Source organism: Ambystoma mexicanum, chromosome 10 (assembly GCF_040938575.1).
Source record: "Ambystoma mexicanum isolate Mex_15411 chromosome 10, UKY_AmexF1_1, whole genome shotgun sequence".
NCBI classification, from domain to species: domain Eukaryota; kingdom Metazoa; phylum Chordata; class Amphibia; order Caudata; family Ambystomatidae; genus Ambystoma; species Ambystoma mexicanum.
In genome coordinates, this window is record NC_090932.1 from 1,223,936,493 (window position 1) to 1,224,080,671 (window position 144,179).

General features: G+C 46.0%; 1 protein-coding gene across 2 annotated transcripts; it reads left to right on the forward strand.

Moving 5' to 3' along the window:
• The first annotated feature begins 12,061 nt into the window (after positions 1-12,061).
• LOC138492178 (stonustoxin subunit beta-like) lies at positions 12,062-86,976 on the forward strand. 2 transcript variants are annotated; one of them, XM_069619198.1, is made up of 5 exons: positions 12,499-12,571; positions 17,593-17,708; positions 20,823-20,934; positions 51,515-53,542; positions 86,525-86,976. In XM_069619198.1, exons 2-5 carry the CDS (start codon positions 17,679-17,681, stop codon positions 86,626-86,628), a joined length of 2,274 nt encoding a protein of 757 aa, XP_069475299.1. In that variant the 5' UTR covers positions 12,499-12,571; positions 17,593-17,678; the 3' UTR covers positions 86,629-86,976. The 2 variants fall into 2 exon arrangements, with proteins under 2 accessions (XP_069475300.1, XP_069475299.1); XM_069619199.1 differs by lacking the exon at positions 20,823-20,934 and having other exon boundaries at positions 12,062-12,571.
• The last annotated feature ends 57,203 nt before the right edge of the window (positions 86,977-144,179 follow it).

Sequence of the window (144,179 nt, forward strand, 5' to 3'; positions counted from 1 at the left end):
TGAGAGCAAACAAAGGAATCCCAAACACCTGACACAAGTGTCACAAAGTACAGTGTCCCTAATGGAAACTGGCCACACACAATATGCTCCTAGTAATGTTGAACTATCAACACACATGACCAAATACTTACCAACTAAACAATGCATCTAGACAAGTTCAAACATTTCTAAAACATGACAGTACTAAGTCAAAGTAGTCATAGTCATACGACCTGAATATGCCACCACATCGCCCCCTTCAAACTGTAGTCTTGCAGCCTTCAAAACTGGTCTGTGTACTGCATACAACATGAACTCCATCTCCAAAGTAGACGGCCTTGTGAAGACATGAGGAATGAACCTGCAAATTCAGAGGGAGACATGGAAGCAAAATCATACATTAATACACCATGCAGTTTACAATACAACAACAATATACATAAGGAATGTCTACACAGTATTGACTACAGACTGCCCACACAGCTCATGGGAGCCGAACGTCACTGTGTACATCACTGTCACTTCGTCACACCCTTTGCAAGCCCATGGAAATGGGAAGCCGGGGGGGTGTGTGTCTCATGAACCCAAGCATCTAACCCAAACTCAGGACAAGCCTGCATATGCCCAGCCGGAATACAGTGGATGCCCACGGGAGCCACACAAGGCAACACACTGTCAAACATTTTTTTAAAAATCAAAATTCAAAAATCAAAAATGGCCATGTGGGGGCTGGGGGGGGCCACCCAGGAGGTCCGAGGACAGGGTGCACACCAACAGCCACCTGTGTGGATGTTGGGAAAAAAAACACCTCCATGGGCTCATGGCCTGCACGGCTATGCTAATGTGGGAGAACTGCTGCCGTCGCTCTCATGACCCTCTGCTGCTGCATCAGGAGGTGGTGGTGCTATGGGAGGCAGCCCACGCAAAGCCCTGGTATGGTCCTCCATGGCAGCAAGCATGCGGGTGTGGAAGGTCTCGTTCTGGAGGATTATAGTGCGGAGATCTCCATGCAACACCTGACGTGATTCCTGGATCTCCTCCCGAGTTGCCCGCATCTCAGCTGAGAGCGTATTTGTGAGGTGCTCCAGCTGCTGTTCTGCCCTAAAATTAGCAGAAGTCTCAAGCTCAAGAAGAGTCTGCCTGAGGTTATGGAGTTCTTCACTCAGGGCTTCCCTTTCGACCTGGGAATCTATTGAGATGGATTGGCGCAGAGTCTCCAGTGCCGCCCGTCAGTCCCTGTTGGACGTCAATATGTCTTCCCTGTGTGATTGGCAAATGGAGTCTGTTGCCTGCTGTAGTTGCTCCATCTGCCTTTCAGGGGGGATAATGGAAGTGGCCACCCTCTCCATTGCCTGAGCCATCATTTCAACTGATGCTGCCTGTTGGGTTGCCATAGCATACATGGAGTTCTCCCATACGCTATTGCCTGGTGGCGTACGGCCACCGCGTCGATGGGCACCACACCTGTTTGGGGCAAGGCGATGTGCACCTTGCTGTGCTGGCACCGCCTGAGGCTGCAGGACTGCATTCCCCCTCTGATCTGCTGGCCCAGGAACAGGATCAGATGCTGTGGAGTGTGACCCTGCATCCTTAACCACCAAAGGCGCCTCTACCAACACTGACATCCCCATAGAGGGATCTACCCCTGGTGCAGGTGGGTTGGACAGAACAGAATCCCTGCCAGAAACACTTACCTGTGGCGGCACATAGGTCTCATCATCCGAATCAGCACCTGAATAGAGGTCTGGGGAGGTGCACCGAGAGACACCCCTGGAAAGTATGGTCTGCAGGAGGACTGGGTTCTCACCCACCACCACATCACGTCCCCCGCTGGTGCCCGTCGTGCCTGGGATTCCTCCTGGGTCTGCACCATCTCCTCAACCTCAACAGCATCAAGTGCGTCATCCCCTGCAAAAACATGAAAGAGAACAAATGGAAACAGGCATTAGCACCATAGCACACAAATAGGCCTGTCAAGCTACAGAACCAGTACGTGATTCACACATGTCCCACATGACTATAACCCTCCCATGCCTGCACTGTCACTGAGTAGTAAGGGGAGGCAAAAGGCAGACACTGATGACACCAATATGGGAGAGCAACACATTTGCTGCATGCTGGGTAGCACTGCCATCACACATTGGCCTGTGAGTGGCATGTCCAATACACATACATGACACATGGCAGCACACAGATGGCATTTAGCATAGCCATGGTACATTTGACAAGTACAGCCATATGTCAGTGATTGAGTACTGTCACCCATCCATGTGATATGGACATTATGACATGAAAATTGCTGCATACTGTGACTAGGTACACATTGCCACTCACTGCAACACATGCAAGGTACAAGAATACAGTAATAGTTGGCTGATCTATTTTTCGTCACATTGACATCACAGGAAACATCTGTCATTTTCCACATGCAAAGAGGCACTCATCTAAACATTTGTGCTGGCCAATACTCCATCAGCCTGAATGGTCTCATTGTGTACATAACCAGGTAAAGCATTGCCCCAGTGTGGCCAGTAAACAATGAACGAAGCATATCACATATGTCACAATATGGTTGATAAATGTCTAGCAAAAAAGGGGAGAGTGGAAAATATTATCCTGAAGGCACACTTACAAATTCTGACCAATGTAGTTTCAAGATGGCAGTACAAGGTCAACTGCACAATTGTGGACCTAATAGGATACTGTGGGCAGAAGGGATGCAGTCATAGCCAAATACAAGGCACGTGATCCCATGTGAGGATGGAAATGGGTGACCCATAACACTCTGGAGTACACACCCTCACCTGGCACTCAATCAGAACCCGTCACCCAAACAACATACACATGCACTACACACACACGCATGGGCACTCACCGGACAATGGGCCTCATTACACGGAAGGCGGTAATGGTTAACGGCCCCCGTTAATGGTAATGGTGACCGTTAACCATTACCGCCTTACTACGAGGTCCCTTAGCGGGTTGGTGCTTTAACGTCTGCTTTTTGCAGGCGTTAAAAACCAACCCGCTAAGGGACCTCGGAGCTAATTACGGCACCGCAAAATTGCGGTGCCGTAATTAGCGCCTTCCCCATTCCCATAGAGCCCTATGGGGCAGAAATGGGAATGGGGAAGGGCAATGGCGGAAGGGGGATTTACCGCCCCACCAACCTTGGAATGTGGCGGTAATTCCCCTTTCCGCCAAGGCGGTGCCGGTATTTTACCGGCATGAGCCATGGCGCTAATAGCGCCATGGCTCACCGCTTTCCGTGTAATGAGGCCCAATGTGTCATAATCAGGTAGTTCTCCCACACCTCAGATCTGTTCCTCTGTGACGAAGGTCCCAGCTTCAGACTCATGTTCAGTGAGTTTGTTGTCCTCTTGTGGAGACCCACCGCCAGTCACCAGAGTAGTGGCATGATTTGAGGCCAGCTTGTCCCTTGCTCTGCGTTTCAGGTCGTTCCACCGCTTGTAGCAATCATCAGCTGAGCGCCTCACAAATCCAAGGGCACTAATGTGGTTGGCGATGGTCTGCCAGTGTGCCTTACGTTGACCAGGTGTGGTCTTGGACCCTGCAGTCACCACCATTTCGTGGCTATGTTGCGACACATAGCTCACAAGTGCATTAAGCTCCGCGTCATTAAAGCAAGGCTTCCTTGATGAGCCGGAGTGTGTAGCCGTGCCTGGGGTCTCAGCCTGTCGTGCCAGAGCACCCTTCTTCCTCTTTTTAGAAGGTGGAGCGGAGCCAGAGTGGCTAACGCCGCTCTGGTCAGTAGGGGCAGAATCACCGATGGACTGGGTTGTTGGAGTGTGCAAATGCACATTGACCATAGGACTTGGTGCAGGCATTGTCTGAAGTGTGATGTTGGCAGGGGGAACATCAGTATGATGGACCCGGGCCGACACTGTCCTGGCTGGGAGAGTCAGAGCTGGGGCGGATGGAGCTGCAGCTGCCCCTGCAGCCTCACCACCCTGCATACTTGGGGCAGCAGATGACATAGCTGCCCAAGATCCACGTGCCTTGGTGACAACTTGCACTGCCACACGTGGCCTAGACTTGCTGACCTGGAAGTCAGCCAGGGAGTCATCCTGTGCCAGGTCAGGTGCCACAATGGGCTGGTCCAACAGGGCTGAGCTGGGATGGTCTCAGCCACGTTTCCCTGAACCATGGGGCGGAGCATGGGTGTCCCTGATTGGTCCTCCACACATGGGGGTCTAGAGGCACCCTGCAAATCCTGGCCATGTGCCCTACTGCGCCCACCATGTCCACCTTTTGAAGGTCGGCCACCTTTGCCTCCCTTACCGCTTGGTTGCCTCCCAACCATGTCACTGATGTTGTTGTGCGTATGGGCGGAGCAGTAAACTATTGTCCTGGGCAATTGGGGGTCAAAGGGGTAGGGTACTAGATGGAAATCGTACCCTAGTGCTCTAACAAGGCTGTCTGTGACCCCTGGGGGAAGATGACGGGTCACGCAACGCACAGGCAGCCCAAAAACAAAAACAAACGTGCATGCAACCCCTCGTAGACCACATGCGTGGAAAAATGAACCCGCACTACGCTGTGGCACCCATAAACACAAAAATAAGCGTACGCGTAATACACACAGCCTACAATGACCTCTGAAGGGGAGTGCGACACACGGGGCAAGCACAGTTGCTAAGTATGTGCAGAACTCACTGTCTGCCTGGAATAAGAACATGAAAAATACGCGCGTGTGCGTGTTGGCAACACCCCAGCCAAAAGAAGAATTGTACGCTGTCTGAGGAGACAGGACAAAAGGAGAAGGCCCAAAAAAAGTAGAAAAATTAAAGCTGTCAGAGGTAACAGGGAGTACGAACTTGAAACGCTGCAAAGTAATCGCGTGTGAGCCGACAAGAAGTACAGAATTCACCCATTCGCTCTCCACGAACAGCACATACAAGAAAATGGCGTTCTACACGTACCTTTTAAACTGGCACACACGTACACGTCACTTACGCGAGTACGCGTCCTTTCCTCCAATTACACGCTCTGACACTCGGACGTGCAGATTTTCCACGTGTGCTCTGTCATCACGTACTATGAGGGAAACACCCGCGCGTGTCACGTCACAGACACGCTTACGTGCTAAGGGCCTTTGGTCCAATGAAATCACGTACGTGCGCTGACGCGCTTACGTGCTAAGGGCCTTTCCTCGAATTACACGCTGACGTGCAAGATTTTCACGTGCCAAATCACTCCGTATCAAGCTGGCCACGCGTTCACACACGGAAGACCACGCTCCTGCCCAGAAGGCTGAATTACTGCCCCCCAGAGCCCCGAGCACGCTCCCACCTGCCATCTGCTGCTGCCTGATTGCCTGCTGCCCACGTGCCCTGCTATTTGCTGCCTGCACGTCAGACAGGGGTGCTGCCAGGGGTGCTGTTGCTGTGACCACCCCTGCTGGAACCGAAGACTGCTATTCCATTGCTCCACAGCCCAGCCCCAGGACCCAGTTGCCCACCCATACCTGCCTCTGGGGTTGCCATGTCGGGCACTACACCATCTGGCACCACTGGCAACCCCCAGCCAGAGAGGCAGAGGGACACCAGCTTCACTGCCACCGAAGTTGGTGTCCCGGTGGAGCAAGTCCTGGGGCAGTATGATGCCCTCTTCGGAAGTTTGCGCGCCAACAAGGAAGGACAGACTCGGATCTGGACGGACATCGTGACTGCCATCAACGCGGAAGGGGTGGCAGTCCGCGACTTCCAACATGTCAAGAAGCGCTGGGAGGACTTCAGGGCCAGGACCCTCAACAAGGCCCGGCGCCTCTTGAAGGCAGCGGATGCTAAGGGGTGCCGGGGCCACCTGTCGGAACATCAGATGAAGGTCCTGGAACACATATGCCCAGCGCTCGACGTCCTGGTCCTTGAGAGGCAGACCCGTCTGGAGTCGAGCAGTAAGTGTACATGCATACTGATTGGAAGCTGTGCGTGTGGTGGTGTGCCAGTAGTGTGCAGGTCGTACATGTGGTTTTGTAGGGCCATGTATGGATGTGTCTGTACTGGGCTGTGAGGCTGACACATGCAAGTCCTTTCATGTGTGAGACACATGGATGGTGTATGTGTGGGTAAGCATGCAGGCCAAATGCAGATGTGTGAGCACACATGTTTGGATTGCTGTGTATGTAAGTTGGCATGGTTGTGGTGTCACACATGGATGTTGGTTCCAGCTGCATGTATCTGCACCGTGTACATGTGCATGTGTGTGTATTTGACAAGGGTGCAACAGTGATGCAACATGGATGCATGTGAGACTGATATGTAGAAGACTGATTGCCAGATGTGACATGGATGCCAATCTCATCACTGCGACAGTTGGCGGAGGTGTACACATGCATGTAAGTGTGGTGGCGTGTGTGCATGTCTAGTGCATTCCCTGTGTTTCATGTGATGTCTGGCTCACCTTTTGCTGCTCATGCTGTTGTATGTGTATGGATGGTGCTGGCTGTTGCAATATGGCTGTGGAATAGCTCGTGTGTGTGAGTTGCAATGGCATGTGTGTTGGGGATTGTGATGCCATGTCTGAAGTTTGACAATGCCTCTCATGTACAACTGTCATGTGTGTATGAGTCCATTGTACAGTGCCCTGATGCCTGTCTCCTATCTCTCCCTGTCTGCAGCGTCAACTGATGAAGAGGGCGGAGAAGGTGCTGTGGAGCAGAGCGGCAGGGATCGCACCGCCATCCGGAGATGAAAGGCTATACCTCCCAGGTTGTCATCTCGTCAGGGAGTGAGGAGTCCAGTGCCGCGTCCCAGGTCGCAGCTGCTGAGGGGAGGTCCAAGAGGCGGAGGTTGGAGTTGGACTCCTCGGCAGCGGAAGGGGCACCTGAGACCCCACAGGGCCCGACGGAGGAAGATGGCACGGAGTCATCCAGGTTGGTGGGGGGTTTGGTGGAGGAGGAGACCGTGCAAGGGACAGAGACGGGGTCTGGAGGTGGGGATTCCACTGGTGCTAGTGGTGCAGTGCAGGGGCAGGGACAGGAGGCAGCACAGGCCGCCACAGAGGTGCCTGTGTGTAATCCTGTCCCCGATCCTGTGACTGCATCATCTTGCACCAGCAGGGATACCTACTGTGCCAGGTCAGGTGCCACAATGGGCTGGTCCAACAGGGGCTGAGCTGGGCTATCCGATGTGGCTATCCGGCACCGGGTTGAGCCTGTCCTGAGTGGGGTGCCGTTGCGTCAACGTGCCATGCGAGCTGACCTGCAGTCTTTTCATGAGGAGACTGCACGTCTTCTCGCATGGCTCGTTGACCGCATTGACCCACTGGGACAGCTCACCAGGGCCGGATTCCTCCGTTTTCTGGACCTTGTTCCGACCCCCTCCTCAACTGAACCCCCTATGCGCCAGTCATCCTCCGTGCCATCTTCTCACCAATGTGTCACCTGGGTGCCCTGTGGAGCTGCCTCTGACCCTGCGGCCAGGCTCGTGGAGGACACATCCCTGCCACAGTTGGGAGTCAGACGTCCAGCAGGGGTGGCCACCTCAACAACTGCACCCCAGCTGGAGGAGGATGTGCAGGCAGCAGGAGCCAGGGCACAGGCAGCGGCACAGCAGCAGCAGCAACAAGGTGGGAGCCATGATGGCTCGGGGCCTTCATCATCGGAGGGACAGGCATCGGCCGAAGGGCAGGAGGACCCTGGACGGGAGGTGTCTTCCGTGTGGCAGCGGTTGGGCCATGCGATAGACGCGGAGCGGCAGTGGGCGGAAGGGGCACGGCTCACGATGGCCAGGGCGGAGAACTCCATGCGTAGGGCCCTGAGGCGGGCCGAGTGCCTCGAGGCCATTCGCAGGGACCTGGAGATCCAGATGTCATCGTCCCTGCGAACCCTCGGGGCCATGGAAGAGGACCGCCTCCGGGACATCGAGCAGGAGTTCGATGATGCCCTGGCCCGGGACATCAACAAGTGAGCCGTTGGACCTGCCCGCTGCCCTTGTAAATATTTAGTTAGTTAGTATTAGGTTTCCTTTCGTTTTTTCTTTATTTTGGACCGCTTGGACAATGGACCACATTTTTGTATATTTTTTTTTATTAGGTAGTATTTTTTGGTAAGTTTAATTTCTTAAGTTGGGCTCATTGACCCTGGATTCTTCAATTGTACATAGTTCTACATTGGATTCATCTTTTTAATATTTTTTTTGTGTTCACCCTGGAGGAATGGTTTTTACTTTTTATTTTCCCTTGGATTTGATTTTTTTAACTGTGACTTTGGACAACATTTCTTTTTGGATTTCTTTTGCTTATGTTTTCTTGATTTTCATAATTTATCGGACATGGACCATTTCTTTTGTTATTCCCATTGTTGTGTGTTTAATTTGATTAACGTTCATGTTATCTTTAATATATATTTTTTTATACTTCCATTTGTGGTATTATTTCATTGGTTTCATGCATGTCATGATATGGGTTTTGACATTCACTTGCACCCATTGTGTGTGTGTGACGGATATGTGTTCATTTACATACTTGCCATTGGGGTTGTATCATGTAATTGACATTTCTATGTGGGTGGATGCAATACTTGGGTGGGTCTTTGGCATGTGGAGCCTGGCCAAAAGGGCCAGGGATCTAGATTGTGATGACGTGTTGGCTGGGGGACATGTGCCTGCTGGCAGGTGCCCTGCACTGTTGGGAGGTGGGGGTGCAGGGGACATGTGTGAGGGCCTGCTGGCAGGTGCCCCGCACTGCTGGGGGGTGGGGGTGCAGGGGACATGTGTGGGAGCCTGCTGGCAGGTGCCCTGCACTTCTGGGGGGTGGGGGTGCAAGGGGACATGAGTGGGGGCCTGCAAGCAGGTGCCCTGCACAGCTGGGGGGTGGGGGTGCTGGGGGACATGAGTGGGGGCCTGCTGGCAGGTGCCCTGCACTGCTTGGGGGGTGGGTGTGCAAGGGGACATGAGTGGGGGCCTGCTGGAAGGTGCTCTGCACTGCTGGGGGGTGGGGGTGCAAGGGGACATGAGTGGGGGCCTGCTGGCAGGTGCCCCTGACTGCTGGGGGGTGGGGGTGCTGGGGGACATGAGTGGGGGCCTGCAGGCAGATGCCCTGCACTGCTGGGGGGTGGGGGTGCTGGGGGACATGAGTGGGGGCCAGCTGGCAGGTGCCCTGCACTGCTTGGGGTGTGGGGGTGCTGAGGGACATGAGTGGGTGCCTGCTGGCAGGTGCCCTGCACTGCTTGGGGGGTGGGGGTGCAAGGGGACATGAGTGGGGGCCTGCTGGCAGGTGCCCTGCACTATTTGGGGGGTGGGGGTGCTGGGGGACATGAGTGGGGACCTGCCAGCAGGTGCCCTGCACTGCTGGGGGGTGGGGTTGCAAGGGGGTAATGCGTTGGTGATCACTAGTGCAAGGTGACATGTGGCTTGGCTGGGGGAGGCATGCCCATGGTGGATGGGCTGCCTGCGGGACATGACCAGGGGTGCAGGGTAGTCCCCTGTGGTGTGGTCTGCCTGCAGGGGCTGTGGAGGGTATAGAGGGAACACCTGGGAGGACCCACACTGCCAATTCATGTGTAGGACGCCCCTGCACCCCCGAAATACACATACCCCACTCACACAGGGCCTATCGCGTGTGAAACTTCCCACGCACCCCAGTAATACACGTACCCTGCTGAAATTGCGTGTTAAACTTCCCCGCACCGCAGAAATACATGTACCCTGCTGAAATCGCGTGTGGAACTTCCCGCGCACCCCAGTAATACACGTACCCTGCTGAAATTGCGTGTTAAACTTCCCCGCACCCCAGAAATACACGTACCCTGTTGAAATCGCATGTGAAACTTCCCGCGTACCCCAGTAATACACGTACCTGCTGAAATCGCGTGTTAAACTTCCCCGCACCCCAGAAATACACGTACCCTGCTGAAATTGCGTGTGGAACTTCCCGCGCACCCCAGTAATACATGTACCCTGCTGAAATCGCGTGTTAAACTTCCCCGCACCCCAGACATACACGTACCTTGCTGAAATTGTGTGTGGAACTTCCCACGCACCCTGGTAATTCACGTACCCTGCTGAAATTGCGTGTTAAACTTCCCCGCACCCCAGAAATACACGTACCATGCTGAAATCGCGTGTGGAACTTCCCCGCACCCCAGACATACACGTACCCTGCTGAAATCGCATGTGAAACTTCCCGCGTACCCCAGTAATACACGTACCCTGCTGAAATTGCGTGTTAAACTTCCCCGCACCCCAGAAATACACGTACCCTGCTGAAATTGCGTGTGGAACTTCCCGCGCACCCCAGTAATACATGTACCCTGCTGAAATTGCGTGTTAAACTTCCCCGCACCCCAGACATACACGTACCCTGCTGAAATCGTGTGTGGAACTTCCCGCGCACCCCGGTAATTCACGTACCCTGCTGAAATCGCGTGTTAAACTTCCCCGCACCCCAGAAATACACGTACCCTGCTGAAATCGCGTGTGGAACTTCCCGCGCACCCCTGTAATACATGTACCCTGCTATAATCGCGTGTTAAACTTCCCCGCACCCCAGTAATACACGTACCCTGCTGAAATTGCGTGTGGCACTTCCTGCGCACCCCAGTAATACACGTTCCCCGCTCTGCGTTTGCTGTTTGGAAGCCCTGTATACTGGTCCAGGGTTAGCGCAGCCCTTTGCGCTGAATTGGGAATTTTGATGGCTTTTCCTTGCGCGAGGGCATACTTGGGGGCGTAACTGGCGCTGCTGCAGGGTCGCTGCGCCACTCTGCGCCACGACTGGTTTTGGAGGCTAAAATCCATGAATACTCTGTGCGCGGGTATCGATTTTAGCGCACGCGGCTGGCGCAGACATTCGCACGCGCACACTGTGCGCCAGTCGCGTGCGCCACTTTTGTGCGAAATTCTATGAATTACCCTGAAAATGTGTATTGAAGGACCAGTATTGTTTCATTGTGTCATCTTGTTTCTTTTTCTTCTGTTATATTACGCAATTCTCGCCCAGAAGGACCATTGGAGGTCCGAAATGCATTGGCCTTTTGATGTCTGCCTGGACCTATAATACATCATTTTTTCCACCACTACTATATCAACACCATATATGATTGTGTGTAAATACAGTATTTAGTTTTGAGCATTTTGCCTTACAGATTCTGGTGTCAATAAGTGTGCAGCCATCACGGTTGGTCTAAAGCCCACTGCTTTCGAATAGTGGAGGCATTTCTGCCCTGTGGCGTGTACGGAATGTTATTATATCGTTCCTTCAAGGCACTAACTATGATCTTATTATTGTATTTTATTTGTTGTGCTATCTGGGGTCGTAGCCAATCAGACTTCCAGAAATAGCAAGATTGTGTGTGCGTGCAGTAACACCTTGTAAGAGAAGTGTTACATCCCAAAACAAGCACTTGCAGGGCCGATAGGCAATGGGCCTAGATGTGCACTGGGAACGTTTTTTATTTTATTTTAAGGTAAACCATAGCTCTCAACCATTTGTGTTGCAAAGGCGGGTGAAATCACCCAATTTTGTTTTTGGTGGGTGAGATGCCCATTGGAATGAATGGGCGTGTAGGAGGCTTGGCGGGTGAGTCAGCCCTTCACCAGGCGGGTGACACCCACCACAAGCGTGCGAGTTGAGAGCAATGGGTAAACTCACGCTGGAAAAATTGTACTTTCTGCATTATATTGGCTTTGTTAATGCTTGTTCATACTTTTCCTTAGTTGCAGGCCATCATTGCCCCTTTTGGAAACGTTTAGTGGAACAGGCCGTGCAAATTGCTGAAACAAGTAAAGAAACCAGGAAATAAGCAGTTTCCCAATGGTGGGGTAAACGGCAATACCGCAGGCGCACTGCGCTTTTCTGTCTTCACGGACCACAGCTGGGGCCCTGCACCTATTGCTTAAGAACCCCCAGCACCACGGGGTCCGTGCAGCAACTGAACCCATGGCATGACATAAACACTGGCTAGTTAGTAGTTAATTCAGTCTTCTGTCGGACAGAAGAAAAGAAATTCCTCAATACCCGTGTGACTTGTGTTTACGAGAGCTTGGGTTTCAAAAGTGTGCTTGGGTGGGGGAGCAATTGGGAAGGGAGGGTGGGGGCGGAAGATAACATGTTTGAGAGGAGACTGGCTGTCGCGTTCATGCTGCAAAGACCCTTCGTTGAAGCCACGCCACCGTCCCTCAAAAAGGGCCTGTTTACCACAGAGTTTTCGGCCTGTAGATGAATGCATATTACATGGTGTGACCCTCCATAAAATGGTTTACAACAGCTGGGCAGTGCAGCGTCGCAAACTGTACCATAATTGTATCCAACATGTCACGACCTGACCTACCTTCGTATGAGAAAAAATAGCAAAATAAAATGATGACCGGCACTCAAGACTTGAGCTCCTGAGACACCTGACATGAGCGTCACCCAGCATCCGCCCCTCTCATAAGCCGGGGCCCGCCTGTGCGCGTGGTTTGGAATGTGTCCGCGTATTTCCGCCCTAAGGCAGCTTTCTCTGGGAGGCGCCCACCAGCCCTGCAAATAAAACTCCTGGGAGGCTTTTCAGCAAGTCCCATTCCAGCTTCTGATCTTCCCAGACGGACTCCAGCAGCTGCTTCCCCCGAGACCCGCTTTGCTGCCGCAGGTACGCAGATTTCTGCACCCCTTGAAAACGCGTCACTCGTACACGCGCAAATACAATTGGGAGCAGTGCCCTTGATCTTATCTAGTCAATACTAAAAAACATTTACTTTGATGGTAACTGCGCTCTCATTATGGTGCACACACACACATCATGAAATGTTGGCATGTTATTTGACAACATACCTGATGTGGGAAGGGCACGGAATGACGGCACTGCTAGAAGGATCGGAGCTATCGGTAAATAGTGTGCCGAGTAAAATGTAAATAATGTACAGCCATTCAAAGATTAAAGGCAGTCCATATATAGCACCTTCAAATAATCCTAAAGAATTGGCGGTCGAGTGATTCAAGGTGTTCTCCAGTGGAATTAGTCCATTTAAAAATGCGTGTTTAAATCGGGCCCTGCACCTCATGGTTATGTTGCAGGTCTGCGTACATTTCATGACGAGGAGTTGGCACTTACGCCCAATCAGGTCCGTTCTGTGCAATTTTTGCCGTATGCACTACCAAGTGGAAAATGAGGGAATAAAAAGCAGGCAAACTTACCTTCATGCCATCTGTGTTGATTGTTCCAAGTGATTATGTCACCTGGGAAAAAAGTTGCCGGGTGGGTGACTTGTTCACTTCGTAGCGCAGTTTGTGGAAATATATGGCCTGTCATGTATGGGGCATGCAGAGTTTGCAATGGATACCCATGGAGTCTGCCTGCTTTTAATTGGTGTAACAAGCAGGCCGATTCTGCTGGCGTAAATGCTTGCGGACTTTCATGGTGATACGGTGGGGATGGTGGACGAGATAATTGTGCTCCGTGCCCGTGATCCCCCATGAAAATGGAAATATGGAGCAAAGTAAAAAGCATGAGTACAAGTTTTACATGTGATTTTCCTCTACTCTGTAGGAGACATTCAATGTATTTGAAGCAGTGGCGTCGCCAGGAATCCAATTTAAGAGGGGCACAGAGGGGGCCAAAGACAAAAGTAGGGGGGGGCAGATAAAAGTGGGGGGCCGCCTCTGAAAGGTAATGTGTGACGTCACATGCAATCCTGCAGAGAGGCTTTTGGGCAGACCAACTACCCACAACCCCACTGCACCTCCCCTCCCATCAGAACGCAGGCGCAGGACCATTCAGTTACTAATGGCCCGTAGTTTGCAGTTTCCTGCACTGCATTCTAATGGGAGGGGCTGCAAGCTGCTCTGCACTCTATGGAGGTCGTCGCTGTGCAGCTGGACACCTGAGAAGTGTCTCGTGCTCATGTTCATACCGATGCCAGAATGCATACCAAGATCACTGCTAGCTTTCAGACAAAAGAAGAGTATTTTCCCGTGTGATATGCAGACATTTACCTTAGTGTCACAAATAACACCACGAACAGAGAACATGGTCACTGCTGGCCTTAGGTAGGGGGGGAGGGGGCACAGGATTCGCCCCCCTCACGAAGCCACTGATTTGAAGTATGGGGAGGGAGAATGACATGAATTTAGCGCCTCCATCTTCTAAAGGCCCCTGGATTCATGCTGGCATGACATTTTCATTCATGTATAAAACAAATGGATTTCTGTGCAAAGTGCACTTAGAAACGGTTGAAAGCCGTTAAATCCCGCAGTACTCTGTTGTAAATGTTGTTTTCAAAGCGTAATTTACATTTTTTATAAAACAGAGGCTAAACGGTAAGAATAAAGGTGATTTTGCCTATTTTCACTTTTTCACTTTAAACTCCGTTTTGTAAAAGAGAAAAATGGTGTGCAGGGTCCCAACAGCTTTTAAGTACAAGTTCTTATATTATTTTATTTATAATAAGTGGTAAGAACTTTCACTCGTCCCGGTAAATTTGAGGGATTTACTAGGCAGATTGTTAAGGCAGAGTGGACTTCTGACATTAGCAATCCACCTCTCAATGCAGCATTTCATTTTCATGCTTGCAGTAATTCAACAGATTCTATGAAGTCAGTCTGCATTTACCACCTGATAAAAGCAGACAGAGTCCATAGGCATCAATTCGCCGGAGCCATTTACACATTTTACACACTTTACAAAACAAAGTTGAAAATTTAAGCTTAATAGCAAATTCGGCGGTGTATTACCTCTTTGGGGCTTATATTTGCTCATGTTTGTGTTCCCTTATGTCACACCAAAGGTCCTGTTATATTTTCACTTTGGTGAAAACAGGTCCCCCCTGCATAATTTTCATCATTTGCACATCGAAGTGTAAAGTGGGGGCAAAAACGTCTTTAAGCATCCCTTTTCCGGTCCGTCATGCCATTTACACAAGATTCCAAAGGTAGCCGCAGCATTTACAGAGCATGAAAATGTTAGACTGGTGTACGTTCAAGAGTATTTGTATGGCAGAGGGGGAGTCGGAATCATACATTATGATCCGTGCCAGGTCTCCACCATACAGATGAATTGAAATAGGGCTTGGAGTAACACTGATGAATAGCATCTTTATGCATCCATTTTATGCATGAATTTTACTCCACCCATCATGAGTATGAGCCCCTTTACGTTTCCAATCATTTTTGGAAAAAAAATGCATTTAGGGGACCTTTTGAAGTGCAAACATTCATTGTCCCCTCAAGTGCCATTTCCGATTGCTGTAGAATGACAACCCTCCATGGAGTAATACTTAATGGGTCATTTTATAATACGTGTGAATACCATGCAGGGAAGTGAGATTGTTAACACTTAAGTCACGTTGGGTTCACTGTTCGCAATTTCCAAGTTTGCAAATCAGAGTGTACGAATAAAGATTGAAAATAGAGGAAATCACCCATTACGCATTGCTTTTGTATTCCGTTTTGCAAAAAATGCAAATGCCTCCCCCAAATTAAGTTTTGCAGACAGCACTTACAATGGAATCCCCTGCTTTCAGCAGAAGCCAAAAACAGGGAGGTTCCATAGGAATCCATTAATTTTTCCCGAGCTTGAAAATCTTGTGCTAGTTTAAAACAAAGTGGTTTTGCAAGCGGAGTGGGATTCAGGAGGTCGAAACATACGTCCCCTTTCGTCTCCCACTCCACCTGCAAAACAGCTGTAACATCTACCAAAGTGTGAGAGAAAGGCATAGACCACATACACTCTTGATTCAATGCCTTTAAGACGAGGTAACAGTAGCTGAGATGGATGGGGATGCAGATCTTACTCATGCATCAATAATCACACTGACACAGGAAGTTGGCAAACCTTATCTTTTTTAATAATATTTCTTTAAAACAGGGAGTCCAACGGACATCTACGGACACTGCACAGCTCGCTCAAAGAGTTCTTGAAAACATTTCATAAAAATCAAAACTTTATACAAAAAATGTGTCATAAGTGATGTCATACTATGTGACAAAATAAAAAACCTACTAGGGGATATGATAGGCTTAATAGGAACATCTACATATACTTTCTATGGGGTTGTGATTGGGTCTCTAAAGTCAGGTGGGCAACTAAGCCCACCCCAAGTGCAAGTCATCTTCCGTGTTAGATTATTACACAATGTTCTATTCGCTTCTCAAAGTATAGGGCTCCTTGCTACGTGGCCCTCTACAATTGGTTGGTATGCTTGTAACCTTCTGGAATATTCCACTGGCTAGCAGCACGCAAGCTGGTACCCCAGGTGATGGGGGGTTGGCCTGTCATGCCTCCCCACCCAATTAGCCCAACATCTATCATCACTACTTTGGTCTGCCATTCATTGAAATGTGTTTGAACTCAGCCTTGTGAAGGCTCACTGTGCCTGAGAATAAAAGTTAGTGAAGGCATGGCCTTATCTTCTGGTCTCGGTGTAGCTTGCCCCAAAGTCTATTTTCATCTGACCATGTGACTCAAAACCACATTTTGAGTGCTTTCGTTGCTTTTAATACTTTTAGATGAAGAGACCATGGCACTTCTAGTGTTTTTCTATTACACCTCAACCAAGAGCTCAGCTCACTTCTCACATTATTGTATCTTCTCGATTAGATAACCAGGCTCTCGGCAGTCTCGACTCTTGACACTGGGCTAGGCAAGCCTTCTCGAATCTTCCTTCTCCATCAGCTATTCTAATCTGCTGCGCCACACTTCCAGCCCTTTCATTCAAGGGGTCCAAGTGTTCTAAAATGCATTGCGGCTACATATGGGGTTTTCTTAATGGAAACCTTGTTTCAACGACTCTTCGCAGTATAGGTACCATTGCTGGCCTTATGAATGTCGCAATTTCGGGCTGACAACATGTAGGCAGAATGGGGGCGGGACTTTCGGTAGGGGTACTTGGCTTCTCTACACTCCCTTTTATGCTCTGATGGAATCAAACATGATCCCCATGTGCTGCTTCATGCAGTATCACATAGGGCAATAATACCACAAGTGGTAACTCCCTCCAATTATGAGTTTCCTACCACCATGACAAAAAGACAAAGAGCAGTATCTCAGACATAAAAACATACATAAAAACAATGTTTAAAACATCTAACCATTCCAACATTGGAGGACCCGGTAATTCATCCTTGAAGGAACTGATCCCCATTCCCATTTGAGACTCAATGGGAATGGGGATGGAGCTAATAACGGGCCCGTTAATAACGGGCCCGTTATTGGCTCCTTGGTCCCCTCGCGGGACCTGGAAAGGACGCCTGGTTTTACCAGACATCTGTTCCGGGTCCCGCAAGGGAACCTCGTAATTGTGCATCCCGTAATGAACAGTGCCGGTCCCGTACCGGCACCCTTCATTACGGGAGCGCAAGCCTCGTAATGAGGCCTGACTAGGCTTAATTGAGAGATTTCCAATAGGCCAGTTCTACTAAATGGTCTAATTGGGAGATTTCCAATAGACCAGTTCTACTAAATGGTCTGTGAATGGTGTGTAGTGGAGTCCATATGAAATATTTCTAAGATGTTACCAACTCAGGCTCACTCTGACCAGCATTTCAATGGCACTGAAATGCTGGTACATCTTCTGATTTGCCTATAGGTTAGTCTGTGTATGAAATGCCTTATTGCAGCTGGACAACATGAAGGAGTTGAAAAGTATGAATAAATGCATCGCTTTTTCATTGCAGTACTTGCCTTCTGAGTGAAAAAATGGCGTCCAACAAAACAATTGAAAGATTGACTTTGGGACGCCCTCTTGAGCTGGGAATGCTGTATGACATCCGCCGTGATGCCATTATTCCAGGTAAGAAAAAATCAACAATGGGCCAAACACTGCATATCACCTGCGACCACGTATATATATTTTTTCACAATCTGTTGTGAAATGTTGTCACAGCAGCTGTGATGTAGTAATTCAAGTAAACATATATATTTGTGTAAGGGAGCATAAGTAAGTGTTTCCCTCTCTGAATGCTGTATCCTCCTAGTATGACGTTGGGAAGAGGATTATGGAATTCATCATAAACTGCAATGACATCAAAGCAAGGGCGCATATGGCATGATCTCTGCCAGATGTCTGTTAACTTTTTTAGTTGGTATGGTGAGGGTACTTGGTATGTTGTATGCTTATATTGTCCCCTCATTCTTTCACGCCCTCTGAAATGCTCGTTCATAAGGGACAGTGTGTGGGTAGACAATAGACAAAGGGGCTATGCACAATGCACTATGTACAACATAAAATTATAGATTGGTAGCTTTCAACTACTGGGTATATTCCACTTCGAGTTCTGAGGGCCATTGTAAATAGCGGAAGCTTCACTCTCATTGTCCATCAGATGTCACTCAGATTCCTTTGTTGCAATGCATCCTCACAGTTCACTCGCTATAATTCTATATGTTGCATCACACCGTTTCATTTGCAGCACCATCAAATGTAGGGTGAATTATTTAATGATATGATCAGAGCAACTCATTTGTATATTTCCATTCACCACCATTGAATTGCATTCTTGTGCAGGACTAACCACTGCAGTCTCAATCACTATACTTCTCAAAGTCTCACTTCCCTAGATTCAGATGCAGCACCTCTTCCCTTCCCTTCCCTGGTTTCAGATGTCGTCCTGGTTTTGGATGAAGTGCAGTGTGTCTTGCTACACTCATAGCTGGAGATGCAGTGCAGCAGTCCTTACCATGCCACTGAGTTCAGATGCAGCATACATTGTTTTATCCCCGGTGGTTTCAGATGTTGTTACAGATAGATTGCTATTGTTGAGAGAGTTTATGTGGGTCAGCTATACCAAATTCCTTTCGGGTGGTGGTCGCTGAATGCTAGTGGTAGGGGTGTTGAGGTACGTCAGGTGTTTCAGTCTGGACGGCTATGTGTACACTAGGCCGGATGAGCTTAGCTTAGTATTCTATCATGCATGGATGCTTGCCCGTGCCTGCGGCCTGTGTCCACGCTAGTGGTGTGAGATGTACATATCGTAGAATCGAGGGTCCTGTATATTGCGTCGGACGCCTACACCTACCAGTGCAATTTAGGAACCAGCATGAGCGCAACTAGATCCGAGAGATTCTAGCTTTGTGAATTAGGCCCAGTGCAACGTGTTTGTTGGCAGTGCAAAGTCAATTTTCTCTGCGCTAAACGTTCCATGAATTAGGCCCAAAGTGCGTTACTGTTTATCACGTTTCAGGTGCTTGTGGCCCGCAGCAGGCTTGATGTGCACTGTCAGTGGTGGCCTGAATAGAGAAAGGCAGGCCAGGAAAACATTATCAACTAAACTAGTGCTTTTGTTTCTTTGAACTGAAAACATGCTTCCAGGGCTTTGCCCAGGCATGAACCTGACAAATGATAAACTATCTTGATGGATGAGATTGATGGATGAGATTGGCTTAGGGCAAAGTAAACCTTGACAGGCAGCAGCATTGCACGTGCTGCACAATGCTGCAGCCAATCATCTTAGTTTCTGGCTTCAGTAGTATTGACATGCTATACTATTCGTGACAAGGATCCGTGTGTGCTCTTCATCCGGCTTATACGTCTACTGACCGTCACTTGCTGCAGTGAGCCAGTGACACTTTCAGCTGCCCAGCTGTAACCGAAGCAGTGACCTGTCCAATCCATTCCCTGTCAGGAAACTGGTAAAACCTAGCTACAAAAACAAGTTCACGGTATCATTTTTTAAAAGATCTTGTTACTTGAAAAACAAAATTGCTTTCTGTGCACATCTGCACAGTACTCGTCTGTCCCCACCCCCTCCATGTACACAAGCGGCTGATCTCTCCTCTGTCTCCCCTTGGTCTCAGAGGAATCCTTTATAGCACTAGCCTCATGCTGCTTGCAGATTGTACCTTCCTTGATCATTCAAAGAGACGCCTTAATATGGCCTTGTGCGCCAGCCTATAGAATAATACATTCTGGGACGTGTAGTTTTAGTGTTAGTGTGAAAAATGTAGGCCTACACATGTCAGCATAGAAGGAGCTGTTGGCTAAAAGCTAGCAATGGCTGAACACAAGACATGAGCAATTTCTTAGCTGTGCAAATTACTTTTATAACCTAGAGGTGTCACACTGGAAAAAAGTTGATCTCCCTTCATCGGATTACCTGAAGTAGATATCTTATCCAGCACTCTTCTTGGAGACTCAAGGAGTTGTATGGAATGCCCTTGTGTGGAGAAAGTTCATTGTGCCAACGTTTTAAGTGATACTAGGAACTACCCCTGACTGAAATGTTATGATATGATATATTTTATTTGTATCGCGCTCGTACACAAGTGTTTCAGAGAGCGACTAGGCAAGGGAGGAACAGGGGAGAACACAACACAACAACAACAACGATCTTACTGGGCCCAGTGACATTGAAAACGTGCAAGTGCATGGGAAAGGGAAAAGGGAAAAAGTGCATGGAAGGGGGAAGAGTGGAAAGTGCGGAGCAGAGTAGAGCAGATGAATAATAATACATAGAAAATGGAGGCAATAAACAGTGGTAGTGCTGCCAGCAAGGGGCAAGTGCTGTGTTTAAGGAAGCAGACCGGGTAAGTCTGATAAGTGCAGAAAAAGAAGAACAATGGGGGGCACTTAACAAATGGTAAATTGCGTTGTGCTTGGATGGCAAACTGGCTACTAAATTCCTGACGGGTAGCTGACTTTGAATGCAAGTAGGGATAGGGCAAAATACGTGTTAGGGCAATTCTGACTTGTGGTGAACTAGACCTTTACGTCATTAAGGGTACTACACTAGGTCCACCCGAGTCTTTCAGGGAGTTCTGGGCTTTCCAAACTGGGATATGCACAAAATAACCACTTTCTGACTGCGGAAGAAATTGAAAGGATGCTGCTTCAAAGAATGTTGACCTCAAACTCCTGACCCCCAAACAAAAGGCCTTGTTATTTAATGTAGAACCTTTTCTCCAATAGGTACTAGCGCCATACATGGACTCCAATAACATAGAACTGTCACCTATTGAAGACAATTCAAGTTCGATTGCTTGCAATGATAACCACTATAAAGGGAGCACATTCTCAAAAGGTAATATGAAATGCAGAACACACTGTCAACAATTAAATCTCACATTTGGGCCAATGTGCTCTGATGTATTACAACGTGCAACACAAGAAAAAGACATGTCTTCTGGTAAGATAAAGGTCATTTGCTGTTGGATAATTTACTGTCTATCAAACATGGCTTACGTACACAAAGGCGTCATACTGTGAGGAATACTGTTCTAGCATTGCAATGTATTTACTTTGAAATCAATATTCATTGAGCAAACTATTAGTTGCCATTGTGTTTTATAGTATTCACGTTCACGCAGTGGAGTCACTTTACTGAAAATGTTGGGGGGGACATGACAACTGAATGAAAGGGGTAGGGTGAAGGGAGGGCGGATGGTGGCTCTGAGGGATCGTTTCGGCCAAATTGTTTAAAATAAATTTGGTCGAATGGCACCGCCATTAGTTCGTAGCTGAAGATACCGAACATGAAGAGCAGTGGTTACAGGGGTGCCCCCTCAGCCTATGTTCGGTATTTCTGGCTTTGGCGGTTGCAGGGGTCTCCCCCGCTTCCCCTGCGTCCTCAGTATTGATGGCAGGGTACCCAACAAAAAGGACCCAACAAAAACAAAATAATTAAAGGGACGCTGCAGCGTCAGATCGGACCCATGTTAAAGGGATGGATCTGACTCTGCAGGCTACAGGAGAGGCAGCGCATGGAGAAAAGGTAAGTGGGGGTTTTATGGGTGTACTGGCGGTTTGAGGGGACATGGTTTTGGGTTTTTGTACCGAGGTAAAAACTTATTTGCAGCGAAAATGACTACAGTTAATTTTGCCGTGATTTTGTACGTCGGTCAAACAACCTAAATCCCTGAGGGATAACACTTAACTACTACACCACAAAAGTCCACTGCTGACGCTCTGTTATAACTTTCATAAGACTGGTGGTGTATCTTTAAAATTCAATTGGGTCCCCACACATCTTCAGCCGGCCTGCCATGCACCCAGTGACACAACATAACATTGACAAACTTAATTCCACTAGAACATACAAACAATGCATTATTTATCATTCATTCAGACACAAAAGTAAACACACATATGCTTGCACACACTCCCACTCACACACAAATGCACCCAGCACCTCCACTGACATACACTGTGTGCACACAACATTTATATGTACATTTACAATAAAACATGGAAACAGTGGTGCAACGTCCATTGAGCAGACCAGACTTTATCACCCCCTGATAGCTGAAATTTCGGGCTACATTGACTTGAACTAGCTGAACTATAATGCCATTGCCGAAAGGACCAGATTCACTGTAATGTCAGCAATTTGCCTGATTTTTCCTTTCATTCAAAGGCAGAAACCATTGGTTAATGCAGTGCAGTGGGTGACCAAGTATAATTGGTATACATTTTTAAATACCATATATTGCTAAACTTGGGTTCTTCACAGTACCTTATATGTCTACGTGCTGATAAATTTATTCTATAAGATGCTGACTGATTAAAATGAAGGTATGTTTTCCTGTGTGCAAATGGCTCCAAGCAGTGGAGCACCAAGCGGGAGATTTGCAAGGCAGTGGTCAAGCTGCCCCCCCATAGATCTTTTAAGAGCCAGACCGGGACATTTGACATTGGGACACCTCTCCCATTCGGCACCTCAAAGAGGGTGCCCAACGGCAAACGTGTCCCGCTGGCAGGGCAATGTGTGCTGACCAATTCCTGCTCAGCAGGCTCATTGTCCTGGCAGCAGGACACCTTACTCGTTCTGAATGGTAGAGGTGTCCCACAGCCAGGACAATGTCACAAGGTGCTCTGAGCAGAAGAGGGTCCTCATGTTGCTCTGTATCAACAGAGTATTACAATGTGAGCCATTAGGCACTGACAGGAGGGATGGGGTTACTATTAGCAGGGAATTTCATTCCTTTAGAAATGTGAATGGTAGGGAGTGATCTGAAGTGAGAAGGGTGCATAATGTTGCATGCTTTATGAAATAATGACTATGGGCCTCATTAGGACCCTGGCGCTCCCGTAATGAATGGTGCCGGTACGGGAAAGGCACCCTTCATTACGGGATGCCCTATTACGAGGCCTGCTAGCGGGTCCCGCTGTTCACGTCTGGTCTGACCAGACGTGAAAAGCGGGACCCGCTAGCAGGCCAGGATGCTAACAATGGGCCCGTCATTAACGGGCCTGTTGTTAGCATCCTCCCCATTCCCATTGAGCCCTATGGGGCTCAAATGGAAATGGGGATTGATTTTTACCGGGTCCAAGAAAAGGGCAATTACCAGGTCCGCCAAGGTCGGCATAACCCGGTTATTGCCCTTTTCTTGGACCTGGTAAAAAATCATTACCGGCGGCAGCCGTGCCCTAAACAAGGGCACGGCTACCGCCAGGGTCGTAATGAGGCCCTATGGCTTTCAAAAACAAGGAGGATTTGTTAGGCTCACAATAATATGCATGATGCTATTGTGACTTTGCAGGCAGGATGGGGAGAATGGAACTAAAGCCATACTCCCATTGCTCAACATATTTCTATGACAATGTATATAGTGTATGGTTAGTTTATTATGAAAGGCTAGTTTATTTTGTAATGTGGTTTGCTTCCAATGCATTGCTATAAATAATTATATGTTATATGTATTATATAAATAATAAGCACATGAAATGTAAAGCAAAACCTTAATAGATATCTATATTAATTAAGCCTGGAAAGATGTGCACTGTCGCTTAAATTGTCCACATCCCAGTTTCATCATTTAACCAAGTGTGTGATCCTGAGCAAATTATTTAATCACATTGTGCCTAATCTGCAGCTCTCTTAGTGGTTCTGATTCACTTCAAAGCTTATGTTAATGTATTATGCTATTCTAATGAAAACGCCTAATGACTATAGAGTTGCTCCACATATAACAATAGTACAATTTAGGTATTTTGCACCACAAAGTTATTTGTCACTTGGCTTATTTATGGCAACTTATTCTAAAGTCACTTCCATGGTGCCTCCAAGTATCAAAGACTGATGATGCGACTTGCAATGTAATTTCCTGCGAAGTCACTTCTGTTGGTGCAATCCATATGCTAATTAGGAAGTTTGCATGTATTTTGCCTCATAGGGCATGGACAGAGCTACCCAACAAACATACACAAACATAAACACAATTAAACATGTCTTATTTTGTTTTTAAAGTTCCTCTGCTCTGCTTTCAAATGCCGCCCGGGCCACATCTCATGTTACATCGACTTACCATCTTCGCACTCACGCACCTCCAGACAGAAACCAGGAAGTTGAATGAGCTTCCTAGTTCCTGTCTGTGTGCCGCACAAACACAAAGCCGGAAAGTGATGCTTTTTGCCACTGGCCCCCGGAAGCGTGACAGCACAGGCGCCAGGCCCTGCAGCACCCAGTTCAGCACCCTGGCTGCCAACTTTGAGTCAGGCCAGCCAGGGTGAGGGACTGAGCTACGCAGGGCATCCAGCCTTGAATGTGTTGCAGCGCGGCTGCCAGGCATCTCTGCATTATGTAATGAGACAGCGTAAGTCTTCCTGAGCACCCCAGCCGGGCTCGCACTGTCCAATTACATAATTGATGATTGTGGCTCCCCTGCCCTCCCCCCAAAAGATGGGGGGAACAAAAAGGCATGCCACAGAAGTTGGGGGGGACAAAACCCTCTGTCCCCTTCTATAATTACGCCCATGCGTTCACGATCATTCAAAGCAGCCTTTGCCCTATGTTGAATTGCTAGATCGCCATATTAGCTGTATTGAAACAGGTCCCCTTATTGCTTCTTGGCTTAAGACGTCACCTTTCTCTCGACTTTGAACGTCTGTGCAGCAGTATCACTGAATATGACTTGGAGAATTGTGCCCTCGCCAACTTCTTTTCGGTTTTTATCAATATTTCCTGGGCAATAGTTTCAAATTAGGCAACATACCCAAATTGTAAAACTGTTAACATTGATGTCTTAGTATTGGGATGATTATCTTGTGAGATGTGTATTAATCAAATCTCTATGCTCATCTGCATGCACCAACATTCCTATGTACAATATAGAAAACAATTTTAATAGATCTTTTTTTTTAAATAAATAGCCTCATCCACAACAAGTGTGATGAGTATAACAACGTTTTAAAAAACAGACAAGCATACGGCGTCCTAAAATAATGGAGACCTCACAGCTAGTGTGTGCCACTAAAGTAAGGTCGGTATATGAAGGTCACAGATCCATAAGTAGTGATTTGAAGGCTGCACACACATTACACGTATAAACAAGGCCCTGCATCCTAAAATCAAATCCAAGTGGAAATAAGCCGAGTGACAACCGTGCCAAAACAATATAACTAGTTGCCAAACTATGCCTAGCTAATACTTATACACAAACCAAAAATGCTTGCTATTGCTTGTTTTTGACAGTACTTCACTACAAGGAACAGATGCAAGGACACATATATTGCTTATAAATCAAGTGGCTGAAAGCACACTTGGTTAAGACTTGTTTTATTGTAAGGACCTATTTACAGCTACAATTAACTCTCAGACTGCTGCTTATAAACAACACTGGCCGGTACAATAAAGCACAATAGAGCTAGCCAAAAGAAGCCGTAAAAGGGTGTGTTTGAGGTAGGAATGGGAGGGGTGGAAATAGTGATAGGGATGAGCCTGGCCAGTGGCAGTCAGCGACTGGGTGAAAAGCTGATGAATTACGTATACAATGAAATTAATCTTTGAAACTGAGCGCTATGGGGCACACTACACAGCCCAGTTAAAAAAGCATTGTGAAGTGACAAAAACCATTGTGAAGGACAATCTGTTTCGCTGTATGTCAATTGTTTTAGTGTCCTCTTATATTCATTTTTTTTAATTTACTTAAATTGTATACAGTAGTACAGATCAACCTCTAAAATATTGTAACAGACATAACATTACATTACACCTAGTCTAGTAAATGGAGATAAAAACGGAAACACAGTAGAAGCCTGTGTCAAATCAATCACAGAGTTCCTCAAGTATAGGAGCAATCTTTCTCCAAAACATAGACAAATGGTGAATGTAGGACTCCAGATTGCCACACATGAACAGTTGCCATACTTCTATGTCTAGCCGCTCCCATCGGGCTATCGCACCAGAGGACCCTTCCCTTAGGTGTACCAATGCTTCGCAAGACAATCAAATATGTTTAGCTGTCGCAACACAGTCCCCCCCTATACAAACGGCAGAGGTGGCGATGTCGAGGTATATTGCCCCATGCCCCAACTATTTAATGTGTTTTGATGGTATTAAAATGTACCTCTAGGTAATCCCATATGGAGGAGTTTCCAGGAAAGCTAGAGATGTAATTCGGCACCTTCACTCTATTTAGATAGTATGCAATAAATTCAGCTTCAAGGTACTTAGAAGCGAGATCCGTTGTTAGCTGCTGCTTACACTGAGTGAGGACAATTGCCTTCATACATTTTTTGTATTTCGGAAAAGGGGTAGTCCAATGCATCATTTGGTGCAAGAACAAGCCATCTCCTGGCTGCAAGCCAGATTTTGACCAGGCAACTGTTTGGCATAAAATTGAGTCTGGATTTTAACACTTCATACAGTATGCCCAGCATAGATTCCACCACAGCATTATGTATCTTCCAGACCAGGTACAGACTGCTCAGTTGTAGCTTCACGTATATGGGTGTCACATCCTAATAAGGCCTTTCTGTAGATGTTCGTGATGACAGTCTAAGTAATCTCTTGATTATCAAGGCTTCCAGTGCACTGGTTTCCCTAACAAGCCTCACAGGCCATATTTCTGCACCACATGATATAACGGAGGCAATCTTATCCTGGCAAAGGTGTAAAAATGCACCTATGGAATAGCCACCGCCTTTAGAGGCAACAGCACTCATGGCGCCCACCCTTGTCACAGACTTTAATTTGGTGTGCTTAAGGTGCTTGGATCCCCTTAGCCCTTTGACCAAATGGATTCCCATGTATTTGAAAACTGGGACAACTTCCACTGTGGTGCCGGCAAGCATCCATTTTAGGCCTATCCCCTTAGATGCCTTTGGACGACACACCATGATTTTGGTGATCTCTGCATTTATTAGCAGGGAGTTGGATTGAGCAAAGTCAGCTAGTTTATTCAAGGATGCCTGCCGGTCCACGGTAGTGTCCAGTAAAACTAGGTCTCAGCATAACCCAACCATGACGTGGCTCTGTCGCCTAGTCGGGGTGGGTTAGCAGAATGGCTAGGTAATGTTCTTCCCAGGTCAGCTAGCAGAGGAAAGGTCAAGGACGATGAGGACAGAAGGGATGCTGGAGTTGAGATTGGAGAACAAATCTTCACGGGTGTTCAGCAGAACGATTTCCGTGCTCTGGCTGCTCTGAAGCCAGACCTATGATCATGGAGACAACCAACAGTTTCATTGTGAAGAGTAAGTTGGGAGATGGCCAGTGTTTCTAGATATTTGCCCAGGAAAGGAGTGATAGAGATCGGGCGATAGTTAGACGGGGAGGTAGGATCCGCAGAAGGATTTTTTAGGAGGGGGTGTACAAGGGAGTGCTTGAGGAGACGGGAAAGTTCCAGTGGTGAAGGAGTGATTGCAGAAATCGGCCAAGGCTGGAGCAAGGGTGTCAATGTGGTCCTTGATGGTTCTAGAGGAGCAGGGTAGCACCTGTCTGGGTGACACTTTCATAGATCGGACTTGTCTTAAAACATCGTCGGGTGTTATCAGAGAAAAAGAGAAGAAAGGAGGAGAGGGCGAGGCAGCCAGAGGGTGGCCAAGAGAGGTAGATGGAGAGGAAGGGGAGAGCGAGGACAGGATTTCCTGAGTTTTAGTAGTGAAGTGAGAAACCATGGCCGTACAGAGGGCCAGTAAGGGAACAGGAGAGGTGGAGACTGCAGAAGGATTGGCCAGCTCCTTGCAGATTTTAGAGTTTGGCCGTGCTGTTAGAGGCTGCAGAGATGTGGGCTTGGATGTGGACTCTCTTCTTGGACAGGAAAGAGAGTCTGTATTACCTTTGGAGCTGGCGGTCGGCCAGTTTGTCAGAGGATGCACCTGAAGCCCTCCACTTCCTCTTAGCCACCCTGCACTTGTGTTTATGGGCAGCAAGGTCAGTGTTGCACTTGGAGGTAGGCTTCAGAAAGATTCTCAAGGCAGGGGCAAGTATGTCCAGAGTGTTGGAAATAGCAAGATGCAGGTTAGAAAGGGCTGTGTCAGGGTGAGAGTCAGCCGCAGAAGTAGGAGGAGCAGAGTAAATAGATGCAAAGGCATCCACACACATGCTTCATGAGCCGAAGGACTGAGAGGGTAGGCAGTGGTCTGGGGTGGACTTTGCCTGGGGGACTGAGGGTGTCAGGGCAGAGAAAAGAAGAAGGTGGTCAGTATAAGAGAGGGGGGTAGACTGTAGAGGTGGAGCCAAGTACCCCATCAAATGCTCCGCCCCCATGTTGCCTATATGTTGGGATCCAGAGATGGCTACATGAGCAGTGCCAGTGAGAAGGCCAGTACCGCAAAGAATCTTCGAGACAAGGTATCTATTGAGACAACCCTACATACATGCACAAAGAAATAGTGCTTTTCTGGCTGGGATTCCGGTAGAAGTATGCATTTGAATAAAAAGGAAGACTGGTGATGTCATACGAAGTAAGAACTGATGTGCCCAGAAGAAATGACAATGAAGAAAGAACATAGACATTCTATTGAAATTGGAGATGAGGTATAGAAGTCTAGCAGCATTTCAGGATTGAAATGAAGATGCTCGTGCAAAGAAGCACTGAAGAAAATGCAAAGTCATTTTACACCTGTACAGAGGCAGCAACGCAAGTAGGGAAAAGGTAATCATAAGGCTGGCTATGTAGTGAATTAGATGCAGCGATGGGCCAATGGATCCATATAGGAATGTACAAAACCTAGTTATTCCACGATGCACTTTAGCAAGGCTTGAAAACTCATACGTGGAGAAGATTTCTGTGTGGAGCAGTTGGTATTAAAACAGATGGCAAAGTAGAATTTTAAGACAGACTTCACTTGCAAGAAGACAAGGCCACAGTGAAGTTGGATCCCTGTCAAAAGGCTACAACGAATGTGAGAAAAGAACAAACTGTGTTTGAAGTAGTATGAAAAAACACTGAAGGTGTCAAGAGTTCATCATTTAATAGAATTCAATACAGCAAGAACCTCAAAAGAGTGGTCTCCAGTAACATGGTCGGGATCGAAAATAGCTTGGGCTGAGTTATACCAATACCAGGAGACAGAAGGATGCTATACTCCCTTTATTTGCCAGGCACAAGCAACTCCTGCAAGGTCAAGTTCAAAGACTTAATTGACTGGCAGACTGTAGGAGTGATGATAGATGTTGGGACAGTTGGCAAGGAGGCAAGATCACGCCGAATCTCCATGCACCTCGGATGCTAGCCTGCGTGCTGCTAGCATGTGGAATATTCTATAGGGTTACAAGTGTGCCAAATCAATTGTAGAGGGCCATGTAGTTAGGAGCCCTATAGTTTGTATAACCAATGGATCGTCATGTATTTAGTGACCATGTAGATGACCCTTCACTTGGGGTGGGCTTAGTTGCCCACCGGACTTAGACACCCAAACACTACCCTCGGCCATATAGAACGTATACTTAGATGTTCCCTGAAAGCCAACCACCGTTATTCATAGGTTTTTGTAGTTTGCACGTAATATGACATCAGTAATGATGATTTTTTGCTATAAAAGAGGTATTTTTTCAAAATCACGTTGAGGCTGTGCTTTGCGACGTCGGATGTCCGTTGTAACTCCCTGTTTTAGATAATTGATATTGAAACAGAACCAACTTTGCCAACTTCCTGAGTCATTTTGATTATTGATATTTGAGTAATTTCTACATCGCCGTCCACCTCTAAGTATTGCTGCCTCGTCTTAAAGGACTTAGGTCTCTGAATTGACGTGGTAGCAGCATTTGCTTTGTACTGCGAAAAAGGGCATGTCTGGAGCTGTGTTCCACGTCCGCCAAAGAGCCAAGCCTGTCTTGTCCAGACAGGGATCACATTGCCAAATCAACTCACCTGAAGAGTCCTACGAGTCACCCTTCATTTTGAGAGTTGCAGTGGTCTTCTTTCAAGGTTGTCTTTTATGTCCAGCTGGTGAAAACCTGAAACTGTGCTTGCTTCAGGAACTGAGAAGCGCTGTTAGCCAGACCTAAACCTGATGCCAAAATTAACATCTACAGCTGCAACCCCTGACCACATGGACACAGACCAAATAGGTGTGTAGTTGGTCCCAATGATTCCTACCTCCCTGGGGGAGGGGGATATTTGTATGATTCAGAGTTTTCAGAGTTTTCTGGGCTCAGTGCACTTATCCCTTTTGTTGCCCCTTCAGCCCATACTGATGAAGTGGCAGGGTTTGTATAGCAGTCAACCCAATTACCAGCAGAGAGACACTCGGGCCCATCAAAAACTCCCCACCGCAAGAACGGATGACTCAGCCATGGGGCAAAGTTTACTGTCTTTATTATCTAGCAAAACTACAGGGGTCACACAGGGAAAACATGAATTCTCCATGGTTCTTCTCTTCTGAGCATGTGTCACCCGGTTGTATCCAGGTGTGATGTCACAAAACCAAGCTCTGCCCCAGAAACCTATCAGGCATTCACATTGGTCAGTTTAGGCTAACTAAGTATATGTCCTTTAGAGCTTAATTCTACTACTGGATAGCCATATCTGGTGGTTTCTCCTGGGACCACCTCTACATGTTTCAATCTACAATGTTGCAGGGTTGCTCGAGGACCGTTGGCTGATGCAACATATTATATATCCATGTGAAAGGGAACTCTGGATTAGGCAGAATGTGTCCTCCTAGCCCTGGTACTCTGGACTGTTACCAGGCTGAGTTTACCTTCTCAAGGAAATGAGAATTAACATGAACCACTCCAAGAAAGAGTCTATATTCAAGCCTGCATCTCTGCAGCATCTAACAACACGGCTGAACTTTTCAAAGTTTGCAGGGAACTGGCCAATCCCAATGCAGTCAAATCCTCTACTGTACCCACCCAGGCTCTTTGCTCAGCCCTGGCCGCACATGTCACCACCAAAACACAGAGCATCCTATCCCCTTTCCCTTCTGCACCAACATCTCTTGGGCACCCCTCGGCCATTCCCACCCCACCAGCTTCTTCCTTCCTTCCACTCCCATGTCACACCTGATGAGGTCTCTAGACAAGTCCGGTCTACGAAAGCCTCTTCCAAACAAATGGACCCCTGTCCCTACAAAACCATCAAGGACAATATTGACACTCTTGCTCCAGCCTTGGCCGGCCTCTGCACCCTCTCTTTCACCACTGAACTTTTGCCCTCTCCTCTCAAGAACTCTCTTGTGCACCCTCTGCTCAAAAAACTTTCTGCCGATGCGTCTATTCCGGAAAACTATCACCCGATCTCCATCACCCCTTTCCTAGGAAACCTCCTGGAGAAGCTGGCTATCACTCAACTTACCTTCTACACTGAATCTGTTGGTTGTCTCCATGAACATCCGTCTGGCTTTAGAGCATCCAGTGATATGGAAACTGCTCTTCTGAACACCTGTGAAGACCTGCTCTCAGATCTTGACTCTAACTCTCCTTCTGTCCTCATTCATCTCAACCTCTCTTCTGCTTTCAATACAGTATACCACAACATCCTGATCTCCAGTCTCCGTGATACCCTGGGCATCACGGATCAGGTCCTGGCGTGGCTCACCTCCTTTCTCTCTGAACGGCTTTCACAGGTGGAACTTGGGTAATTTCTCTCCTCTATCACTCTCTCTGCTTGTGGTGTCCCCCAGGGATCTAACCTACCCCCCAGGTTGTTCAATATCTACATGCTCCCCTTGGCCCCCAGGATTTCTACCTTTACCTATATCTTTCAGTGCTATGTGGATGGCACGCAGCTCTCATTCAGGCTACTCTTGGCCTCCTCTTCATCTCTGAATGTTTGTCCGCAATTCAGTCTTGGTGTGCTGCTATCGATCTCTGCCTGAATGGCAGTAAGACAAAGATCATCCTCATTGGGACCCCTGCTCCCACTTTCCCACTTTCACACTGGTTGGCCACTCTTGGCCTTTTGCCCTCACCTACCAATGAGGCAAAAAAAACTAGGGGTCATCTTCGACTCCACTCTCTCCTTCTCTTCTCACATCTCGGACATATCTAAAATGTCCCACTACCAACTGCACCTCCTCAGAGGTATTCTACCTTTTCTCACTTTCCCCCAGAGGCTTAACCATCTCAAAAGCCCTGGCTCTCTCTATGCTAGACTACTGCAACAGCATCTTTCTCAATCTTCCTTCTTTTACTCTCCGTCCTCTACAACTCAACCAGAACAGAACTGCAAGACTTATCCTTGGCCTCAAGCCCAGGGACCGCATCTCTCCAGTGCTAAAATCCCTCCACTGGCTCCCATTGGCTGCAAGGATCAAGTTTAAAACCCACTGAATAATCCACAAGGCGTTCTGGGGCCGAGGCCCACACTGTCTACAACCCTCTCTTCCTAAATACTCTCCTTCTAGAGTCCTCCGCTCATCCTCCTCCAACTCCCTGCGGGTGAGACATTTTTCCAAACAGAGATTTGGGGGTAGATCTGTATCCTCTACAGGTGCTTCCCTCTGGAACAGCCTCCCTGCCTCTCTCCATCTTGAGCCAGATCACCTTAAGTTCTGGAAACTCCTCAAGACCGTACTCTTCTCTTGCTTATTTCCTCTCCCTCTTCCCTGCTTACCTCCGTTCTTTTTCTTTCCACCCTCCTTCCTTGTTCTGCTCCCTAATTCTGTTCAGTTTTTGCTGATAGGTTGCCTGGTTCACCTCAAGAGCCTTACAGGTCCCAGGCTTCCCCGCCAGTCTTTTGTACTTGCCTCTGGGCAGCGGCACTATGTTCAGCATTACTGCACTTTCAGCTCACACACCATGAGTGGCGCAACCTCTCTGCACTTAACCCAGGGCCCTCCTGGACTGGACACGCTTGTTGCCTTCTCCCCCTTCCTTGCACCTCCTTATGTATGCATTCATGACCTGAATGCACTAGGACTAGTAAGTTTGTTTGTCCTGTCCGCCCCGCCCCCCTTATGTCCCCCTTGCCTAGCTTGGTCGCGACTGTACCACTTCATGCACTTGCACCAGGAGAAATTCAGTCAGGCCTAGCATGCTAGTTTTTTCTGTTAGATCATTCCGAAACTTCAAGGTCTAAGAATGATTACTGTATTCCCTTGTTCCCTTACCGCCTTGAAGCACTTTGAACCAATCCACCTGTCCACCTGTGTATAAGCGCTGTATATATAAACAATTACAATGGAGGGGCTTTGTGATCCTTTATGTTGCCATCTCTGATCACCTAAACCTGGGAGAGTGCATTCAGCTGGCCGTTCGTGAGCAACACTTGTATTTTTCCACCTCTGATTTGGTGGGAACAGCTTCTCTCCATCCACCTTGATTGAATGGGCATTGTCTTGTTCTATTCAGTCATGTGTGTTGCAACCAGGAAATTGGGCTCTCTTGCCTGTAAATATGAGGAGTTTGGTCTGAATTTCTCTTAGGTAGTTTATAGTTTTTGTTAGGGAGAATTCTCTGTTTAGGCTGAATTTCCTAACCTAGTGAGTCCCCCAGCAGCTTTGCTGGATTTCTGGAGTTTGTTTTTGTCCATCCTGCCAAGAGTGAGACTATTTTCTCCCCCTCTTGGACATTAATGTGGTTGATTCCTGTGAATGTCAATGTGTTCTATGGGCTATGGGGTCTTTTACTCCATAGGGTCTCATGTGTTTTGCTATGTGTGTTACACCGCACCCTCCGTGTCGTAACACTGGGGCGTCCTAGAGGATCCCCACCATAGACTCCATACCCTGGGACTGACTACTGTCTCCCAGGGCATGTAAAGTCACCATTGGCTTTACTAGACCTAAAATGTACTAACAGAACTAGTACAAACCATCCTATTGTGGATGTACTAGTAGGGGTAATTTGATTACCCATGGGTCTGTTATTCGAGGGGGCACTGTCCCGTCCCCCCTCGTCGAGTTTTGGCTGGTGGCAGTGGAAACTCCTTGTTATATTCGACCCCGAATATAACTCCATGGGATTCTTCCCATTGTTGGAGGCTAATACTTTTTCCCGTTAGTCTCTAACATACCGCTGGTTTATTTGTCTTAAATAAATCTACCAGTTGGTATTTTCTTCCAGAACTCGGTTTTTAAAATGGCATCTGTGTTCGCCTCTGTAACTCCGAACCAAAGGTTGAGCCCTTTGTTCCACTTTTGGCGGGCTTCTGCACAGAAGCCCTCCAAAGTGGTGCCATTCTGTCTGGGTACCACAGGGGGCGTGGGAGGGGGTTTATGCACCCTGGACTGAGTTGCCTTGCCAACTCAAGTCACACTCTGGTGTGATTGGCCCAAGTGGTGAGCCACCCCGCTCACCACTTAGCGTGTTTTGATTGACAGCTAGGCTGAATGAATGGGGGTTTTCTGCATAAAAGCAGGGCTTTTGGGACTGGATCTTCAGAAGTCGCCACAGGACCTAAGAATCCAACGAGGGTAAAGCTGAGCCGACCTGCAACGACGACACCTCCGGTGGAGCCCTGCTGAACCGACTCACCACTTCCCAACGACAGAGGAGGTCTCCCGGCTGGAGAGTCTTCTTCCCCTGACTGGTGGGAACAACCAGTCCCTTTGCTTTTTCTTCGCTTCCAGGGAGTAGTGGTCGAATTGCCCGTGCTGAGCACCCCAGCAACCGGATAGCCACTAGCCCATACCGCAACCAAAAGGTGGTGACTTGTGATGGAGCCCTCTGCGGCTGGTCTCTTCCCTGGTGGTGCAACGATCTTCAACTTTCCTTCGATGACGAGATCATCTCATCTCTTGGCAAAGCCCCGACTTGCATCCACCACCAGGAACAACTGCCCCCGCCGGAGCTGTCTCTTCACTTACAAGGTACCGTGTCAGCCTGGCTTCCCTTGTGACGGTTAGCGTGAGGTGTCTTAAATCCTTACCTTTCCATTGGGTCGCATCCAGACCTTCCTAACTTTTTGTTCTAAACTGGTCCAACCTTTCTGTGACAATTTGCTACAAAGACTAAAAGTGCATTTCCACTGTGATACTTTTTGGGAAATATCGCCTTGCCTCTCTCCGAGTGGGCCTGGCCTCTGAACTTTGTGATCCACAGTAGACACTGTCTTACTTGCCTTGCATTTGCTTCGTAAAAGAGTTGGTACCGAGTTGGTTTCATACCCTGCCTTTTCTCTCCCGTTCTAACGAATATTAGAGTGCCATCTAGGTTAAAGCATTCACCTCTGTCTGCAAATAAGTGGTGCCGTTGAACCTAGACTTGTCGAAATATTGTTAGAGGAGTGAGATACTTATAGTAATTGTAATTGAAGTTGTTTGCCGTATTAGTGCCAGTGTGTTTTTCATAGATGTGTTTTTATAAATATATAACTATATATCTTTACACCCAAGCTCTGTTCCGTGTCTGCTTGTTCTACTGTGTAAATTGCCCTATTTTGTATACTCCATATACTGCCTAACTCTTCTTGAGGGAAGTCTGACTGCTCAGCCACAGCTACCAAGTGAATCTGTGTGGTACAGACTGCTACCAAGTGGGTTTACTGCCAAACACCTGTAGGCCTAAATCTTTTGTAGTGGTCCCAGAGGGAACTGCACAGGTTTCCGCTTAACAGTCTTGGCACCAGGAACTTTCTGTCTCCATTCGTCCTTGGCTGGGCGCATCGTTTCTTTTCGCCTCTGGCTGCAGCGATCGTGCAAGCCCTTACATTCATTTCGGTGGGTCTGTGGATTCCATATTTGTCCTTATGGCTGTTCCGTGTTAGTGACAGTTAAGCATATGCAAGCTTGGTATAAGTATACATTGGCATCTTGCGATTCAGCTTTAGCAAAGAATGGGACTATATATAGAGATATGTAAGCGTGTGTGTCATCTACCTGATTGAGTAATAAGCATATCTTTTGTGTCTATATGTAATAAACACATTTTTGTCTGTGTAACTTTGCAAATGGTTAGCTATGTACTTCATGTCTAATTGTGGCTATGTTGTGATGTCAGTGATGATGTCATTGATTTCTTGATGTGCGGTCAGTCGACTTGTTCGATTGGTGACATCTCCATCTCCTCCAGATCATTGACTGGGGATGGCTTGTATGGATGTCTGAGAGAGTAACGTTTCCCACAGCTGTAATACATCGATGTTGATGTGCATGGCCTAAGTGTGGTACATCAGTCGTGTCTCAATCTTTGGGCTGTGAGTCGTGTGAGGGTCATGGGGGCCATATTTGGACCTCCGTCTTCAATCCCCCCTCTGGTCAATGAGTCGCCCCCATTAACTACATGACTCTCTCTGTTCATGTGTAATTTCGGCAGCCAAACCTTTGTTATCCCTCCGAGATGTCCATGGTACTTCGCATGGTTGTACAATCTCCATGTCAGGTAACTGCAGTCTCCACCAGGGTTGCACCAAACCCATTTCCCCCAATAGTCACAGATGTTGAATGGGTACTTGAACACTGTTTCTGCCTGGAACAGAGGACACTGCGTCAGTTGTGATTTCAGCATATTCCATGTCTTTGTCTCTTCATCTTCTTCAGTCTCTAAGTCTACCAATACTTTCATCTCTATAGTCTTTTAAGTTGACTTTTTGCATTACGTGATAGCTATTCTGATGATACAAAAGGAGAATAATACTAGTACCAGGGCTACCACCAATACCTTCTTCTGTCTCCATTTTAGCATGCAGCTCTGATAACCGGGTAATGGCCTCTGTGAGGGTCCCATTGTCTTCATCATGGGCAGGAGGGAATGTACAGCAAGAAGACCCAATCCTGGCACAAACACCTCCCTCCATGGCTGTGAGAAGGTCATATCTGTTCTGGAGAGCCATTAACCTCACTGCTTGTAGCTCTTCTTTGATGGCATTGAACACTTTGATGATTGTATGTAGCCTCTGCATTAGCTCCCGACGCGTTATTTGGAGCCATTTTGCATGTATGCTAGTTTGGACTGCAAAGAACATTTCCATTCTGCTGCATAGTCTGTGCTCTGGTAGTATTGCATGCAGGGCCTCTTTCATTTTCGATGATGCATAGTTCCCCCTTTTCACTCTGGTCCAACCTACAGATCTCTTGTTTCTTTGGCTAGTATCCATTTTGGGGGAATTTATCTGCTTGTATGTCCTTCCGGAGATCTACCATTGCTGGTGTGTTGAACGGTACGAGTGAACATATTCCTCCCGGTTGGGTGGCAATTGCAGGTATGCCTTTAACCCACAGGGCCAGTAGTGGTCCATAAGCCCTGCGGTTCTGACCTCCATGTATGGTTCCTCCGAGATCTGCTTACACCCCTTATTCTCTTCAACCTTTACTGGACCATCATTTTGGAAACATAAAGAAGCATATTCAAGTGGTATGATGGCTTGTGCCCTGCTTCATTTTGTACCCATGTCAGCAGTTTCGCACTTGCTTCCTATTCCTTGAGGCAATTGTTGTTTTGCCTTTGCACTACTTCCACTGGAACTGTTAGGAGCGCATGTGCTTTGACCCCAACCACTCCTTCCTTCAACCCATTTGCTGTGTATACGTGTCCATACACTAGCCTTTGTGGTTGTTCCCAGCATTCTGGCATTCCTCCTATCTCCCTTGGTCCTATCTTGGGGTACTGTAAATCCTTTTGCATCACTACCTTTGTTTCTCCCTTTTGCAGATATTCAGTGACATATTCTGTTGTCTTGTCTGTACTCCAGTAATCCTCCATCATTTCTTAAGTCTTACTATCTTCATACAGGAATGTCCTTCTGGACATCCATCTTAGTGTGGCTCATATACACTTGGCATCATCCTCTTGTGGTGCAGAGTGATAAATGCGTGAGGCATTGGGCGCTGGCCTTTTGAATTGTAGTTGCTATAAAGGTCCTGGGTGCACCCATGGTATAGGGGATGAGAGAACAGATTTACCAGTTTGTTTCCCTATCCTGGCCGCCATATGTTTATATTGCATGTTCTTCGAAATATGGGCCAAATCAGTTAGATAGGAATTTATTCCACTGAAGTCTATGCCTGCACTGTGCCTAAGTCTCTTTACACCTCCTTAGCAGTGCTTATCGCCTGCCCAGATATGTCTTCCATGAAGGCATGGATAGGGGTTACGTTCATAAGTGTTAAAGCTTGTGCATGTGACAATAACTGTCTTCGTAGAACAAGGAGGGTAAATAGGTAGAGACAGAAGAAAGCGCAAAACATGATCATGACATTTTGAATTACATTTCCCATTTTGTTAATTCTGAACGTTGTCTTGCGTTGATCCAAACATCTGTAAAACTCACCTGAAAAGCCTAAAAAAAAGGGTAGTTATGAGGTAATTAGTTAAGCTCTATGTCTATAGTATTGGGTGAGTGCTGAATAGAACAATCACTCCCACACTATACGTATTCTCGAATCACTGAGTAAGCCAATGATGGATGAGTCCCCGTGTGGGTCAACTGTGGGTAGGTCTGAGCTACATAAAACAGAAAAGGATGGAAAAACTGTTGTGGAGGAATCATCTGCTCTGTTTCTGACAGTATCACAAATCTAATGAAATGCTCTTGAAAGGACATATGTCGATTGGGACCATATATCTCAGACAGTCTTTACTTTCTCGATGAACAGCTATTGTAAGGGAAAGATAATGTGCCTAATCTAGGTGTGCGTATTGTCCTTGAACCAGATTAGCCGCGGTTGTGGTTCTTCTTGTTTGTCTCGTTCTTCTTTTTGCATCAAATCGTCTTCGTTCAGGTGGAAGGAGGTCTAACCTCAGCAGGGCTTTACATCTCCAATGTAGTTCCAGACCTTCCTACAGCTCAGTTTAACTGCACGATCAGTGGTCTTCTCTTCGATGTACGGCCCTTTGAACCTGGGCTTATACCAAGGCCGGATGAAGTTTGTCAACAGAACAGTGTCCCCAGGGTAAATAAATTACAGCTTTAGTTGTACTTCATTCATTTCTGGGGTGGTATCTTCTTCACTGTTCTTTGATCTCTCCTGCCGTGCCTGCAGTTGGCAAGAAATAAAAGAGGCACTAGCCATCAAAGAAGCAACATATTTTTGCATTTAATTTCCAAATACGTCAGAGGTTGCATGGGTGTCTGTCTATGCCCTAGCGGGAGGAATCATGGGTAGTCACATGTGCCACCCAGTTACCACCTCATGGGGTGTTAAGTGGTGGTTGGATCTGGGCTGCTTACGCAGTGCAAACAAGACTAAGCGCATATTAAGGTGGCTTTTATTTTCGCAATCTTTTCTTTGATCAGGCCGTTGTGGCGCTCACAAATTCTGTTCACTTGTGGGTTATAGGGGCAGGAGAATTTGTGCTGCAACCCCAATATAGTTGTGATGTGCTCAAAAGTTTCATTTATGAAAAGAGGTCCATTATCAGACCGCAGGACCTCACAAACCCCCCATCTTGGGTACACTGCTCTAATGAGGAATTTTGCGGCTCTTATAGTGTCAGGGTGTGAGCAGGGGCTGGCTTCGATCCATTGTGAAAATGGACACACAACCACTATCATGTAGATGTAGCCCTGGTATAGCTGGATCATGTCCACGTAATTTATGTGGAGGTGTTGGAAGGACCCGATTGGGCGGGGTGTGGCTCCTCTCACTACGCATAAAACACTCTCCACTGTAAATATTTCACAGGTGACACAGTTTTCCATAAATGCAGCTTTTTGCTCCGCCATATTTGGGCAGAACCATTCGTCCCCAATGTATGCAACAAAGACATCCTTCCCCAGATGAGTAGGATAATGCAATTGCATGAGCGCAATATGCAATGGTGCTGTTGGAACCACTAGCTTCATTGTACTCTCCTGTCACCACAAAGTGTCGGTGGGGGATATTGAAAATGCCCTTCTCAACCATAATTCTTTTTCCGCTATCAGTGCCCTTCCCTGAAATTCTATTAACTGTGTGGCTGGCAAGGTATTATGGCCTTCCTTTAAAATCACATTGCGCACATGGATATGTGTGTTTGTTGGGGTATCAAATTATGTGGTTTCAGAGAAATATGCTGCACGCTTCGCTTCCTGATTTGTGGCTTTGTTGCCCTGGGACACTAGGTCTTCCCCCTCATGTAGGCCTGGCACTTCACGACCGCTATTGCTACTGGGAGTTGGAGCACATCTATGAGCCTGCCCAATAGTGGTGCATGCTGCACTGGTGTGCCGTCAGCCCGTCAGAAGCCCCTCCTCTGCCATTGTGTACTGTAGATGTCACATAGGCTGAATACACTGTAACCCCCTGGTCCCTGCACGCTTCTAATGCCATTATGAGAGCCACTAATTCTACTGCTTGCTTGTGAAAGCAACCTCACACTTTCTATTACTTTGATGGTCCTGTCCGTCTTTATTCTCACCACTGCTGTCCCTGTATGTCTTTCCCCCATTTCCTGGTCTATCATTGAAGACTTGTCAATATAAAGCACTTCTCTCCCCTTAAGTGACTTCTCCCTCACTTTGGGAAGGTTGTCATACTGTTCCATGTTTGTAGTATAGATGTGTACATAGTCGCCCTCCTCTGCTAGAAACGTCGCTGAGTTTACGGTCCTGCACCTCACCATCTTTATTGCTGGGTTTGAGATAATTACCTTGTATTCAGAAGCTCTCTTTGTGGTCAGCGTGCTCTTGGGTCTCTCGAGGATTGCAAAAAGAGAATGTTCCACGTATTGGGTGGCGCTGCACCCCATTGTAATACTTTCTGACATTTCTACCACGAATGTAGCAGCAGCCAGTGCTTGTTCACATGGATAATGTCCCCTCATCACAGGTTTTAAATGGCCACTATAATAGGCCAGTCGCTTGTGCCCTAGGGTAGTCTTCTGCGTGAGTCCTGCAGTCATCACCACTCGATTGGAGTGTGAGAACAAATAGAATTTGTCATGGTAGTCTGGTATCCCTAGCACTGGAACTGTGCATATTGCTTTTTTCAGCTCCCCGAATGCTTCAGTCATTTCATGTGTCCATAGCAACCGGCTGTTCCCTCTCTGTGCCTCCTTAAGTCCGCTTAACAAGGGTCTCATATATGTACTATAGTCAAACCCAGGCTCTGAAATAATTGCAGAGGCCCAAGAGCTGCTGCATTTCTCTCACTATCTTTGGCATCAGCATTTTGCAGATCTCTGCTGCCCTTTCAGGAGTAACTTTTCGCTCTTCCTGCAAAATCACTTGCCGATATATAGCACTTCATTCAAGCAATATTCTAATTTTGCCCTACTTCCCTTGTAACCTTTTTCTGCCAATACTGTCAACGAGTATACTGAGTCATTTCGACAATGTTCCTGTGAGTTGCTGCAAATCAAAATGTCGTCCATATACTGTATGACGGTGCTCCCCATCTGTATGTTGCCAACATCCATTTGGAGGACCCTGTTGAAGATAGAAGATGACTCACAGTACCCTTGTGGTAACCTTGTGTGTTTCCACTTCTGGTTTCTATATAGAAATTAAGTCAGGTCCTGTGACTGTTCATGAAGCAGTATAGAAAAGAAGGCATTCTTCAAGTCGATTACCTTGAAGTGGAGAGCTTCCATCGTGATGCTACACACAATTGTCAATGGATAGGGAACAAACTGAAATTCTGCTTCAACGATGTGGTTCAAGGGATGCAAATCCTGAATGAAACACCCGACCACCAGTCACCTTTTTTACAGGGTACCACACAGCTTTACACTGCGATTCTGAGGGTACCAAAATGCCTTGCTTCACTAGCGCGACGATCGTCTCATAAATACCTTTGTCTGCTTCCCTTGATAGGGGATACTGTCTTGTCCTTGTTAAAATAGTCCCTGGTTTAAGTTTTTTCTTGACATCTCCTATCCCTTTTAGTAGACCCACGTCACAGGGACTACTGCTCCATAAGGCACTGGGTACTCACCCCAATTTTTCTCGAGAACTGGTGGTGGTGCTTTTTGCAACACAACAATTCTTTGTGGCTCTTCCCTGTAATGTATTCTCACCTAATATGTAATGCTTATGTCAAACACCACCTCTTGGTCTGATCGATTGTCTTGAAATAGTGCCTCATCTGTCACGTCATTCAACCTATATCCCTGCAATCACTGTCCTCCATAATTATCCTGTGTCATCAGTCCCATGCAATACTATTCTCTCATCTCCCACTATAACTGCCTCAAGTTTTATTGGGATCACCTTTCCTTCTTGTTCATCAAAGGGAATCTCTGGTCTAAATAAGAACTTGTTGGCTATGCGTGACAGCCTGTCTCTGTACATTTGTGAATGCCTCATTCGTGGAGTAGCCTGTTCTGAGTGAATTTAAGAAGGCATGGATCACACCCTTACTTAAAAAGCCAGGTCTGTGCCTGTTATCTCCGGCGAATTACCAGCTGATCACTAACACCCTATTCCTTTTGAAGATTTTGGAGTGAGTGGCGTATTTGCACATTTCAGATTTCCTGAATGAATCGAGTATCCTAAACAAATGGCAGTCTGGGTTCAGGCAGGGTCATGGTACGGAAACGGCCCTGCTTGATCTGAAGTCCAGACTACTACTGTATATGGATAAGGGCCAGACTGTGATGCTGATGTTACTTGATCTGTCTGCTGCTTTTGATCTGGTGGACCATGGCAAATTGGTCACCAGGCTAAAAGAGGTAGCTCTCTTTTCTAATAATGCAGCCCTTTGGATTGCATTTTTCTTCAGCAATCGATCATGTAGAGTCTGGAGGGAACTGGCTGAAGCCCCACCAGCCTGTTTGAATTAGGGCGTGCCTAAAGGAGCCAACCTAACTCCCTCACTATACAATATATGTACAGTTCAGTTTTTATCTACTGGAGGAAAATAACATATACTATGTAGATGACACTCATTGGTTCATCCCATTACCATGACTGCATGAGTTGGATGAAAAAAACATCAACAGGGTTTTTGATATCATCTCAAATTGGATGACGGAAAACAGCTTGGCATGCAATAAAGAAAAGACTGAATTTATGGTGATAGGCACAAGTACTAAAATCAAGAAGCTGGACCGAGAGTATAGTCAGTTCAGAGTGGATGGCTGTAATATTACAACCAAGAAGAAGGTTAGGACCTTGGCCATTGTTCTAGATCAAAATCTGGATACAAGGGCTCAAGTAAATAGCCTAGTTGCCTCAACAGCCTATTACATTAAACTGTTCGCCCAACTGCGTCCTTATATCTCGCAAGTTAATTGTGAAACGGTGGCTAGAGCCTTAGTAGGGTCGAACATTGACTACTACAGTAGGCTTTTGGTAGGAATTGCTAAGGCTGATATTGCGCGGCTCCAAACCTTCCAGAACAGTATGGTTAGGATTATTCTTGATCTTAAGAAGAGAGCTCATATATCAGAGGCCAGGTGTAACCTACACTGGTTACCGATTGAAGCAAGGATTCAGTTTAGGCTGCTTGAGATAACACACAGATGTGTCAAGGGCACCGGCCTTTAATACGTAACAGAGGCTCTGCTTCCTAAATCTAATGTTAGGGCATTGAGATCTAATAACACCAACCAGCTAAAAGGTTCAATGTGCGATCTCACTCATGTTATGAAAAGTGTCTTCTTTATGGCGGCACCTAAGGCATATAATGCCATCCCTCCGGAACTAAGAGATATTCATTCTATGGCAATTTTCAGGAAGAAGATTAAGATGTTGTTATTTAAATAAGAAGATTTGCCCTCCTTTTTTTTCTTTTTTCTCCCATGTAGAATTCTTGCCTGCTGTGTCAGTTGTTGTGAATTGTGTTTGTCATGCCCTTAAGACCCAGGGTTCTAGGGAATACATAATACATTAACTAACTAACTAACTAACTGTATCCCTTGGTGCCATACTATAAATACTTTCACTCCATATTGAAACAGCTCAGTGTCTGCTGGCACCCCCTTCTGTAACATCTCGCCGCAATATGACTGGATGAGCTCCCTCACATTCATGTAAGGAGTTCCTGGTGTCGAGGACAATATCCCTTGGTCTGTGAATGAGATGGTCATGTTAAATCGGCTCATCATGTCTCTACCCATTAAGTTCACAGGTGTATGTTGGGTATATTACAGTGGCATGGTCAGATCATGTTCTCCTATAGAAAGTGGAAGGTTGTCAGTAAAAGGTCCGTAGCCGCAGAGAATCTCTGTGCATTCATGGCAATGCCTGACATTGAGAATCTTCCTTCCCTAATATAGGACCGTGTCGCCCCCATATCCTCCAGAAAGGAAAAAGTCTTATCACCTATTATCAACTCTATACGTGGTTCCTAATTTGGATTGGCTGTAATGGATAGGAATGAACATATCAGGTCTGTCTGTTGGCTGTCCTGTTGTGGGTCTAATGATCTCCCTGTCGATGTAAATGGTCTGCCCCCTACAGCATTTGCTCCCCCAGCTTTCACACAGGAATCGGCACAGTGGAGTCTGCATGTGTTGTGGTTATGACGTTCTGATGTGCTGGTGCCTTCTGTGCTGGTTGTGATGGCTGCATGTGTCCCGGCATCTGTGAGGCATGTGTCATGGCCTGATATGGCTGCATTTGCATGTCCTGTGTGTGTGTCTGTCGTGGAGTGCATATCTGCACCTGCTTGTGATCCTGGACATAATAGTCAGTATGTGCTGTCTGATATGTGGGTTGGTGCTGACCACCCCCATTCTGGTGCATCCCAACCCTGTGTCTACACACTTGAGATATGTGGCCTATTTGCCCACACATCCAACATTGTACGGGACCCCACGTAGGTCTTTGCTGTCCCCCGTGAAACTGCATAACCCCTTCCTCCCCACTTATAAGCATAGCCCCTTCCATTGTGTACTTGGATACCTTCTTCTGCACTAACTTTGCTTCATCCTAATTCTTTCCCCATGCTTCCTTCTCGCATTCCCTTGCATCAGTCTACAATAGTGTTCTATGGGTAGCAGAATTTCCGACCACGGCTTAGCTTCTATCCCCTCTAGCTTCTTAAACTGCTTTTGTGCCTGTTCTGGCAACCCTTGACATAATATATGGTAGAATAACCCCACTGTTTTTTCCCATGGGTCTCTCATCTCGAAACGCCATCACTCTTGAATCTCTTCAATATGTTGAAGTGGGTCTTCATCCTCACGCATTTTGCATGCCATAATTGCGCTTATATCCAAGATGTCTGGGTATTTCACCCTTAGTGCTTGCCATAAGGCTGCTTGGCAGTTATTGAACGGAGTGCCATTGTGTGCCGTGTTCTGTGCAGTCACTCCGGGATACCCTGCCCTTTTCCATACATCGTTTGCTTCCTCCCCAAGAATGGCGGAAAGTAATCACTTCATGTCGCCCACCGCTAATGTTGTCCCTGCTGTCAGTCTTTCAAGCTCATAAATCCACTTCCAGCCCCAGCAGTCAATGAAGGTAGCTTGCATCTTAAAGTGTCTTTGTCCATTTTCAAACACAGAATATACTGAAGCCACGCACCATCCTTCTCCAATAATGGGAACTGTGTCAATCTTGTCACTCTTCCCTGTCTCCTAATGTCTTTAGTGGCGGTGAACTCCCTTGCCATCTCTGTCCGTTTCCATCCTGGCAGGGCCCTGAGCCTTTGAGCATGCGGAGTGATATTGTCCAAGGTGCGCAATCCAACTTTAGAACGTGGCAGTCACCCTTCGCTGTCCTCCTCTCCTCTGTCCATGTCTTCTTCACCTCCCCATACCATGTCTCTATCAGGGCTTCCTTCCATGGAGCGGCAAGAAGGTCTTTCCTCTTCGTCATCCTCACTCCCCTGTGAAACCTCATCTGACCCCATGGTCCTGATACTATTGTCACTCTCCCGTTCTCTCTTGTCCTCGAAACTAAGCCTCCTTAACATTGGGTCTTCCCACTGATTTCCCTTTGCTCAATCCGTAATCTGGTGTTCCCCCCTCACTGAGGGTCCAGTAGCACTCCTATCTGCCCGTACGGCAGCCATGCTGTTCCTCCTACTCCTGTAGAGTTCCCCTAACCTCCTTTGTATTCCTTCCCCATCCTCATTATCTAACGTTCTAAATCTGTCTTAATCTGCACTGCCTTCAAAGAGCGTCTCTCTCTGCTCTCGTCTTTATCCCGCTCGCCTCTTCGCTCCTCTTCTTCCCTGCATCAGCGTACTAATAACGAGCCGCTCGACATTTAACCTCCTTTTCTCTTTCTTTATTTGCAATTGCTTTTCCAGCTTTTCTTCTGCTTTCCTTCATGCATGTCCTCTAGCTCACTCAGTTTTCTTTTCTCCTTTTCTTCTCTTTCTTGTGCTTCTGCTCGCTCCCTTTCATTTCACAACCATTCGCTTTCCTCCTCCTCTTCCCTTTCCCTTCTATTTACTTCCTCCATTATCGACGCCAATACTTTATCTTCCTCCACAATGTCTTTACTACTCTGTCGTTCCTTCCCCACGTGCCCTGTCTCACTTTTTGCTTTCTTGTCCAGCTTGAGCAATATTTGTCCGCCTACCCATTCATTCTGGACTATCAATTCTTGGCCCTCAGTAACCCCCTTTTTCCCCAAGTAATTCACCTTTAGCTTTGCTTGCAGCTCACTGTGCTCCTTACATTCGGTGCTGATATCTTGCATTACGTTACTGGCTTGCTTTGTAGCACTAAGTGCTTCTCTGCCACTATACGCGGGAGGTGTGAAAGTAAGATTGGTGTATCCCGCTGCTGCTTTTACCTCCTTAATGGGGTAACATCCCTTACTTTCTGTTGCTGAATCTATGTCTGCGGTTTGAGGAAGAGGTGGGGGAGCCGAGGGTGGTTCGCCTTCCATATTCCGTTGACTCAGCATCCAATGCTGCTGGGTCGAGTTCCCTTCCTCGTCCTGAAACATTTGGCATGAGTGTATCCCTCATTTCGTCACCTTATGTAACACTTGTCAATACTTACTTGACCTTAAATCGGGATTTCGGCACATCCAATTGTACCCTGCAATTTTGCAATTCACTGTCTCAATACTGCCTCTGAAATACCATGTATGCAAATCATAACTGTGCAATTCAATCTTTTCCTTAGCCTCTGCGGGTCACCACCAGCACTGCGTGCGTGCTCTGCTCACCGCCCCACTGTGGCCCTTCGCCCTGAAGGCTCAAATCACAACTCCATTTGTGCACTTCTCAAGCTCCGTCCCAATGGCCCAACACTAGTTCTGCAACTAGATAAACGGTGTAACCAATGAAATCCACCACTTTCAGTGCACCTCGGGTCCCATTAAACAACCTCGCCAGTGACATCACCAATACCTTAGAGGAAGAACTCTCGATGCCCGATCCCTCAACAGATAGGCCCACTTATTAACTACCCAAACACAATGAAAAATGCACTAACTACGACCCAGAATACCAATGTCTAAATATTCTTCATTTAATGTCTCCAATAAATTGAATGTGTTACCAAGAGCTATGGACGTGATTGCTGATGGACTGGATAAGATTGATTGGCTGGTACAGACAATCAGGCTCATTTCAGTCCATCTCAGCTGTCCCAACAGATTCTGCAGCCAAGAGATTATTTAGTTACAAAGGAACTGAGATTTTTATCATGTAATGTGGCAGGGGTTAAAAAACTTGTGATTGAATCCAAATGGGTTCAATTTATTCATGGATTCAACATTCTTTGTTTCCAGGAAACATGGGCCATGGATAACATTGAATTACAAGGGTTCAGCACTTTTAACCTAGGTGCAACAAAAGGCCCCAGAGGTAGACCAAAAGGAGGGTTGTTAATTTGGATCAATCCGGCATTGGACTTGACAGTAAATACATTAGCTACGGGTTCAGTTGACCTGCAGTGTCTTGAGGTAGTCAGTTCAAATGGGAAGCATGCACTGCTTTTTAACATTTATAATAAACTAGATGGGTATGTTCCAAATGGAGAGTCTTAAAATGATGTGTTGTATGATCACAGAAAGACTTTTGATACATTTCCCCCTCTTATTTTGGCTATGTAGGATTTTAATTTGCAATATGAACCGTTAATAGAATTAGATGGATCCTGGGATGATCAGAAGGTAGCACTTGGTATCCCTAAATTGGAGTCAGTTAGCTCCATTAGGTCAATCCGGGTGCCATTGAGGCCACTAGGCTAATGGGCATAGCAGGGTTGTGTTTGTGTAACGAGAGGAAACCTTCAGATATACCTGCCGCATTTAATTATGTACAGTATCAGGGTATCTCCCGCATAGATTATATTTTGATTAGTGCAGAAGACTGGGCTATGGTAACTAGAACGGAAGTTTTAAAGCAGCCAGATAGTGATCATCCACCACTAAGCTGCTACTTCTGCCCCAAATGGGAAAGAAATGGAAAGACTGAAAGCCAAAGGGGCGGATGCTCTATCACACTAGTAGGTAATCTCAACTAATATCGACCAGAGTGTGACTGCGAGTATGTATGCAAGTATTGTCCCATTTATTTCAGTTATCTGCCTGGGGGATCCTTGGTCTTCAGTTGTAGGAGCGTTATAAATACGTATGGTGAAGATTTGTCATCTTTTTGTTTTTTTAAATCAGCATGCAAAATTAGGAAGTACAATCTAGCTAGTAAAGGGTGGTGTGATGAAGACTGCATGTTGGCTAAGCAGAATGTATTGAATTACTTTAAAAATGCGGATTTGATTCAGAAGCCCCATCTGAGGCTTCTCTCTGCTAATTATAAAGCAGTAGTGGCCCTTAAAAAGTCTCAATTTCCTCCAAGGCCGGCTCCTGTCACCTCTTGTCTTTTTGGCCATACTTGGGTTTAGGTGTCGGTTTTCACTGGTTGCCGTGCAGCCCCTCAGGCATGCGGCGGGATGAGGCAGCTTACTGCGAAAAGGTCTTAGCGACCATCCCTCTGCTACCACTGTTGAAGCGGCAGTGGTACTATAGCAGTCAGCCCAATTACCAACAGACAGGCACTCAGGCCCATCAAAATCTCCTCACTTCAAGAACGGAATCGCAGCAGAAAAACATGAATTCTGCAGGGTTCCTGTCTGCTGAGCATGTGTCACCCGGTTTTATCCAGGTGTGACATCACACAACCAAGCTCTGTCCCCGAAACCTATCAGGCATTCACATTGGTCAGTTTAGGCGAACTACGTATATGTCCTATAGGGGTTAATTCTACTATTGGATAGTCATATCTGGTGGCTCCTCCTGGGACCACCGCTACATGTTTCAATCTAGATTGTTGCAGGGTCGCACAGGGACCACTGGCTTGTACAACATATTTTGTCTCCACGTGAAAGGTGACTCTGGATTCGGCAAAATGTGTTCTCCTAGCCCTGGTACCCTGGATGGTTACTAGGCTGAGTGTAACTTCTCAAGGCAATGAGAATCAACATTTAGGGGCTGTGTGTTCCCTAATATTGCCATCTCCGATGACCTAAGCATGGGAGAGTGCATTCAGTTGGCAGTTTGAGAGCAACACTTGTAGCTTTCCACCTCTGATTTGGTGGGAGCAACTTCTCTCCGTCCACCTTGATTGAATTGGCATTGTTTTTTTCTGCTGGGCCACGTGTGTTGCGACCACGAAATAGAGCGCTCTTGCCTGTAATTATGAGGATTTTAGTCTGAATTTCTTGCAGGTGGCTTATCGTGTTGGTAACCAGGAGCTTTCCATCTCCATTTGTCCTTGGCTGGGCACATCGTTTCTGCTCGCCTCTGGCTGCAGCAATCGTGCAAGCCCTTCCATGTAGTCAAATCCTGTCTCCCCTTCCTCATTCATTTCAATGGGCTGTGGCTTCCATGTTTGTCCTTATGGCTTTTCCATGTTAGTAGCAGTTAAGCATATGCAAGCTTGGAATAAGTGTACTGTGGTGTCTTGCGGTTCAGCTTTGTCAAAGAATGTTACTATATAGCGATATGTATTTGTGTCTGTCTTCTACCTGCGTGAGTCATAAGCATGTGTTTCATGTCTATATGCAATAAACTAATGAATGTCTGTGTAACTTTGTGAATGGATGGCTATGTACTTCATGTCTAAGTGCAGCTATGTCGTGATGTCAGTGATGACATCATTAATTTCTTGATTTACGGTCAGACAACTTGTTCAGTTGGTGACATCACCATGTCGTACAGATCATCAACTGGGTATGGCTTGAATGGCTGTCTGAGAGAGTGACGTTTCTACATTTGCGATACATCGACAATGGCATTGCAGGGCCTAAGAGTGAGGTACATCGGTCATGTCTCAGTATTTGGGTTGGGAGTCATGTGGGGGTCATGAAGGCTATAATTGTACCTCTGTCTGCACTGTTATGTTCAGCTGATGAAAACCCGGAACTGTGCCTGCTTCAGGATTAGAAGCACTGTTAGCCAGACTTACACCTGATGCCAAATTTAACATCTACAAATGCAACCCCTGACCACCTTGATGCAGAACAAATGAGTGCATAGTTGGCCACAATGATTCCAACCTCCCTGGGGAGGGGGGGATTTTTATGATTCTGCGTTTCAGGGCTCAGTCAGTGCACTTATCACTTTTGTTGCCCCTTCAGCCCATACTGTTTCAATGGTTGCAAAGTCCAGTCCCTAGTAGCTACCCTTCCTTGACCATGGGCAGTGGAATACTGGTCAGGAATTCCTTACTAGGTTGCCCTCAGTGAGCTGGAATTGGGAGTCACTCCCTTCACTTTGGGAAACTAATTTTTTCCTAAAACCTTTTCACTTTAAATGCGTACCTTTTGGCTTTGGCCAAGTTATGTTGCAGGAGTACTTTGTGACATTCTAATCCCCTTTCCAAGTGCTTTCATGTGAGCTACTCCTTTCGAATACTAGGACTTAATTTATTTGACTAGGTAAAGACAATGTAAGCTGTTTTATGATCACTGCCTTGTTAATATAAGGCATAATGTTTTTATTTTTTACTTGATTAACCATTTTTCTTTCAACCACTTTACTTGAGTTATTGATTTGCATTTGTGCTTATAACTGTGTGTAAATGTAAAGTGTTTTGTGTTGTGCAGTACCCACTTTGGGGCTTCCTCTTGTGTGCATATATGTGTAGATAACATTGTTTGTAGTTTATACTATCCTGAGGTTTGACCTAATAAATAGCATAAATAGCATACGTGTATACAACTGTGTGGACCTGTAATAATAAAGGGTCTATGCTGTTAATTGTTCCTACATTCCAAACTCCTGATCTGCTTAGTCTAAGCCTTACTGCCCGGCTTGCGTTACTTAAAAAGGGTTTGGTTAGACCAAGTGCTGATACAGAAAATCCCTCTTAACACAACTGGATAGGCAAGGCACAGCGGAAATAGCTTCAAAGATTTTATCAGTTCAGACAGTGTTCCAGAGGTGACCTTTGAACTGAAGATGTCACTCCCTAATATGTCCCCTGTCCTCGTGTTCTGTGGGTGGAGTACATCTGCTCACAATGCAATGTATTTGGGCAGATTAAATACTGTAAATCACCTTTCCTGCACTATGCGAGTGTTGGAATGTTGGAGGATTTCTCAATTGCATGTACAATGACACAGATAAATTCATAATAATTGTGCGTCAATCAGACCCAGTGTGATCTTCCTGATTGAAAGAGATGAACTGCATTGAATGCATTATAAGGCTAATGTGTAATCTTTCTCTGTTCCTAATAATGCTGCATTCCGAATAATGCATTCATGCATTGTTTTTCTACAGGCTTGACTCTATGGGACAAAGCAGTCATAAAAACTGATGTGCGTGAAACACTCCAGCCCAACACAGAGTTCAAAATTGTCGCGTCTGACTCCATGGAAGACAAAGCTTCATCGCTGAATGTTTCTGCATCTCTGAAAGCAAGTTTCCTGGGTGGGCTGATTGAAGTGGGTGGCTCAGCTAAGTTCTTAAACGATAGAAAGAAATCCAGGAACCAGGCCCGTGTCACTCTCCAGTACTCAGCAACCACAAAATTTGAACAACTGTCTATGAATCATTTGGGGCCCAAGAACATCCAGTATCCCAGTGTGTTTGATCAGAAGGATGTCACCCATGTTGTCACAGCTGTGCTGTATGGTGCCAAAGCTTTCTTTGTTTTTGATCGTGAAGTGTCTGCCTCTGAGAGCATGCAGGATGTCAAAGGGACCTTACAGATTGCAGTAAAAAGCATACCCACATTCTCAATTGAAGGGGAAGGATCTCTTCAGATGAATGACAAAATAAAGGAAACCATGGATACTTTCAGCTGCACATTCTGTGGGGACTTTGCTCTTCCAAACAACCCTGTAACATATCAGGATGCCATTAAAGCTTTCTCAGCCCTTCCGTCACTACTTGAAAAAAATGCCATACCAGTAAAGGTCTGGCTTCATCCGATAAATGAGTTTGATTCCAAACCATCCCAGATGTTGCGTACGCTAAGCGCTGTACTGATCGGTGATGTCCAGGATGTCCTAGAAGAACTGAGCTACTTTGACATGGAGTGCAATGATCTCCTGCAGGAACCTGCTGCCACCACCTTCCCTGACATCAAGACAAAGATCAAAACCTTCCAAAAGTATTGCATGAACTTCCGATTGACGTTCCAGAAGGAAGTGGCCCGGCTCCTGCCCGCCATCCGAGGAGCGGGAGAAGAGGAATCAGCATTAGTGGAAGTGCTGGCAGCCAAGGAGCAGTCCCCATTCAGCAGTCTCCGACTCACCGAGTTTTTAGATGCCAAAGAGGAGGAGATTAACTTTGTTAATGCATACCTAAAGGTGCTACGAGGCTTTAAGTTGACACCGACAAGTAGTTCATTGAATCAAATAAAGATAGACCCCATGGTCGACTGTGTATTTTCTTTCACCTTTACTTCACTTCAAGACGAGGAGCCTTATCTTAATGAGCAAAAGCAGTGGCTTCAAATGCAATACAAGACAACATCTGACTCAACACCAGCAAAACCAGCTGTTGGGAGCCAAAAGCCAAAATGGTGGTTCAGAAATGAAGAAATAATCAAAAAGAGCCGAAAGTCTGTAAAGGCGTTCACTGAATTTGAACAATGGAACCGGGCTGTACAAACCAAGAAGCTCCAGTTTACTGTTTCTTCTGTTCAAGATCCCAGTAATCCAGGGGTTGCAATCTACTGGTATGAAGCAGCAAAGATAAGGAGTACAGCATTTGAACCCCCAAAGGCAAGTGCACCAATGGTGAACACAATAACTCATGATGGTGCCACGTTCACTTGTCCCACATCAAGTGAGATTTCAGGTTACAGGTTTGAGTACAGGAAATTAGGAGAGGAGAACTGGACAGCTGCTAAAACAAATGAGGTCAAAGGGTCTTTGATAGTCACCGGCCTATCTGCAAATTCTGCATACCAGTTTAGACAATATGCAGTGTACAGAGAATGGATCAGCTTAATCAGCGATAGCACAGATTTCCTGACTACACGACCTATTAGCCCACCTAGAAAACTTGAGGAGGTGAGGGAGAAAGCAGGTGTCATCACTCTCACCTGGCAGGAACCCGCAGTCATCACTCCAAACTACCGCATCTCAGAATACAAGATCGAGTACAAAGAGCAAGCCGAACAAGCAGGTCAAGATGTGAAGGAAAAATGGAATGAACAGAAAGTTGTGGACAAAGTTACAAAAAGTTCTGTTGAGGGGCTGAAGCTTAATATTGCCTACAGTTTCCGAGTGTCTGCCATCTGTGAGAGTGGAGAATGCAGTGTTCCAAGTGAAATGCGAGTCTTCACGGCCACTCAAGGTAAGAGTCCAATGTGCTGCTGAGAAACTCAGCCTAGCCTTATTCTCTGTGTTGTGTTTCTGCAACATGTAAGATTCCTCAGACCAACTGCTGTAGGCCCCCAAATGTGACCAAATTAAATATAGCATGGCTAGAAAATGTAGGCTTTGGGAATGGAGCCAAGTATGTTTGCTGAAATCATGCATTTCTGGTACATTGGTAGTGAAAATGTGACATGTGGTTATCAATCTATTTAGAACATTCAATAGAATAGAGAAATGGAATGTGTAAAAAATCAAAGTAAAGCAGTCTTGTGGAAAATCTGGAATGTTATACGAAACTCAAACACACATAGAGAACTGTTTCTCACGTCCTTGTACATTTTCCAAAAGTTCCAGGACCATCAAACAGGGTTGAAGACCTTGGGACAACAGACACCAATTCTGTTCATAGTATGGAGATATGAAGTCGGGCAGGAAGACAAAGATGGAGACAGGAAATGATAGGGGGAGTGTCAGGAAAGGTTTTCTTTTTTCAACTTTCCTCCATTTATTTTAGAGGAGCCCCACAGCATATCTGCTTCCTGTCTGGATTCTGACTGACTTTTCGCGGGAGTGAGATCCTTTTACGTTACACACCTGCTTCGCTCATTTAATTTAGGCTACACTAGCATTCTCTAAGGCTGTCAGTGAACTTAATGTGCCTTCACTTGTTTTTCAGCTTCATCTTTACAGTATAGCACAAGTCACCTTCACTGGAGTGCTACAGGGATACTTTGTGGCAATTAAGTGACACCTGTGTTACTTTTGTGATGTGGTCTGAACAGGCTGGTTACCATTGGACCAATGTTTACCTTTATCTTTATATGACAAGGCTCAGTGGTTTAAGGCCACTGATGTACACACTATAAAAGCAAATGACATAGTATAACATATACTCAAAATGGCTGCTCCTCATGGTACAAGAATTTTGTGCTATGTTTAAAAATTAGGCTTTTGCCTCTTCTAAGTTCTTCCCTTTGTCCATATAACTTGCTTTAGGATTTGTGTTTCTGCTATATGTTATAACATAGCCTGTTTTCCCTTCCTGTACACCTGACTCTAGATTGTTGCATTGCTGTGTGGCTGTAGTTGGTGTCATGCTCTGCAGCTCCTCCCTCTAACCCTCGCTCGCTGCGTCCTTCTCTTTGCACTCTCCCTCAATGGTGCTCTCAATCTCCCCTATCTTCTCTAGTTGCTATTCTATCCCCTATTCTATCCCTCTGTCGAAGTCTGGAAGGAAAACGTTCAAGAAGGATCTCCTGGTCTCTAATACAGGCCTACCCACCGCTGACACCTATGTCAGCGCCTCTTCCAGTCAGACTTTCACCGATATCCTCTTTGTCGTTCCTTCTCCGGACCATTGGATTCCCTTATGGTCTCTGTGGTCCCCGCATTCTCTTCCTCTCCCATTAATGGTGGCACCCATTGGGTGCTACTCTTGGCATCCTTCCTGTCCTCTAGGATCATCATTAATGTCCACCTAAATGGCACCGTCATGGTCCAGGGCTCTGAGCCCAACCTCCTTCTTCATGGGCAACTTCTGTCTCTCATGAACCTCCTCACCTCTCCTGCCACTCCTCTTTCTGGCACCCCTGTGGACACTCTGCCACCTCCGGCGGTGTACCACACTCCTTTACCCCTCAGTGGAAGACATTTAAAAGTGGCAACCTGCTCCGCTTAGCAACACTCGCTCTGCTGTCAAACACTCCTCTGACATCTGCCACCTTCTTGAAGACCTTGACCAAGACGTCCTCGCTCTCACTGAGACGGGGTTCACTGCCATCTCTGTCACAAGTTTTGACACTCTCCTCTGTGAGGGTTACAAGATCCTCTCCAAGCCCAGGCATAACCGTCCTGGGGGCAGAGTGGTCCTGATCTTCCCTGAGTGGGTCCCTGCTACTATCATACCCACTCAGCCATACTCCTCTTTCAAATGCCTTGTCGGCAGTCTTGGTGTCTCTCCTGTCCTCTCGCCGACTCTGGCCACCATCTACAGACCCCTGGCCAGGTCTCCCACTTCCTCTCAGAATGGGCTGACCTCACCTCTTCTCTCCCGGCCCCCTCCTACAAGCTTCTCCTCTTCAAACACTTCAATATTCACCTTGACTCCCTTGGTGCTGCCTCTGGGCTCCTCTGCAACCTCTGTGACTCTTTTCCTCTCCATACTTCCCTTTGGTCTGACGCACTCAGCCGGTCACACCTTGGATACTTTCTTATGTTCAGACATCCCCATTTCCAGCCCTCTCATTACCCCTCTCTCCTGGTCTGATCATGCAGTCCTTTTCTCTCACATTGACCTCCTGGGTCCCCTGGCTAAGCCACGGTCTGCACTGCCAGCCTCCTTCTCCGTCCTTTGACCTATGAAGCAAGTGTCAGTTGCCACTTTTGCCGTTACCTTCATTCCCCCTCCTACTCATGCCACTGACTCTCACTCTGACACAGACCTTACTAACCTTCAACTCTCCATCTACAACACTCTGGACATCCTTGCCCCTGTCATGAGGATCCACATGAAACCTGCCCCAAGTACAACCCCTGGTAGCACTCCGACCTGGCTGTTGTGAAATGCAAGAGGAGAGCAGCTGAGCGGAAGTGGCAGGCTTCAGGCACATCCTCTGATAAACGTGCCTGCTGCCTGCTCCAAAGGCAATACATACTCTGTATCTGCTTGAAGAAGAGGGCCTATATCCAAGCCTGCATCTCTGCAGCCACTAACAACATGGATGTACTTTAAAAAATCTGCAAGGAACTTGCCAACCCTACTGCAGTCTCCACATCTCCTCTGCCTTCCCTAGCCCTATGCACTTCTCTGGCCTCTCACTTCATTTATAAAACTCAGGACATCATGTTCTCACTCTCCTCTACTCCACACACTACTCCCTCTCCTGCTCTCAGGTCCCCTTGGCCCCCCTCTCCTCTCCTTTCCTCTTTTTCTCTCATATCACCTGATGAGTTTTCTAGACATTGTCTCCCTTGCTGCAGCCTTGGCCAATTTCTGAAATCACTCCTTTGCCACTGGATCCTTCCCCTCACTCCTCAAGCGCTTCCTTGATCACCCTCTCCTCAAAAAGCCTTCTGCCGACCCTTCCTGTCTGGCAAACTACCGCCCTAACACTTGTCTATAGGCAATTTACAAATGCTACATCATATCATTAACCCCTTCCTGGGCAAACTGTTGGAGAAGTTCGCCATCTACCAGCTTATCCACCACACTGAATCTGTTGGTTGTCTCCAAAACCACCAGTCTGGCTTCAGAACTGCCGGAGGCACGGAAACTGCTCTCCTGAACACCCGTGAATACTTGATTTCAAATCGCAATTCCAGCTCTCCTTCCATTACCATCCTTCTTGACCTTTCCTCTGCCTTTGATCCAGTCAATCATGCCTCTCTGATAGAACAGCTCTATGACACCCTGACATAACAGAACTAGGTCTGGACTGGTCAACCTCCTTCCTCTTGGCCCGACCTTCCCAGGTTCAACTGGGCACTTTTCTCTCCACCATCTCACTCTCCACCTGCGGCGTCCCTCAGGACTTTATCCCCTTGCATTGGCTTTTCAACATCTACCTGACCCCTCTAGCCCATTTGATCTCTGCCTTCTCTCCTAACTTCCAGTGTTATGCAGATGACACATAGCTCTTGTTGGGGAGAACTCCCAGGTATGCCAGAGCAATACTGGAAGTCTGCAGACTTGGAGGGCCCAGCACCCTCCCCCATAATACACAGAGGACTCAGTCAAAGGCAAGTTTAAACTGCAGTTTATAACAGCCAAAACCAACAGGGGTTGATACAAGAACTCAGAAAAATTCCAGCATGTCCCACAGTAAATATCGCACAGGCCACTTATGATGAACAGACACGTCACTGCTCCGTCATTACTTGGGCTTCTCTCCAGAAACCTATCACAGCATGGGATTGGCCGACAGGAGCATAATAACCTATATAGGTACATATATATGTTATTCTACTGGCTCATCCATGTCAGGTGGCTGGCCTGTTTGATACCCAATTCACTAACTATAACATTGTTGCAGTGTTTTGGACTTACCATTGGTTCTTGCCCGTTGCTACCCACAAGTAGGATACTAAACTGTGATTGTCTAGAACTGACTTTGCCAGGCCTCTGACACGAAACAGTTCTCAGCTCACTGTGTACCTTTTCAAGCTGATGAAAACAATTATGTGTCTGTATTGTAACTTGTGTGCACCACCTTTGCCTTATGAGAATATTCTCCTGCTCGGCGCAACACTTGTTGCATACTTGTAGCAGTCCATGTCTGGCTGCCTGGGATCGGCTCTCCTTTTTCACCACTGATCACTCTCCATTGTCTGCTTAAGCTGTATCCCGTGTTTGGAGACGACAGAATTGTGCTCTGCAGCTCTAAATTATGAAAATGCATTCCCTTTTTCTGGAGCTGGTACCTTTGTCATCAGGGGATTGGAAGGTCATCCATTTCTCTTGACCATGGCTGCGGGTCCTGTCTCACACATTACATTTTGCTTTCTGTCCAGCCTGTATCAGTTCAACTTGTCCATTGCTCAGTGGTCTGAGGCCTGCTGTAATTTTTCTGAGCCTTATAATGCGGTTTCTACATTGTCCATGTTATACTATATGCTGCATAGGCTAGTCACACTTGGCCCTGCCAGGTCCCATAGGTGCCCCTGCAGTTCCATAGGGTTATTTTGCATTAAGCATATGCAAGCTTTTCTCAAGATCTCTTGTGCCTTGCACTGTCTGTGTTTCTCCATTTCACTAATGGCAAAAATAATAAAAGCAATGACAGTATCTATATCTGTCCTTTAACTACAGGACTGTACGCTCGTGTTCTCCATGTATTCGAGTGTGTGTTTGTGTCCCGAAGTGCAGATGGCACATGTGCTTCATGTCTAATGCTGATATGTCGTGGTGACTCTAACGACGTCAACAACATGTCTTCTTGGTGCTTTAGTCCAGGCTGTCCACATAGGTGTCTCTGACCATGGCCTGCACTCTTCATTCACACATGGATAGATTTGTACCGCACCTGGTCTGTATGGCTGGCTGAGGGGATACTGCTCAACATACTTATCAATCATTGGTGCACTTGGGATTCGTCCGAAATTGAATGGGTAATTGCAGTGTTTTCTGGCCTTCAGTCTTGTCATGAACTTGTTGACGGGAGGGGTTAGGTGGCAGGATCCTGACTCCCTCTTCAGTCCCCCCTCTGGTCGACCTGTCGACCACATCCCTATATGACAGTACTTTTGCTCTTGGCTGCCTAATCTTCGTTATTCCTCTGAGGTGCCCATAGTAGTTTGTATGATCATCGAAAGACCACTTCATGTAACTGCACACCTCTTCAGAGTTACACCACACCCACTTAACTTCATAGTACTTAGCATCAAATGGGTTGTCCAAATTGATTGCTCCAAGTGGGAACAGTTCACATTGCGCAATTCTCTCCCTGATCTTGTTTCTTTCTGCCACAATCTTGTCCTTTGCTCCTCCTATATTTTCATCCATCAGGACCTGCTTCCCGATAGCCTCCTCTCCCGTTTCTTGCAACTTGCCATACAGATTTTTATCCCACACATAGAAATAACTGCTAGCATTGATGGGCCCATTATCACCTTAATTCGTCTGACAGACATGACGGCATCCATGACCATATGTATGCTATCCAGCTCTGTTCCTTTCATGTCCCCTTTGCTTCTTCCTCCATTTTGGCGTGCATATGGGGTAGTTGAAGTACCACTTCTGACAGGGTACCATTGTCTTCGTCGTTGGCAGGTATGAATGTGCAAGGAAGAAAAATTGGGCGGAACCCTCTTTTTTGTTGGGGGCCTGACTCTAGAGGTTTGAGAGGTACAGAGATAAAGGGGAGTAGAGTCAGCAGCTACCCAGGCCAAAGGCGTGACAGGGGGTCACAATAATACAATAATATATGCATACTGATGTACATTAACAATGTTAATGTATTGTGAATGTAAACAATAAATGGAATAGTTTTTCACTATTTATTTACTACTAACCCACTGATATGCAGACTATAAATGTACTTCAGTATGCATATATTATGTGCCACGGCACATAAAGAATTCTGTAAATATGTCTTCTTGTCAAAATAAATCTTCCTGTTTTTTGCACCTTACTGTAACGCTCACCTGATTCCCACAGAGGCGCGGGTCTTGGCAGGAAGCTGTCTGTGACTCGAAAAGTGATGTGCAGGACTCGATTGGCTTCTGGGGTCGAACCTCTTTGCACTGTGTGTCAAACTCGAAGAGTGAGGTTTCTGCAGGTGAAAGAATATGGGGTTAATGGTCTGGGTTGTTGAATGTCCCTCTCTCTCTCTCTCTCCCCAGCTTTTTCGTAGAGCCCCCAGGTCAACGTGCTCACCTTATATAGGTGAATGCTGGGCTCTCCATCTGCGTCTGGTGCAGGGTGCCGTTGCCAGTTCCTTCACTGGTGAAACACAGGCCTCTTGAATTCAGAGGATGGTTACCATCGTTATCTGCACGAGCGGTGAGTTTCTGGACACCTTTTGTCTTTATAGTCTTTACATGCGTGGCACGTTTATATGCAGACTCTGTATAATGCTTTACCCTTATGTATTGCAGGGCTCTTGAGATGAAAGATGAAGTGAAGCGCCTGGAAGTTCGTAAGTATGGCAAGCGCTCTGTCTCTTTTCTTGCAGCTTAGTTCGTGTTAAAGAGACGCCGGAGTATTCCCAGGCGTTTTATTGCGACGAGCGTGATGGACGTAAGTAAATACCTGCTTAATGTCTTTTCTTTTGCCTTTCAGATGTTGGGTTGCAGCGCCGGAGTCCGCGGAATGCCAGTAAGTTGTTAACAATACTTTGTCTTCACAGGCGGCGATGCAGAACGAAGAAATCCGGAATTCACAGCGTGCCGGTAAATATGGCAATGCTTTTGTTTTTGCAGGTGGAGATGCGGCGTGAAGAAACGGCCACAGCCGATGGATCAGGTAAGTAAGCACTGCGTGTAAATTTCGCCTTGCTAACCTGTTGTTTCTGTTCTTTGCAGGTGCTGATGATGTCTGGATACTGAAATGGTAAGTAGGATTCTTGCAGGTCCAGGATCGGAAGAAGAAAGGCCGGAGCAGACTCGGTGAGCATTCTGCTGCAGATGCAGAATAACGCGAAGCACGCTTCATCTATCGGGTGTGGTTTAAATAGCCTTAGAGTGATGAGGCATCTTCTTCCACGGCCCCGCCTAGGTAAGAAAAGAGTTCCAGTTTCCAGAAGAGTTCCAGTGCTGTATCCAGGGAGTGGAGCTGCCCCACCCAGGTAAGAAAGTAGTTCCTGTTCTCAGATGGATTCTAAGTGGCTGGTAAGTAAGCAGCATGGTCTGCTGCAGGTAAGCCCACCCAAGCATCTTCACACCTATTATGAGCCCGGCGCTTCCAGTGCCGGGACCAATGGTTTTGATGAGCCTGGTGCCACCGGCGCCAGGACAAGGTCCAAAAGGTCTCAGTGGGGACCGGCTGGTGCTTAGGATTAGGGTTAGGGGCCTGCTTCCAAGGACGTTGGGCTGGTCCTGGCTCCTTGGAAGCAGTGATCATGACAGTACCCCCCCTCAAGGCCCCTCCTAAGCGTGTCTTCTCCGGGGGTTTTGGCTTGTCGGGGTGATTCAGATGGAATTTCTTGACCAGACGAGGTGCGTGGACATATTCTGAAGGTTCCCAAGACCTTTCCTGGGGGCCGTAACCTTTCCAATCAACCAGATAATATAACTTAGATTTGGAGATCTTGGAGTCTAGGATGTTCTTAACTTCGAATTCAAGTTCTCCATCTACTAAAACCGGTTCTGGGAATTCAGTCAATCGGGTTTCTGGTTGTACTGGTTTTAATAAGGAGACATGGAATACTGGGTGTATTTTCATATGCGTAGGTAACTCCAATTTGACAGCCACCGGATTAATTATGGCAGATATGAGATAGGGTCCAAGGTATCTTGGGATGAAGGTGCGGGGTCCCTTTAGAGGTAGGTGCTTAGTGGATAGCCAGACCTGATCTCCTACAGTGTAGTGAGGAGCCTCTTTACTGTGTCGATCTGCTCCTCTTTTGAATTGAGCTTTAGCTCTTTGCAGATGGGCCGAGGCTTCCTTAAAAGCACGGGTGATCTCCGAGTGCAAGTGATCCACAGCAGGTGCTTCGAATTCTTGGGGAGGATCCAGGTTAGAGGTTCTAGGATGGTGTCCGTATAGTAGGAAGAAGGGAGTCTTCCCTGTTCCAGAATGAATCGAATTATTGTAAGCGTATTCAGCGATCCAAAGAATATCCTTCCAGGGGTTTTCAGTTTGTTGGAGCATGCAACGTAGATATTGCTCTAGAGTTTGATTTGTCCTTTTGGTTTGTCCGTCAGTTTGGGGATGGTGACTAGTTGAAAGTCTTACATCAATTTGGGGTAGACGACAGCAACTGCGCCAGAAGTGAGAGATGAATTGACTTCCCCTATCGGAGACTAAAACCGAGGGAAAACCGTGTAGCCGAACGATGTTTTCTAAGAATTCTCGGGCAAATACTGAGGCTGATTGTAGACCCTTCAGGGGAATGAAGTGAGCCATCTTGGAGAATAGATCCACGACTACTAAAATGGTAGTATACCCCGAGCATGGAGGTAAGTCCGTGATGAAATCCATGGACAGGGTATGCCATGGACAGGGAGGGATGTCTAGTGGCTGTAATAGACCGGCTGGTTTCTCCTTCTGACTTTTATTCTGGGCACACACACCACATGAGATTACAAAGTCTCTAATATCCTTTTTCCATGACGGCCACCAGAAATGTCTTTTAATCTTTTCCATGGTTTTGGTAATGCCAGAGTGACCCTCCATTAGAGAGTCGTGATAACAGGAGATTACTTATTTTTGTATTTTCTCACAGGGTAAATGCAATTGTCCTCGGAAATATGGTAGGTCTTGATCCACTGAGAATTCTTTCCCCTTTAATTGCCAATCTTGCAAATCGCCCGGAGTTAGGAGTGATTTAACCATGGTCTTGATGTCTTCAAAAGATTGAGCGCTGACCAAACCCAAAATTCTTTGTTCTGGGATTATGGGTATTGGTTCTGGATTGGTCAAATGTTCATCAACTCCCATCCGGGAGAGAGCATCTGCTTTTCCGTTCTTACTGCCTGGTCGATAAGTAATTATAAAGTCAAATTCTGCTAGAAACAGAGCCCAGCGAAGCTGTCTGGAAGACTGAGCTTTGGCTGTCTTTAGATATTGTAAATTGCGGTGATCAGTCATTACGGTGACTGTGTGTCTGGCTCCTAGAAGATAATGCCGCCAGGCTTTAAAGGCCTATCTGATGGCCAAAAGTTCCTTGTCTGTAATTGAATAGTTGATCTCGGGAGGCGAAAACTTGCGGGACCAAAAGGCAACAGGATGTAGTTGGTGTGTGACCGGATCTCTTTGTGATAAAACTGCCCCCATAGCAAGACTAGAAGCATCCGTTTCCACGATGTAGGGGAGTTCTGGGCGAGGATGTTTTAAAACAGGTGCAGAAATGAATTTAGCTTTTAAGTCCTGAAAAGCTTGTTCTGCTTCAGAAGACCACTCAAAACGTTTGTTCTTTTTCAACAGAGCGGTGATGGGCTGGACTATCCGAGAAAATTCAGGAATGAATCTGCGGTAAAAGTTAGCGAACCCTAACATGCTTTGAACTCCTTTTACAGAGGTTGGTGATGGCCACTTGATGATTGCATCAACTTTCTTTGAATCCATATGGACTCCGTTAGGTGACAATATGAATCCCAGGAACTCGACTTCCGTTACGTTGAAAACGCATTTCTCAAGCTTAGCAAAAAGATTATGTTGACGCAATCTCTCGAGAACCTTTTTAACGTGCCTCTGATGTTCCTCTTCAGATGATGAATAGACGAGGATGTCATCAATGTAGACAACAACACACACGTCTATGAGTTCTCTAAGGACATCGTTCATAAAATACTGGAAAGCAGCAGGAGCATTACACAGTCCAAAGGGCATCACTTGATATTCGAATAGCCCGTACTTGGTGCGGAAGGCCGTTTTCCATTCATCGCCCTCTTTTATCCGTACCAAGTGGTAGGCTCCTCTGAGATCCAACTTTGTGTATATACATGCATCTTTGACTTGATCCAGGAGTTCAGGGATCAAAGGTAACGGGTATCTGTTTTTAACGGTGATCTGATTCAGGGCGCAGTAATCTATGCAAGTCCTAAGTTCTCATTCCTTTTTCGGAACGAAGAACAAAGCCAATCTCACCCAATCATACCGCCCTTGTGTACCTCATCTATCGGCCACCTGGTCCCACGTCCACATTCATAGAAGACATCTCTTCCATCCTAGCCTCTAGCACCAAGCCTAAATCCCAAATTATCCTACTTGGAGACCTTAACCTAGGATATCTGGACACAAACGACACTAAAGCCTGTGACCTTGCCAACGTTCTATCCGACTTTGGCCTAACCCAGCATGTCAAGGTACCCACCCATATCAGAGGCCGCACATTAGACTGGGTCTCAGACTTGAACTGCGCACTAAACATAACCTCTGTGCTACCATGTGCTTGGTCTGACCATCACAAAATAACATTCTCCCTCAATTCTTGCCCACCTTTGCACAAGCCTTGTACTGTGCCACCCACACTTACTCGCAACAAGAAGGATATTACAACTGAGAAACTACTCCCACTCATCCTCCCACTCTTAAACTCTGTCTCCACAACCTGTGCGGACCCTACCGTCCTTGTGGACACCTACAATCGTGCTATGTTAAAAGCACTGGACACCATTGCACCTCTTAAACAGCGCAAAGAAAAACCACGCAACCACCTCAACTCCTGGTTCACCCCACACCTACGTGAACTTAGGAAAGACAAGCGTAAAGCCGAGACCCTCTGGAGAAATTCACCCACACCAGCAAATAAAATCAACCTTCTAACCATCACCCTCTCGTATAAAGAAGCCATACTAGCAGCAAAAAAAGAAGTTTACAACAATAGAATCATGCAGGCTCATTCCAATACCAAGGAACTCTTTAAAATTCTTAAGGAATTAGAGTCCCCAGCTGCTCCCCTTGACACCTGCACCCCGGACACCGAATGGTGCGCCAACATTCAAAAAGCTTTACTCAACAAAATCACCACTCTCCAAACCAAAATCAACACAAAAAAAAACTATCTCCTTGACTCAGTAGGTAACTCCCAACCCGCCAATCTCTCCTCCCACAATCACCACCTCAAACCTTTCAGTTTCTCTCCCCTAACCATTAAGGAAGTGGAAATTATCATCAAGAAGTTAAAGCCATCTAATTGTCAAGGCGATGCCTGCCCAGCTCCGATCGTACAGGAAGCAGCACTTGAGCTCGCCCCCTTTATCACCACCCTTATCAATTCCTCCTTTAAATCTGGTATAGTACCAGATAACCTCAAGGATGCTTGGGTAATCCCCCTAATCAAAAAACCTAACCTAGACCCTAACATTCCTACCAACTATAGGCCCATCACCACGGTACCATACCTTCTAAAAATCTTGGACCGGGCGGCATACATCCAAATTCAAAGCTATCTTGACAAGAACAACCTACTAGGACTTAGGCAATCCGGTTTTCGGCCGAGACACGGCACAGAGACCGCTCTTATAGACCTAAAAACACAAATTGAGGACCTGAAAGACAAGGGCAAACAAGCGCTCCTACTCCTCCTAGATTTATCAGCCGCTTTTGATCTGGTAGACCACCAAATCCTTTGCCAGCACCTTATAACGGCTGCCCATTTCTCTGATGCAGCTACTTCCTGGATCAGTTCATTCCTTGCAAACAGATCCATGAGAGTCTTCTCATCTCATGCCGCAGCTGACCCAGCACATGTTCCTTGCGGTGTCCCACAAGGCTCATGCGTATCACCCACGCTTTATAATGTCTTTACAAAACCACTCTTTGATATTCTTGACCATCTGGGTGTCACCTATACAAATTATGCGGATGACACCCAGATACTCACCCCTATAACGGGTGACTACGCAACTGACGTCAAAGCTCTCAATGCAGTTTACTCCGTCATCCAGGCATGGATGGCCCACCACGGTCTCTGCCTCAACGACGAGAAGACTGAGCTACTCATCTTAGGTTCCCAAGCTAAACTTGCAAAACTTGGCAGCAAATATGACGCATTCAACATTGATGGCAACATTATTAAGGTCTCCAACGTTACTAAAACACTTGGAATCTACTTAGACTCCACCCTCTCGCTCACCAGACAAACTAACTCAGTAGCTTCAGCATCGGCTTACACGTGCAAATTAATCACTGCCTGCCGTCCTTTCTTAACTCTGGACAACTGCCTGATCCTTGCCAGAACCCTTATTTTATCCAAAATTGATTACTGTAATGCCCTGTACCTCGGAACTAATCAAAGAAACATCGACAAACTTCAGGTAACCCAGAATAACGCCATTAGGGCTGCTCTCAACATTCCTAGGCGCACCCACATCTCATCCACGAGACGGAACTTGCGATGGCTCTCTATCCCACAGCGTATTGCCTTCAAAACTCTTATCTTAAGTTACAAAGCACAGAACAACGCAGCACCAGCCTACTTGTCAGAGCGCTTTACACAGCATACAGCCCACAGACCACTAAGAGCTGCGCAAGCACATACACTCATTATTCCCTGCTTTAAACTACAGACTGCCAGAGGCTCAAGCTTCCCGGTATTGGCCGCTAAGCTCTGGAACTCACTTCCCAATGACCTCAGGAACGTCCCCTCCCTCCAATCCTTCAAACACAGAACAAAGCAATGGCTCTATGAGCAAGACGAAGAGCTGTCCACCATGTGGTAATCATCCACTACATGCTCTACAACCCCATCCACTGCTGTATTTATTGTGACGACTTTCTATGTATGCTTATTTTACTATGCAATTTGTAATCGATATTTCTGTAAACTTATGTAACCCTTCTAAACATGCGCCCTGATGCCTTTGGGCAGGCTGCGCAATATAAATAAATAAATACAAATACAAATACAAAGCCGATGAAGCTGGAGATTTTGAAGGACGGATAAACCCGTTAGCTAGGTATTGGTCTAGGTATTGTCTGAGGTGAAGGTTCTCTGGATCGGTGAGGGCATAAATCATGCTGCAAGGAGGAGTTGTTCCAGGTATCAGATCTATGAGGAGGCAGGGTGTTGGCTTGATCCTTCCGGAAGACGTCTTGGAATTCCTGGTATTCGGGAGGTAATTTGGGAACCTCCTCAGAAGAGATTGCCGCCAGTGAAACATCAGGCCGAGGATAACAAGTGGTAAAATACTCTGGAAACTGAACCGTCTTTGCTCGCCAATCGATCTGAGGATTGTGCTTCTCTAACCAAGGGATTCCCAGAATGATCTGGAACTGAGGAGCCTTGATTACATCGAACACGATTCTCTCCCGGTGTCCATCTTGACTCACTAGCGTCACTTCTTGGGTGGCATGCGTTACTGGTCCGGAGCCATCCACAGTAGTGATGACGTCTTTCACTGCCTTAGGGACAAGGGGTAGATTCATCCTTGAAACCATTTCACGGTCCACATAGTTACCGATTGCTCCGCTGTCAATGTAAGCTTCAATTGCATGCAAACGATCCGGAGGTTCCGGACTAATGAGGACCATGGGTATCACGAAATGCGAGGTCACGGGACAGATCTTAACGCTCGGCAAGAGGACCTCTACTCTTGTCGGGCGAGGTCGTTTCCCTGCTCAGAATTTGTGGTATAGGTATCCGCGGCTCCTACAGTCTTCTTAGCTGGTTTCACTGGACAGTCCCGAAGAAAGTGTCCTGAGTTTCCGCAATAGAGGCATAATTGCAGCTGCCTTCTTCTTTCCAGCTCTTTCTGGGTTAAAGGTCCTTTCATGCCCCCTATTTGCATGGGTTCCACAGTGTCAGATCCCTTATTCGAGGTCTGTGGTTTAGAAAACACTCGGGTATCAAATCTGGAACGATCTGCCTTCCTGTTCTGTAGTCTATGGTCCAATTGGACAACTAAGTCAATATAGTCAGAACATTCTTGTGGAGGATTCACAACTTGCGCTAACACATCTTTGAGCTCTCCACGCAGGCCTCTGTAGAAAAGCGTTATTCTCTTGTCCTCGGGCCATTGTGTTTCCACTATGAGTCTATTGAAGGAGGCTATATAAGTCAAGAGGTCTTGATTACCCTGTCGTAATGAGAGAAGTTCATTGACCAAGGCCTGCCCTTGTGCATGTCTTGCGAACAGTTTCTCCATGCTGGACTGGAAGGCCTGAAAATCATGTAAAACCGGATCATCCTGGGTGACTAAAGGGATCCACCAATCTGCGGCGCTGCCACTGAGATAAGAAAGCACGAAAGCCACCTTGGTCTGGTCTGTTGGGAATGCAGCTGGTCGACATAAGAAGTGTAGGCGGCACTGATTGATGAACACTGCGAATTTCTTTGGATCACCAGAAAAGCGTTCGGGCGGAGCCAAGGGAACATTACCGGGCAGATTGATTTGCACTGGATTTGAAGATGATGCAGAAGGATAACTTCCTCCTGGAACAGGCAAAGGTGTCTGTCCTGCCTGCGTTTGTAACAACTGCCTAGCAAGGTCCTCTGTTCGCTCCTTGGAAATTATCAGTTCTCTTCTTAGAGAGTTCGTTTCCTGACGAGCTGCATGTACTTCTGCTCTTAATTCCCCGAGCAACTGGGCTAGTTGATCAGTGTCTGAGGTTTCCATTGCGCCTGGGTTGGAGTTTTGTGGTGGGCTTCGCGTTCTGTAACGCTCACCTGATTCCCACGGAGGCGCAGGTCTTGGCAGGAAGCTGTCTGTGACTCGAAAAGTGATGTGCAGGACTCGATTGGCTTCTGGGGTCGAACCTCTTCGCACTGTGTGTCGAACTCGAAGAGTGAGGTTTCTGCAGGTGAAAGAATATGGGGTTAATGGTCTGGGTTGTTGAATGTCCCTCTCTCTCTCTCTCTCTCTCTCTCTCTCTCTCTCTTCCCAGCTTTTTCGTAGAGCCCCCAGGTCAACGTGCTCACCTTATATAGGTGAATGCTGGGCTCTCCATCTGCGTCTGGTGCAGGGTGCCGTTGCCAGTTCCTCCACTGGTGAAACACAGGCCTCTTGAATTCAGAGGATGGTTACCGTCGTTATCTGCACGAGCGGTGAGTTTCTGGGCACCTTTTGTCTTTATAGTCTTTACATGCGTGGCTCGTTTATATGCAGACTCTGTATAATGCTTTACCCTTATGTATTGCAGGGCTCTTGAGATGAAAGATAAAGTGAAGCGCCTGGAAGTTCGTAAGTATGGCAAGCGCTCTAACTGTCTCTTTCCTTGCAGCTTAGTTCGTGTTAAAGAGACGCCAGAGTATTCGCAGGCGTTTTATTGCGACAAGCGTGATGGACGTAAGTAAATACCTGCTTAATGTCTTTTCTTTTGCCTTTCAGATGTTGGGTTGCAGCGCCGGAGTCCGCGGAATGCCAGTAAGTTGTTAACGATACTTTGTCTTCACAGGCGGCGATGCAGAACGAAGAAATCCGGAATTCACAGCGTGCCGGTAAGTATGGCAATGCTTTTGTTTTTGCAGGTGGAGATGCGGCGTGAAGAAACGGCCGCAGCCGATGGATCAGGTAAGTAAGCACTGCGTGTAAAGTTCGCCTTGCTAACCTGTTGTTTCTGTTCTTTGCAGGTGCTGATGATGTCTGGATACTGAAATGGTAAGTAGGATTCCTGCAGGTCCAGGATCGGAAGAAGAAAGTCCGGAGCAGACTCGGTGAGCGTTCTGCTGCAGATGCAGAATAACGCGAAGCACGCTTCATCTATCGGGTGTGGTTTAAATAGCCTTAGAGTGATGAGGCATCTTCTTCCACGGCCCCGCCTAGGTAAGAAAAGAGTTCCAGTTTCCAGAAGAGTTCCAGTGCTGTATCCAGGGAGTGGAGCTGCCCCACCCAGGTAAGAAAGTAGTTCCTGTTCTCAGATGGCTTCTAAGTGGCTGGTAAGTAAGCAGCATGGTCTGCTGCAGGTAAGTCCACCCAAGCATCTTCACACCTATTATGAGCCCGGCGCTTCCAGTGCCGGGACCAATGGTTTTGATGAGCCTGGTGCCACCGGCGCCAGGACAAGGTCCAAAAGGTCCCAGTGGGGACCGGCTGGTGCTTAGGATTAGGGTTAGGGGCCTGCTTCCAAGGACGTTGGGCTGGTCCTGGCTCCTTGGAAGCAGTGATCATGACACTTACGCTGATCTCTTTTTCAAGCTAGTATTCTCCTAGCTCTCCTGCAAGGAGTATTGTGACCCACTGTCACGCCTTTGGCCTGGGTAGCTGATGAATCTACTCCCCTTTATCTAGGTATGAATGTGCAACAGGAACTCCAAATTCTTGTGCAAACCTCTCCTTCCATTGTTATAAGCAGATCCAGAATGTATCTATTCTGGAGTGCCACCAATCCTACTGCTCGGTGAACTTCTTTTATTGTGTTGAACCCATTCACTGTGGAGTTTATTGTCACCATGAGCTCCCAGCGGGTAATCTGTAGTCATTTCGCATTGTACAGATGGTATAAATGATGCAAAGAACATTTGTGTCATGCTGAACAGTCTGTGTTCTGCTGGAACTTCATCTAGCGCTGTTTCTGATGCTTCTGAGAAGTAATTTCCTCCTCTCCTTAGTCTGCTCAGTTCAGCTTGCTTCTTTGTCTTGCCTGTTGGTGCCCCTTCCACCAAACTCTTCTTACTATTGTTAATATCCATCTTCGGGAACTCATCGAGCTTCACATCCTTGTAAGGCATGACCAATGAAGGCATATTGATGTGTACCAACGAGCATACTCCTCCCCAGTAGGGTTACAGCTTCTCGTATGCCTTCGATCCGCACACCCATTAGTGGTCCATCAGTACTGCTATTCTTGCCTTGATAGCTGTGTGTTTTTCACTGCTTCTGCATCTGACATTCTCGCCAACTTCCACTTCACCATTATTCTGATAGCACAGTGCTGGTGTCTTCAGAGGTATTATCGGCATTGGTCCAGCTTCATTCTCTACCCATATCAGTAACCTTGCGCTCGCCTCCCATTTTTTCAGGCACTTGTTGTTTTCTTCTTGTACCTTGTTCACTGGTGATTGTCTTAGTGTCAGTGCTTTGCTCCCCACCACTCCATCTTTCCACCAATCTTCAGTGTATACTTGGCCATAAACAAGTAGCTGAGGTCTCTTCCAGCAGCTCGGTTCTCTTCCTGTCTTCTTCACTCTCTTCCAGGGACATGGCAATTACTTCAGGGTGATAGAGTCTTTGTTTCTCCTTTGTCAGGCCCATCAGCTATGTACTGTATAGCTTAATCTAACTGCCAATAATTGTTCATCATGTCTAATGTTTTAATGTAATTATCTTCATACAGGAACGTTGCTCTGGACATCCATCTAAATGTGGCGGCCTTCCCTTGAAATCTTCCTCGAGTTGTCACCATTGAGAGATACATTAAGCATTGTGCTTAATGCGCAGACATAACAGCTATCCCCGGTGGTTTGCTTACCTACTTTTGTCATGTGTTTGTACCACATGTTATTAGACACTCGAGCGGTGTCAGTGAGATACATGTCTACCCCCTTCATGTCTGTGTTGGCACTGCACTTACCTCTCCTTACTGTTACTGCAGTGCTCTCCTGTCCGCCTGACATGGTTCTTCCAGCTGCTTGGGTTGGGGGAATGTTAGTTGAGGGTACAGTGGTAGCACTAGCAACGCATGTAATTTTCCAAAATACAAACACAATAACACCATTAGGAATAAGTAAGACCAACAGAACCATGACATTTTTTTTATATGTCGTTCATTTTTACCTGTGTTGCCGATCCTCCTGCAGCCTGGAGATATAGTTGCCCGCCAGAAATGCGCGAATAAATGCATTAGAGTTTTAGTATTGTAAGTAACTCTTAAGCCATGCTGACCAAATAATTGCTTACAGCAAAAGCAAACACTTCTTCCCACACTTTTCTTACTGATGGGCCTCTCAGTGTGCCGAGGATCAGGGATTGCTGTGCTCAACTTGAGGGTATGTTTGGGCCAAGTATTCTATAAAGGCAAGGTAGTATACTCTGGGGGGATCCTGCTCAAAATCTACTGGGCCTTCTCACAGTATGGACAAATTGGTTTGAGAAAGTATCTGGGTTATGGGCAGAGGGCAACATGAACAATCATCAACAATTACATCAGCTTATTCATTGAAAATGTGTAGTAGATAAAACAACACACATACAGTGTCTCCTCAGTCTAAGTTGAGCAAAAGTTTTATCTCTATCTCTGCGGTTCGTGAACGATTAATCATTGGGAGTCCTCCACTCTGTTGTGTGCGTTCAAAGTTCGCTTGTATCTCTTCCATTTGCTTAATGTTGGCTCTTTTGATCACGTTGCCAGGTCAGGCTGCTGTTTTGTAGGGCTTGATGTCTGGCGGGTGATTCCAGACTGACTTCCCCTCTAGTTTGACAGTACAGTCTGCCACCTGTTCAACAATGTGTGGTCCTGTAAATCGGGGCGCATTCCAGCCCCGCACAAAGTTCAAGTACAACATCTCCTACATTCACTGGGGTTTTAAATCCGGAGTCTTGTGGGGCGCTGTCACAGTTGCTCTCTGCGCCGTCTTCTGTGTTGTTTTATCTGGCGAGAGATAAAAGAGAATCAAGGAAGTAATGTACTCATGCATTTCTTGTCCTAACACATCTGCACTAGTCTCACAGTTGTTCAATGCTCTTGTGGGAGGAGCCAATGGGAGATGCATTTGTCATCCTGTCACCACCTCATGGGGCATTAAATGGTGGTCGGACCCGGGCTTATTGTACAATGCAAACAAAGCAAGGGGCAAGCAGTGAAGCCAATTCTTTTTTATGCTCTGCTGTGTTTTGCCTATGGACTCCTTCAGGCCATTTAGGCGTTCACACATCTCATTCGCTTGCGGGTGGTATGCACAGCAAATTTGTGTTGACTGGCCAGCAGCGTGGTTATGTGCTAGAACATCTCATTGGCAAAGTGAGGGCCATTGTCAGTTTGCAGCACCTCACACACTCCCCATCTTGGGAACACTGCCCTGACCAAGAATTTGGCTGCTCTTAGAGCGTCAGCATGTGAACAGGTGCCTGCCTCAATCCATTTGGAGAATGGGCCCACAATCACTATCATGTAGTGGTATCCTTGACACACATGGATCACGTCCATGTAATCTACATGTAAATGCTGGAATGGGCCCACTGGCTGGTATATGGCTCCCCACAACTCTCAATGTATGGGCTGCTGTAAACTGTTTGCACGTCAAGCAGTTGCTAACAAATTGCCATTGTGACAGTACTGAGACTGAGTGTACTGTGGATTTCACATAGGCAGAGTCAGAGTATACTGTCACCTCCTTCTCTCTGCTCTGTTCCAGTGCTAGTATTGGGGCCACTAGTTCTGCTGCTTGTGCTGAGTAATGGGATGGTAATTGCTCATTCGCAACTACCTTGCTTGTTCCAGCTTCCTTCAGTCTTACTACTGCAGTTCCTATATGCCTGATCCCATCTGTCTGGTCAATTGTTGAAGACCTGTCAATGTAGAGCATGTCTCCCCCCTCAAGTGCATCCTCCTCTACCTTTCAAGTGTTACTGAATATCTCTATGTTTGCTGTGCAGTCGTGCACATAGTCTCCTACCTATAGGACATCTGCTAGGAATATTGCTTGTTTACAAGTCTGCACCTCACTATGTTCAGCACTGCATTCAATAGTATCACCTCGTACCCTGATGCTCTTTGTGTTGTCAGTGTGCTCTTTGGCTTCTGCAGTATCGCACAGAGGGCATGCTCCACGTAAAGAGTGGTAGTGCACCCCATGGTTATTGCTGCTGACTTCTCCACTACAAATGTGGCAACCTCCAAAGCTTGTTTGCACTGATAGTGTCCTCTCATTACTGGGTTGATTTTCCCACAAAAGTAGGCTATTGGCTTGTGTCCCATGCTCGTCATTTGGGTCACTACTGCCTACATCACTACACCTTCAGTGTGAGAGAACAGGACAATTGCCTTTGTGTAGTCTGGGATCCCTAGCATTGGTGCTGTGCATATTTGTTTTTTCAGCATGTCGAATGCCTCAGCCATTTCTGTAGGCCACGTTTGTGTTTTGTTCCCTTTCTGCACCTCCTTCAGAGCACCCAGAAGGAGCCTCATGTATGTGCTGGAGTCAAAGACTCATGCTCTGCAGTAGTTACATAACCCTAAGATTTGCTGCATTTCCCTCACTGTTGTGGGCTTAGATGTTTTGCGTATTGTCTCTGCTCTCTATGTGGTGATCTGCCGGCCATTTTGGATATTACCTGTCCATTGTATAACACCTCCTTCTGACAATACTGTAACTTGGCCTTGTCTACCTTGTATCAATTGTCAGCTAATACTGTCAGCCTGTGCCTACACTGATCTTCTGTCTCACTGCAAATCAAAATATCATCTATGTATTGCAAGACTGTGCTCTCCATCTGTATATTGCTCAAGTCCATCTGTACTACTCTGTTACAGATAGATGGTGACTCGTAGTACCCCTGAGGAAGTCTTATATGTTTCCACTTATGGTCTTTATACATAAAGCTGATCAAGTCTTTGGAGTCTTGGTGTTGTGGTGCTGAGAAGAATATATTCTTCAAATCAATGACCGTTAAGCAGGCAGCTTCCCCCGGAATGCTGCACAAAACTGTCACTGGATTTGCGACCAAAGGATACTCTGCTTCTACAATGTGGTTGATAGGCCTTAAATCCTGTATGAAATGCTTAAGCCCCCCTTTCCATTCCTCACTGGGTACACTGCAGTGTTGCATGGGGAACAAGAATGCCCCACTCAATAAGTGCTGTGATTGACTCATAAATGTCTTCATCTGCCTCCTTAGTTAGAGGGTACTGTTTCACTCTTGGTAAAATTGCTCCTGCGCGGCATGTCGGCTGAGTGTTGGTGAGGAGCAAACACTTGGAGCCTTACTGCTGAGTCTGTCTACCAGCTCTATCTACTGCTTCCTGTTTCCTCCTACTCCATAAATACCCCTACTATGACGCGGTGCATCCGTGGAGTGTTGGTGAGGAGCAAACACTTGGAGCCTTACTGCTGAGTCTGTCTACTAGCTCTATCTACTGCTTCCTGTTTTCTGCTACTCCATAAATACCCCTACTAGGACGTGGAGCGCCCACAGAGTTTTGGCTGAGTGCTAGCTGAGGGGGCTGAGTTATGGAAATGCCCCCCTCTGACAATGGTAAGCCTGCTCTTAGAACTTGTAGCCGCACAAAACCCAGTTCAGTGGGACGTGAGAACAGCCCTCTACAGTCTTAACATGTCTCTGTGTCCCCGGAGCTGAGCCCAATCAAATTTCACAAGCGAAAAGGATGCAGACTCTGAGGCTTGGACCCGTTTCAAAGGTGCATTGGATCACTCGGACTGCACAAACTCACTAACATGAAAACCACAGACTCTGAGACTTCCAAGGTGAGTCTCTATCCACTTTGCAACCTACTTCCTCCCTTGCCCTGTCCCCCGCTGCGGCTTACCAGGCTGATGGCGCTATTTCATGTGCCTACTCTGCGGGAGAGTCGATCCCCACGCGGGGTTTCTGTGGGGGTTTGTCCGGGTCTTCCTGCGGGAGCGGGGAGGCGGAGGGCGGAGTGGGCGGGTGCTCTGCCTGTGCTGGCCATGGACTAGAGCTGCCTGGTGCCGCCGGGTGTGGGCTGTTCCCCGGGCCCCACCCGATGCCGGCGTCTGGTGCGGATCGCGACCCCACCACTGGCTGTGGTGCCTCTCACTGTGCGCAGCGGGAAGGCCCTGTGTTGTCGGGTCCTCAACTGGAAGATCAACCTGAGGAATCACCGGCATGTATGGACGCCCTGGGTTTCTTCTGTGATCCTTCTACAACAGGAAAACCCGGGCTGCCCTCTTCAAATGGTGCAAATAAAAATAAAATGCACCGTGAAAGCCTTCTATGTGCCCAAAAAGTTCAACAACAGGAAAGGGAAAAAGTGCCTGTGGTGCGGCCAAAAGACAGAGAAAACCCTGCACAAATGGAACTTCTTGTACATGAAAGTGACAGCGCGCTAAAGAACAAAATACCAGGTAATCCAAACACAAAAAAGCACAATTGTCTGCAAAAGAAAAATATCTAATTCATGAAAAAAAGATGACGGCCCCCATAATTACCCAAAGACTGTAATTGGGCCAAGCAAAAATACGAACAAACCCACCCTCAGAGTTAAAATCCATCAGATGGGACTTTGAGCCATAAGATTATTTGTAAAAAGCAAAGAACCAGTCAATAAAGCACAAAAAAAGTCACCTTGGTGCAAGCTGATTTAAACACATAGTAGAGAGAAGCAACAGACAATGAACTACTCCAAGCATCTGGACGAAATTAACTCGGACAAAACAACTCCACTGCAACATTATATAAAAACTTAGATGGCTCAGATGGTCAGAGAATCAGTGGGCCGACGTCCTTGAAAGATGCAAACAATATGAATGTTGATCACTCACAGGGAATTGAGTATGCCATTCATGCGCAAAACAATTATGGCACTCCTCCGTTGGCCAAACACATAGAAACAGGAAACGGCATTGGAATGTGTGAAAAACAGCCAGACACATCTTTCCCTATGCTCGTAGAGACATACAGCCAATTGTCTTTATGGATCCCAACTACTCCACTGTCCAAATGTGTCAACAAAGAAGACCTAAAACAAGTATAAGCAACATGAGGGAGAACGATTGCCGGGAAAATGCTGATGAGTGTTTAGCCACAACAATAAGGCAAAAGCAAGCCAAAACTAAGTCAGTGAGTCAAAATCAAATTGACATAAGCGAAATTCATACCTCTATACCATCAACGTGCAGCGACGAATCCGAAGAACAGAATCTGAGTACAAACCGGACGAAAGAGGAAAATAAAGTCGATTGTGCCTGCAAAGCGACCAAAGCACAGAAGAGTCCCAAAACTCCTCCGCAAGATCCAACAAAAGATTCTAGCCTAGCCTGGGCAGATCAATGCACTAAATTACAATTGGCAGTTGACTCAATGTTGACAATAACCCTAGCCCCGTTTCTTAAATTGTATCAAGGTCTACATGAAAACACCAAAGACCAATCTACCTTACTGGCTCTCATGCAGACAAAACTAATATATATGGAGTCGTATATCGATGCCATAAAGGAAAGAAGAGCCAAAGAAAAGGAGTCAGAAAATGTAATCTTTAAAACTCTGATTGCATTAATGGAAGATGCTTGTGAAGATAAGAAATCCTTCCGAAATAGAAGTTTCAGTTGGTTGGAGTTGGCTGGTTCAGGACTCGTTACCCACTGCCCACCTTCTGTTGGTGATTTTCAAAATCAGCCTGCAGCCTGAATCATGGTTTGTCTGGGGACCAACTCCAGGGTTCCCAAGTGGTTGAAGGTTTTGGAGGGATGACAAACCTGTGGATGTTTGTAGGCGCTGTTTGGATTCAATAGCCCAAAAATTTTGCAGTTTTGCTTTTGTTTTCAAGAGCCACGGCTGTCCTCACCGATCCCGGCATTAGACCAGGCTACCCAGCCCAACTGGCACCCGGACCTGGGAGGACCAGATATCAGCTCTACCCTGAACCCACCAACATACTCACTTGGCCCTGAAAAAGACTTAGGTCGAAACGCGTGCCGGCTGTTTGCACTCACTAAGGTTGACCAACCGGCACCTTTGCCATTCTGTTGAATTTTTTGTTCTGGTAAACCAACAGAAATAATAATAAAAAAACCACATGCACCAACAACGCTTGTGACCAGACCACTAATTAAAACCAAAAGCAAAACTGCAAAATGTTTGGGCTATTGAATCCAACCAGCGGCTACCAACATCCACAGGTTTGTCATCCCTCCAAAACATCTTTCCTAAATAGCTTCAGAGACACAGTCAAGCTATTAACACCAAAGCTAAGCAACGAGCCAACGAGAGCAAATAACAACAAAGAAACAAATGCTGATTATCTATCTCCAGAAAGCTCCCTACCCTCGACAGGTGTTTTTGTGGATTTAACCAACCCTGGAATTGCAAGAAATATACTGCACGCAAATTGTATGGCCCCAGAGTTGTCAAACCCGAAACCAAACACCTCTGCATCTACAGTCGACAAAAGGCAAAGATCACATACCTTTAAGCGCAGTGGAGAACGTCCACTTAAAGTCTGGCCCAGGTACCAACTGAGGAGACCCATCAGGCCTAAGTAAAATAACAAAAGATGTTTTTGCGGTATTTGAGCAAACAAAATCAACTGGTGAAGCAAAAGATAAAGAGCTTGGAGCTAGAAAAAAAAACACGGTCCCACAGACCAAAAAACCCAAGAATCAACTGACAGGGAAATTGTCTTGTAATAGTGGAGCTAAGAACTTCATTAGAAATATAAAAAGAACCAACCATCGAAGTAGAACCATCACAGACTACAAAGTCGATACAAAAAGAAATTAAAGACCTAAATGACAAAACAAACGCAAGACATTTCACCGTCAATCAGTCAAATGTGGTGAAAACAACATGCTCAGAGGAAAGAGACCAAGAGGCACTCTTGAATCTCTCAACCTACGAGGAAGAGAGCATCATAGAACTAGAGAGTGGAAATGAGCTTGAGGCGACTCGAAGCTCGATTGATGACAGAGATGAACTGAAGACTCCTCTCCCAAAATCTCCTATCTTCGAAACTCTGCAAACAAAGAGAGAATATTTGTTACACAAACAAAAGCATGAAACTAAACAGAGACAAATAATGGATGTAATGTTTGACGAATCCAAAAAAGTCTACGTTCCAAACAGTCACCCCACCAATGACAGTCAAAGAAAAACTGAAAATGTCAAAAAGTAGACATCCAAAATACACAAAGAAGCAGGAAAAGAGCCAAAATTATCACTTGGGAGAATTTGGAATGCCAGGGATGGTTTCCTTTTAAACAGGGCAAATCTAATGAGGCTATTACACTCGGTGTCCCTTTTACGAGTGATAGAGCCAAAATATATTAAAATAGTGGCCTTCCCGTATGAAAAACAAACAGATTTCATACATATACATCTTGCCTCCAAGACAATCTTGAATCTGATTAAATCAGCAACTGAAGATTTAAGAATTTTGGGCTTTGATCTAAATAGTTTGGAGGAGGATGATCAAAATAGCAAAGCCCAGTGGACCACAAATAAACCGGACCAAAGCCGCCCAAGCAGAGAGACGGAGAAAGATACAGATACGGATATCTATACTAAACCCATCAGATTCTCACCAACGATTCTGAAGGGCCCAAAAGCACTACCCATTATCGTCAAAGGCACCCCCAAGGGAATGGTGACAAACAACCTTGCAAACTCATTACAAATAGTTACAAAAATAGACAACAAAGCATCCTGGTAATGGCTATCCACAAACCTGGCAGAGCAAAACATCCAATAGACCGCCAGCCGACAGGATCAAACAAGAACACAAATTGCCTCATGGAACTATAGAGGATTCAAACATCTGTTTAAGAACATAAATCATGAACTATTGCTAGCTGATATAATATACATGCAAGAATGCTTGCTACAAAGTACTCCTTTCATTGATGGCCGTACATGCTTCCTAAACAAAGCCCAAAAGGGAGCCATGGGAAGACCTTCGGCTGGGTTGTTAACTATTATAAAAAACACGACAAAATAAATAAATAAATAAATAAATAAATAAATTATACAATTTCTTGCGCCATCTCCCCTGATCCAAATTGTAATAATGCAGGACGAACAAGAACCAACAACAACAGATGTAAAAATAACACAAATCCTTTTTAACCTGTACTGGGACAGCAAGGCAAAAGAAGGCGAGAAATTTCTGCAGACAGTTATGAAACATATAGACGAGCTCAGAGCAGAATTTCTCCCGTCAAGCCTAATTATTTGTGGTGACCTAAATATCGACTGCATAAAGTCAAACAAAACAGGGGACAATGCACAACAACAGCCAAAAAACGCTCGATCCAAACAATAGCTGAAGGGAATCAAAATAAGAGATCTAAAAATGGTAAACGGAAACGTCAAAGGTGACTTAATAGGAGAAGCCACGTGGTCCTCCTACAATGCCAGCGCCACACTGGATTATTTTTTTGTCGACTCTGGTACTTTCTCACAAATAACATCTATGGACATTCTAAACAATGACAAAAGTGACCACAAACAACTCATTACAACATTTGAATAACTGAGGCAGCCGTTGAGAAATCAAAAAAACAAACCCAGAGAGCTATAGACTCACAAAGTTAGTAGCAACAATGGCCTAAATAGACTGTTACTAACAGACATTGAATTACCTCATCTAAACAAAGAAATCCAAAAATGGATAGACCAAAACAATTTAGAAGTGGAATATGAAGAGTGTCTTAGCTTATTTAGAACTGCTGACACAAAACATGGAAACGCTCAAGTAAAAAGACTCCATAAATATGATCAACATCTGGCTGAAAAAAAGAAACAGTTGCAAAAAAATCTGCAGCACTTGAGGAAAAATAAAAAAAACAACAGGAAGTAAATTGGAAGAAAAAATAGTAACAACAAAATATCGAAACTGTGCTAAGGCTCATTGTGCACAACTTTATCAGCAGGATGGAGAAAACATGATTCGGGCTACTAAAAATAAGAATCCCAAGCTCTTCTGGGCACTGATAAATGAACAGGCAAAGCCGACAGGACATGAACAACTGAACCCAATTCAAGAATTCCAATGGGTGCAACATTTCGAGAAAATATATGATCCAAAAAAAGAAAACTTGAGAGAACTAAAAGAAACTCCAGCTAAAGCCTCATGGAAGATCTCCTTCCCAAAAAGTGAAATATTAACAATTATCAAGAAGGCAAAGGGATCGCATGCTCCTGGTCCCGATGGATTATCAAACTTTACTCTCAAGCTAAATCCGGAAATGTGGGCAGAGTTATGCTATATCTTATTTAACAGAATTAACATCACGCAACACATACCCAAGTCATGGAAAACCACCATTGTAATCCCGATTTTCAAAAAGGTAGACCGTACCAAGCTGGAAAATTATCGCCCGATATCCCTTTTAGATGTGCTGGGAAAAGTATCTGTGGGAATACTCCTGAAAAGACTAAAAGAATGGATTGCAATAAGCGGCAACTTCAACCATAGACAGGCGGGCTTCGTGGAACGGGTTGTTTGTGGCCTCAACCTCCTCCTGCTTAACATTCTCAAAATGAAATCAGCAAAAGACAATCAACCCATCTATCTGGCATTTATCGATGTGGGATCAGCCTTTGACAGGGTCGATAGAGAAATCCTTTGGGACAAACTCAAGGCAAATGGCTGCCCGTCTGACTTACTGGAGTCAATTATAGCCCTTCATACAAATACCAACCTTCGATATTGTACAACTTTTTCATCCACAACATCGGGAGCTGGTTGGACCCGGAGAGATCATGTGCTCCTCGTATTGATGGATCTACCATAACGCACATACTATACGCAGACGACCTAGTGTTGTTGGATTTGACACAGATAGGACTACAAAGAAAACTCGATGCCCTACAAGCGTATGTTGCAATCAGCAAACAAGAAATAAATGCAACGAAATCAGAAATCCTAATTTTCAGGAGACCGAAAGACAAAAAGAAACAAAGGATTTCAATCAATAAGTCACATTCATCTCAAACACCATCTCTATGTCTAATCTTTCTTCCCTGAATAGCTCTTTGTCTGTCACTGCGGTCATCCCACACCCTTCTGCCACCGCTATAACTGCTCTCCATGCTCGTTCTGTGTCATCCATCCCATGCACCGCTATCCAGTCCTCTCTCGGGACCACTGCCTCTATTTCTGTTGGCACTGTGGTCCCTCCTCCTCCTCCTCCAATGGTAGCTCAGGCCTGAATAGATATTTTTTTGGAATTCGCCAAACCTTCCCTGCAATGCCTGGAAGCCATGCAATAGCAATGTCAGCCCCATACTGGAACATTTCTGCATCCACTGGCATGCCCCTCTGCACCTTCTGTCTACAATAGTCTTGAACAATCTGTCTTACATTGAGCATGTGTATTCCTGGTGTACAGCACACTTTTCCCTTGTCTGTGAATGAAATGGTCATGTTGAGTCTGCTAATAATGTCTCGTCCCAGTATGTTTACAGCTGTCTGTCGAGAGTAAAGTAAGGGCAGCGATAGATCGTGATCTCCTATAGAGAGTGAAATGTTGTCTGTGAAAGGAACCACTTCCCAAACCCCATAGAATCCTTGAGTGTTCATGGCATCACCTGACAACTTAAATGCTCCTTCCCTAATGCAGGACCTAGTCAAAACGTTTTGTCACCTATCGCCTCTCCTATGCAAGGTTTCTCCGTAGGGTTGGGTGTGATCGACAGAATGGGGCACATCAAGTTTGTATGTGGGCTGTCCTACTGAGGGTATAAGGACATCCCATTCACTGTAAAGGGGTTGTTCCCCACCATGGTAACCCCTCCCAGTTGTCTAACGGGATCCTTTGCCATGGAGTCCACATGTGATGCTTCATCATTGCTCTGTATCTGTGCCAATTGCTATGCGTTCCCTCAAATCTGTGGTGCTTGGAAATATTGCGGTACCAGTGCTTACATCTGTGGTACCTGCATTTGTGTTTGTGGTACTTGTACTTGTGGCATCTGCTGATGTGTGCTCTGCATCTGTCCTTGCTGTTGTTGGTCCTGTGTATAGTAATTGTCCTGGTCCCCTTGATAGGGCTGCTGGCCCTGTGCTCCCCAATTCTGCTGCATCCCCCTGCTCCTATACATTCTTGAAATGTGTACTAACTACCCACATGTCCAACACTGTGATGGCTCCCTCCTTTGCCCTTGGAAACCCCCCAAGAAATCCCCTGGGCCCTGCTGCATCTGCTGCCCATATCCCCGAGACCCCCCTGGAAAGCCCCCTTGGTTATGATGCATCTGTGGACTGAACCCGTGCCCTCGAAACCCTTGCTGCACGCCACCCCACCCCACGAACCATCCCCCATGGGCAGTGCAAACTGCTGTGGTTGCTACTGTCCCTATGAGGTTGGGCTGGTTAATACCGCCTCTTCCATCGTGTACTTCGATAGTTTTCTCTGCACCAATTTCGCTTCATATATCTTCCTGTCTTCCGCCTTTTTCTTAATCATCTACTACCATAGCATACAATGATGAACTATCGTGAGTTGTATTTCTGGCCATCCTCTTGCTTCCATCCCTACCAATTTCCTTAGATTTTTCTGCATGGGCTCTGGTAGCCCCTGTACTAGTATGTGAAAGAATATTTGCTACTGTTTCGTCCCACAGCTCTCGAGTTTCAAGGCGCCAAGACAATCTCCTGAATATACTGCACAGGGTCTTGGTTTTCCCTTCATTTTCCGGGACGTAATCACCCCAATGTCTGATGTGTCTGGGTATTGTGTCCTTAATGCTCGCCTTACGACAGTCCTGTAGTTTGAAAAAAATGGCGAACCATTGCGTGCCGTGTTTTGTGTCGTCACCCCAGAACCCCCGCTCTCTTCCACACGTCATCAGCGGCATCCCCTAAGATCAACACTAGCAGTCCCTTTACGTCCCCACAGCTAACCTGTTTCCCACTGTCATTTTCTACATTTCATAAATCCACTTCCTAGCCCCTGCACTCAACAATGGCAATCTACACTTCACATTCTCCTTGTCTGCATGCGTCCATGGTATTTACTGAGTTCATACTTCTCTCCTTTCCAATAAGGGCATCTGTGTGAACCCCATCTCCACGTGCATGTTCCTCGTCAGTTTAACCTGCCTCTCCCCTCTCTCACTTTCAATTCCTGCAAAAACATCTATTGCTTCTAGTATGGGTACTCAGATACTGTCGTCATATCTCCTTGTTAACCTTCCCCTTGAACAGGCTAAGGCTGTTTCCCCCTACCTTTGTCCTGGGAGATCTCTAAGTCTATGAACATATGTAGTAGCATCATGTAGGGTGTGCGAGTCATTTGCCAGTCGTGCCTGCTCGTCCGAGCTGCCCCCTCCTGTTTCTTCTGTGTGCGTGATGTACTCCCATGTCACCTGCTTGTTTGTGCCTGTCCCCGTTGACTGGGATCTATATTGATCCAACCTCTCGTCCCCACTGTTCCTGTCTTCATTGTCAGACCCTATGTCCATGTTGCTACAAAAATCATCTGTGAAAGTCAGTCTCCTCGATGTCAAATCCGTGTTAGGTTCCATGTGGTGGTCAATATCCCTTAAGTCATATCGGCTTCCTCCTCCCCTGGCCCGAAGGCCTGCTCTGTCGCTCTCTGTTGTGCTCCTGCCTCGTGAGCTTGTACTATCTGGTTCTGTTTGTCTGTTCTCCTCACATCTGTCATTTCCCCTGCCCATTATCCCCTCTGTCTTTACCGCCCTTATCATTAGCGTGTCCTCCTCCCTTCATGCTCGATCCCTGGCCAGTCCATCCAACTGCAACTTTCCATGTTCCCTCTCGACCAACTTGTGCTTTTCCGCTTTTCCCACTCTGCTACTTCCCGCCTCCTCTCAAATTCTTCCACTTCCCTTGTCCTTCTGTACCACTGCTCTCGTTCCACTCTTTTCCTCTCCTTAAGATCCCTCTTGAACCTCTCCTCCCTTTCCCTTCCATGCACTCCTTTTCCTCCTTCTTCCTTCGTTCCCTATTCTCCCTCTCCAATTTCTCTTCTCTCCTCCTTTCCCTGTCCTCTCGTTCTAATTTCTCCTCCCGTTCCTTCTCCCTCCTGTCTGCCTCATCCATTATCTCTGCCCAGTCTGATGCCTGGCTGCTCTCCTTCAAACCTTCCATTGCTTTAGCCACCCTTCTGTCTCTCCGTCTGTTTTCCCTTCCAACTTCAGGAGTATCTGGCCTCCTATCCACTTGTCCGTAGCTATGCTCCTGAGCTCCTCTTTGCACCCTTCTGTGCTTCGCCGCTCGTCTCTCACTCGGTAGCTTGCTGCCCAGCACCTTTTGGCCCATCCTCCTCTGTATATGGTGGTGGCTTATATGTCGGGTTTGAGTACCTCTCTGCTGCTCTCAATTCCCGTGAAGGGTACATCCCTTGCTCATCCTCTGTGTCATCAGATGCTTCACTCGGAGGGACATGAGCAGGAGCGAGGCTCAGCATCCACTGACGCCTCGCTGCGTCCTCCTTGCCCTCCTCCATGTTGCAGGCCCCACTAAGCAAATCAAAGGAGACATCGGTCCTTGCCAGGATCCAGGCCCACTGCTCAGGCATCAAAGTAATATCACAATATGTTGTATCTACATTTTGACACAAAAATAAAACACAGAGTTCGGGTCCTTGCTGATGCTCCTCGCACAGGTTTGCTGCAGACCCATCCAGCATTTTGGGCTGTAGCCACAAACAGATTTATTTTCCCATTCAAGCCTTTTCCAATTTCAAAAATGTTACCACATAGCCAGTCTCTGGTGGCCATGCCCACTTTAATCCTATACCAGGTCTCTGGTGGCCATTGCCAACGGCCAGATTGACCATGGCATGGCCTATAGGCAGGCACCAAAGTTACATCACAATTTCTTGTACGTACATTATGATAACTTTCAAAAAACAATCTGCCCATTGACCATGGTCATAGGCTGTGCCCTTAGGCACCAAAGATACATCACTATTTTTTGTACCTACATTTTGACACTTGAAAATATAACAAAATAGATTTGCAAAAGCATACTTTTGGGTCCTTGCCGATGTGCCTTGCACAGGTTTGTTGCAAACCTGTCCAGCACTTAGGGCTGTAACCGTGAGCACAATTGCTTTTCCCATTCAGGTCTCCATTTTGAAAATGTTACCACATGGCCAGTGCGCAGATTGTCTGGACAAACTGGCCACGGCCACATGCTATCCCTCGGGCACCAAAGTTATATCACTTTCTTTTGTACCTGTCCTTGCCGTGGCCAGGCCCACTGCCCACTTTAGCCACGTAACTGGTCCATGATGGCCATACCCATTTTTACCCCATAGCCAGTCCCTGGTGGCTGTGGCAGTGGCCAGATTTTCCAGGGCATGGCCTAAGGCAATCTGGCCACTGCCCATGGTCATAGGTTACAGCTTTACTGTGTGTACCTATTATTTGACACCTTTCAAAAATTAAAACACAGTACAAATATGCAAAAGATTGCTTCCACCCCTTTGCTAATGCTCCTCACAGGTTTGCTGCAAACCCGCCCAGACCTTTGGGCTGTAGCCGAAGCAAAATGTGTTTCCTATTCAAGCCTATGCCGGTTTTTGAACATTTTGACACGTAGCTGGTCCAGTTTGGCCATGCCCACTTTATCCCCATTGCTAGTCCCCATTGTCCAGTCCCTGGTCGCCATGGCCAGTGGCCAGATTGTCCAAACAATTTAGCCACTGACCTGGACCACAGGCTATATCTCAGGCACCAAAGTTATATCACTTGGTTTTGTACCTGTCCTTTCCAGAGGCCAGGCCCACTGCCCACTTTAGCCACATAGCCAGTCCCTGGTAGCCATGGCCAGTGGCCAGATTGTTCGGGGCATGTCATGCCTGGAGAAAGTTACACCACTATTTCTGAGCCTACATTTTTGGCACTTTTCCAAAAATTCAGGTTGTAGCCAAAGCAGACTATTTTTATCCATTCAACATTAAAAGTTGGGTCCATATTTACATTGCAAAATCTTGTTCAGTATTGTTGAACTGCACCAAAGTTATGAGCTATCCACAAACTGCTCTTCACCGACCTTGTAATGCATACATATGCATGGATGTCATTGAACATTTGTCAAGTTCGCAAACATCATAGCAATGTCCCTGAACATCCAAGAAAAAACCACAAGATTTGGGGCTTTTTCTGGACGTACAGTAATTAAAGGTGTTGGTATCAAATCACTTTTTGGAATACATTGGTTTGAAAAACTAGTATTTTCACGAATCTAGAAATGTTTTAGACTGACTCAATTGTGCTTTAAAATATTGTATTTTGTTCCTGTATTGTTTTTCAGAGCTTAAGCCGATCGTGATTCCGGTCCCACCTCCTGCCCCAGCTCCTGGTTCTTTTCCACCCCGAGGCATGCCCGACAGACCGTTCAGACCCTATGAGCACTAAGGACTACCAGACTCATCAAATATGCCATCTCCTGCCTGCTATTGAATTGCAGATTCTTAATGGCCTCCATCACCATGGATTGCTCTGTACTATTCCTGTAATATTATTCACCTCTGTCCAATGAATGTGTTTAAGAATTGTTTTACTGATTATGTAAGACTTACTATGCACACCAATGTATATAATGTTGCTCCTTGCATCCAATAATTCTTCTGTGCAAAAACATCTAAAATGATTTAACCCCGTACCACTACCGCTTTCTAATCTCATGGTGTTACCTCTAGTCCTAAAGATCAAGTCAGAACAGTATTAGGGTAATTACATTAAAAATTCAAATTACATCTGAAACGAGTCAATGTTAGCATGTACTTGCTGTTGGATCCCCTGCATGCAATTTTAAACATTTACAAGCCGTAGTGCAAAACTGCAGACTAACAGACACAGGCCAAATCATGTTTACTCTACCACATTTTTACTCTCTGTCTTGTAGAAAAGTAAATGTTACGTGCAAATACAATTTTGCAGATGGCATTTGCAGACAGCTCTTTAGCAGGTGCTAATTTGAAGCAGACTCCATGGCAATCCGTTTGTTTTATGTCAGTATGAAAATCTATTGCAGGTGTAAAATGAAGAGAACATACAAGACGGAAGAAAGCACTGCAGAGATGTAAACTGCGCTTCCATGCCCGTTCACTGCCTTGTGTGCACTCAAACATAGGCTGGAATATTGAATGAGGCATAAAAGCAATTTGCAATGCTTTTACACCTCAATTTCATGCACCTCACAATTTCAAATGTCCTATGTATTTCAGAGAGCCATTACATTGTGGACCGTTTCACCTTCAAAACAATGTGCATAACGCATAGGGCAATCTGCAGACAAGGAGCAGAATTCCTAAAAAAAAGAAATAACACTCTACAAGCCAACGAGACCCCTCAGGTCAACCAACGAAATCCGCCTGGAACTAAAACTTTACATCAAGAAAAAACTCGGAGGCACCGCCTTCTACCACTTAGCCGCAAAAACATGGAACATCCCAAAAGAAATAAGGAACAACAAAGATCACCTTAAATTCAGAAAACTACTAAAAACCTGGCTCTTCAATACCAAAGACTAAAACCGAAACAGTAAGACAAATGACTCAACAGGAAAGGACATTGACTAGCTCCTAGAACCGACAGAGAAGCACTCAGAGCATCAGTAGGGGTGACGCTGGACAGAGTGGCCCACTTGCGAGACCCAGAGAGACGGAGGTAACAACCCAGCCAATCCTTTACCATCCCCAACCACCTGTAAAGCTACAACTAGGCACCACAGGGTTCTGGAACGGGCGAGACACCACCAATCACCACACTAAATGAGGTATGGACACTAGCAGGTGCGCTGGCCATGTGAGTGGGGTCAGCTAAATGCTCAAGGGGCCTCGAATACAAAACGGCCACAAACCTTCAGAGGCACAGGGCGCCCAAGCACCCGATTGTGTGAGATTACGCAAGCCCAACTGGTCAATTCAGGATAGAGATACCAACTAACCAATAGCACTAACAATTTCCTCTTCTGCACATACCTCTCAAACTCCAAATCAAACACAACCACAAACCTCCAGCACAACAAACCGCACAAACTTCACTACACTGCAACAACAAAACAATAAACACACATAGACTCGCACATCAATAACGACGACTACCGGCCGCATACACCCGAGGCCCAGCCGACCGACCCACCGGGCTGAGGCTGCCAACAGCACATCACTGCACTCTTGCACTTTTCCAGCCTCCACCCACTAACCCACCTTTCACTCCCTCTTTCAGAGCCGCCAGAGCGCCAGGGGACCACTCCGGTGGTGATAGTGCGCGGTACAAATGTCCTTTAACATTAACATTAACTATTCCTATAAAAATTGAACAGTATTGAACTTGGATTTGAAATATTCCCTAAAATAAAATCAATCTTCATCAAAAAACTGTTCACCTATTATCTTAGATGAGTGAAAAGCATTTGTCATCCTCAATGTTGGTACACATGGGGGATAGCTTGCATCAAACGTTACAGTCAATTGAGACATATTGTGGTGAAGAATGCAGCCTGGATATTGTACATGCAAGGGTAGATTCTTGCAGTTGCTGAATCTTGTTACTTAATGCATATTTCTTATTTAGTTCATAAAGAATAACGAAGTGCTCTTCAAATAAAATAGCAGAGGTGTGGGCTATTATTTCACTGATTAAATCAGACCTAGATTACAAACAGGTATGTGTCATATTTGTAAGACACCTGTGCAGCCATTATCTCAATTCCCATTGATATTATTTGTGGTAATCATGTTTTTTTCCAAGAATGCTCTAAAGCAATCTAAGAACCTTTACACATGTATACAATCCCAAGATTGTCCATTCTTTAAAAGTATGGTTGAGCTTATTGGTACACTTCTGAATCACCCAATTTTACCTGATTGTACTACACCAAACTTTCCTGAACTTCGCTCGAGATTCAGGTAACGAGGTTCAGGAATGTCCAGCCTCAAAGATTATGACTATAACACACATGGTTGGAGTTTGTGATCAGGCTTTTAGGTAAACACAGGAGGTTGCTAGAGCTGCTGGAACAGTTATGAGGAACATTCTAGAATTAGCTGGAGGCAAGATATGATATTCTGTGACTGTAACCAATTGTGCCATCTTTTTGTGATGAAAGAGAATGGTAGCAAAGAGAATCTCATGGAATAAGAAGTTGGCAGGAGATTACATTTAAGGGCAGTAGCAAGAAGTAGCTTATCCCTTCCACTTTACCAATCTTACTGTTTATTCTGAACCGTATCCTCAAATTCTCCCCAGCCACAGCCGTGGCCAAGCTCCAACCACTTCTCTCTTCCTTCCTCCCTTTTCCTCTATTTCAACTCACTTCTTTCATCTACGTCTCTCTGTACATGTTCTTTAAATGTCCCACCTTCTCCATTTGATGTCATCTCTCACCATGTCATATGGTAACTCTTGTAATTTTCCAGTTCCTACCTCGATCCATGATATGATATGGCATTTATAATGCGCCTATACACAAGTGTTTCAAAGCGAGATGAGGCAAGAAAAGGAGGAACAATGGGAAGACAGACAATGATCTTACTAGGCCAGGCAACCCTTAAACAGTTTTCTGCTAGGTACAATGATCGTAGAACTGTTAGATACAACTACATCCCTTTACATCCCCACTGTTCTAACTTGTATTAACAATGACTGGTTTCTTTCAAGGCTACCTTACTTCTGCCACATTTTTTCTTCATGAAGCGTTGCTGTTCTCGTTTGATTTTACTTGGGTTTTTGGAAACCTTGCTGTATTTATGCACATGTGGCTATGCTAGTACTTGCATAGCAAATCCAACCTTACTCTGACCGCCCAATTCGAAATGTTAATGCACCAACTGCACAGACTCTTTATTTCATGCATTCTCTAACAGAGATAACTGTGTGTGTCATCCTTTTTTGATGACCAGAAGAAGATATTAGCAACTAAAAAGAAGCAAAGAATTATTTGGAAAGGGAGATTACGTTCTGTCGATGTAACTGAGTGTGCCACCTTTTTAAGACAAGACCGAATACAGGCTGAGAAAAAATCATAGAAATGTTTGGGGCATTCCGTGACTGTGACTGAAAGTACAATTTGTTAGTGACAACTGAAGGGCAACACTGGCAAAAAGAGAGCATCATAGAATTGCATGGCTGGAAGGAGAACACGTAAGAGAAAGGATTGAAAAGCAATCCCAAAGGATTTCACAAAGGGTTTCAGGAACTTCACAAAACAAGCAATGATAAATAATGAACTGTCATAAACTGAATTAAATGTGAAAAACACTCATGAAATATTATGAACAGCTACGGAACAACCTCTCCTGAGCTCTCCATATGTAGATCGTCACTGTTCCTAATGCTAGCTGCCAGTCCCAATACAAATAGAACCAGGAAGTGAGATGGGTCTCTAATATGGCCAACAAACTGACACAGAGATTTGAAGTCCCTGATTGGCATGCCAAAATTCTCTAAGAGCAACTCTTCACTCTTACACCAAATCTCATGAGAACTCACAAGTTAGTCAAATCCCAAATATAGGTTGCCATTTAACTCATGAGTTTGGTGGGCTGGGGGTTTACCCAACCTTATTCCTTTCCCAAACACATAGATTGACAAATGTTTATGAGAAAAAATTTCCCAAGTGTGAACTTAATTGTTATGACAAAATGCTAGGGATTCTTGTTTTACCTAAGAAAACCTGGTTTTACAACAAAATGTATTGTTTTGTATTGTATTGTGTTGGTTATTTTTACAGCGCACTTGGCAGACTAACCTTTAGTTTGGTGCTGATCTTCAAAGTTAGACATAATTCAGATAAGAATGGATAGCTTTATGCAGTTGATTTGAAAAGTTTGGTTTTGTTGCTTAACGAACATCAAAAGGGAGGAGATATTCCTTAGTGGCAATGAGTTCCATAAGTTGGGTCCATGGAAAGAGAACCGCCTGTACTCTCTTTGATAATAGCGGGATGATGGTATTTTAACAATTTTCCTAACCTCGTATCTGAGGGGTCTCGAGGGCTGACAAGGAGATATCCTGTTCACAAGATAGGATTGGTCTAGTCCATTTACACATGTATACATTAGGCAAAGGACTCTAAAATAAATTGGTTGGCTCTCTGCCAGCCTGTGCAATGATATTCAATAGTTTGCCAGTGCGGTAGGCCACGAAACCCTGAAAATCATTCTGACAGCTGTTTTTTGGGCTACTTGTAGTCGTTGAATCAGATTTTTCGGAATGCCTCTTAAATCAGTATTACCATAGTGCAGATTAGAATTCACCAAAGAACCAACAACGACTGGGACATCCATCGGAGCCAATGATGGAAGGTCTGGTCACAATATTCGAAGGGTGTAATAAATATATTACACCATGGTGTGAATTTGAGAGTTACAACCCAGATTGGACTGCAAGTAGCAGCCACGTTTCCTAACCTTGGAAGCAAAGATAGGTGGTAAACTAAACAGGTGGTGTAAGGGTACTGCCTCTGGTTTATTTATTATGGGTGTTGGGCCTAACTATATGATTTCCATTTTAGTAGGATTGAGTAGCAATCTATTCAGTGTCATCCATTGTGCAATCTCAGCTGTATAGTCAATAATGGTATGTAGTGGTGCCAGCGGGTCTGTAATCCTCATGTATAGGTGAGTATTGTCTGTGTACGAGTGGTAGGACAGATTAAACTTTCAAAGAATCTTCAGCAAGGGTTGTGTATAAATATTGAAACGGATTGGCAACAAAGAGGATCCCTGAGGCACTCTGCAGAATTAGACGTCATGAAACAAATCAAGTGTATTTGTTTTAATATTTGGGGTCTCAAAATGTGTACATAAATCTTCCACTTTGTGTAGTCTTTATTTTAAAACATGCATTTCAGATTTGTGTTAAATTAAATCCCTGAAACAATATGAGCAATGCTTAAATCACCATTTTGTTTATCTTGGCACACTTTCTCATGGTATCTGACTTTCAATAAACAGAAAAGCCAAAAGGAAAAGCAAATATGATGGAGATGTTTCAAAACGCTCAAAGATATATGCTGGTTTAACAGCACCCTCTCCTAAATGGTTTGCCTTTCAGAGAGTGTTCCAACAAAGTTCGTAGCTTAAACCTGAGAAATATTTCTAACTTTTAGAAGAAGTTGGGAGTAAAAAGCCAGGTGGTCTACCATCAGTTCTGAAGGGAACAAAGCAGATACTTCAAATGCTAGGAGGCCCACCATATATAAAAGCATGTCATTGCTGTGTCCATTGCAAAGGTTTGTTCCATATAGAAACACTGGAATAAAAGATAAAATACCCTAGACTTGCTAATATATGCAAAGATAATGCCACCATATGCTATGTTACTTCCAAAGTACAATTTAGGATACCTCCAATGATCAAGAGTGTTCGATAATTCCAATGTGTTTCTTGAATATTCCATGTCCCTGCTAGTATTAGTATTCTCAGTGTGCCATGCTGTCAGGAGTGCTATTAAACTATGAAAGGTTACATTGAAATACTCCAGACTTCAGCTCAATGTGCAAGCATGTTAGTTAAAACACTGCCATGTTAATAACTTTGTAAGCACAGGTGGTTCAATCTGGTCTGTTTAATCAGATACCAATTTCCTATTACCCCAAAAAATGATCATGCCATTTTCAACAGTGTCAAGTCAGCACTGCCCCAGTTAAGTATACTGTTATGCTGGTTTACACATATTGCAGAGGAAAGTAACAGCTTGGTGCCTCCAAAAAGAATGATGCCATCTTCAACAGTGCCTTGGTATTTTTGCTCCAGTTAACAACATCTGCAAACTAATTTCCACATTGATACCCAAAAATGAATGTCATTTTCACATTGTGGCTTAACATTACTATCAAGGTGTCTCAGAAAGGTCATGGGCTACTGTTAAGATGAATTTCTAAACTCTGACCTGGTGGCCAGAAATTTAGGAGGCCACCAAAGCTTAGTGGAACTGGGGAACCTTCTAGATAAACCAGACCAATGGTAGCTCGGCAGGCGGTCAAGACTAATTCTCAGGAGGGGTGAGAGTGATCAGAAGCCCACAATGAACACACACAGTAAAACTCCACAGATTGCTCTGAGACAGATGTATATCAAAAATACATGTATTATAGGCCTTTATAACAAAACACGATTAAACCACAGTATCAAGAAAACAGATACCACACACGCTTATTCACTATGTAACATATATACAAAATGTGTTTAGCCTAAGGCTGATGAAAAGGGAGAAAATAACCACAACCTGCAACAGAGAGGGGTAAGTTAAACACATATATCGCATTAGGCAATTCAATCCCTAACTTATGTAGTCCAGCCCTCGGAAGTGAGGAGCCTTATGCTCAAAGTACAGCAGTGCATTAACAACACACGTTTGTGCGTAAAGCGAAAAGCGGGTTCTGTTCAGGGAGCTGTCGTTGCTTAGGAAGAGGCTGAGGCGATGAAGAATAATGAGGAGGGTCTACCCTTGCGCAAAGAGCGACCTTCGGAGCTCAGGAATAGCTGGGGAGCACAGGCTAGCCCAGCCAAGAGGGAGCACAGACTAGCCAAGCCAAGGTGAGTATCTTTTAAGGGATCCTTGTATGTAAAAACAGGTGGATGTGTCAGGGGGGTCCCGGTAAGTGATGAAAGTACTCACTGACCCTCGGCACAGTCCGGACCAAACGTTGCCCGTCTAGTCCACATCGCTAGTAGGTTTCACCCCTGCAGTTAGAAGACACTGAGCTCTCAGTGGCTGTGGGACGGGACATTCATCTGTGGCAGGGCAATAGCCTTTTCTCAGCTCTTGAAAGGAGAAGGATAGTTCCAGTGTAGCACATCTCAGGACACAGGGGGGAGATCAGGTCTGCAGGGACTTACAGCGACAGTCACCCCATCGGGCAACACAGGGTTAGCAAATGCTTGCGGTGTGGCACCCTCTCATAAATCATAATTGCAAGGAGCTAGGACAAAACCTTTTGACAGGAGAGGGCCCAGGCGAACAAGTAAGTGATTCACAAAGTCTTGAGTCCAACTCAGGGCAGCACTGTTCCTGTGCAGTACGCCAGGTTTGAGGTGGACAGTTCACTGGATGGCACAGGACCACTTCCAAAGGGGCTCTTTGCGAGGGTAAGCAGGAGATGCCGAGAGTAGTTGTTCCCACTACTCCAAAGGGGCAAAGCACCCTTGCAGGCTTTCTTGGTATGATGAAAAATCGTGGGTCAGACGGGAAAACAGCAGAGCCAGGGTGCCAAACTTTCCTAGCATGTCTCTGGTGGTTCCTTGAGTCTGCTCATTCTTAAAGATACTTGGCTCCTTGTGTATTTTGGTGTGAACTTCAGTTGATCGACATGGAATGGATGCAGACCCACTTCTCTTATCCAAGATTTGTTTTGCACCCAAAACTCAGATAACCAATGGACGATCTGTTCTCCTGCATGCATGCCAGGCATGGGCCACTGCAGGCAGCAAAGGAGCAGTCACCATTCAGCAGTCTCTGACTCACCGAGTTTTTAGATGCCAAAGAGAAGGAGATTAACTTTGTTAATACATACCTAAAGGTGCAACGAGGCTTTAAGTTGACACCGACAAGTAGTTCATTGAATCAAATAAAGATAGACCCCATGGTCGACTGTGTATTTTCTTTCACCTTCTCTTCACTTCAAGACGAGGAGCCTTATCTTAATGAGCAAAAGCAGTGTCTTCAAATGCAATACAAGAAAACATCTGACTCAACACCAGCAAAACCAGCTGTTGGGAGCCAAAAGCCAAAATGGTGGTTCAGAAATGAAGAAATAATCAAAAAGAGCCAAAAGTCTGTAAAGGCGTTCACTGAATTTGAACTACGGAACAGGGCTGTACAAACCAAGAAGCTCCAGTTCACTGTTTCTTCTGTTCAAGATCCCAGTAATCCAGGGGTTGCAATCTACTGGTATGAAGCAGCAAAGATAAGGAGTACAGCATTTGAACCCCCAAAGGCAAGTGCACCGATGATGAACACAATAACTCATGATGGTGCCACGTTCACTTGTCCCACATCAAGTGAGATTTCAGGTTACAGAATTGAGTACAGGAAATTAGGAGAGGAGAACTGGACAGCTGCTAAAACAAATGAGGTCAAAGGGTCTTTGATAGTAACCGGCTTATCTGCAAATTCTGCATACCAGTTTAGACAATATGCAGTGTACAGAGAATGGATCAGCTTCATCAGCGATAGCACAGATTTCCTGACTATACGACCTATACCTAGAAAACTTGAGGTGAGGGAGAAAGCAGTTGTCATCACTCTCACCTGTCAGGAACCCGCACCCATCACTCCCAACTACCCCGTCTCAGAATACAAGATCGAGTACAAAGAGCAAGCCGGACAAGCAGGTCAAGATGGGAAGGAAAAATGAAATGAACAGAAAGTTGTGGAGAAAGTTACAATAAGTTCTGTTGAGGGTCTGAAGCTTAATATTGCCTACAGTTTCCGAGTGTCTGCCATCTGTGAGAGTGGAGAATGCAGTGTTCCAAGTGAAATGCGAGTCTTCACGGCCACTCAAGGTAAGAGTCCACAGTGCTGCTTAGAAACCCGGCCTAGCCTTATTCTCTGTGTTGTGTTTCTGTAACATGTAAGATTCCTCAGACCAACTGCTGTAGGCCCCCAAATTTGACCAAATTAAATATAGCGTGGCTAGAAAATGTAGGCTTTGGGAATGGAGGCAAGTACGTTTGCTGAAATCATGCATTTCTGGTACATTGGTAGTGAAAATGTGACGTGTGGTTATCAAACTATTTAGAATATTCAATAGAATAGAGAAATGGAATGTGTAAAAAATCAAAGTAAAGCAGTCTTGTGGAAAATCTGGAATGTTATCCAAAACTCAAACACACATAGAGAACTGTTTCTCACGTCCATGTACATTTTCCAAAAGTTCCAGGACCCTCAAACAGGGTTGAAGACCTTGGGACAACAGACACCAATTATGTTCAGAGTATGGAGATATGAAATCAGGCAGAAAGACAAAGGTGGAGACAGGAAACAATAGGGGCAGTGTTAGGAAAGTTTTTTTTTTTCAACTTTCCTCCATTGATTTCAGAGGAGCCCCACAGCATATCTGCTTTCTGTCCGGATTCTGACTGACTTTTCGCGGGAGAGAGATCCTTTTGACTTACCCACCTGCTTCTCTCATTTAATTTAGGGTACACTAGCATTCTCTAAGGTTGTCAGTGAACTTAATGTGTCTTTACTTGTTTTTCAGCTTCATCTTTACAGTGTAGCACAAGTCACCTTCACTGGAGTGTTACAGGGATACTTTGTGGCCATTAAGTGACACCTGTATTACATTTGTGATGTGGTCTGAACAGGCTGGTTACCATTGGACCAATGTTTACCTTTTTCTTTATATGATAAGGCTCAGTGGTTTAAGGCCACTGATGTACACACTATAAAAGCAAATGACATAGTATAACATATACTCAAAATGGCTGCTCCTCATGGTACAAGAATTTGCTGCTGTGTTTAAAAATTAGGCTTTTGCCTCTTCCAGGTTCTTCCCTTTGTCCATATATTTTGCTTCAGGCTTTGTGTTTCTGCTATATGTTGTAACATAGGCTGTTTTCCCTTCCTGTACACCTGACTCTAGATTGTTGCATTGCTGTGTGGCTGTAGTTGGTGTCATGCTCAGCAGTTCCTCCCTCTAACCCTTGCTCACTGTGTCCTTCTCTTTGCACCCTCCCTCAATGGTGCTCTCAATCTCCCCTATCTTCTCTAGTTGCTATTCTATCCCTCTGTCGAAGTCTGGAAGGAAAACGTTCAAGAAAGATCTCCTGGTCTCTAATCCAGGCCGACCCATCGCTGACACCTATGTCAGCGCCTCTTCCAGGCAGACTTTCACCGATATCCTCTTTGTCGTTCCTTCTCCGGACCATTGGATTCCCTTATGGTCTCTGTGCTCTCCCCATTCTCTTCCTCTCCCATTAATGGTGGCACTCATTGGGAGTTACTCTTGGAATGCTTCCTGTCCACTAGTGTCATCATTAATGTCTACCTAAATGGCACTGTCATGCTCCAGGGCTCTGAGCCCAACCTCCTTCTTCATAGGCATCTTCTGTCTCTCATGAACCTCCTAACATCTAATGCACTCCTCTTTCTGCCACCCCTGTGGACCCTCTGCCACCTCCGGCGGTGTACCACACTCCTGTAGCCCTCAGTGGAAGACATTTAAAAGTGGAAACCTGCTCCGCTTAGCAACACTCGCTCTGCTGTCAAACACTCCTCTGACATCTGTCACCTTCTTGAATACCTTGACCAAGACGACCTCGCTCTCACTGAGATGGGGTTCACTGCCAGCTCTGTCACAAGTTTTGACACTCTCCTCTGAGAGTGTTACAAGATCCTCTCTAAGCCCAGGCATAACCGCCCCAGGGACAGAGTGGCCCTGATCTTCCCTGAGTGGGTCCCTGCTACTATCATACCCACTCAGCCATACTCCTCTTTCAAATGCCTTGTTGGCAGTCTTGGTGTCTCTCTATCCTCTCGCCGACTCTGGCCACCATCTACAGACCCCTGGACAGGTCTCCCACTTCCTCTCAGAATGGGCTGACCTCCTCTCTTCTCTCCTGGCCTCCTCCTACAAGCTTTTCCTCCTCAAACACTTCAATATTCACCTCGACTCCCCTTGTGCTAACTCTGGGCTCTTCCGCAACCTCTGTGACTCTTTTCCTTTCCATACTTCCCTTTGGTCTGATGCACTCAGACGGTCACATCTTGGATACTTTCTTCTCTTCAGACATCCCCATTTCCAGCCCTCTCATTACCCCTTTCTCCTGGTCTGATCATGCAGTCCTTTTCTCTCACCTGGACCTCCTGGCTCCCCTGGCTAAGCCACGGCCTGCACTGCCAACCTCCTTCTCCGTCATTCGACCTATGAAGCAAGTGTCAGTTGCCACTTTTGCCGTTACCTTCACTCCCCCTCCTACTCCTGCCACTGACTCTTACTCTGACACAGTCCTTACCAACCTTCAACTCTCCACCTACAACACTCTGGACATCCTTGCCTCTGTCATGAGGATCCACATGAAACCTGCCCAAGTACAACCCCTGGTAGGACTCCGACCTGGCCATTGTGAAATGCAAGAGGAGAGCAGCTGAGCGGAAGTGGCAGGCTTCAGGAACATCCTCTGACAAACTGGCCTGCTGCCTGCTCCAAAGGCAATACAAACTCTGTATCTGCTCAAAGAAGAGGGCCTATATCCAAGCCTGCATCTCTGCAGCCACTAACAACATGGATGAACTTTAAAAAATCTGCCAGGAACTCGCCAACCCTACTGCAGTCTCCACATCTCCTCTGCCTTCCCTAGCCCTCTGCATTTCTCTGGCCTCTCACTTCATTTATAAAACTGAGGACATTGTGTGATCACTCTCCTCTACTCCACACACTACTCCCTCTCCTGCTCTCAGGCCTCCCTTGGCCCCCCTCTCCTCTCCTCTTTTTCTCTCATATCACCTGATGAGGTTTCTAGACATTGTCTCCCTTGCTGCAGCCTTGGCCAATTTCTGAAATCACTCCTTTGCCACTGGATCCTTCCCCTCACTCCTCAAGCGCTCCCTTGTTCACCCTCTCCTCAAAAAGCCTTCTGCTGACCCTTCCTGTCTGGCAAACTACCGCCCTATCTCCATTAACCCCTTCCTGGGCAAACGTTTGGAGAAGCTCGCCATCTACCAGCTTATCCACCACACTGAATCTGTTGGTTGTCTCCACAACCACCAGTCTGGCTTCAGAACTGTCAGAGGCACGGAAACCGCTCTCCTGAACACCCGTGAATACTTGCTTTCAAATCGCAATTCCAGCTCTCCTTCCATTATCATCCTTCTTGACCTTTCCTCTGCCTTTGATACAGTCAATCATGCCTCCCTGATAGAACAGCTCTATGACACCCTTGGCATCACAGACCTATGTCTGGACTGGTTGACCTCCTTCCTCTTGGACCGACCTTCCCAGGTTCAACTGGGCCCTTTTCTCTCCACCATCTCACTCTCCACCTGCAGTGTCCCTCAGGACTCTATCCCCTTGCATTGGCTTTTCAACATCTACCCGACCCCTCTAGCCCATTTGATCTCTGCCTTCTCTCCTAACTTCCAGTATTATGGAGATGACACACAGCTCTTGTTGGGGAGAACTCCCAGGTATGTCATAGCAATACTGGAAGTCTGCAGACTTGGAGGGCCCAGCTGTGTTGGCTCTTTGGGCTGGACCTCTGTGCACTGTATGTCTGACTCGAAGAGTAAGATGTCTTAGGTAAGTGAACGCCGAGCTCTCCATCTGCCTCGGGGCAGGGTGCCGTAACCAGTTTCTTCACTGGATAAGGGTGCAGGCCTCTTGACCTCAGAGGACTGCTGTCCGTCGTTAACTGCACGAACGGTAAGTTCTGGGCACTTCAAATGTCTTAAAAGTCTTTTGTAATGATATCTCTTGTTTTGCAGGGTTCCGGCGATGGCGGATGGCGGGCTGATGAGAGTTGAGGATCGAACCCGCGTGAGGAATAGAAGCGCCTGGAAGCACGTAAGTAAGCGCTTGTAGCCTGCTTCACGATGCGCACTAACTGTCCCTTTTATCTTACAGGTACAAGTTCGGAGCTTTAGAGAAGCTGAAGGGTGCTGGAATACCCACTGGATTCGGCGTGGGAAGGAGTAATGGCACGTGAGTAATAAAGTTGCCCAATGTCTTTAAACGCACCTTCTTTTGTCTTTCAGATGCGGGATGCAGCGCCGAAGGCCTCCGGAGCGTGCGAAGAGCTGGTAAGCTTTTGTCTTTTAGATGCCGGAATGCAGTGCGAAGACCTCCGGAGCATGCGAAGAGTAGGTAAGCCTTTGTCTTTCAGAAGCCGGAATGCAGCGCGAGGCGTTGGTGACAGCCGATGGACCAGGTAAGAGATGTGCTGCCACTGAAGACCGTAGTGCTAACCTGTTCTTTCTTTGTCTTTACAGGTGCTGCTGAAGACTGGATTCCAGGATGGTAAGCCTTTGTTCCCTTGGGCCCAGGATCAGAAGCAGAAGACACGATGAGCGTTCTGCTGCAGAGAATGCAGAATAACGCAAAGCAAGATTCATCCATCGGGGGTGGTTTAAATAGCCTCCTGTAGTGCTTAGGTGTCTCCTTCCACAGCCATGCCTAGGTAAGAAAAGAGTTCCTGCTTTCCAGAAGAGTTCCAGTGTTCTGAACCTAGGGAGTGGCTCCTGCCCCACCCAACAGGAAAAGTAGTCCCAAACAGAAGAGGATCAGGGGTTCAACTGGCAGGTAAGTAAGCAGCATGGTCTGCTGCAGGTAAGTCCACCCAAGCATTATGAGCCCAGCGCTTCCAGCGCTGGGACTGGGCATCTTTATGAGCCTGGTGCCACTGGCGCCAGGACAGGGTCCAAAAGGTCCCAATTGGGACTGGCTGGCACTCGGAACCGGGGTTATGGGTCTGCTTCCAAGGGAGTCGGGCAAGTCCTGATCTTTTGGAAGCAGAGATCATGACAGCACCCCCCTTCAAGGCCCCTCCCAAACCGGGCTTCTCCGGGGGTTTGGGCTTGTTAGGAAATGTTCGATGAAATCTTTTGATTAGACGAGGCGCGTGGACATATTCTGCAGGTTCCCAGGATCTTTCTGGGGGAACGTAGCCTTTCCAGTCAATCAGGTAAAATAGTTTAGATTTGGAGATCTTGGAATCCAGGATGCTTTTGACTTCAAACTCGAGTTCTCCATCAACTAGAATAGGTTTTGGAGATGTAGTTAGTCGGGTTTGAGGTTGCACGGGTTTTAATAGAGAGACATGGAAGACCGGATGTATCTTCATGTGAGGAGGCAAGTCCAACTTGACCGCTACTGGATTTACTATGGTAGTGATGGAATAGGGACCAAGGTATCTTGGGTTGAATGTGCGTGGTCCTTTTAGAGGTAGATATTTGGTGGATAACCAGACTTGATCTCCTACTTGATATTGGGGGGGCTTCCTTCCGATGTTGGTCTGCTCCTTTCTTGTATTGTTCTTTAGCCCTTTGAAGGTGAGAAACAGCTTCCTTAAAGGTTTGGGTGATTGTAGAATGCAGGTGGTCTACTGCTGGTGTTCCAAGATCTTGGAGTGGGTCCAACTCCGAGGTTCGAGGGTGACTACCGTATAAAAGAAAAAACGGGGTCTTCCCAGTTCCCGAGTGGACAGAGTTATTGTAGGCATATTCGGCTATCCAAAGGATATCTTTCCAAGTTTTTTCAGTTTGTTGTAGCATGCAGCGCAAATACTGTTCCAGAGTTTGATTGGTCCTCTCGGTTTGTCCGTCGGTTTGAGGGTGGTGGCTGGTCGAAAGTCTCACATCAATTTGAGCCGACCGACAGCAACTTCGCCAAAAATGAGAAATAAATTGACTACCTCGATCCGAAATTAGAACTGAAGGAAAACCGTGCAGTCGGACGATGTTTTCGAGAAATTCTCGGGCCAGAGTTGCTGCTGTTGGTAAGCCTTTGAGTGGAATGAAATGCGCCATCTTGGAGAATAGGTCCACGATTACTAGGATCGTATTGTATCCGGAGCATGGAGGTAGATCGGTGATGAAGTCCATAGAAAGCGTATGCCAAGGGCGAGGCGGGATGTCAATAGGGCGTAAGAGGCCGGCTGGTTTTTCCTTTTGACTCTTGTTTTGGGCGCATACTCCACAGGACATTATAAAGTCTCTGATATCTTTTTTCCAAGACGGCCACCAGAAGTAGCGCTTGATCTTTTCCGAGGTCTTGGTCATACCGGGATGTCCTTCCATTAAAGAATCGTGATAAGAAGAGATTACCTTTTTCTGTAAATCTGTGCTGGGCAGGTATAACCGTTCTTGGAAATATAATAGGTTGTCCTTCGACGTAAAGTCCTTTCCCTGCAGATGCCAATTCTGTATGTCTGCTGGAGTTACCAGTAGCCTGGCTTTATCCTTAACTTCCTCTATGGATTGTGTGGCGATTACACCTAGAATTCTTTGTTCGGGAATGATAGGTACAGGTTTAGGATTGATCAAATGTTCTTCCACTCCCATCCGAGAAAGGGCATCAGCTTTACCGTTTTTTGTACCAGGTCGATAGGTAATTATGAAGTCAAACTCGGCAAAGAATAGTGCCCAACGGAGTTGCCTAGAGGTTTGAGCTTTTGCGGTTTTCAAATATTGCAGGTTTCGGTGATCTGTAATCACAGTAACGGTGTGTAGGGCCCCCAGAAGATAATGCCGCCAAGCCTTAAAGGCGGACTTGATAGCTAGAAGTTCCTTATCAGTAATAGTGTAATTGATTTCAGGAGGCCAGAATTTGCGGGACCAAAATGCCACGGGATGCAACTGATTGGTTACTGGGTCCTTTTGTGATAGAACTGCCCCCATGGCAAGGCTCGAAGCATCACTTTCAACGATGTAGGGGAGTTCTGGGCGAGGATGTTTTAAGATCGGTGCAGAGATAAATCTAGTCTTCAAATTCTGGAAAGCTTGTTCTGCCTCGGTAGACCATTCAAAACGTTTGTTTTTCTTTAACAAGGCGGTGATGGGCTGGACTATTCGAGAGAATTCGGGAATAAACCTGTGGTAAAAGTTAGCGAAGCCGAACATGCTTTGAACACCTTTTACGGAGGATGGCGATGGCCATTTGAGAATTGCATCGACCTTCTTTGAATCCATACGCACTCCGCTAGGTGATAATATGAATCCCAAGAATTCAACTTCAGTCACGTTGAAAACACATTTTTCCAATTTAGCGAAAAGTTTGTGTTGACGCAATCTCTCGAGGACCATTTTCACGTGTTTCCGATGTTCAGTTTCCGATGAAGAATAAACGAGGATGTCGTCAATGTAAACAACAACACACACATCTATGAGCTCTCTGAGGACATCGTTCATAAAATATTGAAAGGCGGCCGGGGCATTGCAAAGTCCGAAGGGCATGACCTGATATTCAAATAGCCCATACTTGGTGCGGAAGGCCGTCTTCCATTCATCGCCCTCTTTTACTCGTACCAAGTGGTAGGCTCCTCTAAGATCCAGCTTTGTATATATGCATGCTTTTCTGACTTGGTCCAGGAGTTCAGGGATCAAAGGTAACGGATATCTATTCTTAACGGTGATCTGGTTCAGGGCGCGATAATCTATACAAGTTCTAAGGTCCCCTTCTTTTTTTGGAACGAAGAACAAAGCTGAGGAAGCAGGGGACTTGGAAGGACGAATAAACCCATTCGCTAGGTATTGATCCAGGTATTGTCGGAGGTGAAGATTCTCAGGCTCTGTGAGGGCATAAATTCTACTACAAGGAGGAGTAGATCCAGGTATCAGGTCTATCTGGCAGTCATAAGACCTATGAGGAGGTAGAGAGTTAGCCTGATCCTTCTGGAAAACATCTTGGAATTCTAGGTATTCAGGAGGTAACTGGGGAGCCTCCGAGGAAATTGCTGCCAGTGCAACACCAGGTCGAGGGTGACAAGTAGAGACACATTCTGGAAACTGAACCGTTCTTGCTCGCCAATCGATCTGAGGATTGTGCTTCTCTAACCAAGGAATTCCTAGAATAATCTGGAACTGAGGGGCCTTGATCACATCGAACACGATCTTCTCATGGTGTCCATCTTGACTTACTAGCGTCACTTCTTGGGTGGTATGCGTTACTGGTCCGGAGGCTATCTCCGTACCATCCACCGTAGTAATGACGTCCTTTACAGCCTTTGGACAAAGAGTCAGATTCATCCTCAAAACCATTTCATGATCCACATAATTGCCGATGGCACCGCTGTCGACGTAAGCTTCAATCGCATGTAATCGATCCGGATGTTCAGGGCTAATGAGGACCATAGGTATCACGAAATGTGAGGTCACGGAACTGGTTTTAACGCTCGGCAAGAGGACCTCTATTCTTGTCGGGCGAGGTCGTTTCCCTGCTCAGAGTTTGTGACCCTGGTAACTGCAGCTCCTACTGCCTTCTTGGCTGGTTTCACCGGACAGTCTCGAAGAAAGTGCCCCGAGTTTCCGCAATAGAGGCATAATTGCAGCTGTTTTCTCCTTTCCCGCTCCTTTTGTGTTAGTGGTCCTTTCAGGCCCCCTATTTGCATGGGTTCCCCGGAGTCTACTCCTTTGGTAGGAGTTGGTGGTTTGGAAAATACTCGAGCATCAAACTTGGAACGATCGGCCTTCCTGTTCTGCAGTCTGTGGTCAATTTGAACGACTAAGTCAATATAGTCCGAACAGTCTTGCGGGGGATTCACTACTTGGGCTAACACATCTTTGAGCTCTCCACGTAGACCTCTATAAAACAGCGTAATCCTTTTGTCCTCAGGCCATCGAGTTTCCACTATCAGTCTGTTGAAAGACGCAATATAAGCCAAAAGGTCTTGATTACCCTGTCGCAATGAAAGGAGCTCATTGTCCAAGGCCTGCCCCTGTGAATGTCTTGCAAACAGTTTTTCCATACTGAGCTGAAAAGCTTGAAAATCATGGAGAACCGGATCATCTTGATTAACTAGAGGGATCGACCAGTCTGCCGCATTGCCACTAAGGTACGAAAGCACGAAAGCTACCTTAGCTTGATCAGTTGGAAAGGCTGCTGGCCGGCATAAGAAGTGCAACCGGCACTGATTAATAAATACTGCAAACCTCTTTGGGTCACCAGAAAATCGTTCGGGCGGAGCCAGAGGTACATTCCCAGGTAGGTTGATCTGCACTGGGTTCGTAGAGGATGTTGAAGGAAGATTTGCCGCTGATGCGGGTAACGGAGTTTGTCCGGCTTGTGACTGTAGCAATTGTCTAGCGAGATCGTCTGTTCGCTCCTTGGAAATAATCAGTTCCCTTCTTAGAGCATTCGTTTCCTGACGGGCTGCATGCACTTCTGCTCTTAGTTCCCCAAGTAACTGGGCTAACTGGTCGGTATCCAAGGTTTCCATAGCGCCTGGGTGGGAGTTGTGCGGTAGTCTTTGCGTTCTGTAACGCTCACCTGATTCCCGCAGAGGCGCCGGTCTTGACTGGGTGAATGCCGTATCTTCAAAGGTGATGTGTAACACACGGTTGGCTCTTTGGGCTGGACCTCTGTGCACTGTATGTCTGACTCGAAGAGTAAGATGTCTTAGGTAAGTGAACGCCGAGCTCTCCATCTGCCTCGGGGCAGGGTGCCGTAACCAGTTTCTTCACTGGATAAGGGTGCAGGCCTCTTGACCTCAGAGGACTGCTGTCCGTCGTTAACTGCACGAACGGTAAGTTCTGGGCACTTCAAATGTCTTAAAAGTCTTTTGTAATGATATCTCTTGTTTTGCAGGGTTCCGGCGATGGCGGGCTGATGAGAGTTGAGGATCGAACCTGCGAGAGGAATAGAAGCGCCTGGAAGCACGTAAGTAAGCGCTTGTAGCCTGCTTCACGATGCGCACTAACTGTCCCTTTTATCTTGCAGGTACAAGTTCGGAGCTTTAGAGAAGCTGAAGGGTGCTGGAATACCCACTGGATTCGGCGTGGGAAGGAGTAATGGCACGTGAGTAATAAAGTTGCCCAATGTCTTTAAACGCACCTTCTTTTGTCTTTCAGATGCGGGATGCAGCGCCGAAGGCCTCCGGAGCGTGCGAAGAGCTGGTAAGCTTTTGTCTTTCAGATGCCGGAATGCAGTGCGAAGACCTCCGGAGCATGCGAAGAGTAGGTAAGCCTTTGTCTTTCAGATGCCGGAATGCAGCGCGAGGCGTTGGTGACAGCCGATGGACCAGGTAAGAGATGCGCTGCCACTGAAGACCGTAGTGCTAACCTGTTCTTTCTTTGTCTTTACAGGTGCTGCTGAAGACTGGATTCCAGAATGGTAAGCCTTTGTTCCCTTAGGCCCAGGATCAGAAGCAGAAGACACAATGAGCGTTCTGCTGCAGAGAATGCAGAATAACGCAAAGCAAGATTCATCCATCGGGTGTGGTTTAAATAGCCTCCTGTAGTGCTTAGGTGTCTCCTTCCACAGCCACGCCTAGGTAAGAAAAGAGTTCCTGCTTTCCAGAAGAGTTCCAGTTTTCTGAACCTAGGAAGTGGCTCCTGCCCCACCCAACAGGAAAAGTAGTCCCAAACAGAAGAGGATCAGGGGTTCAACTGGCAGGTAAGTAAGCAGCATGGTCTGCTTCAGGTAAGTCCACCCAAGCATTATGAGCCCGGCGCTTCCAGCGCTGGGACTGGGCATCTTTATGAGCCTGGTGCCACTGGCGCCAGGACAGGGTCCAAAAGGTCCCAATTGGGACTGGCTGGCACTCGGAACCGGGGTTATGGGTCTGCTTCCAAGGGAGTCGGGCAAGTCCTGATCTTTTGGAAGCAGAGATCATGACACCAGCACCCTCCCTCAGAATACACAGAGGACTCAGTCATTGGCAAGTTCAAACTGCAGTTTATTACAGCCAAAACCAACAGGGGTTGATACAAGAACTCAGAAAAATTCCAGTATGTCCCACAGTAAATATCGCACAGGACACTTTTAATGAACAGACACGTCACTACTCCGTCATTACTTGGTCCTCTCTCCAGAAACCTATCGCAGCATGGGATTGGCCGACCAGAGCATAATAACCTATACGGGTACATATATATGTTATTCTACTGGCTGTACCATGTCAGGTGGCTGGCCTGTTTGATACCCAATTCACTAACTATAACATTGTTGCAGTGTTGTGGACTTACCATTGGTTCTTGCCCGTTGCAACCCACCAGTAGGATACTAAACTGTGATTGGCTAGAATTGACTTCCCCAGGCCTGGGACACGAAACAGTTCTCAGCTCACTGTGTACCTTTTCAAGGTGATGAAAACAATTATAAGTCTGTATTGTAACTTGTGTGCACCACCTTTGCCTTATGAGACTATTCTCCTGCTCGGCGCAACACTTGTTGCATACTTGTAGCAGTCCCTGTCTGTCTGCCTGGGATCGGCTCTCCTTTCTCACCACTGATCACTGTCCATTGTCTGCTTAAGCTGTATCCCGTGTTTGGAGACCACGGAATTGGGATCCGCAGCTCTGAATTATGAAGATGCATTCCCTTTTTCTGGAGCTGATACCTTTGTCATCAGGGAATCGGAATGTCATCAGTTTCTCTTGACCTTGGCTGCAGGTGCTGTCTCACACGTTTTTGATTTCTGTCCAGCCTGAATCAGTTCAACTTGTCCATTGCTCAGTGGTCTGAGGCCTGCTGTAATTTTTCTGAGCCTTATAATGTGGTGCCCCTGCAGTTCCATAGGGTTATTTTTCATTAAGCATCTGCAAGCTTTTCTCAGGATCTCTTGTGCCTTGCACTGTCTGCGTTTCTCCATTTGACTAATGGAAAAAATAATAAAAGCAATGACAGTATATATATGTATCTGTCCTTTAACTATAGAACGGTACGCTCGTGTTCTCCATGTATTCGAGTGTGTGTTTGTGTCCCGAAGTGCAGATGGCACATGTGCTTCATGTCTAATGCTGATATGTCGTGGTGACTCTAACGACGTCAGCAACATGTCTTCTTAGTGCTTTAGTCCAGGCTGGCTGTCCACATAGGTGTCTGTGACCATGGCCTGCGCTCTTCATTCACACATGGATAGATTTGTACCGCACCTGGTCTATATGGCTGGCTGATGGGATACTGCTCAACGGACTGGTGCACTTGGGATTCGTCCGAAATTGAATGGGTGATTGCAGTATTTTCTGGCCTTCAGTCTTGTCATGAACTTGTTGATGGGAGGCGGTGGTGGCAGGATCCTGACTCCCTCGTAAGTCCCCCCTCTGGTCGACCTGTCGACCACATCCTTATATGACAGTACTTTTTCTCTTGGCTGCCTAATCTTCGTTATTCCTCTGAGGTGCCCATAGTAGTTTGTATGACCATCGAAAGACCAGTTCATGTAACAGCACACCCCTTCAGAGTTACACCACAACCACTTTCCTTCATAGTACTTAGCATCAAATGGTTTGTCCACATTGATTGCTCCAAGTGGGAACAGTTCACATTGCGCAATTCTCTCCCTGATCTTGTTTCTTTCTGCCACAATCTCTTCCTTTGTTCTTTCTATATTTTCATCCATCAGGAATTGCTTCCTGATAGCCTCCTCTGCCGTTTCTTGCACCTTCCCATACAGATTTTTACCCCACACATTGAAATAGCTGCTAGTATTGATGGGCCCATTATCACCTTCATTCGTCTGACAGCCATGACGGCATCCATGACCATATGTATGCTATCCAGCTCTGGTCCTTTCATGTCCCCTTTGCTTCTTCTTCCATTTTGGCGTGCATATGGGATAGTTGAAGTACAGCTTCTGACAGGGTACCCATTGTCTTCGTCGTTGGCAGGTATGAATGTGCAACAGGAACTCCAAATTCTTGTGCAAACTTCTCCTTCCATTGTTGTAAGCAGATCCGGAATGTATCTATTCTGGAGTGCCACCAATCTTACTGCTCGGTGCACTTCTTTTATTGTGTTGAACCCATTCACTGTGGAGTTTATTGTCACCATCAGCTCCCAGCGGGTAATCTGTAGCCATTTCACATTTGAGTATGCTTGTACAGATGGTATCAATGATGCAAAGAACATTTGTGTCCTGCTGAACAGTCTGTGTTCTGCTGGAACTTCAAATAGTGCTGTTTCTAATGCTTCTGAGAAGTCATTTCCTCCTCACCTTATTCTGCTCAGTTCAGCTTGCTTCTTTGTCTTTCCTGTTGGTGCCCCTTCCACCAAACTCTTCTTACTATTGTTAATATCCATCTTCGGGAACTCATCAAGCTTCACATCCTTGTGAGGCATGACCAATGACGGCATATTGATGTGTACCAACGAGCATACTCCTCCCCAGTAGGGTGACAGCTTCTCGTATGCCTTCAATCCACACGCCCATTAGTGGTCCATCAGTACTGCTATTCTTGCCTTGATAGCTGTGTGTTTTTCACTGCTTCTGCATCTGACATTCTAGCCAACTTCCACTTCACCATTATTCTGGTAGCACAGTGCTGGTGTCTTCAGAGGTATTATCAGCATTGGTCCAGCTTCATTCTCTACCCATATCAGTAACCTTGCGCCAGCCTCCTATTTTTTCAGGCACTTGTTGTTTTCTTCTTCTACCTTGTTCACTGGTGATTGTCCTAGTGTCAGTGCTTTGCTCCCCACCACTCCATCTTTCCACCCATCTTCAGTGTATACTTGGCCATAAACAAATATCTGTGGTCTCTTCCAGCAGCCAGGTTCTCTTCCTGTCTCCTTCACTCTCTTCCGGGGACATGGCAATTCCTTCAGGATCATAGTCTTTGTTTCTCCTTTGTCAGGCTCATCAGTTATGTAACATATAGCTTAATCTAACTGCCAATAATAGTTCATCATGTCTAATGCTTTTATGTAATTATCTTCATACGGGAACCTTGCTCTGGACATCCATCTAAACGTGGCAGCCTTCCCTTGAAATCTTCCTTGAGTTGTCACCATTGAGAGATACATTAAGCATTGTGCTCTTGCTGCTGGTATTTCAGTTGCTATGAATGTTCTGGAGGCACTCATGGCATAGGGAATTAATGAGCAGACATAACAGCTATCCCCGGTGGTTTGCTTACCTACTTTTGTCATGTGTTTGTACCACATGTTATTACACACTCGAGCAGTGTGAGTGAGATACGTGTCTACCCCCTTCATGTCTGTGTTGGCACTGCGCTTACCTCTCCTTACTGTTACTGCAGTGCTCTCCTGTCCGCCTGACATGGTTGTTCCACCTGCTTGGGTTGGGGGAATGTTAGTTGAGGGTACAGTGGTAGCACTAGTAATGCATGTAATTTTCCAAAATACAAACACAATAACACTGCTAGGAATAAGTAAGACTAACAGAACCATGACTTTTTTTATATGTTGTTCAGTTTTACCTGTGCTGCCGATCCTCCTGCAGCCTAGAGATATAGTTGCCCGCCAGAAATGCATGAAGAAATGCGTTAGTGTTTTAGTATTGTAAGTAACTCTTAAGCCCCACTGACCAAATAATCGCTTACAGCAAAAGTAAACACTTCTTCCCACACTTTTCTTACTGATGGGCCTGTCAGTGTGCCGAGGATCAGGGAATGCTGTTCTCAAGTTGAGGGTATGTTTGGGCAAAGTATTCCATAAAGGCAAGGTAGTATACTCTGGGGAATCCTGCTCGAAATCTACTGGGTCTTCTCACAATATGGACAAATTGGTTTGAGAAAGTATCTGGGTGATGGGCAGAGGGCAACATGAACAATCATCAACAATTACATCGGCTTACTCATTGAAAATGTGTAGTAGATAAAACAACACACAGACAGTGTTTCCTCACTCTAATTTGAGTTCTGCCTCTATCTCTGCTGTTCGTGAACGATTAAGCAGTGGGAGTCCTCCACTCTGTTGTGTACATTCAAAGTTCGCTTGTATCTCTTCCAGTTAATCAATGTTGGCCCTTTCAATCACGTTGCCATGTGAGGCTGCTGTTTTGTAGGGCTTGATGTCTGGCGGGTGATTCCAGACCAACTTCCCCTCTAGTTTGACAGCATGGTCTGCCACCTGTTCAACAATGTGTGGTCCTGTAAATCGGGGCGCATTCTAGCACCACACAAAGTTCAAGTACAATATCTCCTACATTCACTGGGTTTTTAAATCCAGAGTCTTGTGGTGCGCTGTTACAGTTGCTCTCTGCGTCATCTTCTGTGTTGTTGCTTCTGGCGAGAGATAAAAGAGAATCAAGGAAGTAATGTACTCATGCATTTCTTGTCCTAACACATCTGCACTATTCTCACAGTTGTTCAATGCTCTTGTGGGAGGAGCCAGTGGGAGATGCAACTGCCATCCTGTCACCACCTCATGGGGCATTAAATGGTGGTCGGACTTGGGCTTATTGTGTAATGCAAACAAAGCGAGGGGCAAGCAGTGAAGCCAATTATTTTTTATTCTCTGCTGTGTTTTGCCAATGGACTCCTTCAGGCCATTTAGGCGTTCACACACCCCATTCGCTTGCAGGTGGTACGCACAGCACATTTGTGTTGAATGCCCAGCAGCGTGGTTATGTGCTAGAACATCTTATCGGTGAAGTGAGGGCCATTGTCAGTTTGCAGCACCTCACACACTCCCCATCTTGGGGACACTGCCCTGACCAAGAATTTGGCTGCTCTGAGTGTGTCAGCATGTGAACAGGTGCCACCCTCAATCCATTTGGAGAATGGGCACACAATCACTATCATGTAGTGGTATCCTTGACACACATGGATCACGTCCATGTAATCTACATGTAAATGCTGGAACAGACCCACTGGCTGGGGTATGGCTCCTGTTATACTTGAGCTAAAACATGGTGCTGATGCGCAGTGCATTCTGGGGGCACTCAGAGCTATAATGGATATTTATTCCATGCCTCAGTGAAAACTGCACTTGCTTTGCTAAAAGACATGCTTTCAATGTTATCCGTTGCTGAGCCTAGTCAACGACATTGTGCTGGGAAAGCTTGTTTTGTTATGTCTTGCTATGAGTTATGAAATTGTTTTCTGTGGTGTTTTAGAAGAGGGAAGCTTTGCTCCTTGGGGGTTACTGTCCGTTGATCTGGCCGGCAACCAACGGTCACTCAGCAATGCCCAAGTGCTAATGCCAGAAGGTTCGAGAAATTGCCACCCCTTTTTTGAGGAGGGCATGTATAAATGGGAGGCTCTGGAAAGGTCAACAAATGGAAAAAACACAAAGACCTCAGTCGGAGGAGGGATGCCTTGTTCCGACCTTGCTGTGGGCTGCTGTGCTCTCTGCTTGGCTGTTACTGGGGTCTTCCAGGCACTTCTGGCGAGATGAGGGATTCAGTTACGCCCACGGTGATGTATTTTATTTTAAATTCTCTATCTTCTCTGTGATTTATTTCTGTTTTATCACTTGTTGCTTCTTAGCTATGAATAAATAGCTGTATAAGTGCTCATTATTTTGCTAACTGCGTGTCTGGTTGTGAGTTATTGCTCCGTCTACCTGCGTTCAAAATAGTTTCTTCGCTCTGCAAATGTACTGGTGATAAATAATTGTCAGTGCACTCTTGCCGAGCAATACATTTTGGCGCTGTGAGCAGGGTATTTGTGATGAATTGTTTCCAAATATTAAAGAATCTGTTTGAACGCAGATAGGCTTTGCTTTCATTGCAAGCGAAAGTTTGTTTTTATTTGGCAGTGAGTGTTGGACTGTGTTAACCTGTTTTGTTTTTGTGTGTGTGTGCATGGCTGTGCAAGTGATTGCAGTGTGGAAAGAATTTTTTTTTTTAAAGAGGTTTTGCAAATTACTGTAATGATGAATAGTTTGTTCAGGAAAAAGGGTGTTCCCGCTGGCAGTGAACCCGAGGTTATGATTCCAGGTTGGACTAAAAGCCCATATGATAAATTAGCCCAGGTGTGGGCGTGCGGAGCGGGGCTGAGCGAAACATGGGAATCTAGTTTGGGAGAAGCTGCTCCGTCAGTAGTAATACTTTGTTTACAGCAGATTTCAGTAGAAGGGGAACGGGAATGCATTGCATTGGGCAGGCGGGGGTGGGTCCTCCTTCATGCCTATATGAAAATGCATCAGAAAACTGTGGAAATGACAGAGCATATTTTACAATTGGTAAAAGAGGTATCTGCCAAGCAGCAAGTAGCTTTGATTCAGGAAATTCAGATGAAACTTTTTAAAGACAAAGATGATAAGCATCAAGCTGTGGCAGAGCGGGCCGCAGTTAGGGTAGCTCGCTATAAGTATAAAAAGAGGCGAGGGGGGTCAACCAAAGGAAAGTAGCAACTGTAACCACCACTGCAGGTGTGGATTGGGACCCTGATAAGTGGGATGGAGACATTTTTGACTCAACAAGCCCAGAGAGTAGCTCAGCAAATGAGTCTGATTCTAAGGCAGAATTGAAGCAAAAGACAGTGGCAGTAAAGCGGGTTAGGAGACGGCGTGCTGGACCCCACAAAAGGTCAGAGAGCATGCTATGAGGAGGTAATTCATGTAGATGCTCCAGGACACATGGGGGCCGTGCCGCTTTCAGTTTCAACCAGGAATATGGTGATCAGAACTGCCCTGCCTGCATACAAAAGTGTCATTATGACTTTGCTCGTAGGTATGACGGGCAAACCCACTGATGAAGTAGTGGATGCCATCCAGTAATTGGCAGATTTAGGGACTTAGGGGAGTGGGACAAGAGTGATGTACAAGCCCCGAGAGAGGGGCGTAGTGAGAGAATAACTGAAGGCAGAAGGCAAGACAGTAGAGACTCCCGAGTTTCCAGAAAGGACATGTTTTTGGCTTTGTTAAAAGATGATGTGCCACGAGAAGAAATTCATGGCATTGAAACCAGGGTAATGTATGAACTATACAAAAAGAGAGGACTTGCAGCTAAAGAGCGCTATAAACAGGTTAAGAAACGGGTAGTGACTAAGCCACAGAGGGACACCTCACCTTCCGCCTCTCCTGAGGAAGAACAGGAAGAAAGGCCTATGGGGACACCTTCCCTGTACCAGCCAACATATGCTGATTTGAGGAAGGTGGTGAGTGCAATGTTAGAGGCAGAGTCAGGTTACACTCATTCAAAATTTGACTAGGTTTTATGGCCAAGCCCCGGCAGCCTCCGCTCGCATAAAAGTTGATAGGAATCCCCACGTTAATGTCAAGATTTTTTGGAGGCTGGGAAATACACAAGGGTGCGAGTATTGATAGACACTGGGGCGGAGGCCTCTCTGATTCATGAAAATCCAACACGATTCAAAGGTAGACACTTTACCATTACCGGGCTAGGGGGGAAGGAGACCCCCATAGTACAAACAGAAGTGGATATGAAAATAGGCAATTTGACTAGGAAGAAATACCAAGTGTTGATTGTCCCGATACCCGAGTATATAATTGGCTTTGACATTCTAGAAGGATTGACCTTGGGACTTGGAGGTAAAAACGTATCAGTTTGGGGTGAGTGCATTGACCTGCACACCCATTACCGTAGGCAAATTGAAGATGCCCCCAGTACTGGCGACCAAGCGGGTAGCGATGAAGCAATACCGCATTTCCGGGGCACAAGGAAAATTCAGACACCATCAAGGAGTACGTAGAGGCGGGTGTGTTACGCCCTATTACTACCGCATGGAACAACCCACTCAGGCCTGTCTAAAAAGGGGACGGGTCTTGGAGGATGACGGTGGATTACCGCAAATTAAACAAACACACTCCTCCCTTGGTGCCCGCAGTCCCAGATGCCATTACCTTGATTGAGAATGGCCAAAAGTTTGAGGGGACCTGGTATGGAGTGGTAGATTTAGCCAATGCATTTTTCTCTGTGCCAATTGCTGAAGAGTGCCAAGAACAGTTTGCATTTTCTTGGAGCGGGCATCAGTACACCTTCACAAGGTTACCTATGGGGTACATACATAGCCCGACTATCTGTCACCGGCTGGGCACTTAGACAAGATATTGTGCAAACCTGACATACAAATCTCTCATTATATTGATGATATTATGATTCAGGGTAAGGATGAGCGCAGTGTGCAAAACCAGTTAGAAGTCATTATGGACGGATTGAAGAAGGAAGGGTGGGAGATTAACCCAAACAAAATCCAAGGGCCAGCTGAGACAGTGATATTCCTAGGGATTCGGTGGCATAATGGGCATCACGAGATAGTGCCGAAGGCCTGACAGAAAATTCTTAGAGTTCACCACTCCATTGAACAAAAAGCAAGCTCAGCAGTTCATAGGGCTGTTTGGGATTTGGAGACAGCACATTCCCCATATAGGACAGATACTGCCTCCCCTCTACAAAGTGACCCGAAAGAAATATGAGTTTCAGTGGGGGGGGGGGCAGCAAAAAGCATTTGATTTGGCGAAAGACACTGTGCAGCAGGTGCTTGATTTATGGCTATTGAAGGAAGGCGAAGTGGAATTGAATGTGTCTGTGCAAGACAATTATGCCAACTGAAGTGTGTGGCAGAAACAGGACAGGAAACGTGTGCCATTGGGGTTTTGGAGTCGTAAGTTGCCTGATGCTGGTAACTCATACACTCCGTTCGAGAAGCAGTTGCTGGCATGTTATTGGGCCCTGGTCGATACTGAGCAAATGACAGTGGGGCATGATGTGTTGATGAGGCCTGAAATCCCAATTATGCAATGGGTGCTGAGCTCTCCTAAAACACATAGAATAGGACACGCTCAAGAAGCCAGCATAATCAAATGGAAATGGTACATTCAAGACAGAGCTAAATCAGGGAAGGGTGGGGTTGCCAAATTACATGAGCATGTGGCCAACATACCACCCTCAGATTACATACCACCGGAAGTGCCTGAAAAACGCGAATCTCCCGTGAAATGGGGAGTACCTTATGGCGATCTGACCGTAGAGCAGACAGAACATGCCTGGTTTACTGATGGCTCGGCCCGATATGTGGGAACCGAGCGATACTGGAAAGCGGTGTCTTATAATCCCAAGACAAAACAGATTTTGACAACATCAGAGAAAGGGAAGAACAGTCAGTTTTCAGAACTTTACGCAGTTTACCAAGCATTGAAACAAGAGACCCTTGGTCGATGTCATTTGTACACAGATTCATGGTCAGTGGCGAATGGATTGGTGGTGTGGCTGCCAACCTGGCAAAAGAATGGGTGGATGATTCATTCAAAAGAGTTGTGGGGAAAAGAACTGTGGCAAGATATTGCTGAGATGTTATCACAAAGTGAAGTCACTGTGTATCGTGTGGATGTGCATTGTGCTGCAGATTCATTAGAACATTGGTTTAATTCTGTTGCAGATGAACACACCAAGATTTCATCTGTGGATGCGGAGGCTCAGGAAGACGATTTGGAGGGTTTTGCCAAGTGGGCTCACCAGAAATGTGGGCACCTTGGAGAAATGGCTACTACCAGGTGGGCACAAGCTTGAGGAATCAGTATTCCTCTAGAGGTAGTGAAAACAATCATTTTGCAATGTCCAGTGTGCCAACACCAACAGCACAGGCCTATCCCTCACATTGACCAGGGTATGTTGCAAAGAGGAGAATTACCAGGTCAAATTTGGCAAATTGATTACATCAGTCCCCTGCCAATCAGTAAAGGCTGTCAGTATGCATACACATTTGTGGATGCATACTCTGGATACATGATGGTTTTACTGTGCAAACGTGCCACACAACTGAACACCATTAAGTTGTTGGATCAGATCACGTTGCATTACGGGGTGCCTTTGCAGATTCAAAGTGAGAATCGGTCACACTCAAAGAAGACAAATTAATCCAGGACTACTGTCAGGAAAAGAGTATTGAATGGCTCTACCACGTGCCCTATTACCCTGCAGCTTCAGGATTAATTGAACGAATGAATGGCTTGCTGAAAGAACAGTTGCGCAAATCTGGAGATGGCAGTTGAGCAGGCGTGATCATGTGTTTGATGTGGTGCACATGTTAAACAATAGGCCTGTGAATAATCATGAAACTCCTTTGATGCGGTTAATGACTCCTGCTTCACAGATTCACCCCAACTCAGTTAGAGAGGCCCTCTTGTACTGGGAAATTACCCCGGGTTCTTTAGCCCCCTATCGGGCGACTCCAGAGTCAGCAGGAGTAGACTTGCATTCTCATGAGGAAATCAGATTAGACCCAAGAGGGATTGCTGTGATTGGAACAGGGACTGGGGTACAAATTCCTCCAGAGCATATGCGATGGACTGCCCCTAGATCTGGCCTAGCATTGAAGGGAGTTCAAGTGCTGGGAGTGGTCATTGATGCTGATTATCAAGGTGAGATCAAAGTCATCTTGATGAATAGTGGGGACCAATTGTTACCGATCCATAAGGGCGACCGGGTGGCCCAGTTGATTATTGTTCCTGTTAAGTTGCCCATGATTAAAAAGGGGTAGCCTCCCACAGTGTTAACTACCCGTGGGGATCGTGGTTTTGGCTCTTCGGACAGTATGGTACCGGGTGCGAAGGTGTGGGTTGAAAGACCTAGTGGCCCCCCAGTGCACGCAGATGTTATTGCATCAGGCAAAGACCAGGTAGTCTTAGTGATGGAGCCCGGTAGAAAGAAATGGCAGTATGTGCCTGCAGACAAATGTTACCTAAGAGAGTGATTTTCAACACTGATATCTCTTTTCTGGGTTTCCCTTGTAGATCCTGTGTCTGGCTGGTGTAATTGTGGGACTAAATGGACTCCATTTGGGAGAGTCAAACGGCATGCTGCTTCCCACAAAACATGTCGTATCTGTGCCAGCGATCCAGGGGAGACCGATGACGATGAGCAATGATGTCCAAAAGCATCCCTATGCCGATGCTGAAAAGCCAGCCAGACCGAAGAAATGGATTTGTGGAATGCGAAAATCACGTCAGGTACAAACGCAAACAACGTTGATGGCAGCTATACAACAGATGTCTTTAGGACGGCGAGAATATTCCCCGAATATTACACAAACAGAGAATATGTGGACATATTTGGGACAGCAAGCACTCAACATTACGCACTTTTGCCTTACTGACATGCAACATGCAGAAGCTTTGCTGACTACATGTTTAGTAGCGGTACCGACGCCAGTTCCGGTTCTAAAGCACATCACGCACAATGATTCTTTGGTTCAGGATTCCGATATTAGACAATCCTTTTCAGTCTATGAGTACTGCAGGTTTTGCCAGGAAACAGATCACAAGTGGAGAAACTTGACACGTATTATAATATAGAATATAACTCAAAGAGATGTGTGTTACTTTATGACCTGCAATGTAGAAGAAATTGGCAAATTCCAATAGCTGAATTTAACCAAACAGAAAAATCAAACTGTGTTTGAGAGAAGGTTGTGTTCACGAGTTCCAAGCACATGTACCAGTGTGAATAATACTATGTCTTGTAATCAAACAGTTATAGCAGCCAGCCATTTGAGTCACGTTAAACTTCCAACAGGGTGGGTCTTCTCATGTGGCAACATCACATACACTTGCATTCCAGCTAACATTTCCGGAGCTCCACGTGCCTTAACTCGATTAGGGCTAATGATGTTCCCTTTACACCCAGCAATGTCTCCAAGCAGAAGGTCAAATTTTGAATTCTGTGGGTTTATCCCCAGATTGTGATTCACATGTGCATTTGTTATCAGAGGCTGAAGTTCTAGCATTAGCCCTTTCGTTAGTGGGTGTCTGGGGTTTAGCTGCTGGGGGTTACAAATCTTTGATTAGTGGTAAAAGGACTGAATCATACTTCTCAAGCATTAGAAGAGTTGTTCCTTGATAGCAAAGTTATTAGAAAAGCCACTTTGCAATACAGAGCTGCCGTTGATTATCTCTTGCTGAAACATAATTTGGGCTGTAATGCAGTTGAAGGTATGTGTTGTTTCAATCTAAGTGACGATTCACGATCCATTGAAAGTCATATTAGAGGTGTCTCAAGATCATACTGGGAATTGGTGGGATTGGTTATTTTCATGGATTCCTGACATTTGGGGTACACTGCGTTACGCTTTTGCCTGCATTTGCATTATTTTGACTATTATAATGGTTGTTGTTGTATTCAATGTATACCTAACTTGGTTCTAATGTTTCGTCGGTTTCAGAGACCGGCTCCTCTGCCACTGGGCTATGGAAGACAAATATCCAAGGGTGGAATTGTTATGCTTGAGCTAAAACATGGCGCTGATGCGCAGTGCATTCTGGGGGCACTCAGATCTATAATGGATATTTATTCCATGCCTCAGTGAAAACGAAACTTGCTTTGCTAAAAGACCTGCTTTCAATGTGATCCATTGCTGAGCCTAGTCAAGGACATTGTGCTGGGAAAACTGGTTTTGTTATGTCTTGCTATGAGTTATGGAATTGTTTTCCGTGGTGTTTTAGAAGAGGGAAGATTTGCTCCTTGGGGGCTACTGTCGGTTGATCCGGCCGGCAACCAACGGTCACTCAGCAATGCGCAAGTGCTAATGCCAGAAGGTTCGAGAAATTGCCACCCCTTTTTTGAGAAGGGCATGTATAAATGGGAGGCTCTGGAAAGGTCAGATAAAAAAAAACACAAAGACCTCAGTCGGAGGGGGGACGCCTTGTTCTGACCTTCCTGTGGGCTGTTGTGCTCTCTGCCTGGCTGTTACCGGGGTCTTCCAGTCACTTCTGGCGAGATGAGGGATTCAGCTACACCCACGGTGATGTATTTCCTTTTGAATTCTCTATCTTTTCTGTGATTTATTTCTGTTTTATCACTTGTTGCTTCTTAGCTATGAATAAATAGCGTATAAGTGCTAATTATTTTGCTAACTGCGTATCTGGTTGTGAGTTATTGCTCCGTCTACCTGCGTTCAAAATATTTTCTTTGCTCTGCAAATGTACTGGTGATACATAATTGTCCGTGCACTCTTGGGGAGCAATAAAGCTCCTCGCAACTCTCAATGTATGGCCTGTTGTAAACTGTTTGCACGTCAAGCAGTTGCTAACAAATTCAGCCACTTGTTACACCAAATTAGGACAGAACCATGTTTCTCCAATGCGGGCAGCAATGACCTCTTTCCCTGTGTGTGTTGGGTCGTGCAATTGTGCTAGTGCAGTGTTCAGGAATGCTAGTGACATGACCACTTTCCCAGTGTTATTCACCACCCTAGGGCATCTGTTGGAGATATTGTACATCCCTTTTTAACCAACAATTCCTTCTCCTCCCGGGTGAAGCTCCCTGCAATTCCATAATCTGTGCTTCTGGCAATACATTGTACCCTTCCTTTAGTACCATATGTGGGGCTCCCTTTAGTTCTCATAGCTCCCCAAAATATGCTCCGCACTTTGCCTCAAAGTCTGCTTCTTTGTTCCGTCTTGGATGGGATCTTCCCCTTTAGTGTGTGGTTGGCACTTCAATATTGCTATCCATGCTGGACAATTAATCACTTCCATCAATCTGCCCAATAGAAGTGCAAGGTGTACTGGAGTCCAGTCCACTCTCCTGAATCCTCTCCTGAGCCATCGTGACAGTACTGAGTATACTGTGGACGTCACATAGGCGGAGTCAGGGTATACTGTCACCTCATTCTCTCTGCTCTGTTCCAGTGCTAGTATTGGGGCCACTAGTTCTGCTGCTTTTGCTTGTGCTGAGTAATGGGATGGTAGTTTCTCATTTGCAACTACCTTGCTTGTTCCAGCTTCCTTCAGTCTTACTACTTCAGTTCCTATATGCCTGATCCCATCTGTCTGGTCAATTGTTGAAGACCTGTCAATGTAGAGCACGTCTCCCCCCTCAAGTGCATCCTCCTCTACCTTGCGAGTGTCACTGAACATCTCTATGTTTGCTGTGCAGTTGTGCGCATAGTCTCCTATCTATAGGACATTTGCTAGGAATATTGCTTGTTTGACAAGTCTGCACCTCACTATCTTCAGCACTGCATTCAATAGTATCACCTCGTACCCTGATGCTCTTTGTGTTTTCAGTGTGCTCTTTGGCTTCTGCAGTATCGCACAGAGGGCATGCTCCACGTAAAGAGTGGTAGTGCACCCCATGGTTATTGCTGCTGACTTCTCCACTGCAAATGTGGCAGCCTCCAAAGCTTGTTCGCACTGATAGTGTCCTCTCATTACTGGGTTGATTTTCCCACAATAGTAGGCTATTGGCTTGTGTCCCATGCTCGTCATTTGGGTCACTACTGCCATCATCACTACACCGTCAGTGTGAGAGAACAGGACAATTGGCTTTTTGTAGTCTGGGATCCCTAGCATTGGTGCTGTGCATATTTCTTTTTTTAGCATGTCGAATGCCTCAGCCATTTCTGTGGGCCACGTTAGTGTTTTGTTCCCTTTCTGCACCTCCTCCAAAGCACCCAGAAGGGGCCTTGTGTATGTGCTGAAGTCAAAGACTCATGCTCTGCAGTAGTTCCATAACCCTAAGAATTGCTGCATTTCCCTCACTGTTGTGGCCTTAGATGTTTTTCGTATTGTCTCTGCTCTCTCTGTGGTGATCTGTCAGCCATTTTGGCTATTGCCTGTCCATTGTATAACACCTCCATCAGACAGTACTGTAACTTGGCCTTGTCTACCTTGTATCCATTGTCAGCTAATACTGCCAGCCTGTCCACTGAGTCCTGCCTACACTGATTTTCTGTCTCACTGCAAATCAAAATATCTATGTATTGCAAGACTGTGCTCTCCATCTGTATATTGCTCAAGTCCATCTGTACCACTCTGTTAAAGACAGATGGTGACTCTTAGTTCCCCTGAGGAAGTCTTATGAGTTTCCACTTCTGGTCTCTATACATAAAGCTGATCAAGTCTTTGGAGTCTTGATGTTGTGGTGCTGAGAAGAATATATTCTTCAAATCAATGACCGTTAAGCAGGCAGCTTCCACCGGAATGCTGCACAAAATTGTCACTGGATTTGCGACCAAAGGATACTCTGCTTCTACCATGTGGTTGAGAGGCCTTAAATCCTGTATGAAATGCTTAAGCCCCCCTTTGCATTCCTCACTGGGTACACTTGCTGTTGCATGGGGAACAAGAATGCCCCTCTCAATAAGTGATGTGATTGACTCATAAATGCCTTCATCTGCCTCCTTAGTTAGAGGGTACTGATTCACTCTTGGTAAAATTGCTCCTCCGCGGTGTGTTGGCTGAGTGTTGGTGAGGAGCAAACACTTGGAGCCTTACTGCTGAGTCTGTCTACCAGCTCTATCTACTGCTTCCTGTTTCTTGCTACACCATAAATACCCCTACTAGGACGGAGAGCATCCGCAGAGTGTTGGCTGAGTGTTGGTGAGGAGCAAACACTTGGAGCCTTACTGCTGAGTCTGTCTACCGGCTCTATCTACTGCTTCCTGTTTCCTGCTACTCCATAAATACCCCTACTAGGACGCGGAGCATTGGCTGAGTGTTAGCTGAGGGGGCTGAGTTATGGAAATGGCCCCCTCGGACAATGGTAAGCCTGCTCTTAGAACTCATAGCCGCACAAAACCCAGTTAGTGGGACATGAGAACAGCCCTCTACAGCCTAAACATGGCTCTGTGCCCCCGGAGCTGAGCCCAATCAAAAACACAAGTGAAAAGGACGCGGACTCTGAGGCTCGGACCCATTTCAAAGGTGCATTGGATCACTGGGACTTCATGAAAGGTGCGTGCACAATCACTGCACAAACTCACAAACATGAAAACCACGGACTCTGAGACTTCCAAGGTGAGTCTCTATATACTTTGCACCCTACTTCCTCCCTTCCCCGCTGCGGCTTACCAGGCTGATGGTGCCATGTCGTGTGCCTTCTCTGCGGGCGAGTCGATCCCCGCGCAGTGTTTCTGTGGGGCTTTGTCCAGGTCTTCGTACGGGAGTGGGGAGGCGGAGGGTGGAGTGGGCGGGCGGGCGCTCTGCCTATGCTGGCCATGGACTGGAGCTGCCTGGCGCTGCCGGGTGTGGGCTGTTCCCCGGGCCCCTCCCTATGCCGGCGGCGGATGCGGATTGCGGCCCCGCCTCTGGCTGCGGTGCATCTCACTGTGCGCAGCAGGAAGGCCCTGTGTTGTCGGGACCTCAACTGGAAGATCAACCTGAGGAATTACCGGCATATATGGACGCCCTGGGTTTCTTCTGTGATCCCTCTACAACAGGAAAACCCGGGCTGCCCTCTTCAAATGGTGCAAATAAAAAAAATGCACAGTGAATTCCCTCTATTTGCCCAAAAAGTTCAACAACAGGAAAGGGAAAAAGTACCTATGGAAAACCCTGCACAAATGGAACTTTTTGTACAAGAAAGTGACAGCACGCTAAAAAACAAAATACCAGGTAATCCAAGCACAAAAAAAGCACAATTGTCTGCAAAAGAAAAATCTCTAAGTCATGAAAAAAAAGATGACGTTGGTCCCCATAATTACCCAAAGACTGAAATTGGCCCAAGCAAAAATACGAACAAACCCACCCTCGGAGTTAAAATCCATCAGATGTCACTTTCAAAAAACAAAGAACCAGCCAATACGGCGCAAAAAATAGTCACCTTGGTGCAAGCTGATTCAAACACATGGAGAGAAGTAACAGACAATGAACTACTCCAAGCATCTGGACGAAATGAACTCTGACAAAACAACTCCACTGCAACATTATATAAAAACTTAGATGGCTCAGATGGTCGGAGAATCAGTGGGCCGACGTCCTTGAAAGATGCAAACAATATGAATGTTGATCACTCACAGGGAATTGAGGATGACATTCATGAGCAAAACAATTATGGCACTCCTCCGTTGGCCCAACACATAGAAACAGGAAACGGCATTGGAATGTCTGAAAAACAGCCAGACACATCCACTCCCTATGGCCGTAGAGACAAACGACCAATTGTCGAAGTGGATCCCAACCACTCCACTGTCCAAATGTCTCAACAAAAAAAACCTAAAACAAGTATAAGCAACATGAGAGAGAACGATTGCCAGGAAAATGCTGATGGGTGTTTAGCAACAACAATAAGGCAAAAGCAAGCCAAAACTAAGTCAGTGAGTCAAAATCAAATTGACATAAGCGAAATTCATACCTCTATACCATCAACGTGCATCGACGACTCTGAAGAACAGGATCTGAGTACAAACCGGATGAAAGAGGAAAATAAAGACGATTGTGCCTGCAAAGCGACCAAAGCACACAAGAGTCCCAAAACTCCTCCGCAAGATCCAACAAAAGATCCTAACCTAGCCTGGGAAGATCAATGCACTAAATTACAAATGGCAGTTGACTCAATGTTGACAATAACCCTAGCCCCGTTTCTTAAATTGTATGAAGGTCTACATGAAAACTACAAAGACCAATCCACCTTACTGGCTCTTATGCAGACAAAACTAATATATATGGAGTCGTATATCGATGCCATAAAGGAAAGAAGAGCCAAAGAAAAGGAGTCAGAAAATGTAATCTTTAAAACTCTGATTGCATTAATGGAAGATGCTCGTGAAGATAAGAGATCCTTCCTAAATAAAATTTTCAGTTGGTTGGAGTTGGCTGGTTCGACAATTTATGCCAGTATAGGGACTGCCAACTCACTTTTCCCTGAACATGTGCACACAATATATGCTAGAGTAGTGACTGTAAATCTCTCTTAAAGCTGCAAACACAATCTATTTCAGAAATGGTAAATAAAAATCACTTTTTGTTTCACCCTCGTCATAAGAAAAACATGCATGTATCTCTCCTACACGCCTCTTGCAATATCCAGCAATGTAGCCTGTGTTGCCTTTTTACTCTGGTATCCTCTACATTACTGTCCTGGTGTCAAAAAGTGATTACTACCTTTTCAATGAACATTTAGTATTTCAGTTCCCCACTGGCTGTCTGTCCCTTTATAACAACAGCAATTAACACCCTTTCTGTATTCTTTTCACTCCATTATAATAATCACATCACATTGTGTCTTGGATAATCTTTTGCAAGCTGCAGGGAAGGGACCCCCTCAAGCTAAGATGCAGTTTACACATGGGCCACTAAAATTCAAACTATGACAAAATGATGAACAGGGTCAAACAGTTGTTTCCCGATTTGTGGACATGATAAGTGAGACAAAGCAGTCCAATCCTGAGGCCATCAATACCTATCACAAAGAGGCAGCCTCATTGAAGCCCCACTGAAGTCTGCAGAGGCTTGATTTAACAATAGGACACATTCCAATGTATCAAGAAAAACAAAGAAAGCCCTCTGTATATGCGGTGGCGCAAGCACGCACACACTGATTAGTATATACCCACAGGAATAGCCTTCTAGTTCCAGAAAGATTTTATTTTGCTGATCTTAATTTAACTGATAATTGTTGAATTCAATTTTGAAACAAGTGACAGGTACAGACTGTGAGAGTTTCCACCCAGAAAAGGGAGAACATAGGTTCTGCAGTTGAGGTGCTGTGTTAAGAACAAATGCTAAACCCCCTCCTTATATTAATAATTCACATTAAAATGCTACAAAAACAAACTGGATAAAGGAGTGGTGCAGGTATGTACTTTCTTTTTGTTGTATTATATAAAGCTTGCATCAGCTGCCACCCTGCTTGCACCCAAGAGTGGCATCCGAGCCTTTCAACCCTTCCAGTTGAAATGAGCCTGATACTTGGAGGGGACCCTTGCAGCTGCCCCATTTTCGTTGGGAGTCAGCAGTCCTATGAGACTACAAGATACTCCTTTCATTCAGTACTTTAAATGTGTGCTTTGCACTGCACATGCTACATCCTGCATTTACTATAGCCCTTCAGGGGCCATCACCTTGCTTGGCATCCAGCAAGGCTTTATCCCTTCATTGCCTTTTTACTCTGCTTTTGTAAAAAATGTTCCCCTTGGTGACAAAGACTGATTCATTGCTTTTCAGTAGATATTTGGTGTTTCAGCTCTCTGCTGGCTGCCCATCTCATAATCTGCAGCTATCAACCCCCAGCTCCTGACTGTAACCCTTATAATGTATGCACGAGAGTTTGTGGTTGCCCTTCCCAATCCCTCCCCTCCTTTACCATGCCCAGTGCAAATTTGCCATGCCCCCTTTTCAGAAGCCCTACTCGTTTTCATATCACACTTTCATACATGCCAACATTCTGTGACCAAAAATCTGTAGGAATCTTAAAGTTTCAAAAATAGTCAGGCGAGGAGGTAATGATAGGAATAGGGTGCGTCAGCAGCCCATTGTCATTGAATGAGCACGCCGCCGCGGGTGCATTCAATGACAATGAGGCGCCTGCCACGCCTTCTGCCACCACACCAGCTCGGGGGAGCCCTTGAAAGACTCGCCCGAGTTGGCGTGGTGGGGGGCTAATGGCGCCTTTTGTGAAAGGTACACGCGGCGGAGGGGCGCCCTTAGCCCACCGCTGCGAGCGCCTTTTACATCAAAAGCCTGCATGCTGCGCCTTCTCCCGCTACGCCAGCTCACGGAAGTCCTTGAAAGACTCCCCTGAGCTGGCGTGGTGGGGGGCTAATGGCGCCTTTTGTCAAAGGCACCCACGGCGGAGGGGTGCATTTAGCCCACCACCATGGGTGCCTTTGACATCAAAAGCCTGCATGCCGCGCCTTCTCCCACTACGCCAGCTCGGGGGAGCCCTTGAAAGACTCCCCCGAGCTGGCGTGGTGGTGGGCTAAATGCACCTCCTCCGCCGTTGGAGTGCTGGATTGAAATCACTTACAGATTGGGGGCTTGTGCACGGATTTCTGGATTAGAGCTACCACTTGTGCAGCTTAATACAGTGTGCTAACTGACAGGATACATAAATCCCATTGGGCTACCACGCTGTGTTACACTGTAAAAGCACCCCTCAAAAGGGAACGCTCTAAGGAAACGGTCTGTTTTGCACAGAAAAAAAAAAGAAAACTTCTGTAAGTCAGTTGGGAAATTAATATTTCCAAAATGGCGACATTGGTAGACATCAAGATGGTTAGAGAACACCTTTTGCATAAGTTATTTGTGAGAGGTGAATGGACTGAGCAGGACCAGAATGTGTGGTTGCAGGCAATCACACAACAGATCACTGCAACAGGGTTAGGTATATGGCGAGACCAGGGTCCATTACATGTGGCCCTGAGTGAACTATATATGGCCCCTAAAGCCAAGGATGAGCAAAATAAGATTGCCAAGATAGCGGCATATCTATATTTATCTATGGGAGCCATACAGGATAAATATGCTGAAGGCCAAGATCTGGCAAGTAGGCAACTGATGGCATTAGAAAAGGCCCAATCTGACCTGGACTCTTCTGAGCAGAGGCTGCAGAGGAGCCAGGAGTCAGAAAATGAAAGCAGGCAGTATATAGTTAAAATCAAAGAGGATATGGGTATCCTGCAACAGGAAAAGGCAGAACAGGATACCAGAATTCTGGCCTTGCAGAGGGAGTACCAAGAAAGTGTGGACTCTCTACTGCAGAGCCAGAAAAAGCTGGAACAACAACTGGACTTCAACAGGGCATGCACAGAGCAGTCACCCTACAAAGCCACCTAGATAGAGAGAAGGCAGAGAGCAACAAATTAATTCTGAAAGACCTGGACACACAGGCAGAGTTTGATGAAGAGCGCCAGAAAGCTGGTGCCCTTCAAAGACAGAGGGACGACCTGGCGGCACAGAGGCAGGCTCTTGCTCAGGAAAGGGACACCTTAGGCCAGGAAGTCTGTCACTTAAAAGGGAAACTGGAAGAAAATCACTTGGCCCTCCAGGGACTGGGTGACCTCCAAAAAGAGCATGATAGATTGTTAGAGCACACCAGGAGAGTGGAAGATGCTCTGGCAAGGAAGGAGCAGGCCAGTAGGGACAGGATTCAGGAGGTAACCCTCCTGCAGCAAAGACTGGCCCAGTACTCAAAGACAAACCAGGAAGCACAGAGAGCAAATGAGGCTCTCTGTGAGAACAATGATAGGCTCCACAGACAGGTAGCCATGCAAGAGAGACTGATAGAGACTAGTAAGGCCTTGATTGAGGAACAGAAAGCTCAGGTTCTTGCATGGCAACAGGGAGCAGGGGCTGATAGAGATGAGGTTCACTGGGAAAGGGAAACACCTGAGCATAACCTCAGGAACCCTAGTACCAGAGGCCTTCATCTCTCCCAGTCCCTGGACTCTGCCACCCCCATGTCCACTGGCGCACATAAGCCCAGGGCCACGGGGATGGCAGATTACTATCCAGTCAGAAGTATGGGGTTCATAGACCAGCACCTCCCGGGAATGGATGGGCGGGCATCTGGGTATGGGTACCAAAGTACTGTGAAGTTTAGTGGGGAACTCCAGGAGAGTAGTACCACTAAGGGTGTCCTCAAAACCTCTGCCCAGCTGGGACAGTGGGGGGGTACCCATCAAATCCTGGGAGCAAGGAGGAATCAGAAGACTCCTCTGAGCGCCCCAGGACACAGGAGACTTGGTCCCCATATTCTGGCAGCCATTCCCAGGCTCGCAGAATCCGGGAGAACCTAGAAGACCAGACGGGCACCTCTGGGAGCAGTGCATCTGAGTCAGAGGATGATTGGACCAGGGTTACCCGAACCAAGAAGGCCAATAAGGAAAAAAGGGCCTTGCTTAAGGACCCCTTAAAACAGATCAAGGCAATAAGGAGCGTCATCACGCCTTATCATAAGAACGCTAAGTATTCTGTTTGGGAGCACTTAGAGCTCTTTGAGCAGATGATGGAAACTTTTCATTTGAAAAATAGCAGTAGCTGCATTCAGTATGTGAAATGGACACATTTCAGAATACTCAAGTTTCTTTGCAGGGCTGGAGAGCCAAAATCATTCTAGATGATCCACCTACAGGGCGGCCATCTTGACGCATTTTTCTGTTCACAAAAATCCCCAAGAGGCTCGCAAGGCAGCCTACAACTTGCAATGTGGGGAGGATCAGGCCCCACACGAATTTGTGCAAGAGTTAAAGCGTGCCTTTGCGCAGACTACCAGAAGGGTGCGCACGGACAGCAAATAATTTATTAATACATTTTTCCATGCTCTACCAAAGTCCATCATGACCCAGCTAGTGAGAGATTTTCATGAGAAAAGATCACTAGACTGGGTCATTGAACAGGCCATCCGGATCTATGAGGTGCAGAAGCCCATAGAAAACAAAAATAATGCTAAAAGCCCCAAACCAACCAACACACCTGCAGCTGCCAAGGTGGCAGAGGTAAAGATTGCTTCCATTTTGGATTTGGAGATGGGGGGCCTAAAAACACGCCTGCACAGCAGAATAATTCCAAGCCCAGAAGGCCCTCGGGCCAGTCACAGACAGGGAGCCAAGGAGGTAGTCCCACAAATGGGGTCCCTCACTCCCCTGACTATGTAAGTCCCTGATACAAGGGGAACAGACCCATACTGGGTTATGTGTGGACTCCTCCAGCCCAAGGGGGGGATCCAACCAAGCACCTAACCCAGGGAACTTCCCCCCTCATTCCCCAGCAGGACAGAAATTCCCCAAATCCTGGGCAGAACTTTTTTCCCCAGGTACCCACAAAACTTTCAACCCCAGAACAATCCATCCTTTTTTCCCCACTTTCCTGAGCCCAGACAACCTAATCCGGCAGAGGGGAGGCCAAGGGTGGATGGGTACCCAAATCTTCCCACCCCAGGGTATTACCAGAGAAGGGATAGCTACCCTTCCCGGGATCAGCCCAGGGGAGACATGAGAACCCTGTATCAGCCTGAGCGGGTTTCACAGCTAGAGCGCCAGGTCCAAAACATGGCACAGGATCTGGGTTGCATGCTGAGGGCTCAGCAGAACCCTTAGATGGGCATGCCGGCACAGAATGCATCAAACTCTGGGCCTGGTGCTCCAGAACAATGACGGGGCAGCACCCCGACAACTCACCGGTTCCCAGGGAGGAGACACAAGGGGAAGGGGGGTGTAAAGCCTTGGAGAAAGCTTCCTTCCCCACTTGTAAACAGCCCCTGGAAACCCAGGAACTGGAAACAAAATCTCCTGCCCCTGAAAGTCTGCCACCCAAGGACCGGATGGGGGGGGTAGGAGAAACCAAGAACCCAAACAGGACCATTTTGAGGAGGAGGTACAGGTCTTCCAATTTGAAGGAGAGGGATCCTCAGAGGATCTTTGGAAAATGATCCTCTCCTTCAGAGATGGGGGAACTCCTCCCAAGGAAAAATGGGTCCAAAAGGATTCAAATCCAGACTGGGTAGATGTGGGGACTGAGCCAGCGCCGCCCATCATCCAACCCCAGAACCAACAGCATGAAAATCCCCTGGTTCAAACCCATCCTGGTGACTGCCTCCAAAAAGGGGGGGGTGGCCCAGAACCAGAAACAGGGTAACTCAAAACTTCTCCCATCTCTAGTTGCCACCCTTTTCTTTCAGATTCCCTAGGCTCCCCACAGAATTCTGCCCAAATCTCTTCTCTCTCAATGTCCAAAACTAAAAAACTAGCCCACCCGTTGTCCAAAAATGTGTATTATCTGTGCCCCCATGCGGAGAAGGAGGGAAGATACTATGCCCCGGTTCAAGTACCGGGGCAGGGTACAATTTTGGCACTGGTGGACACTGGATCCCAAGCTACCCTTCTGTCCAAAAAGGCCTTTGATTAACTGAATTTAGGAAGGGGGGAGAATTATCAAATTCCTCTCACCTCTCTTCCTGGACAACTTCAGACCTTTGACAGGAAGGAAATTCCCGCCGAAGGGACTGCGGATTTGGACATTAAAATAGGGCGACACAAGGTGAAGCACCCGGTCATAGTTGTGACTCCAGAGGGCACTCCTTGTTTACTAGGGAATTACCTCCTGCAAAGGTTGTCACCCCTAATAGATTGCGTAAACACAGTCCTCTGGACCCAGACTAGCCGACCAATAAAGTTAAAACAGAGTGTCAACCATGTTAGTTTAAACGGCACATGCCACATGGTTGAACAAAAATCTGACCAAGTAGAATTTCACTTTCAGAACAACCAAATTCCCGACGTGACAGTAATAGCAGTAGGACAACAAACTGGTGATGGGGTTCCTCTCTATTTCTGAAAATCAACCTTCCTTCCAGTTTAAGGTGGCATTCCACACTGGAAGGAAACCCTCTGAAATTCTTTACAAATCCACAATCAGACATTCCCACTCCTATAGTCCAGACAGATGCGAAATCAGCTCAGAGCCTGGCTGATATTCAGCAAATTGGAGAGCAGTTGTTCATCCCTATTCAGTTAAATGAAGGGAAGGACTCTGTTCTCGCCCAAGTGTGTGTGAACAATGGTAAGAGGTTCATCAGCGAAGCCATGTTCCGCCAACTCCCAAAAGATCCAGCCATTCCCACATTTAGGCTCATAGACAAATGGGAATTGGATCTGGAAACACCCAATTCCAAACATCTCCTGCCAAGCTGGTGTATGCTCAAAATCTCCATAGGCAACAAGAGCATAGTCCATAATTGTTGGGTCGTGCGAGACGTCACTGCCGCCTTTTACTTAGGCAGTGACATTCTCAATCGCTTTGCCATTAGTTTGGACCTAATAAACTTCAAAGCTTTGTCCCGATTAGTGGATAATCCCATGGGCTTTGATGAGCCAGAGAAAGCATTTAGGTCAGCTCAACTGCTGCCTTATGCAGTTGAAATTCAGATTGGAGAGGAAGTCACCATCCCCGAAGGGACCCGACAATTCTCCCTGAAAGTGAAAGTTAAAAAAGGACAGACATTGAAAAACCCTGATGCTTATATTCATCTAAATGCTTCTCTCCAACAGCAAGGTTTGGGGGTAAAACCAACACCACTAATCAACATAGAACATGACACCATTCCAATAGAGGTGGATAACAGCGATTTAAAGAGTATCACTCTAGCCGCAGGCACCATTATTGGAATGGCGGTTGATGACCGACATTTTTCCACTGATTTAGGCAATGAACTGTTAGGACCAATCCCCAAGGACTGTGACAGTGATGACAACATAACACCAGACAGGATCTTCACCCGGCATGGGGGGAACTTCCTAATGTACACTTCCTGCCCTTATGGTAAGGAAGATGTGACTTGTGACTTCAGGAGGGATGAGGTGATTTTCCATGTCCATGAGGGCTGCCTTTCCCACCAGTCCAAATCAGCTCTTTGACCAGGGACTTCTCCACCCAGCTGGAGGAGGCCGCTGAGATAGTGAAACCAGAAGTCTTTCCAGGCTTCAGGCAGATGGTTGAAGAGAGAGTCAAGCTAGCTGATGCCTGTGAGACTCTGGTGCAGAAGAAAAAATTGAAACAAGTTTTCTTGGATTTTCAAGATCTCTTTGCACTGGACTCATATGACTGGGGTTGCACCGACATCCACACAACAACAATTCCCACAGACCCTGGCATGACTCCAGTGTTTGTGAAGCAATATCACTTGCCTCTCGCATCAATGGAGTCCCTTACTGAAATAATTAAGAACCTTGAGTCCCGTGGGATAATCCGTCCAGTCCACAGCACCTCCAATAATCTGGTGTTGGGGATATTGAAGGGATATTGAAGCCAAACGGCCAGTGGAGACTCTGCACTGAACTTAGGGAGCTCAACAAAGGGGTCCATACTTCCCGATGGCCTCTTCCCTACATTGACCAAGGGCTAGCCCAGATCCAGGGGTCACAGGTATTCACTGCATTAGACCTGACCAATGGATATTGGACTGTACCTGTCAGTAGGGAGGACCAATACAAGCTGGCCTTTACCTTTGGGGGGCAGCAGTACACATGGACCCAGACTCCCCTCGGATACATCAACTCCGGCATTGGGTTCAACATTTTTCTCCATAAGGCCATGCCCAACCTGGGTGAGAGGGGTAACCTGGATTATTTAGATGATGTCCTTATCAAAAGCTCAACCGTGGAGGAACACATAGTGGAGATCCGTTATGTTCTGACACAGTTGAGGGCCGCCGGAGCAAAACTTCCCTTTCAAAAGGCAGAGTGGTGTAGAACCCGTGTAAATTTCTTGCGGCATGAGATTACTCTTCTGGGTCTCTGTCCCCAGGAAAAGAAAGTGGAAGCACTCCAGAAATTGAAAGACCCCACAACTCTGCGGGAACTAAGGAGCCTCCTTGGACTGACTATTTACAGTAGAAAGTTCATTGAGGGCTACGCAGAGATCACAAGACCCCTGATTCATCTTTTGAAGTGGGGGGTCAAGTGAGAGTGGGGTCCAGAGCAAGCCGAGGCAGTAAGACAACTCAAAAGAAGCCTCTCACAAGCGCCTTGCCTAGATTACACTGTCAGAAACAAGGAGTTCTTCTTGGAGATAGGGTTCTCTAATACATGATTGACGGCAGTATTATACCAAAAGCATGACAAGGTCAATAAAGTAATCTCCTATGCGAGCAAAACTTTATCCTCTGTGGAGTAAAAATTCAATGATTGTGAGAAGGCACTCCTGGCAACAGTGTGGGCATTGAAGAATTACCACCCGTTCATCCAGGGGGAACACATCATAGTGGAGACTCCACACAAGCCTCTGCAATATCTCCAAAGTGACAGAATCCGTCCGGAAATGTGAGTAATTCCTGAATTACTTCATGGATTCTGTCAATGCAAGGCTTTCCTGTGGAGGTCAGATATGGCCAAAACAAGAAGAGTCCCCTCGCGCAAGGTCTGGCTGCCTTGCATGATTGTGCCAGAGAAAACTGTCTCGAGGACGAGAGTCTAAATATCGAGGACAACATGGAGGCATACCTCAATTCCGCACACAAAGTCTTTGAAGAAGACAAGTGTGAGGGAATGCCCACTGTCTATGTGGATGGATGCTCTTACCATGTTGACAACAACGGGGAAAAATAACTTGTGGCCGGTGTAGGGAATGCATTGGTGAATGAGACCCCAGAACCCTCCGCTGGGTACAAGATTGGTCCCCGAAGTAGTCAAGTGCATCAAGCCATCCTCACTGCTGTCCAATATCAACTCCACAAACTGGTCATAATCACAGGTTTGGATTATGTACGGAACGGGTTCGTGGAGCACCTGGTTAATTGGAAAACTAGAGGCATATTATGTGCTAATAACAAACCCTTGAAACATGGGAAGTTAATTGAAAATATTGATGATCTGGTCACCTTGAATGGGATGACCATACTGGAAAAAGATCAAGGGTCATTCTAAAGTAGAGGGACCAGACAAAATTGGAAATGACCTAGCTGATCAGCTGGCCAAAACCAGGGCCATCCAAGGGGATCTAATTGAGATCGAGTCCCTGTTGGGGGAAATCCAGGTCACTACTATCACTAGGTTCGAGACAAATGCTCACAATGATCTCTCAACTGCACAATGGAGTAAGGAGACCCCAGATGCTGATTTGATTACGGCTCAAACAGGGCATCCTATAATTGGTAAGTTTTATCAATACATTGAGGACCCTGAGAACTTTCCCCTGATGGATACCGATTACACAGGGAAAGAGGACCTCAGAGTGTTGATGAAATGTCCAAAAATGTTCCAAATCCAAGACGGTTTGTTGGTAAGGAGATCCCAAGCTGGCCATGATCAGTGGGTGGTCCCTACCTCATTTTGAAGCCTGATGTTAAGTCACGGCTATGATGTGGCCACAGCCGGTCATAGGGGGTTTCATACAACACTTGAAATCTTAAGAGAGGTTGCCTACTGGCCACACATGAGGCAGGACCTCGACCAATACTTGAAGGGGTGTCTTGTGTGTGCACAATTTCAGCCAACATCCCTCACACACCGTGCGCCTCTCCAAAAGAGTGGGATGACACTGCCATGGTAAGATTTGCAAGTCGACTTTATCGAGCCTGTGATTCGCTCCTCTAGGGGGAACAAGTACATGTTGACCGTGACATGCTTGTTTACTAAATGGGTTTAATGTCTCCCGGCCCCAAACTGCAAGGCAGAAACAGCAGCTGCCCTGATGATCAACCACATCTTTTCGCGTTTTGGACTACCCCAAAGGATCGAGTCAGACAGAGGTAGCCATTTCACCAGCGAAGTAATGACAAGGATGTGGGAGATACTTGGGGTTAAAAGGAAGCTACACATTGCTTACCGACCAGCCTCTAGTGGTGTAATCGAGAGATACAGTAGAACAATTGTGAGCATATTTAAAAAATTTGTGGCAGATTCTGGGCCAAGTTGGGATATTCGATTACGTCTTGTCCTAATGGCCATCAGATCTACCCCTTCATCTGCAACCAAAATGTCACCATTTGAGCTGATGACTGGACGCAGGATGGTGCTTCCCCAGCATCTGCTCTACAGAACTCAAGAGCAGACATTGATCAATGCCTCCACAACTCATGAGTATGTTGAAAATCTAAGAAAACACCTTCAACATGCTTTTGCCTATGCTCAGCGAAATCTAGAGAGATCTGCAGACAGCATGAAGACCCACTATGACTTGAAGATGACCAAAACAGAGTACAATGTAGCAGACCGGGTCTAGTGATACAATTTCCAAAGGAACCAGGCCAAACGGCAAAAATGTTTGCCTACCTGGAGGGGTCCTTTTGAAATTGTAGACAAAATCTCACCAGTCGCCTACAAAATCCGAATCACCAAAGGCAGTTTGGCAGAAGGGGAAGACAAGTGCGTCCATATTAACCAACTAAAGTGTTGCCATCCTAGGCACACTTTGCAGCAACTGGAGGAGTCTTCTGGAACCCCAGAGGGGGTCACTCCAGATCTATAAAATTCCAACTCTAAAATATTCCATATATAGCCTATAAAATAAAATAATAAAAATGTGTCCTGATTTATCAACATGTATGTGTCCGCCCCACTACAGTAATAGTGCTGGGGAAATGTCTATGAATAAGTTTTTGCTTTGTCATCCTAGGATTGATAAACCTTGGAGACGGAAACCAAGGAGGACTACCCGGGGACCGGGAACAAAGATCCGAGGGGCCCGGAGTATTGCTCAATACTCACATCAGGACTGACGAGGAAAACCGATCGATCCACCTTTGACGGAGGAAAAGACGATGAACTTTGCCATTTGTGGAATCAGAAGAGATGAAACTGACATCCCAGTCTTGCGAATTCCCATTGATGGAAGATCAACGACAAATCGCAAGAGGGGGGCTTCTGGGATGTTTCAACCCACTAGTCCAGGCCCTGAAACATTCCTCTGCATTGCTTGCATCAGGAACATCAGAATGGCCACTGGAAAGCATGCTGCTCGCTAAAAATCACCCAGAAGGGTGCAGTAAAAATCTGAAAAATAGGCCGCCATCCACTTTTGCCTATGTCAGTGGTAACACAGGAGACCACTGCCAAAACCCACCATTGGCTGCCCACAGAGCAAGGCTGATTGCAAAAGAAACACAGAGCTGTGTGAAAATCAGTTTTTTCTTGGTTGTCAAATTTGCAAAAATCATGGCTCACAAACCACCCAAAAGATCCAACCTCTTGTTGGGTGTTAAACATCATTCTACTTCAAGAATCCACATAAATATAATGTCAGCAGAAGTATATGTTATCTGAACAAAGTCCACTTTTGAAGATGGTTGCTGGAAAGACATTTTTCAAAAATGGGTGCAATACCGTTACTCGCCTCTATCAGATGCTGGCGATTTCTAAATCAGACAGGAGAAACTTGTGTCTCAAAAAGCTAAATATGCCAATGAAGGGACTTCCATTAAATGCGATAGAGGGTGCCACACATTGATTTTCATGTTGAAAAAGACTGGAATTGAAGATATGTTTGCTTATTTTAAATTTGTAACTGTAATTTTGCACAAGGGACAATGTTAAAATGGACTGCAAGGTAACCTGAATCAGCTAAAACTTCAAAGAGGCTTTCTTCCCCTGAGAACCCCCCACCCTGTTCCTTCCGACCAAAAGGAGAGGATATCGCCTTGGGATGCTAATGAGAAGGGGTAGAGACTTCCTCTGCTGTTCTGGGAAAGAGACAATCGAGTCCTTGAACTGAATGGAAATGCTAATTCGGGTGTGACTGACATCAACTGCCCTGGCAGGAAGACAAGCCATGTGACTCTCTGACTCAGCCAAGCTTTGGAGGCGGGCCAGACTGAAAATGTGGATTTGAAATTGGACTTAATATATGTTTAAGGAAAAGACTTATGAAATATTGTACCGAACTGAAAAAAATATGAAATTTAGAGATTATTAAAATGAAAAATGTGCTCACAGTTTAAAACTAATCTGGAATCTGTGAGACATTCAGAGACTGAACCATGAAATTGTTCATATTCAAGCAATTGTGATTATGCTAGGAACATGAAAAATTACATTAATATTCCCAGAGGGTATGTGCATGTATGTGTAAAAAATCGTACAGATCCGAAAATGTGTAACCAACCAAAAGCACAAAAAATTGTCATTTATGAACCAGAACTCGTAGGAAGAGTAGACTTTGACAGAAACGTACCTTAGGCAATCTGTGATGTGTATATGTATTATTAACAAGTTGTGCATATTGAAAATGTTTTTTTGGGAAAAATAGATGTTCTGGGTAAAAGCAAAGGGGAGGTTCTTCCCTAGATTGTAAATGGCAGCATCACTCTGACACATGATGACACCTCATGACACACTGTTCCTTTCTCAAATCAGGGGACAGGGAATTCTCTGACCTATCAGATCCTTAGAGGGTTGGGCATAGACATCAGCCTCCCCACCCACTTTGGAAAATGGATAAATAGGGACTGCTGAGGACAGGCAAAACACACTTTCACTAATCAACTGATCCACTGGCGAAGCACCATGCAGGAAGATCCAGACTCCAGAACCTAGATCCAGACTCTAGAACCTAGATCCAGACTCCAGAACTCTGAAGCAGAGGCCTAACCCAAAGAGCTGAACCCTTTTCAGCAGACCTTTAACATCTAGCAACCTGATTTAACCCCTAAATTTCCACAGGCCCTAACCTAACTCATTCAACAGCCTGGCTGAGCTGTGTTGCTGCTTCTGGCCAAAACCCATGCTAGAACCCAAGAGCCAGACCAGTCCAGCAGAGCTGTAACCCAGAACCCATCAGATCCAGTCCAAGAGGCTGTGCAGACCAGAGTGCCTTGCTGAGAGCAGAACCCAGCGCCTGAGACCTGTCCGGTGGAGAGCGGAGTCCAAGCCAAACCTTTGACCAGATCTTTGACGCGTCCATTCCATTTAAACCAGAGTTGTGAGTATTTAGCGTAGAATGGTCCATAGTCATCTCTTAGTTTAAAGTAATCCATCCAACCCATTTCAACATATCCACACTGCATAGTAGAATCTCTTTTGTGTCATCCTGAATCCTTTCTCACCCATCTAATCCTGTGATAATTGTTAGAGTAAGCCAACCTGTTTGCAATTCAAAGTGCAATTTCATTTGAAATCTTGACTCCTTTTGAGAAAAATCGACCTTCACTAAAACCTCTGTAACTTTTGAACCGTACTTCCTAGAAACAAAATTTAAATGTCATTATGAAGCTAACATTCTCAGCTTTCAAACGACATTCCAATTCCATATAGTCTTTCCATAAAAACAGCTATTTCTTTTTCAAATTCTGATTTTAGTTTTCCATCTGCTAACCATTCCACAATCATTGCTAGTGTTGACCTGAACCATCCAAAGCAACTCTCACTTGTTCTGAATCCTATTTAGCAAATTAAAATCATGTTTAGCATTTTTCCCATTAAATTCAAACCACATTTAAAAGCAATTGACCTGTTTAAAATTATTCCTGTTCTCTCTAAGCTTGCTGGGGGAATTGGGATGGAACTGCATTGTTGATTGTTATTCCTGAAACCTGTGTGCCCTCATTCCATATCTCTATATTGCATATTAGGGGGTCGTGAGTAGTAACAGAGGGGAAGAGGGATCATATTGTCTTTTGATTGAAGTCATATCAAGTCTTATTTCTGTGTTGCATTCTTTCTTATCATTGCATTTCCTTGAACCATACAAAGTATTCTCTGCTACATGATTCTTCCTATTCCTACTCCCAATTGATTAAAGAGATTGTTGATATTGTAATATTACCCATTGCCAATCATTGCATAAATATTCCTAAGTGTGATATGCAGATATTATCCATATTTATAAAAGTGTGATATATATATTGTTCAATTCTTCAAATAAATCTTTTAATTTGCAAAACAAACCTATTTCTTGGTTCAGTGAGACCGGGGGAATTCAAAGAGAGGGGCGTTATATAAGGGTACATCATCCAGAATTAAAAGAACTTTGACATAAAATATATAAATAAGGGTTTCCATTGGGCATCCCATACTAGGCATTGACTTAGTTGGAGTGCTGCTGGATTGAAATCACTTATAGGGGAGGGGAGGGTGAACCTCAAGAGGGGCATCCACTACTTTTAAACAGTGACTCCAAGATCTGGATCCCACTCCCTTGTTACCTAAGTAGGGTGAAGGATAACATCATTCACCAATACATGGGAGGGGATTATATCATACAACCGGGTGCTGGAAAAGGCTACTTCCTTGAGCCAGCAGATAAACTGTCGAACCTACCACAGCCAGAAAAAAGGATGCTATACAAACATTAAGAACTCCTGGAAAAGGAAGCTGAAGCACTACCCAGAAAGCTTACCATAGAATCAGGCACACCTGGGCATCTATTTTACTTATTTCCTAATGCCCAAGAAAGACTAGACAAAGAGGCGGGTTTTAATGTGAGGAACTGGAAATATTCAAGATGGCCAGAAGGTAATCCCACTCCTAAAGAAGGGTCTCTGTATGACAACATTGCAAATGAAAGATGCATACTTTTCATATTTAAATTTTCCCTTGTCGACCAAGTGTTTCTGTGATTCAAAATAAGCCCATGTCATTATCAGTTTGAATTACATAATTTTGGGATTGCATCGGCAACTCCTGAATTCACGAACATGCTTGCAGTGGTGGCCTCTCCCCAGCGCTGTCAGAAAATCCCATTTACCCTTATCTAGACAACCAGCTCATAACAGGAGAATCTCAAACAAATTGCCTGTTCATCACTCCAAAGACGGTAGACCTTCTACACCAACTAGGTTTTCTCTATCACGTCTAAACCCATCTCAGACAGAGCAAGCAAATGTTTATCCCTCACAGGAAAGAGTAATAACAATAATAGTAAAGATTCCTTTTTTTACCAGGTCAGTGCTCAGTTAATGGTCAGGAAGGTGATAAAGCTTCTTGGAAGTACGGCCTGTTGTATCTGCATTGCCCTGTGCACACACCTAAAGACGGGTCTCCTACAGCAGTTTCTCTCAGACCAATGAACATAGGTGCCAAGTGGATGAGAACATCCAGTAGTTGTGTCACAAAGGGTGGAAAGTACTATGCATTGGTGTACAGAATCAAACCTCTTGAAAGGCAGATCTTTCACCAACCCGCCAGGACAGATTACAATTACTGCAAATGCCTCTCATCTCAGCTCAACCGTGAGGCCCCTTGCATTAGCTCACTGTGCTTGAGGCATGGACATCAGAACAGGCAGCTAAATACATAAACCTTTTGGAACTCAGTGCCATTCAATTGTCCTTACTCTCTTTTCAGGCAAGATTTTACAACAGCAGTGCACTATACAGATATCACATCCCTGCTCTACATATACATAAAGGGCAGAACACACTCAAGAATCCTGTTGCACCTTGCAGGGCAGATGTGACACTGGTGCATCATGAAACATCTTCATTCAAGCACCGCACATCCCAAGAGATCACACCTTCCTGAAAGATAATCCAAGATGAGTTTTCTTACAAGAGTGTGAGTGGTAAATCAACATTTACATACATTTACATACACAAACATATTTTTGTACTTTGGGGCCAACCAAAAATGGATCTGTTTGCAACACCTGGAACACAAAATGTGCAGCCTTTGCATCTATGCTCCCACAGAAGGGATCACTAGGGAATGCTCTAATGATAGGTTAGTCAGGGATATTTGCCTACGTTTTCTCTCAACGCCTCTACTCTGGACGGTGGTATACAATCTGCTCTAAGTACATTTAACATTGATCCTCATTGCACCAATGTGTGCAAGACAAACCTGAAACCCCCTCCTCATGAGGATGGTGGTCCAACCTCTGATCAAGCTATACCTAAGACATAATTTACCAACTCAACAATGAGCAGAAGTAACACTCAAGCCTGCAGGCAATACAAAATCTAGCATTGCTCCTAAGGTTATCACTTACGGACATTTGAACTTACCACCAAGATGCATGGAGATATTATGGGAGGCAAGAAAGACCGACACTAGATCCTGCTCCTTTAGCAAGTGGAAGTGGTTCATCATATGGTGCTCAAAAAAGGGTACCAACCCTATTAACTCCCTTAAAGTCCACCTGACTGCACTGGCAGCCTTATACTGGTAAAAGGTGATACTAGTATACCTTGTGTTGAGATGTCTGTAAATAAGGCTTTAATGGAGGGGTGCAAGTGCATTGACCGACCAGGTACTGATCCACCACCTCTATGGGACCTTAACACAGTCCTACAAAGTCTCATGCCGGCCCCTTCTGAGTCAAGGTATAGATCCTCTCTAAGGGAGCTCACTTACAAAGTAATGTTCTTAATATCAGTGACATCCATCAGGAGTATAAATAAGCTGCAGGCTATCTCTGTCACAGAACCATTTGTCAATGTTCACAAACATAAAGTGGTCTTAAAACACTCCCTATTTTTCACCAAAATACATTTCAAAATTCCACGTCAGTCAATCCATAACATTTCTGTAATTTTTTACAAACCCACAAATAGGGGAAAAAAGCACTGCTCACTCAAGATGTCTGAAGATCGATGGTGTTCTACCATAGTACAACCAAAACGATTTGAAAAACAAGCCAATTCTTTGTTTCTTTTATAGTGTGGATTGTTCAGGATATATCCGACTCTATTACTCACTGACACTTAAATAATGTCCATTCATCCCAAGGGCTCATTCCACACATAGCACAAGTGCAACTTTGGTATTCCTAGCTAATGTACCATTAATTGAAGATTCAATAGAGTGAATAATAGTAATCTATCAGGTTCACTGAAAATCCATAACCCCCAACATCTACAAAGTACCAACCCAGCAGTCCAGACTTCCTTTAAACCCTACCAAACTCATTCATAGACCAATGCATCATTTTTTTAGTCTTCAAAATGGCATAGCATCAACCCTTGTCTCAAAAAACCAACCCAGCAAGCTACAGACAAATCTCCTGCATCTTTAAATCCTTGAGCAGTTTTCTAGAAAGAACTTCAGGAGCACATTGAAACCAACTACTCACAAATGTTGATTAGCCACAACAGAATTGTGTACCAATGAGTGGAACAGAATCAAAACTCACCTCTATCTGGGACTTGCTGAAAATCAATGCTGATGGTCACATGCCAAGTACACTCTTCCTCCTGGACATCTCTGCCATACTAGATACTATCAGTCAAAACATTTTGATAAACTATTCAGAGGACATCAGAAAGAACTGCAATATGCTGCATCACATCTTCACCGACAAGACAGATGTGGGTACTTTCAGATCATGCCCCTGCATCCTCACATTTGGGTTTCCCAAAAGATCCTTTATTTCTCTTTCCCCTTCTAGTCAATATCTATATTATCTGCTCTTGTAAATCATGAATACCTCAGGAATGTCATGTTTAAATTATGCTGATGATACACAAATCTTCTGCAAAACTATAAATAACACTTCTAACTAATACATCATATAAACCTGATCTCATCACATTCTTTGTACTGGTCTTTCCATCGATGAAGACAAATAGACTGATGCATACCCCCAAACAAATCTGAACTATTAGATTACAATAAATAGACCAAAACATAGACAAAGCAAATATGGACTGATGATATCGGCATAATCAACTTTTACACTGGTGGTAAGATGCTGGCATGCGCATGTACCAGGGGGCCTCTGGTAAAAGTAATCACAGGAATAGAAAAACAATCCAAAAAAGGAGTGTACACTAAGCAAGAAGTATTGCAAAAGTATTGGACCCAGCCAGCTGGGAAGCACAGTTCAGACAGCCCTGTGGAACTGAACTGAATTAAATGACCTGTCAATGCTGCTCACTACGGCTAAGCATTTTATACCCAAATTACATGACTATCATACAACATTTCAGTTATATTTTCTGGGTCGGTCACAGAAGCTGATTAGTGGAACTAGTTCCGTCCCCTGTATGTATGTATATGTTAAGTGACCCTAATTGGGAAGAACATTTCTTTGGCAAAAAAAGCACATTAACACACCTCGTAACATAACAAACCTTCCTACACCGCCCCTCAATTACATGATTGTGCTGATCAGTCAAAAACACTTGTTTGCCATTAGTTGGCAATGCCCAATATACAAAATGGCTTGAGATGACAAGGAGCGAGACATTTACAGTGAGTCTGACCAATGAGGTGCCTCGTGGACATCAGCGAGGACAATGTAGAATGTTGCACCCTATGGATGCACAAAATCCTCCCCGCTGATTGGCTCCCTGTAGTGCACCCCATCAACCGAACTCCAAAATTCTGGCCCCTCAGCTCCCTTTTCACGCCTTGCTGCCAAGTGCAGTCTGAAAAAACTATACCACACCGTGGCTCCATTATAATTAACTGTATTTGATTTCTATTTCACTGCCAATTATCCTCGTGCACGCAGGTGCCTAGCTCATTGGCCTCAAAAGTATCTCTTGGAGCGACTTTAATGGGGAGGTGTTCTTCTAGAAAACTTCAGCCGCGCCACATTTCTGCACAATGTTTCTGCTGCCTGTTCAAATCTACACACTACTGTCACAAAAAAGGCCTGTAGCTCTTTTATTATGAGCTGTCTGCGAAAAATGCTTTCCTAGCATGGGCCTACAAGAAAATGGCTTCTCTACTGTTCACATATTGCAAAATAAAAAACTATCATATACGCCCCCTATGGCACCTTGTACTCCCACCACATGCCTGTCTGTATACAACTACATATTACTACACCCTAATCACCCACCCTTCATTGCATTCCACCTTCCTTGCTTTCCCCCGTGGAACATCTTGCTCTGTGCCCTCTTCTGTATCCCCTTATGCAAGCAGGGCCATGTTCAATGACGTCCCCACCTGATGCCACCCACCTCTCTCGACGTCACCACGTTACTTGTGCAACTGATACGTGCACCCCCCTTGGCAGAGCAAGACAGTTGAAAAGGTACCTGTGTGGTGAGGGAAAATGAGTGGAATAAGGGCAAGTGGGTCTGTGGTGAGGCGGCAGTGGGAGATGTGGGGATGAAAGGCTAACAATGAGAGTACAGGGGTAAAACACCTCAAAATCAAAAGAAGCAAGAGGTTGGAGTCAGGGGTGTTGCTAGGTCTGGAAAAGATCTGCATCTACGCTAAAGTCGGGACTGTCGGCACTGAAGGCTAGCTAGCCTTTTGGTTGTAGCCCCTGAGCTTCTATCCAGGGCTAAAACCAAAAGACCTAGGGTTTTAGCCCCTCTGCCCCCATGAAACACCAGGAGAGACAATGGTAATAGCCTCTACCTAGAGTTCCCAGATTACTTACTAAACTGACTTTGAAGAGTCGAAAGCACAGCATTCACACTCCTTTTGATACTCCAAAGAACAAATGCATCACCCCAACCAGAGCACTTTCATTTAGTAAAACAGCCTTAGTAACAATGTCAAGTCTCCAGTAGAAATGCTGCAGAGGACTATCCTTCTCTTTTCTCTGTACCGAGCCTTTGAATTGTAATTCCAGATGTCTGCAGTGGAGAACCACTGAGCCTTCAGAA

What these genes read in the sequence shown, in the direction of transcription:
- LOC138492178 (XM_069619198.1), top strand. Translation starts at nt 17,679, where the DNA reads ATGACATCCGCCGTGATGCCATTATTCCAG. An exon ending in CCGTGATGCCATTATTCCAG is followed by an intron (nt 17,709 to 20,822) that starts GTAAGAAAAAAT and finishes TTTCTCCAATAG; the next exon opens with GTACTAGCGCCATACATGGA. An exon ending in AGGGAGCACATTCTCAAAAG is followed by an intron (nt 20,935 to 51,514) that starts GTAATATGAAAT and finishes GTTTTTCTACAG; the next exon opens with GCTTGACTCTATGGGACAAA.